The sequence below is a fragment of the Polypterus senegalus genome, chromosome 1, assembly GCF_016835505.1.
Source record: "Polypterus senegalus isolate Bchr_013 chromosome 1, ASM1683550v1, whole genome shotgun sequence".
Lineage (NCBI taxonomy): Eukaryota > Metazoa > Chordata > Cladistia > Polypteriformes > Polypteridae > Polypterus > Polypterus senegalus.
This window is the reverse complement of record NC_053154.1, coordinates 197419483-197563661: the sequence shown is the minus strand read 5'-3', so window position 1 is coordinate 197563661 and position 144179 is coordinate 197419483. Positions and strand designations below refer to the sequence as shown.

At 40.8% G+C, this 144179-nt stretch overlaps 2 protein-coding genes across 2 annotated transcripts; both read left to right on the top strand.

The window, feature by feature from the left end:
- Positions 1 to 68976: 68976 nt before the first annotated feature.
- On the top strand, positions 68977 to 114468 carry LOC120540673 (uncharacterized threonine-rich GPI-anchored glycoprotein PJ4664.02-like). The gene is made up of 3 exons (XM_039771671.1): positions 68977 to 69081; positions 107207 to 112015; positions 113129 to 114468. The coding sequence occupies exons 1-3, from the start codon at positions 68991 to 68993 to the stop codon at positions 114466 to 114468; spliced, it is 6240 nt and encodes a 2079-aa protein (XP_039627605.1). The 5' UTR covers positions 68977 to 68990.
- LOC120540601 (mucin-5AC-like) lies at positions 114468 to 129410 on the top strand (the record flags this gene model as incomplete). The annotated part of the gene is made up of 3 exons (XM_039771543.1): positions 114468 to 116520; positions 125629 to 125714; positions 128037 to 129410. Coding segments are annotated over 3 exons (2208 nt in total), but the record flags the coding sequence as incomplete, so codon positions are not given.
- Between the last annotated feature and the right edge of the window lie 14769 nt (positions 129411 to 144179).

Below are 144179 nucleotides of genomic sequence, written 5' to 3'. Positions count from 1 at the left end.
TACGTTTTGTGCATTGAATGATGCAAAGGTGAAAAGACATTGTTTTCTGCTCTTTGCCTTTTATTTCTGACCTTGCTTTGTCCTGCTATTTGTTCAATTACACCTGGACCTGATGATTCATTTCCTTTTGTTTGCGCTAATGCGATCTTTAATATCTTTTTTTTGATACTGTAGAGACTGAGGTAATAAAGTGTCACAAAAGTTTCACTTGAATAATCGCCGACTTTGTAACCCCAAACACAACTTTCTAGCACCCTATCCAACCTCTCATCCCCGGTGTCTCTCCCCCCCTTACCGCATCAATCAATACCCTGCCATCAGTCTTCCGTGGCGTACTCCGCCCTCCCTCAATCGGACCTAACAGTCACTTAAAACAAAAAATGCTTCAACCTGGCTGGGACGCTACAATACTTTCGAATTTTACTGCTTTCATAATCTCTTATCTGCCTTTTTTTCTCTCCAACACTTTTGTGTCTCTTTTCTCCGCACTGCTCTTTCTTCTTTGCTTAGTCGTTGACGTTTCATCTAGAACGTATTGTCCTTATACGCTTTATATGTGCTGAGAGCACAGGATCTGTGGGTGCTACGTGCCTTTACACGACTGAGTGTTTTGCCGGCCGTTCTCTTATTTGATATTGTTTGCATCTCAAGGGTCTTTTAAATGTCTTCCGAGAACTCCCGAGAAGATCTCGTCTCGTTGCCCTGCTTTTCCTTTACAGGATTTTTTTTTATAATAGAGAGATGTTAAATTTCTATCACAGGTTTTAAACTTTTCAAGGAGGAATTCCTTTAAAATTATTAAGGCAAGTTTGTTACCTTTCTTATGTTAGTTTGCCAACAGGTTCAGGTAACCTGTTTTTTTTATTTAACTAGCTCATTCTGTTATAACAGATATTGGTACACTGTGATACAGAATAAATTATTTCAATTACCTGTAATCTTCTAAAATAACAATATGATCTATGTTGACCTATTGACCATTTATCTTTGCACTGCTTTCTAAAGTTTTTTCATGGTTGTGATGTGTAAGTTCCTGACATGCAATGTGCAGACATTCAGCATTAAAAGTTTGGGTTCATATTGTTACTCAGAAAAAAATCAGTAAAAATCAGTTTAATCAAATCACAGTTAAGTTACATTGTGCATACTGTCCAGAAGCAGATATGTCGTCTGATTTTCTTGTGTGATATGTGATCACTTCATGGACGTTTGCAATGTCTCCACATCAATATCACAGATTGCCACTTTATTCTAAAGCCCTCCTGCAGCACACTTGATGTAAAGGAAAGTTTTCAGTTTCTCATCTTAAATATACTTCTAAGTAGCTTCATTATGGGATTTCAGTAAATGTATATGTTTCATCGTGGAAGGAATGAACTGGAACAACTTCATTAATATCAGCTAAGATCTGGAACCCCTGAACGGCAGTCCTGGGTGTAAGACCATCTCTACTTATATTGTTCATAATATTGTGTGCATTTTATAACTGTGAAATGTTTCTTAAAATGTACACCCTGATGTGCAAGTAAGTTTTCTTTCTGATTCATGGAAATCAGCAATACAATTTCAAATGCTACTGGGTTAAAACAAACACTTTTTAAAATTCTTTTAAAAAAACTTTATAGAAGGGAGGGCTGTGCAGAAAAATGTATTGTATTGCCCAGGCACTTCAGTTGTACCTCTAAATTAACTAGTCATACTCATCCCATCTGTAAATGCGGAATTCACTCACTGATCTCCCTGAAGACTTCCCTGGGCGTACTCTCTCTCTCTCTCTCTGGGACAGTCTGGGACAAAACTATGTACTCATTCTGCAAAATGACGTTCTGAAATTTGTCTCTTAACTAAAAGCTGATGAGCTGTTCTCTGTTTGGAGAGAAACCTCTTTCTCTTTATGGATCATAGCAGTAGAGTGTTGCACCGTGTTAGCCATAGATTGATACAGGAGAAAGTAGGGTGAAATGACACCTTTTATTGGCTCACTAAATAGATTACAAATGCAAGCTTTGAAGGTAGTTAAGGCTCCTTCATCAGGCAAGGTGTCGTGGATCAGAAATTAACAATCTCTCTGCCATGTCAAGTTGTGAGCCAGTGGGCTGAAAAGCCTCAGAAGCAGCCTTCACTAAAAGAAAGGATCTTCAGCATCTAAATTCTTGTGACAGAAACAGTAATGCATTTACCTATAAAGTTGCCGACAACGCAGCAAAAGGGTCTAACAGCAGAAGACAAGCTGAGAAAGCAGCTTCACAGAACACCACAAACAAAAGATCAGTAAAGCGAAAGAGTGCACTCTAATTGAAGAAGAATCATCCAGTTAAACTCAGAGCAGCAACAAAGCAACAACCAGACAAAATCAGACTTGGTATTGTAAAACTATTTATCTGTGTCAAGTCAAATTAAGAATGTTAAATATCAAGTAAATAGCCAGCCTCTCTGTGTTATATGTTTATCTGTCTAGTCTGTCTGTGTCCTGTTTTACATGTCAACATATATATGTTGTTATCATATTTCCATAATCCTTGTGTTTATTAATAAATTGTATTATTCTGTTACTTAAATCAAGTGTGCTTCAGTTACCTTGATATAAGTCTAAAGGCTGGAGACCCCCGCCTACAATAAAGAAAGAAAGGTAAATAAAGTACAAGCCTTAATTCTTTCATTAATAACTTGATTAAGTCAAAACTGATAGTTAATTAACAAAGTTAAAATTCATCTTTCCATTTCCAGCAGCAGTGATAGCGATGGCATTGTAAGATAAATATACCTATATTACAGGATAACTAAATAACTATAACTTATAAATGTATTACAATTAAACTTTAACTACATAATTCTAATATGTCTACTCATTATGTGATTAATAATTTGTAAAGTTTATATCTGTTTCTACCTCTGAACTTGACACAGCATTCTGCTCCTACACTCACTGAAGAGTGCTATACAAAAATAAACAGAACTGAATTGACAGAAGGAATTATTACAGTAAAATGATCAAACAGGCCCTGCTAACATACATATAGTAAAATAAATTATTTTTGACATTGATACCTTTGTATGATATTTCAGCCAAAATAATTTGCCATTGGTCACATAAAAAGGAGCCACTTTAAAAACAGTAGAAAGACTTTAAAAAGTCTTTCTATAAAGTGGCATCAGGACTAATATACAGAATACCAATTCAAAGCCACTGCTTGAAACATGAGGCATGGATGAACATAGATAATAAACATGAGGTCATACACAAAAGAATGAAAAGAGACCCTGACACACACACAGCTGTCGACATCAGTTTCAAGACTCTGCCGAATTCTTTTTGTCATGCCAGGAAATGTTGCACAAGTTATCACAGCCTGCAGTGACCTCTGCTGGCTTTTATGCATATTACTTCCAATATATTCATAAATATATAGAATTTAAGCACAATGTGTAGACTACTTAAATTTTTAGTATGTTCGGCCTTTTGTACTGTTTAAGAACTCCAATAAAGAAAACAGATCTGTAACAGATCAATCAATCAATCAATTCACACGCAGAAGGATAAACTTTGAACACCTCTTAGGCTGAACCTCCTGCTCATTATGGGGCACACTTGTAACATTTCTACAAATCTACTCTTTTCTCTTTAAAGAAAGGATTGTCTACAGGAATGCAGTGATTGCAGTCACTAATTGAGGCCAACCAAGGCCTTCCTACATTGGGATGTAACTCCAGGGTGTGGTTTAATTGCTTCTTCCCACCAAGGTGACATGGATGGCTTAGATGCAAAGTTCACACAGGTTTAAGAATGAGGAACAACAAAATGAGACAAACTAAAAAGTAAAAGAGAAATAGTACAGAAAAGACAGAGTCAAGCTGCTCCTACAGGCTACTGGGCACCTGCCATTTTTATAGAGAGACTTGAGTGGAACGTCAAGTGTTACATGAATCTGAGATATGTAAACTACTTATTACTGTTTTTGGTTAAACAAATCTATTTGCATTCTGGTGATTTGATATTTTTCATTGTTGGGGTAAATTTATCATGAAGGTCATGTAATGAAGGGGCACCTTCCTAGAAGCAGAGCCCTTCTCATTGTCAATTCCTTGCCCTCTAATGCTGGTTCTTCTTTTTTGTCTATACCTCTTATAGGACATAACTACCTTCCAGTATCACTAATAATATTAGAATTTTCAACACAAATAAAATCAGCTCTTCTTTAAAACACAGTTTTTCTCTTGAAAAATAAACACCAATAGAGGTCACTCTCAGATCAAAATAAAAACATCTATATAATAAGAAAACAGTGTATTTTAGTGTTAAAAGAAGGGTAACTACTGTACTGGGGATAAAATATCACACTATAGATGTTGTTAGTGTCAGTTTCAACTTTCTCTTCCAAAAATATATTTTTAAACTTCTTCTTTGTCTTTTCTGCTATCACCAAATATTAGTATCACACTGCTTTATGATGATGCCTTCTCATTGTGATGGACACCAATAAGCAATCTATGATGTTGTGACATGATGTAACGTGAGGACCTTTAGATATGATTTTATATTTACATGACTTTATCCTGGGTGACTTACAAGTGCAGGATACGTTACAAATGTTGGCAGATATTTGTATACAGGCAGGTTGAGTACTTAGGGTCACACATAATCACAGGTGGGAACTAAAGTAGCAACCACTGGGTTTTAAGTAGGGCTGGAGACAAGGAAAAAATCTGTTGGAACTACCAATGCAGGGCTGGTATGTAGGATGAGGCGGCAAGTCAAGCGTCTCAAGTGGCACTTTGGTAAGGGAGGCATTTTCATGCAATAGTATAAAGCTGTTGGCAGCCAGCACTGATTATGCTACTAGAAAGTTCTGCTCAAAGAAAATCTAATATGGTCATATCGTTGGCTTCCTCCAACTTTTACCTTGCTTATTACGGCATTAATTGAAATACTTGGAAATTTAAAAATTCATCTCTACAGTGGGGCGGCACGGTGGCGCAGTGGGTAGCGCTGCTGCCACGTAGTTAGGAGACCCGGGTTCACTTCCGGATCCTCCCTGCGTGGAGTTTGCATGTTCTCCCCGTGTCTGCGTGGGTTTCCTCCCACAGTCCAAAGACATGCAGGTTAGGTGGATTGCCGATTCTAAATTGGACCTGGTGTGCGGGTGTGTTTGTGTGTGTCCTGCGGTGGGTTGGCACCCTGCCCAGGATTGGTTCCTGTGTTGGCTGGGATTGGCTCCAGCAGACCCCTGTGTTCGGATTCAGCAGGTTGGAAAATGGATGATTGGATCTCTACAGTGTTATTGGAGGATGTTACTTTAAGACTTTTTACTATTGTAACTTTAATTCAGTTTTTTTCATTTTTATTTTGTAAATCAAGGTCAATAAAGTTACTATATATGGTTCCTTGTCTTACTAGGGTAAATATTTTTCCAAGAAGTGTACTGTATATATAAAAAATATAAGATAAACACATATAAATTTAAAGGAACATTTTTTCTTTTTCAGAACCTTTATTATTGTTTTTTTTTTTCAAACTTCATGAATTTGTCCAGTCTAGTCTGTTATTTAGGCAACCTCTTCATGGTACCTGAATAAGCCGTTGCACTTAACATTGAGGTACATGCAGACTACATTTGACCACAAGATGTTCCACTTCCTGCTACAGTACTTATATGTCTGGCAGTTGGTGTAGACAGGGACATGGAATAAGGACAGGTCAAACCGCACAGAATCATCTGAGGTATGGCTGTGGTGTCCCTGAACAGGCGTGGGGACCTCATAAGAAGTGCTGGGACTGCTTGGAAATGTTTCTCTGGTATAGCACCATGTCATGAACGAAGCCATCCTCAGAAGCCCTGGCAAACAAATTGAAGCCCTGTTTGTCCAGCTTGTTCTTGATGTACTGACTCAGGTTGCCAGCTGTCTTGTCTTTGTAGACTACCATGATCTCATCCACAGACTGCTTTGGTGACTGTGGCTCACTCCTGAAGGCTGTAATCAGGAGGCTGAACAGTAGCCAGATCTTGAAAGATCAGTCAATTGTGCCAGGGATTTGGGTGTTGTCATTGAAGTGGACAACCTTTATCATCAGCGTGAACCTCTTAGATAACATGAGGTTTGTGACTTGAGGGACCCTGGTCTCCATTGCCCAGTAGTAATCAATGGAGGGCAGCTCAGCAATCCTCATGTAGAGCAAGATAGCCTATAGCCTTTTCCTCATTGTCGTTTTTGTTTTCATCCTCGTACTCATCCTCAAGCACCTTTACTGCAGGCTGAATGCACTTTCAGTAGGCAGAGGGGCCCACGTCACTCAGACTTGGAGTGTCCAGGTTGTGGGTGGGTGGGATGAAGTTGGGGTCTGCCATTTCATTTTCTTTCTTCTTGGAGTGTTCATTGTCACTGATGGTGGGGTGGGCTGGCACAACAACAGTCTTCCTCTTTCCATAAAAGGAATGGATGGCCGCTGAAGTTCCCAAATATTGTGATTTGCCCAGTAAAGGGTTTAACCACACCGATTAACCTGAGGTGTGGTGGAGGAAGGACAGAGTCACAGGCACAAGCAACAGTTAATAGCCCTTGGAGGGACCATTTATTACCTCTTTGGATACAGTGACCAAAACTAACTCTCACTGTTCAGTGATTGAGGAAAATAGTCATCTTTGTGAACTGTCTTCTCTATGCTGCCTGTTTTCTTATTTTCTAGTCAAATGTGGTCAAATGTGCTGCACGCTGATGGTCACCAGAGGTGTGAACCTTCACTGGTCTCAATTCGATTAGGATTATCTTGTCAACAATTCGATTCAATTCGATATCTCGATGCATCAATTTTTCTACATTACTTCTACATTACTTCACATTATGTTTTCAAATACAAATACAAGTAGTGAGATGTAAGCTCCCGTTTTTATTTAACAAAACCTGAAAACGTAAACAGAAATTGTGACAATTACATTAAATTGTAAACAGAAATAAATAATATAGACATAGCTTATCAAAATGTAAACAGAAATTGTAACCATTACATTAAATTGTAAACAGAAATAAATAGTATAGGCCTAGCCTACATATTGTATGAATATGGTCAGTCTTCAAAAACAAAACATTCTGCGGTGCCATGATATACAAAAAAAAATCTATAACGTAAAATAACAGCACTGTATACAGGGCACTTCCTGAAAGTGCACAACATTACAAAGACAAATTTACAAATTACAAATTAGCCATTGTTCAGCATTTGGGACTTTTGAATATGAACACCAGTTGAACAACATGCACTTGTTTTGGAGTGGACCTTTCTGCAGTGACCTCATCTCTGGCTGTGTGGAAAACCTGCTCTGCAGAAACTACTATTGTGCAAAATACAAAATAAGAACTACACAAAATAAAATCTTTAACATTAGCACTGGGCACTTTTTGAATGTGCAAAACATCACAAGCACTGATTTTAGCATCTTGGAATTTGTAGGTTTCTGTGCAAGAACACCAGTTGATCTATGTGCTCTGGTTTGAGAGTGGATCTTTTTGCAGTGACCACATCTCCTGCAATGGAGAAAACACGCTCTGCAGATACGCTTGTGCCAGGGATACATAAGTATTGTTTTGCCAGCCAAGAGAGGAGGTGAAATGTGACCTTGTGTACCTGCCACCAATTCAAGGGGTCCTCAGTCAGAGGCAGGGATGAGGCTTTTTAGTACCTGTTCATTTCCTCTTCATCCCTTGCATAGGGAGTCTTTGGTTTTACTTTAACTTCAGCATCAATGAAAGATTGTCCCAGCAAACTCACAAGCAGTGATGAGGCCTTTCTTTTGGGAGAAGAAGGGATGACTTCTATTGGTGTTCTTTCTTCCAGAGTTCCTGTTCCCTCAGGCACTTCAACCACTTTTGTCCCTGCAGTAAGAATACATTTGTTCTGTGTTGGACCAAAAAAAGAGAAGATATAAAAAAGCAATAACATAGCAGATAGTGTACTCAGTCAATGTGACAGCTCGCACCTATTTGTGTTTTTATTCAATCTTAAAACTTTTGCTGCTTTTGGCTGGCTATATTATATCATTTTATAATACTGTTATGATCAGTTTATCTATACTAATAAAAGGCAAAGCCCTCACTGACTCATTCACTCACTCACTCACTCATCACTAATTCTCCAACTTCCCGTGTAGGTAGAAGGCTGAAATTTAGCAGGCTTATTCCTTACAGCTTACTTACAAAAATTAAGCAGGTTTCATTTCGAAATTCTACATGTAACGGTCATAACGGTCGATAATGGTTGGCAACGTCCGCCATGTTGAACCTTCTTATTTATGGCCCCATCTTCACGAAATTTGGTAGGCGGCTTCCCTGCGCTAACCAAAACTGATGTACGTACTTATTTCGATGGTATGATGCCATATTGAACTTTCCAACGTCACTAATTCTCCAACTTCCCATGTAGGTAGAAGGCTGACCCCATCTTCACGAAATTTGGTAGGTGGCTTTCCTGCGCTAACCAAAACCGATGTACATACTGTGGTGGATTGCCAGCATTTTACTCCGGCCCTCACCCCCAGGCCGCCAGGAGGAGCTCTCCCGACAGCATGCTCCTGCCCCGAGTTCCAGCAGGGCATCATGGACTATGTAGTGTTTATACACAGCCCTGCTGGATACCTTGGGGGCCACCAGGCATCGCTGTAGGGGGGCTCGTAGGCCCGCATGTGCCCTATAACCTAGTATATATCATAGTCATGTGACAGGAAGAAACGACGTGCTCCCGGGATGAAGAAAATGACTGTTTACCCTGACCTGGAAGGAATAAGGAACTGTGGACTGATGGGGCAGGAACACCTCCGGGTCAGGGGCTATAAAAGGACTATGGGCCAGTCCAGACACTGAGCTGAGCTGGGAGGTAGGAGGGCGAAGTGTCTGGGCGAGGAGGAAAGAATATTAGTTGTAGTTTATTTGTGATTTATGAGTGTGGAGTGGAGGGTGCTTGGTGCACTGTGTAATAATAAACATAATAGTTATTATACTTTCACCTGGTGTTCAGAGTGGTACCTGAGGGTGTTAGAGGTGGACCACGCCTCTATCTGCTACTGTACTTATTTCGGTGGTATGATGCCACTGTCAGCTGACATATTGAACTTTCCAGCATCACAAATTCTCCAACTTCCCATGTAGGTAGAAGGCTGAAATTTAGCAGGCTCATTCCATATAGCTTACTTACAAAAGTTAAGCAGGTTTCATTTCGAAATTCTACGCGCAACGGTCATAATGGTCAACAACGTCCGCCATATTGAACTTTCTTATTTATGGCCCCATCTTCACGAAATTTGGTAGGTGGCTTCCCTGCGCTAACCAAAACCAATGTACTTACTTATTTCGGTGGTATGATGCCACTGTCGGCCGCCATATTGAAGTTTCCAATGTCACTAATTCTCCAACTTCCCGTGTAGGTAGAAGGCTGAAATTTGGCAGGCTCATTCCTTACAGCTTACTTACAAAGGTTAAGCAGGTTTAATTTAGAAATTCTACGTATAACAGTCAACAACGTACACCATGTTGAACTTTCTTATTTATGGCCCCATCTTCACGAAATTTGGTAGGCTTCCCTGTGCTAACCGAAACCAATGTACGTACTTATTTCGGTGGTATGATGCCACTGTCGACCGCCATATTGAAATTTTTAATGGTCTTTGTTACTTATGGGCCCATCTTCAAGAAATTTTGTACGCGGGTTCCCAACGCTAACTGAATCCTACTTACGTACATAAATACTGTACGTCCATAGCCTGCAGCTCGGTCACGGTATGAGGCGGCGTTGGGTCCCCCACCCCAATGCCTCCCACGTTGTTGGCTGCCTGCCTATATAAGGCCGTCCGTCACTCCAGTCTCTACATTCCCTTCCTTGCTTCGCCACGGGATTCACATCTCCATGCTGATAACTACAGCCTTTTTATTTAATCCACGGGTTCTACGCTGTTTTATTGTTCATTTATTACGATTATAGTTATTGTGTAGGTATTTTAGACTTACTTTACATTGTCCAGGTACATTCCAACTGTACCCCCATTAACATGTCTATCAAGGTGATCACCATCGATCAAAGAACTGTCACTTGACAGATGCTGAATGTCTCTTCAACACAAGTCCTACAAATACTGTCGTAATTGAAACAAACCATGAAACTCAAACCGATTATGACAGCAGCAATCCAAGCTGTGAGATTTGAAACAAGATTACTGTTCACATGGCCAACTGTACGTTGCATGCTCAAGAGTAAGCTCAGTGCACAGCTTGGTCATATTACAACCGGAGGGCCGAACTCACAATGTGGTATACAAAGAGATCCTTAACAAATAATTATTGGTATATTTTCCCTCAGTTTAAAAAGGTTTAATTTTCTTCTTAATAAAAATTTTAGGGCTGTACTTTGCCGCTCTAAAACACGGGTATTTTGCTAGTAATTTTATAAATTTCGCAATATACATGATTTAATTACCTCCAAGGATGCTGCCTAGACTCAGTCACTCCTCTGTATACATCTCATCTCTCCTCCTCTGTTAGAAATGGCAGTCCCTTAAATTGAGGATCCAGGGCAGAGGCTGTATGAAGGATCTTCTTCTCTCCCTCACTGGTGTACCTGTTCATGAGATCTGTTCTGACAACTTTCTTGATCTCGTGAATCATGGTTGAGTGTCTGATGGTGTCTGTCATGTTTTGGAGAAGTTGTGTGATGAGAGGAGCAATGAGAGAGATTACACTCTTCAGACATCAGCATGGTCGCATCCTTCATTGACTTTAATTGACCTCACAGCGCCCTCTGCATTTGACACGCCTGTTTCATTCAGTGTGCTGAGATCTGACTCTCCTTAACTTCTGGTGATGGCAAGGTGGATCATGTTGTATGAACTGTTCCACCTTGTTGAAATATCAGTAAGCAATTTTTGATTTTTAAGCCCAGGCATTTCTGGTTCACTATTAAAAGGTGGCTGGTTGTAGTGCTGCGATGGAGGAATTATCGATATACGTCGGATTCTTCCCAGAAGTCTGGTGAGTGTGGCCACTTTTAAGTGCCGCTGAGAGGTCTAGATTCAGTGTATGGGTGAAGAATTTTATATGCTGGAATTTTCCGACTTGAGCTGCAACCAACATGTTTCAAGCATTGTTCGTCACAAGCACCACATCTGTATCTGATAGCTTCCATTCTTCCACAGCATGAGACAGTAGCTCTACCAGATGTGTGCCCATGTGAGACTCACACAGCTCTTGTCTGCAGCACATGGGACATAATCTACTAGTCCTCGCTAATGTAATGTGCTGTCACACGACTCCATTACCACTGAAGTCCATGAATCACATGTTAATGCTGCCTGACTTGCTTTGCTCATTGACGCAGTTATCTGGGCTCTGGTTTTGTGGTAAAGAGCTGGTATAACCTTGTCTGTAAAGTGGCTGCACAACGGGACCTTGTATTTAACAGGTGCTGAAACCCGGCATTGTCCACAACGGAATATGGCCGTAAATCTTTCGCTAAAAGCTGCCACAGCCTGGGTTATTTTCTTCCCTTTCTCAGAGTTGGGTGGTATTATGGACAGAGTCGCATAAATTCTTGGCTGTGCTGGCTTTGGAATCAGTTCATGCTTCCCAATCTGTTCATAAAATCCAAAATGAGTCCAGATATCAGCTTTTAAAATGTTTGGATCATTTTAATCTTTCGCCTCCCTCCATAATACTCTACTGGAGCATATGCAGTGAGTGACGTCATTGAGATGAGTTACTTCTACACAGAGCAGCTGTACTCAGATCAGGCAGCCAGAGTCACTACCGGGACTCATTTTTAATTAGAATTTTATGCCGCAGCCAGAAAATCACCAAGTAATGTCATTATGATATAACTGATTATGTTCTGCCACTACATTGATGCAGAATCATCCACATCTGCATCACCATGCATCAATTATGCGATTAATTTCAACACCCCAATGGTCACCACAAAATTTTTCATGCTGTTCTAGCACCCAGGGCTCATATACAATGTAGATCTCACATATATGTTTCCTCACAACTCAGAGTTGCCACGGTATTTATAAATGATAATGCAAAATAAAAATGCCATACATGGAAAAGATAGATAGATATTGTTGTAATACTGCAAAAGATGCAGTTTTCACTCCTTCTTCCAGTGTTGAAATACAGAATGGGCTTACAGGATGGTGGCTCAAATAGAGAAAATGTTCAAAATGCTCAAAATGATCGCGTTGAGAAGGAGACTTGAACGAGTAAATTAATTTCAGTTAGACGAAACTGTCATATGTACCCATATCTGCACAATGTGAGGTGCTGGCACCTTAAAAGAATGTTATCCACCATAGTCTATGGAAAACCATGGTCTTAAAACCTAGCAGCAGTCTCAGGACAGGAAACACCTACAGTACTCATAAACTTAACAAGAATAAGTATTCTGTCCTCGAACGCCGTATTAGTGAGGCTTCTCTCCCAAGACCAAATCTGTACGGAGTGTGCGTCGGCCAACTGGTTGTAGTGAATGTGGACAGATAGTTTACTCACCAAGAAGTCAAGGCTGAGAGTCCGTGTACTTTAATGTAGATTTCTTGCCATAAATAATACAAGCTCGTATTAGGACGTAAAACCATTGATAACTTGAAGGTAAAAGGATGATAATTTCCTTAACCTCAATACAATATGGTGGGAACTAAAGTAAAAACAAAAGTGGCGCCAATAGAAAAAGGGAGCTAGGGACATACCAAATGTATTAATTAAATGGGGGTGGAGGTAGGAACGTACCAAACAGTTTAATAACAATATTAACACGGGCTGCTGTAGCAGCACACTCCCCGTCTGGTATCATCAGATAGCACCATTAATATTGAATATTAACATTACAAGAACAGCCACAATCAACAATAAACCTTAAATGAGTTCTCAGATTCAATAATCACAAGTAAAACCTTTATAACTGAAGATGGTGGAGATTGGTGTGACCTCTGAAGGTTCACGGTACATCAGCCATGGTGGGACTGAATTGGTTTTTGTGATGAAGTAACAGGACAACTTTGGTGACTAGTCTGAAGAAGGTCTTGACAGTCCCATCCCTGGCAGTCTTTACTTCAACCTTGCGGACCCTTCCGTCATCACTGGGCATGGTCTTTACAATGAGACCCATGGGCCAATCAATCCGATGAGCTTGGTGATCCTTCAGTAAGACCAAATCCCCTTCTTGAAGGTTAGGTACTTGTACTTGCAATCTTCTGCGGTCTTGTAAAAGGTTCAGATACTCTTTTCTCCATCTTTTCCAGAAGCAATTGGCAAGGTGTTGTACACGTCTCCACTGGCTTTTGTGAAGGTCGTGGCTGTCAAAGACTCCATGTGGAGTTGGAATAATCCCAATTTTCTGTGTCAAAAGGGCAGCTGGGGTTAGAATAACGGGAGACTCTGGATCTGAAGAAATTGGGCTTAAAGGTCTTGAATTAATTATTGCTGTCACTTCAGCAAGGAAAGTAGTTAACACTTTGTGAGTCAAGTGAGAAGGGTACACATCAATTAACATGGAATCCAGTATCCGTCTTGCCATTCCAATCATTCTTTCCCATGCTCCACCCATATGTGAGGAATGTGGTGGATTAAACTTCCATTCACAACCCTGACTGCGCAAGTGGTTTGCGATACGCTTGGAGTCAATCTGTAACTCCTTGCATGCACCAATAAAATTTGTTCCACAATCAGACCTTAAAACCTTCACTGGTCCTCTGATGGCAAAAAACCTACGGAGAGCATTAACCAAGCTTGAGGCGTCCATTGATTCGATCACTTCGATATGTACAGCTCGTACACTTACACAAGTGAACATCACTGCCCACCTTTTATTATTAGCTTGCCGATCACGGGTTTTTCGTGCTGCAACTGTCCATGGTCCAAAAACATCAAGCCCAACGTACGTAAAGGGTGGTTCTGTGCTCAGCCTATCAACTGGTAGGTCTGCCATTTGTTGATGTTGTTGCCTACACCTTAGTTTTTGACACTTGACACACCTTTTTATAATGGTGGCGATTTGTCTTTTTGCTCCAATGATCCATAATCCTGAGACTCTAATGGCACCTTCAGTGAGGAGTTATCCTTGGTGGGAAACTTGATGATGTTGAATAAGCAAGGTGGCTAGGTGGTGTTTATTTGGAATTATTAAGGGGTACTGCTCCTTCCCAAGGAAGCTTGCTCTATTCAAACGACCGCCCACTCTCAGCATGCCAAGATCATCTACCATGGGATTCAGTCTAAAGAAGGGACTTCCCTTGAAGACCTGTTTTCCGGTCTTAAGACATTTCATCTCTTCTGGGAAGGTTTCCTCTTGTACGTGACGGATGATGTTTATCTCTGCTAGCTCAAGTTCTGATATACTTGGTGGCTCTTTGCACATGTGCCATCCATGGCAGTTCTGTGGCTTGTTTGTTTTCTGGAAACACCGAGTGATGTGGGCTAAAATGAGCCATCATGTGAACAAGTTTTGTCCAAGAAGAGAATCGTTCGAAGCGGTGTGACCCAAGGATTTTGGCTGAGTGAGTTGTGGTTCGCAGAGAGGTAACTTCGGGATGAATTTCAGGATCATTATCTGGATCTATGAGATTATAGGTACTGGAAGGTATTGCAGGAGGCCTACATAGCAGAAACTCTGGTTCTGAGAACCAGGAAGACTTGGCGAGAAGAGCAGCTGGGACTGATCTCGTAGCAATATCTGCAGGGTTCATATCAGACGGAATATACTGCGATTTTTCTGGTTTGCTGGTCTTCCTTATACGCTCTACTCTGTTGGCAACATACACATAAAATCTCTTGGTGCGGTTATATATGTAACCTAGCACGACCTTACTATCTGTATAAAATTTGATAACATCAATTTTAGTGTCCATCTCATTCAATAGGAAGTCGGCCATTTCTACAGCTAATGTCGCACCACACAATTCAAGTCTGGGGACGGTATGTGCAGGTCTTGGAACCAGTTTGGCCCTTGCCAGCAGAAACCCTACATGGGTTTGTCCTTCAGGATCAGTTGCCCTAAGGTAGGCCACTGTAGCTATGGCTTCTGTGGATGCATCTGAAAAGACATGGATTTCTCTATTTTGACATGTTGTCAGTGAAGCAGAGAAATAACAACGTGGGATGTGAAGCTGTTCTAAAGCCTTTTGGGATTCCTTCCACATCTCCCATTTTGGTCTTAGGTTCCATGGTAATGGTGCATCCCAATCTCTCTCCCCGTCAGTGAGCTGCCGAAGTATTGCCCTTCCCTGAATGGTCGCAGGAGTCACAAAACCTAGGGGGTCATACAGGCTGTTTACTACAGACAGGATTCCACATCTGGTAAATGGTCTTTCGGTTTGTGAAACTTGGAAAGTAAAAGTGTCAGAAGTCACTTCCCAGTGTAGGCCAAGGCTTCGTTGGATAGGTGGTACATCCACTCTTAGGTCTAAGTCCTTCAAATCCTTTGCATGGTCATCAGGGTGGAAGGCCTTCACCACATTGTTGCTATTGGATGTTATCTTATGAAGCCTAAGGTTGGCCTGAGATAAGAGCAGTTTGGTTCTCTTGACCAAATCGATGGCTTCTTCGGCTGTTGGCAAGGATTTAAGTCCATCATCTACATAGAAGTCTCTTTCTACAAACTCTCGGGCATCTGAGCCATATTCTTCCTCTCCTTCTCTAGCTGTTCTTCTAAGCCCATATGTTGCTATTGCCAGGATGGGGTGTTTCCAAAAACATGGACTCTCACACGATAGTTTATGACTTCATCACTGATGTCATTGTTACGGTGCCAGGGAAACCTGAGGTAGTTTCGATGATCTTTCTTAACGATGAAACAATGGAACATCTGTTGGATGTCAGCTGTCACCGCAATAGGTTCCTTTCTGAACCGTGTAAGCGTTCCGATAAGGTTGTTAGTTAGGTTCGGACCTGTTAAAAGTACGTTGTTGAGAGATATGCCTCTCTACTGTGCACTTGAATCAAAGACTACTCTAATTTGTCCTGGCTTGTGAGGATGGTATATGCCAAAGGATGGAAGATACCAGCATTCCTCACCTTCCTTCAATGGTGAAGCTGGTTCGGCATGAATGTTGTCCAGTATATTCTGCATGAATGTTATGAAATGCTCTTTCATCTCTGGTCGGTTCTTCAGTGTTCTCTTAAGTGAAGCAAATCTTGATACCGCTTGCTCACGATTATTAGGAAGAATGGGCCTTGGATTGTGGAAGGGTAATGGAGCTACCCAACTGTTAGAACTATGTTTACAGAATTCCTGGTCCATAATTTTGATGAACTCCTTATCTTCAACAGAAGGAGCTACCTTGTTGTTGTCGCTGGTGGTCTGGAAAACTGTAAGACCAAGATCGTCTTCAGGCATAACCTACCAAGCTCTTGTATGTTATCAAATACCTGTGTGTGCAGATTAGGTCTCTCTTTCACGCAATAGTGGCATGGGATTGTCTGAAGTAAGAGACATGCCCCTTTCCAATCACACTTATCTTATAAGAATGGATGCTACAAGGTCTGCGTGTTTTATTTATGCAGACATCTCCCACAATGACCCAACCTAAATCAAGTCTCTGGGCATAAGGGGCATCATTTGGGCCATTACACTGTTGACATACCTTATGGACTCTTAGAATGTCTCTGCCCAGCAAAAGCAAGATGTTAGCATTCTTGTCAAGAGGTAGGACATAGTTGGCTATATGCTTCAGGTGAGGATGGCACCGTGCTACTTCAGGCGTGGGGATCTCCTCCCTGTCACTTGGTAACTGGTCACATTCAATCAGCGTAGGGAGTGGAAACTGTGCGTTCCCTCGCACCGCTTCCAAAATAAAACCATCTGCTCTTCTTCCTGTAGCATTCACTAGGCCTGCACATGTGCCTAGGGTATGGGGTGAAGAGTTCCCCTTTAGATTGAACAGGTCAAAGAACTCTGGATTTGCAAGTGAACGATTGCTCTGTTCGTCTAAAATAGCATACATTTTAATGGCCTTCTCTGGTTGTTCCTTGTGGAACACCTTCACAAGGCATATTTTGGCACAGGATCTTCCACAAAGTCCTTCTCCACATATCTTGGTACATTTAGATGATACTGGCCTTGGCATTTGTTCAGAGCTCTCCACGCCATGCCTGGAGAAGGGGATAGAGTCCTCTTGGGAATCTGGATGGAGCGCAGTAACATGCTGGTCGCTGCCACACTCAGAGCATTGAATAGTGGCCTTACATTCTCTGGCAAAGTGCTCCATTGAAGCACAACACCTGTAGCAGATTTCATGCCTTCGAAGAAATTCCCTGCGCTTTTGCATGGGCTTCTCTCTGAAAGCACGACACTTCTTTAGAGGGTGCGGTTTTTTATGTATTGGGCAGTAATGGTTGGGATTGTCAGTTTTCTCTTCTGTCACATCCTTACTGGCAGTTGATGTGTTGTCTGAGATTCCAGTACGAACGGAAATAGTGCTCCTTAGGTCCTTATGTCTAGCACTCAAGTTCTCATACCTTGCTGTTGTTGAGCTTGGAACGTGTGCTTCGTTCATTGAGAAGCTTGGATCATTTTTGGCCTTGGCAATCTGTTTAACAAATTCTGAGAAAAAGGAGAAAGGTGGAAAGGATACTTGATGCTGCTGCTTGTACTTCGAACCCGCCAAAGTCCACTTCTCTTGAAGATGGTATGGCAGTTTTGCCACCAAGGGGTTAACACCATGAGCAGTATCTAAATAACTGAGACTGGGTAGATGTGGATCTGTTTTAGCAATTTCAAGTTCAAGAAGAAGGTCACTAAGTTCCAAAAGCTTGCGGTCATCCTTGTTGGACAGTTTAGGAAAGTCCTGTAGTTTTTTGAATAAGGAAAGCTCAATGACTTTGGGGCTTCCATATGTTTGGTTTAGCCTCTCCCAGACAAGGGTGAGGCCTGTGGATGGACTGTTTATATGGACATTTTTAAGTCTTTTGGCATATTCTGTCGATTGCGGCCCAAGCCATCTCACCAGTAGATATAGTTCTTCCATAGGTGAGATGTCTAAGTCGTGGATTGCTGTCTTAAATGTGGATCTCCAGCTCCTATAGTTTTCTGGGAGGTCATCGAACCTTGTGAGACTAGTATTAATGAGTTCTCGGCAGATCTTGTACCTTGCAAAGTCCGATATTTCAGCTCTTTCTGATTTCATGCCCATAGGTATTCCTTGTGGATTACTGTAGCTGATGGCATCTGGATCATGCTTAGGTACTAGTGGGGTAAATGGAGTTGCAGATGGATTCAGCTCAGGTTGTCCAAAGCCCGGGTGTCTTACGATATGACTCATTAAAGAAAACTGAGTTTCTGGAAGCATATAGCATTTCCTGGGAGGTTTAACAAAATTCTGATTATCTATATCTGGGAAAGGTCTTGGCAGTGCATCAGTAGGTGGTATGAGTTTTGAATACTTGCAGGGATTCATTGTACTCACAATGGGGTGGGGATTAGAGTGGTCTTCCCTACTGGGTGGTGTGGCATCTTCTGGCAGGTTATGTGCTGGGCTATTGTATGTAAAGCTTTCTATTGTGGACTTAAAGGCATTGTCAGTATTCTGATCTAAGACAAACTGGGAAGTTCGTTTTACGGGATCTTCTGTAGTGGTCAACCTGAGGGGATGGTTGACTTCGTCCTCTTCCTCTACGGCCTCTTCCAAAATACTCAATTTGGCCAAAGCTGCTGCCTCCTCTCGTTGCGTTTGGAGGACCTCTACCTCTGCTTGCATGCGAGTTGCTTCTGCCTTAAGGGCTGCTTCCTTTTTAATAAAAGTAGTCTGAATCTTAGCTGCCTCTGCTTCTGCATGGGCTAAAACCAGTTGGTTGCTTAAGTCTGATCTCTGGGAATTTGATCGTAGAGATCTAAATGATTTTGTAGAGTGCCTAGACGAGACAGAATAGCAGGATGCAGTATCATTATACTGCCTTACCCTATTTTTTAAACTTGACTTGACTTCAAGAAATGTGATGTGCCTTTGTTGATCAAGGAGAGTAATGCTATTTAACTCCTGTAATGCTTCTTCCATGTTTATATTTGACAAAAAGGCATAATACTTCTCAAAATGTCTTTTATAGTTATCATAGGTATGTTTAAGTCTTGCAAACAAGTCCTTTAATTGCTCTGGACTGTCACTGGCATCATCAGCAATGGCAATGCAATGAATAGTTTTGCTCCATAAATCTAAAAGTCTGTTCGACATTTCTATCCTTTGAGTTTCAAACCCTTCTCTGATTTTTAAAGACGGCTTAACTGTGCGTTTAGGTCGGGCAGACAGTTCACCTTCTATCCCAATATCATCTTCAGGTGGGAGTAATTCACCTTTTGCTTCCTGGGACTCCAATTCTAGTGAATGCGCCGATTCCTGCTGAGACATACTGCGATGAGGAGCACTGGGCGGGGCCGAGCCGAGCCGAGAGCAAGCGCGCAGGGGTCACGGAAAGTTCAGCAAAACAGCGGCGCAGCTCAATCGCTACGCAGTTAGTCAATAAACAATGATATTTGTACAGAGCCTTTAAACTGCGTGGGAATTGAAAGTAAAATTACTAAGTAAACTGAACAAAGACAAAAACAGCAAGATAGTCTCCGTTTGAGCTGTCCTTGACTAGCAGCGTTTAAAGGTTTAGCGATTTAGGTATAACGATGATAAGTACTTAAGGAACAGTTCTTTGCTTAGCCCCGGGCTTGACACGATCAGGCATTAGAAATCCGTCCTTTTACTATTCTGTCCTCGAACGCTGTATTAGTGAGGCTTCTCTCCCAAGACCAAATCTGTACGGAGTGTGCGTCGCCCAACTGGTTGTAGTGAACGTGGACAGATAGTTTACTCACCAAGAAGTCAAGGCTGAGAGTCCGTGTACTTTAATATAGATTTCTTGCCATAAATAATACAAGCTCGTATTAGGACGTAAAACCATTGATAACTTGAAGGTAAAAGGACGATAATTTCCTTAACCTCAATACAATATGGTGGGAACTAAAGTAAAAACAAAAGTGGCGCCAATAGCAAAAGGGAGCTAGGGACATACCAAATGTATTAATTAAATGGGGGTGGAGGTAGGAACGTACCAAACAGTTTAATAACAATATTAACACGGGCTGCTGTAGCAGCACAATAAGAGACAAGTGCTTTAATCATCAAAACAAAGCCTTTGGTGATGTAGAGGCATTGGGAGTGTGTTGTAGTCATTTTATTGCAGCTTGCTAATGATAATATTATTGAATCAGTGAAACAGGTACCTCTGTCAGCTGTAACTGCTACAGGTCACATTTGTGTTTTGAAAGAGAATGTCCAAAGTCCTAAGTCATGTGATAGATAGTGTCAGTCAAGCTGATTGTGCATCTCTAGCCATTGATGATTTGACAGACAACACAGACATGACACAGCTGTGCTACCTGTTATTTGATGGATCAGAAAGGAGCAGTAGGCACATGCACTGGTGGGGTTAGTGAAGGTTGATATTGCTCAAGCATTTGCCCTAAGTGGCACTTTTGTGTCCCACTTCTGGACGATGATAGGAGTTGCTGCATTTCTTTTGTGGTGGCAGGGAGCTGATATTTCTATAATGCATAGGTTCTTAAACTATGGGTTGACTCAAAAGTTGTTTAGATTTGTGTCATGAAGATTTGTGATTCACAACAGTACATAATGAGAAAAAGATACGCTTGGGGTGGGAAGTGTCTTGTCATGGGTCAGAGAAGGGCAGTTCAGATTGTATCATTATAGTGGTCTGCCTCGTGTTTCAAAGCATTATGAGCTGGGCCACCTGAAATTCTGGTCAATGTGGATGTTCTGAAACAAACTAAATCATTTTTATTTTGTACTGAGCATAATGAGCAGCTCATTTTGTCACTATTGTAGAATAGCCACAGGTGCACATAGGTAGATGGATAGATTGTTAAACGAACAAGTGTAGCCATCTCCATCACATTCAAAAGAGTGGAAATCAATTAATTTTATTATTATTTAAGTCACTTGTTCAAATGTAGGGTGAAAATTAAAGCAACTTCAAATCACAATCTCTAAATAAACACAAATCCTGTATTTTTATTTATCAACTAATTCCATAATGTGATAAATGTTGTAATGAGGAAAGCCTTTATTATCTTGAAAGACTAGTGTGAGAAAACTATTTGTGATTTTTAAATAATAACAGTGAAATCTGCAAGTCTGTGCTAAAATTCAAGTAATGTACTGTTGAAGCAGCAAACCTGGAATGTGCAATACTTCAGTCAGGATTCCTTCAAATGCTGTTTTTCTATAAAGTTTGTCTATTTTTTATGTTAACATTGTTGATTATTTAGTTTCTTTATGTCTAAGACCTTTTGTTATGTGCTATGTGTTTTGTGAGTGGTCTCCTCACCTGCCCATCACCATCAAGAAATTGCCCTCAGAACCCACAGTCCCCTGCAGTTCATTTCAAATGCATTTTCAAATGCAGTTGGTGAGTTATACTTGTGATGTTTCTGTGCTCTGGTGAGTTAATGAATTTTTGACTTCATGCTCTGTTTTTGACATTGCTATCTGGATTCTGTTTTGAGATTTATTAGCTTGGATTGCCTTGTGTTTTCATGAAACTCTTTTTTCCCTTATGTGTTCCACTGAGCTTACATTTCTGACCATTATTTATGAAAATAAATCTTTTTTATTTATAAAGATCATGTGTCGTTTACCCTTGTTAATGAAAAGCTACAGCTGTTAGCTTTTTGAGAAAGAAAAAAATAGTCAAATAAGTTATGAGATGGCCTTTTGGAGGAACTGTTTGATCTGTATGATCTAATTGGATGTTATTGTTTCTTTTCCTGAAATTTATTGGCTTAAGTAAGATGGTGAATATTATTTTTAGTGAAATATATGTAAATAATGTAAAATGAGAAAAGAAAAAGAAATTGTACTTGACCTCATTGAACAGAAGAGAAATGGCACAGCACTACTTTCAATTAGACCTAAATGAAGATATGAAGCTTGTATGCAAACCAATGCTGAGAACATTCTGGTTATTTCAAAGGAAAAAATAACTAGTTTGGCTTATTTGATTTCTTCCCTGAAGAGGAAACATCTAACAGAGCAAAGATGGAGCAGTTAGTGAACCGGTGTGGGGATAACAAGCTGTCCCTTAATGTCAACACGACAAAAGAGTTGATTGTGGACTTTAGAACAAAGGCTGAACATCTCCCATTGTATGTCAGTGGCTTTCTGGTGGAGAGGGTCAGCAGCCCGAAATTCTTGGGTGTGTACATCTCTGAGGATCTTTTCTAGACTCTTAATACCAAAAACCAGGTCAAGAAAGCTCAGCTGAAGTTGCACTTCCTTAGGAGATTGAAGCGAGTGAGACCCTGTAGCGGATGCCACATGTGCTATTATTCTGTGGGCGGTTGCTGCCTCTTTGGGTGCATTGCTGTAAATACACCTTTAAGGGGGAGGTAATAACTCGGTCAGGGTGGTTGGTGTTGAAAGCTTAAAAACCGGAAAAGAAGGGGAGAAAGGGAGACATCTTGTGGTGGAGCAAAGAAAAGTGACAAGGTAGCGCCAAGAAAAGTATCTACTGGAACAAGTTCTTTTTTTTTTTGAAGACTCAGCGACACAAGGGAGACGACGTCGCTGTAGACGGACTCTTTTTCTTTGATTTCGCTGACAAATATCTTGGACCGGTAGAATTAAACTTTTTTGTTATCTGCTCGACAGCCGGCGTATTCCAGTAGGGTTTCTCTTTGCCCTGAACAATAAGGACAGTAAACCCATTTAGACAGTCTGGTTTTTCTTATTTATGAACATTGCGTGTTTAAACCAGAGAGGGGGAGTTTTGATTGCTATGTATTTGTTTGTTTGTTTTTCTTTATATATGTAAAATAATATATTTGTTCTTTTGCTTCTTCTTTATTTGGTGATATGGCTTGTTGTTAATGCTAAGCTGGGACTGGTGGTGGGGGTCAATAAAAGGACGAGCGTTGGTCACATTGCCCAATAGATTTTAGATATTGAACTGCTTTATACTAGCAGTTTTCTAATCGTGCCTTATCTCGGGGTTTAGTTGTTTGCCCGGGGTTAGCAGTACAACCCTAGCTCCCCCCCCACCTCTTTACCACTTTCTACCAGAGCACTATGGATAGTGTCCTGACGAGCTGCATCACATCCTGGTTCAGAAAATGCAGTGTGCGTTACAGGAAGACTGCAACATGTGGTGAGGATGACTGAGAGGGTTATCAATGTCTCACTCCCCCTCCACTGAGGACATTTTTAAGGATAGATTCAAGAAGAAAGCCATCTGCATTTGAATGACTCCTTACACCCCCTCTCATGGACTGTTTGATCTCATGCTATGTGTTAAGAGATATTACTCCATAAAGTCAAGAACATCCAATAGCTTCTTTCCACAAGTATTAAGACTGCTAAACTCTCTGTAACATACACATAACAAGCCAGGTTTTATACACATAATTATTTAATTTTGTCTGTAGCATTTAATTGATTATTTTATGTTTTTAACTCAGGTATTGGTTGGAGTTTATGAACTTAGCATTGTCTTTGTATTCTTTTTAATTTAGCTTCTGTGTTTTTACTTTGGTGTGCTTTTTCCTTTCCCTCTTTTTGCACATTTTCTGGTCTTCAAAAACACAATTTTTTTCCACTGCATGTTACTTATGGCAGGAATGACAAATAAATTGAACTTGAACTTAAAATTGAAATAAAAATGTGCTGGGCCAGTGGCTACATTTTGTTTCCTGGACATTTGCTTCTCTGTCTGTTTTTGCCTTCTCTGAGCCTTGGATTAAAGCTCTGTTTTCTGGTGCACACTGGTACTACTCTGCTGTGAGGTGAGAAGTTTGATAGCTCCCGTCAAGTCCTACTGCTTGCTTAACAAAGAATGTCGATCCTGTAGTCTCTGTGCTGCCAGCCTGCCATTGTGTACTGGTAGCCCCTTATCATGCCCTGTTGTGCAGCAAGTCTCACTCCCTCTGTCCTGAATTAAAAGACACTTCTGTCTCTAATCCAGAAATGGAGCTGTTCATGGATGGTGCCACCCTCCGTACATCTGATATTAGTATACTGTTTGCTTTACTTGAAAGTAGCAGTTTATCTGTTTCTTACTCAGCTCAAACTTCAGAACTGTCCACTCATACCTATATCTTAGCCAAATGATATTTATTTATATCACGTCTTTTTCATGCTTCAAGCACTTCTCAAAGGGCACAATAGGAATAAAAGCACACACTGGATATAAAAGTAACCCAGAGAGAAGGAGGGGGGAGAGAAAGAGAGCAGGCTAAATCTATACCTAATCTATCCTCTCAATCTTTATAATTATAACTATCAACGTAATAATAAGCTGCATGGCAACAACTCTTGGGGAAATAGGAAATTAAGACCTAAACTATCTCACTTCCAGTTAAGACTATAAAATGACATCAAAAACTCAGAATCAGTGTCTCCATGATGGGACAGTTAACTTCATAAGCTGGAATGTTAAAGGCCTGAATCACGAATTAAAGAGAAAGAAAGTACTTTCTCACCTAACAGGTCTAAATGCTAAGATAGTATTTTTACAGGAAACCCACTTACTAAGCAAGGATCAGTTCCGGCTGCAAAAAGACTGGACTGGCAAATGTTCCATTCTAGTTTTACGAAGAAAACTGGAGGTGTAGGAATTCTCATACATAGAACAGTACCATTTGTAGCATCAGATGTAGTATTGGATCCTGAAGGGAGATATGTAATGGTCATGGGAGACTTATCTAACTGTAAAATGATTTTGATAAATGTTTATGCACCTAATGTTGATGATAAGGAATTTATACAAAATTTATTTGCATCCATTCCCAATCTGAACACTCATAAAGTTATAATGGCTGGGGACTTTAATTGTGTTTTAAATCCACTTTTAGATAGGACTTCCTCCACAGGGGAACGCAACTAACACTGCAAAGATAATTACAAAGTTTATAACTGATCACAACTTATCAGATCCCTGGAGGTTTTTAAACCCAAATTCAAGAACATATTCTTTCTACTCACCAGTACATCATTGCTACTCAAGGATTGATTACTTCTTTATAGACAATAACTTCTTGCCTAAGATTAAATCTTGTAAATACGATGCTATTGTTATTTCAGACCATGCACCTATGATCTTGGAGCTGAAATTACTAAGCCCCATACACTCACCCCATAGATGGTACCTCAGCCTGCTTCTATTAGCTGACGAGAATTGTACTGAATTTATATCCAAACAAATCAAATTCTTTCTAGAGACAAATACATCCCCCGAGATCTCTGCAGGAATACTCTGGGAAACTCTTAAGGCCTTCTTAAGAGGACAGGTTATCTCATATCTTTCCCACAGAAATAAATCCGCGAAGAAAGTAGCAGAGATAAAAAGCGAAATTACTAAAATAGATGAAGAACATGCCAGACTGAAGACTCTACATAGAGGAGGCAGGCTCTACATTCAGAATTAAACCTCTTGACAACTAAAGAAACTGAACAACTAATTTACAAATCCAGACATCATTACTATGAACATGGAGAGAAAGCTAATAAGCTTTTAGCTCAACAAATTCACAAGCAAGAAGTGCAACGCAATCTCGTAATCACTAACACGAATGGAGATAAAATCATCGAACACAAAAATATAATGCACACTTTCAGAGACTACTATAAATCCCTATATACTACTGAGTTTAAAGAAGACAATATACAATCTAATGCATTTCTGGATACATTACAGATACCACAAATTGACTCTTTTAGTGTGGAGGAACTTGATAAACCTCTGGCATTATCAGAATTACTAGATGCTATAAAGTCACTCCAAGGTGGAAAAGCAGCAGGCCCTGATGGCTACCCTGCAGAGTTTTACAAGAAATTCTCCGCTCAGCTAGCTCCCTCCTATTAGCAACATTTACAGAAGCCAGAGATAACCAATCTCTTCCACAAACCTTTCGCCAAGCACTAATCACTGTCTTTCCAAAACAAAATAAGGACTTATTACAATGTGCATCATACAGACCAATTTCACTTCTGAATAACGACGTTAAAATACTCTCTAAAATCATAGCTAGAAGGATGGAGAAAGTGCTCCCCTCGGTAATATCACAAGACCAAACTGGATTTATTAGGGGCCGACACTTATCTTCAAATCTTCGACGCCTGTTTAATGTAATATACTCACCAACTAAATCAAACACCCCAGAAATATTATTATCATTGGATGCAGAAAAAGCATTCGACATGATTGAATGGAAATACCTTTTTACTATATTGGAGAAGTTTGGGTTTGGCCCGAACATTTGTGCATGGATTAAATTACTGTATACTAACCCAGAAGCTTCAGTTTGCATCAATAACATTTGCTCAGACTACTTTAAACTAGAATGTGGCACCACTGGCAATACATTGTCGAAATACTGATCAGATAAAAGGGATTAGCAGAGAAGAACTGTAAGAGAAAATCTCATTATATGCAGATGATATGGTACTGTATATTTTGGACCCAGAAAATTCTGTGCCTGCAGTCTTAGCAGCACTCACAGAATTTCAAAAGATCTCTGGTCTCAGAATTAATTTGAATAAAAGTGTACCTTTTCCAGTGAATTCTCAAGCATATAATATTAGATTAGACACCCTACCTTTTATCATTGCAGAACAGTTTAAATACCTAGGGGTAAACATCACAAGTAAACATAAAGCTCTATATCAACAAAATTTCGCCGTCTGCATGGAAAAAATTAAACAAGACTTGCATAGATGGTCAACTCTTCATCTCACACTAGCTGGAAGAATTAACACTGTTAAGATGAATATTCTTCCTAAGCTCCTTTTTTTATTTCAAAACATCCCAATATACATTAATAAATCATTCTTTAAGCAATTAGATTCAACACTAATCTCATTTATTTGGAATTCAAAACATCCACGCATCAAAAAAGCGACCCTACAAAGACAAAAGGCAAAAGGTGGCATGGCTCTACCTAACTTCCAGTTTTATTACTGGGCGGCAAATATACAGGCGATAAGAACCTGGACACAAATAGAAGAACATACACAGGCTTGGACCGCAATAGAAGTAAAATCCTGCAGTACTTCTTTGTATTCCTTGCTCTGCTCCAATAAACACACGCTATCGGCAATACACTAATAACCCAATTGTGCTCCACTCACTTAAAATCTGGAACCAATGTAGAAAGCATTTTAAGACGGAGAAGCTTCTATCTGTGGCACCCTGCAAGAGAACCACCTCTTTCAACCTTCACAAACATATGCAGTTTTAATATCTGGAAAAATTTGGAATTAACTTGCTTAGAGATCTTTATATAGACAACGTCTTTGCATCCTATGAACAATTACATTCCAAATTTAACATTCCAGCTACACATTTCTTTCACTATCTTCAAATCAGGAACTTTGTTAAACAGAACCTTCCAGATTTTCCTCATCTTGCACCCTCATCCACGCTGGAAAAATATTGCTCAATCTCAAGGAGTTAGACTCCATCTCAATAATATATAAAATCATTTTACAATCCCTTCCTTTCAAAGATCCAAGAGGACACTGGGAAAGTAGCAATGCAGAGAATTCGCCGAGCTCCATATGCACAAAGCATACAATTATACAACTCAAAATTATATATCGAGCACATCTGTCTCGAAATAAAACTCTCCAAAATGTTTCCAGGGCATGATCCAACCTGCGAACGTTGCAACCAAGCCCCAGCCTCACTGGGTCACATGTTCTGGGACTGCACCAAATTAACATTATTATGGACAAAAATTTTTAATTACCGTAGATCCCGTTATATAAACCGAGAATTTCGTCCTAGATTTTTGGCTTGGAGTTTGGGGGTCGGTTTATACGAGTATCGTTTCAGATTCAAGATTTCCAGTGCAATGCCGGTTTTGCCGATGAATACGGAAGTAAATAATGACGAAACCACAGAGCCATCTTTCAGATGAAGAAGTAACTTTGCATGCCGGTACTTTAAATTAAATAAAGAATTTATTAAAAAAAGTATTTTAGTTGTTGATTTTATTAATAAAACTAGCAGAATACCCACGCTTCGCAGCAGAGAAGTAGTGTGTTAAAGAAGTTATGAAAAAGAAAAGCAAACATTTTAAAAAATAACGTAAGATGATTGTTAATGTAATTGTTTTGTCATTGATATGAGTGTTGTTGTCATATCTATCTATTTATAATTATATATATATATAGCAAAATACCTGCATTGGCAGCGGAGAAGTAAAAGAAAAGGAAACATTTTAATAATAACGTAACATGATTGACAATGTAATTGTTTTGTCATTGTCATGAGTGTTGCTGGTATATATATATATATACTGTATATATATATATATATATATATACACACACATCTATACACATACTGTACATATATACAGTTATATATATACATATACACACACACATATATACATACTGTATATACAACATATACATATCTACATATATACTGTATATACACATATATACACAAATCTACATATATATATCTACATATATATATTAGGGTGGGACTCGATTAAAAAATTAATCCAATTAATTAGAGGCTGTGTAAGAGTTAATCTTGATTAATCGTATGTAATCGCACACGAATTTGCCCCAAATCGCAAATGTTTTTATTTTAATTTAAAAGGGTTTTAGTGGGCTTACAGAATCAAATAATAGACATGGACATGAATATTGTAAACTAAAGCTGTTTTAATTTCTGAAAAAGCTTTTAAACTGCATTTGAATTCAAAACAGAAACAAAAATATCATCCCTGGTTAAAATTGGGCAGACTTAAAAATAAAGTGGTAGTTTAAGTACTTTAAGTAGATTTTCAGAATAGTATTGTCTTTAAATAATAATAACCAAAATTTCAACATAAAGTGCAGTTTTCTTCTTAAAAAATAAGTCAGAAACATAAAAGGTAATTTGACCAGCTTACTCTTTAAACTCTGAGTAACATTAGCCAAAATTATTTTGTACATTAGGCTAAAACAGTGTGATCATTGAACATTTTGTAATTAGATGTATTTAGAATTACTAACGGTCACGGAAGTCCAATGATCCCCAGTAAGAGCCACAAAGTCCGCTTTCTGTAATGCATCTAATTTTGCTTGCTTTTCAGTGTGCACAAAACCACGCTTTTATCAAGGCTTCGCGGGTAGTCGAAATGATCAGTCGAGGAACGCGCTTTATTCCGACTCTAACATTTTGTAGCTGTGATGTGTGCATCAGTGTAATGGATGTACCAGGAAATCATGCATTGACAAAAGTTCCCGCTTGCTTGGAATTGAAAGTGTGATTAAATGCGTTATTTTTAACGCGTTATGGAGTACATGCATCAAGCTTCTCAGCTGTGCTTGTGCTAAGAAAGGGAAAATTTTAAAAATAACCTAACATGATTCTGCGTTAACCTAATATTTTTCATACGTCCCAAACCAAGGAGATGCTAAGGTAAAATGAATCGGTAGCTGCAGACATACTCAGTGCATCCCTCTCGAATCAACCTCGAATGTCGGCGTTAGAGGCTTAAGACTCTACAATTAGCCACAGCGTGTGGCTTGTCTATGCTAAAGTATGTATTGTAGATCGGGTATATATATACATTTATATATATATACCCGTACATGAGTGGAGAAGTAGAAGTTATGAAAAGAAAAGGGAACATTTTAAAAATAACGTAACATGATTGTCAATATACAGTAATTGTTTTGTGAGTGTTATTGAATGTTGCTGTCATCAAGGATTTGATTATCATTATTTCTTTCAATCAGGCTCGTATTTGTAGGATATGTTCAAGTTACATTCCGTGTTTGTCAATCGCTGTAAAGATAAGAGGTTTCATTGATCGATTAGTTCCTTACTGCATCAATAAACAGCTCGCCTTCCTTTTATCTGAGACGTGACACACTGCATGCACGTTTTTTTTTAACACTGTCTTCGTTTAGCGGGACATTGACTTTTTCCACCGTGTGCTTTGTTTCCGCAGTAGCTGCGGTGCCATCTCGTAATGTCAGCTAAGACCGGCACTTAAAAGTTTCTCTCGCAGTTTCAATGAGTTTGTGCCAAACACCACCCTGACCATCTCATCTTTCTCTGCATGAGCACAGTCCTTAACCCGTGAATATTTACCGGCAGTGTTTGTATTGGATTGCCGCTGATGGACGGCCTTATATGGGCAGGCACTAAATTACAAACGCTAGTGGCAGCCTGTCTATGAACTTAATTTAATATAAACTTACGGTTCACGCCGTGCTTTGTTTCCGCAGTAGCTGTACTTATGAATATGCTTGTATGCATCATTTGCTTCATAATGTTTTTCTGCCTTCTCAATTGTGAAATGGCGCTTTGTGCTCATCGCTGTTTGAGTTCTTCCTTGTTCTCTACGTTACTTACGTAGGAGGCGTGATGATGTCACACGAAACTCCGCCCCCCACGGCCATCTCCAACTCAAGACTCCATTACATTATATGGGGAAAAATAGCTTCCAGTTATGACCCTTATGTAGAATTTCGAAATGAAACCTGCCCAACTTTTGTAAGTAAGCTGTAAGGAATAAGCCTGCCAAATTTCAGCCTTCTACCTACACGGGAAGTTGGAGAATTAGTGATGAGTCAGTGAGTGAGTGAGTGAGTGAGGGAGGGCTTTGCCTTTATTAGTATAGATTTATAATAAATTATCGGGAAGTTTAAAATGAAATTTTTGTTCTGATTTGCAACAACATCTTATGCTATTTAAAAGGATGCGGTCACGTATTCGCTATGCGATTTTAAACAAACAACTGAAAGCGCTAGTAGAGCCCAGATACATGTGTTTGTGGATTTAATTTCCGTCATTGCAGTGATTTACCTATTGTGGTCCTCCTCCAGACCGAGTGGGGGCGTCCGTCCTGGTTATGCAGGGGGCCTCGGGTACAGGGCTTGGAAGCCCAGCCCTGTAGGGACCGGGCTACCGCCAGGTGGCGCCCAGTGCCTAATTATTCCGGAGCCCGCACTTCCGCCACACCAGGAAGTGCCGGGGGGAAGATGACCGGGGAGACACGGACGGCTTCCGGTGCACAGCCGGCACTTCCGCCACACAGGGTGTGGCCACCGCTAAGTGCCGGAAGCAGCTGGAGCCCATCCGCTCCCCATAGCCTCCTCCAGTCAGCGGTGGAAGTTGGGAGGCAGAAGGACTGAGCTTGAGGAAGGACTGGAGGCGGCCAGGAGAAAAGAGGCACAGGACTGTGTGGCCTGGACTTGGGGGAATCGGTGCTGAAGGCACTGGGGTTTGTGTGAGTGCACGTGTCTATTGAACTTGTAAATAGTGTAAATAAAAGTGTGTTGGGTGCAAAAATGTTGTCCGTCTGTCTGTGCTGGGGCCAGCATTCACACTATATATATAATTCATTAAGACCATGCAAGCAAGACACATAATTGCTAAGGAAGGAAGAGAAGGTAAAAGAAAGCGATCGCAATCGAAATGAAGATGGACATTGTGTAGAAATATCTCCTCCCTTCCTGCAGCCCAAAGATGTCAAATTAAATGGTGAGTACAGTATGAAATTGTTTCTAGAATAGAATGCCTTTATTGTCACTATAATGTATCTACAATGAGATTAAAAGCAGCTCCTTCAGTGCAGAAAAAAGTTCTATATAGGGCTTGTATGGTTGTTTTTTAGCTTTTAGCATAACGCCAGATCTGCGGCCCAGCTTCTGCTTTCTTTCCCTCCTCCGTCTGTGTCATCTCCTAGACCTGACAACAATCCACGGAGAGCCCGCTGGTCTCGCTTATGTTGTCTGGGATGTTGTGCGCAGGATGAAAAACACTCGAAACAGATGTCTGGCTCTGGACACTGATGTCTATAAGGTTCTGAATGGTGTAGAAGATGTTCGCCGAACCGATCATGCACAAACAAGGAAAAAAAAAAAGTACAAATACAACAAAAAAGTGCACTGAAAAGGAGAGCCCTGAGCCGCTGCGACCATGCGCTACCGCCATGCTCCTAGCTTAATCAAGTAGGCTAGGCACTTTTTATAACTTTTTAGTTAGTACATTAGAAAAATTATTGGTGTTTTGGTAAATTATGCACATTATATTATATATCAAAAATGCCGGCAGTCTTAAATTCTCGCTGATAAGAGACACTTTTAAATAAATTTAGAAAATTTTGCTTGGAGAAGGGGGTCGGCTTAAATACTGGTCATCGGCAAATATATGTAATTTAGTAGGTAGAGAAGGGGTTCGACTAATATACCGGGTCGGCCGGTATTCCAGGATCTACGGTACCTTTCAGACAGCCTTGGACTCACAATCCCTTCTAAACCATTAACAGCTGTGTTTGGGGTTCTTCCAGAGGGGCTTAAAGTGGACAAGGACAAACAAGTTGTGATTGCATTCACTACACTCTTGGCACGCAGACTCATTCTGATAAACTGGAAGAACCCAAACTCTCCTCTTTTAAGTCAGTGGGAAACTGATGTGTTATACCCTTTGAAATTGGAAAAAATCAAATACTCAGTTAGAGGATCCGTACAGACTTTTTTCAAAACATGGCAGGATGTAATTAGTAATATTTTAAAATAAGTTTATAAAGCACAGAGACTTTATTAATTTAGGTATGTTTACAAGCCTTAAATTTTACGCTTTGGCTTGCTCTCTCTCTCTCAGGGTGGGATCGATCTGTTCTTAACTCAATTCTTCTTTTTGTAAAAACTTGATTACTTTGTATGGATTGTAATAAAATTAATAAAAAATAAAAATATTAATAAAAAATAAAATAAATAAATAAATAAAAAATAAAAGTAACCCAGAAGCTAAAAGATAGATGGAGAGAAAACACATTTTTAAAATTAGAATAGGAAATAAATGGGACTTTCTAAGACAGCCTCTATTTGTATAGATTCTTGTCATGTCTTTGGGGTTGTTCATGATTTTTGACCTTTACTGTAGCCCCCATAGCACATGGCTTTCTTATTTATTTATGATTTACTGCTCTACTTAGGTCTTCTGCTTTGGCGGTGATAATGTATTCTGCTCATACTTCCCTTACTGGTTTTGTTTTACAAAATATTTATTTTATCCTTAAGCAATGAACTGTGTTTTGTAACAATCTGCTGACCAAGCCGAGGTGGCCATGTGGTTTTCATCAAGTCTTTACGTCAAAGGATTTTCTCTGACTTTTGCCCGGTGGGCCCCCCCTCACTGCTGATTTTACACAGAATTTCTCATGTATGCCTCTTAAAAGGACATTCACAATTCTGTACTTATGCACAATAGCACTGTAACCAGAGAAGGATTTGGCAGCAGCACAAATAAAGAAAAAAGAAACCACAGCCTGACCTTCTGTACATTTTCAGTTTCTATAATTTCATAATTGTTAAATCTTTTGAGTTTGGTTGCTGACATGTTTTTTAAATACTGTAAAGTTTAGCCACACCCTGTCACAATGTTTTTCCTTCCAAAGGGGAACAATAATTACTGTTTCATAAACTGCCTTCCTGTTTGAAGACAATCATTTTCTAGTCATTATGATAACTAAACTCTGTATTGATCTTATTGCTTCTTACATTGTTTCAGTTTGTAAAAGAGCTCTTCTTAGTAGTGTGTTGCCTCATGTTGCTCTCTATTAGTAGCAGCTGTACTGCTAATAATTAAAACTGAGGCGTGAGTTACTTTTTCTCTTCTTACAGATCTTCCATATTTTGAATCCACTATATCATTTACTGATTATCCTTTGGATAAAAAGAGGGGAATTGAGTAATAATAGTCTTTTCTGTATCTTATAGTGTATATACCTCGGAGTAAAGTAACTAGAAGATTTGGCAGTAAAGTCAAGAGGGAAACATCAGTGGCATTACTGATATGGTTTTTGTTTTTAGAATTCTTAACAGTTTTTGATTTCTGTCAGGTTAGTCCACATTTGCTTTCCAAACGCATTTACCAGATGTTTTATAATGTAGTGTTTTATGGTGACCTTTTTTTCTACTTTTACACTTTTTATTGTGTAGACCTTGTGATGGACAGCCAGGTCCCAAGCCCGGCTGGGACGCCCCTGCTGCATATGTTCCGGGGGAGCCACCATGGACAGCTCAATACCCCCCCGGGACGCTTGGTGGCAGCCTCCCTGGCCGATGTTCGTTTCCCAGTCTCCCGCATGGCTCCATGGGACATGGAGTCCTCCACAATCTGGTTGGGAGATGTGTTGGCTGCTAGGGGGTGCTGTCGAGACTCAACAACCCGGCTGGACGAGTCATCAGCCCCACCCGGAGGTGCAATTTGGACCAGGTGGTCAAGCACCTGGAATACTTCCGGGTGGGCTATAAAACGGGCCAGCCTCCACCACTAAGGGGCCAGAATCGGGAGGAAGAGGATGAGGTTGCCTGAGAGGAGTGGTGGTGCAAGGTGAAGAGTTGTTGCTTTTGTGTGTTAGTGCTTTTGGGACTGTGTTGGGCCTGTGGGACACGGGGAAGACGTGCCCCACGGCTGAAGAAAAATAAAAAGACTGTTGATTTTACACGTGCCTCTGTGTCAGTCTGTGCCGGGTCGGGCGCTATATAGTGCCCTTATCACAACCTTAATAAAATGTCTAAAATCACATACCCTTAACACTCTGTGATGAGGTACTTTACCACTTCACTTCCTTTCCCCTTCACTTCTACATCTGTAACCTCATGCAATTAGACAAAATAAAGGAAAAGGCAGGAGTTCTGTTACACATTTAATTTTGTATTATTGATAGAAATGCCCAAAACTATTAAGGAAACAGAATACTATGTGAATATTGGCAACCATACACATACAACCTTAATAGCAGTGCATCTTGTGTCCACACATGGCTCTCAGCTTATCTTCTCTCTAGCTTGCTTTGCTACCTCATGCCCAATGAATGAAGTATTGAAACAGGACACATGCTTAGTTTCAAATTCTCTTCATCATGGTTTTCTCTTCATGGCCAGATAGTGAGAGAGAGATAAATAAAAGCAAGATGACCAACTTTATGCCATTCTTACCACAAGTCATGAGTCAATGGGGGTGTCGTAGTACAGAATGACCTCTGATTCAAAACCAATCATAAACAGCCTTACTTTAGACCTATATAATTAGTTCATCTGTCACTTCCTGGGCTATCTACCAATGAAGTACTCTGGTACAACCCCATCCCACAGTTGCTTTGTTTAGTCAGTTTATGGCCGTTGTCACACTCATGCTCTTTGGGAACATCTTAAGGGCTTATGTGATTGTAATTCTCCTCTGGGACATGAGGTGGTGCTATCTAATAATGTTGTCTGTTCTCTCCCCTCTGCAGAAAGGAAGATTGACACAATTCCATCTATGATGTCATTTCTGGGGTCAGCCCACCTTGACCTGCCTTTTCCCCCAGAATGCCTCAAAACCGGCAATAATTCCATCTTGGGCAGTCCAAATAGGAATCTAGGAATGACTCAAATATTTGCATCTTTTGCATCTTATAATATATCGGGTTGGCCTTCAAGGTGCCCCAAAATACTTTCTTTGTGCTATGTTTGTTTACACCTTCTTGTGGTGGATGACTTGTAGTCTCATGGAATTCCAAATACAGTCACCTTTGTCAATCAGGTCTGGTGCTCCATCCCCTTCACAATAAATTTCACATCCTAAGTCAGTCCAAAAAGGGACTGAATTATGGATTAATTAGGTAAACAACAAAAGTACTGCTGTTCTCATCCAAGAAGTAAAACATGCCTCCTGAAACACTATCTAATATAACATTTACTTTTTTTTGCTTACAAATAAAGACATGCAAAATATTTACCAACTACAAAAATATGATAGAAATCACCCCACCACACCAGACAAGACTGTGTTTTACTTTTATTACGTTCACATGTAATATAGACTTCTTCTCATGTATACAGTCTTACCTCTACCTTTGCTACTATCATTTATTGGTTTGTCAGAACTGCTTTCATTGGAGTGCACATTTGGCTTTTGGTGCTGTTCACATATGTTTTTGTATTGTCCAATAAACAGTGTATCAGTCTTCTGTTTTTCTTGTGTTTGTTTGATGGCAGCATACGTTGATTCACTTAGGTTATAGAATGCTGTGTTTTCACATTTTAAACCATTGGTTTCCCTGCATATCCCAAAGACATGCAGGTTATTGCAGATTTTGAATTGCCCCATGTGTGAGAGTGACTATGGGTGTGTTTGTACAAGTATGTCCTGTGGTAGACTGGTAGTCCAATGAAAAATAAGGGGAATGTTCTATACAGTATATGGGGGAAAAAAGAGCATTGATTAGGAATAAAAGATTGTAGACACTGATCTGCAGTAAGAAACCACTGACCAAGATTTATTAAGTTTTACATGGACATAAAATCTTACCCAGAAGTCATTAAAAACAAGATAAAATGTTGAATACCAACTCAGAAGATGTTATGTAATTGCACCTGAGTGACAGCAAATCATACAAACAAAAAAGTTATACAAACAACAATGATAATAATAAAAAAAATAATAACTTTATTTATACAGCACCTTATCCTACATTTACATACAATTCAAGGTGCTTTTCACAGGTTAATCAACAAAAACAAAGATATACCACATTTACTTGGATTATTATCATTAATTAATACTATGATAATTTCTCATAAATACAAGTATACTAAATACAAAATTAACCAGGTATTCTTAAGCAAAATTTAACCACTAAAGTGCAAAGCAAACCTTCACTCTTTCTAATAAAATATTATTTATACATTAAGGTTGACATAGAACAACCAGATCTAATTAATATACATACTGTATATATATATAATATATATATATTTTTTACCTAGGCATATATACATGGCAACACAATGAGGTGAGAGTTTGATGTTATTAAAGTTAATGACAAGTTAGAAAAGTTAATAAAACAGTCCATAGAGGTTTTGAATGATTTAGGATGCAGATGGAGTTTTTTTTATTTTTTTTTTTATTCCTGGATATGATGAGTTGACCACCTGACATAAAAGAGAGAAAAATAACTACTCCTATAATGGGCTATTGGTGAAAAAATAAACCTCTAGTGGGCCACGATCAGAAGACAGAAGTGAGCAAATCAAATAGTTTAGTCTGATGGTAATCAATTTTTGTATCATGTAATTCAGAATGACCTCGGCCAACTGATCATCCACCCTCCACTCGGCACAGCTGATACAGTTAACACGGTCGATAACAAGTCCTCCTTGTTTCCTCCAGTACCCCAGGGGCCTCATGTATAACGCCGTGCGTAGAATTCGCACTATAACATGGCGTAAGCACAAAAGCCGAAATGTGCTTACGCACAGAAAAATCCAGGTGCATACTCCAATTTCCAAGTTCTTCCGCTACATAAATCCCGGTCAGCGTGAAAAGTAACGCTTGTGCACGTGCTTTATGTAACTCCCCAACTCGCCAATTACGCCTCTTTGAATATGCAAATCAATATAAATCGCCCTTAAGCTCAGCCTTCTGTGAAAAGACAATGGGAAAAGCACGGGGGAAAATATAAGAATTTCAGTGAATACTGTGAGCGCTGAAGTCGAAAACAACGGAAGAACTTAAACCCAATTAAAGTAAAAATAATTTCTTTATTCTTAATTCTTGGTGAGTAGAAAAAATGTGAGACTGCCTCTTTCCAACTCAGTCGACTGATTTGGGTTTTAGCAGAATCCCTAAAGTAAACCTGTTCTCTCTTTTATATCCTAAAAAAGAAAAGAAAAAACCCTAGCAGTTCATTCTGAGGTTATACATAGTTAAAAGTTAACTCTTAAGTTATGACATACTGAAATGTCCTAAACCATTAAACAAACAGCCATTTGCATTCCTAAGGAATACACCCTTCTATTTCTACACACTTAGAATCAATTTAAACATTCTTATAGTCTAAAAAGATCTTACAATCTTCACAGGGTCTTCTGATAGTATCAAAGGTCAGTCTTTCCTCATAAAGAAATGCAAGCTAATAATGTTGTAAGTCTTTTTTTCTTTCTCAGTTCCCCCCTTTTGCACAAAAAATGTGCACATGAGGATGAACAGACCCAATATCATCATATTCAGAAGAGGGAGAAAGTTCTGAAAGCAAAGGGTTGTAATCAGGGTTTTGGGAATTGTCAGCATGAAGAAAATAGGCTTTTGTGAGAGAGGTGTCAATAAGCCTCTGAAGAAGGCCACGAATACAAGGGATGAGGCAGCAACCAAAAATAACCATGATTGCAAGGGAAATGAGGACAGTGGTGAAAATAGTTTTACACCATCCAGCCCAAATTCCGAACCACAGTTCAAATAGTTCATCAAGGGATTGAGATACCAGAATTTTCTGCAAGTTCTACAGAAAGGGCAGTAAGACCAGCAAGTGCACAAGATACTGAGCCATCAGGAGCAGTGTTATTAGGGATGAAGGTACAGCAATTGTCCCCAAATATGGCACATACACCGCTTTCTCAGCTAAAAGCATATCAAGTGCTATCCGATTTTGCCAGGTCATAAATACTGTACAGGGTGCGATGGAGAGTCATCAGGAAGGACAGTGGTAGGGAAGGTTAAGGAGGTAGGGGTGACAGAATTGGGTGTTGGTGCTGTGACTCGAATAATAAATTTCCCAAGAGGATCTTTTCCAGAGACATCTGCCCCTAAAATGTAAATACCCCCATCATAGGGTGACGGATCTTTTAAAGTGATAATTAACGGGTTACAATTATTATGTGAACACGTTCTGCTAGTAAGTCCCTTAATGATAGAGAACCTTGTCTTGAGATCATGTTGCTGAGCCTTCCAGGGCTGATAACCCCAGTCATAGGTACCTGTATTTGCAAATACCCACTGCCATTTTTCACAATTACTGCCATAATGAGTGGAGACAGTAGTCACACACACATATTTTTCAGCCCTAGTCCATTGTTCATGGCTGCCGGTTCCACAAGGAGCAACAGTACAAAAGTCAATTTGGAGTGAGGTGGTCTTCCCTACTTGGAAAGTTAGTGTGGGAAGGTCTCCATAAGTTTGTTGTCCCATGTTCAAGGGGACAGAAAAAGTTATTAATAATAGAACTAAGAATGCCATTCTTTGCAATGTGAGACGTGGATCCAGGCAGGAAGTCCTTTGACTTTAACAGCGTGAGGTGTAGATAATAGCACCTGGAATGGTCCACTCCAGCGAGGTTGATGCCAATGTTTCCTTCGGGTGTCTCTGACCAGTATCCAGGTTCCAAGGGGGATCTGGAACTTCGCTGGTGGGGACCGTCCGCCAAGCCTTGTTAACTTGTTCGTGGACTTCCTTCAGGGAGGCTCGGAGACCTGCAAGACTAGAGAGAAGATCATTGTCTACAGTATGCAGAGTAACATTTCCGATAACCATGCCAACAGGCATGGGGCGTCCAGTTAAAATTTCAAGTGGTGATAGTCCCAACTGCCGATGTGTTCTTCCTCTCAACCCCATCAAGGCCAGGGGTAGAGCATCTGGCCAGGTTAAGTTTGTCTGCTCACAGATTTTTGCCAATTTTGATTTTAGGTACCATTGCATCTTTCTACAATACCTCCACTTTGGGAATGGTATTTGCAGTAATGATGCACATTTATCTGGAGCCAAGTAGTCAGCTCATTTATTACAGAATTCACAAAAATGGGTTCCATTATCGGTCTGCAGTTTCTGTGGTATTCCCCATCTTGGAATAATTTCTTTTATTAGAGCTTTAGCCACAGTTTTGGCATCTGCATGTTTAGAGAGAAAACTTCTACCCATCGGGAGAACACATCGACAATAACCAAGCAATAACGGTAGCCTTTAGACGGTGTTAACTCAATGAAATCCATTTGGAGGTGTTCAAAGGGACCCATTGGGTTAGGAGTGATGGCGGGGCTTACCTGAGTACCTTTACCTACATTAAACCTTTGGCATATGTAGAGAACCCTGTGGTTTCCCAATGCCACTCGACATCCTGAGTCATAGTGTCTTTTCCTGTATGATCCAGGCCGTGTGAGAATTTGCCATTCCTGGAAAAGAAGCCTTTTGGAGGAAATGTTTGTTCAGCTAATGGATGGATCTAAATTCCTTTCAGAGCTTTATCTGATCCCTCTTTCTGCAACGTCTTTATCTCCTTTTCCGTTGCTACAGTTCGTAGAGATAATACTGCATCCTCGTGTGACTCTTGTTCCTCCTTCTGTTATAGAAATAAAGAAGTTAGTGGTGAAGTAGGATCCCAGGCGGCTTTCTTTGCCCACATGTTCGCTTGCGCATCTTCCCTCACTTACTGGATTCATCTTCCTGTGTGAGCTTGACACTTCACTACATGCGCACCTGTCAAATGAGATGTTTTTTCTGTACTAAGATGGAATGTACAGCATGTGGTACTAGGGCTGGGCGATATATCAAAATTTATCGTTACGAAATTTATGACTCTCATCGACGCCATTTTGCCCATGTCGGTAAATTCGGTATTTTAAAAAAAGAAAAGGCATGTGCAGGTTGGCGATGTTCATGTCCCTTTAAGACGCTGTGCTACGCTACAGACTTGACGGGTGGAGTCACATGACTCTACTACCTGTAACAAGACGAGACACGGGTGAACAAATGGAGGACGATTTAAATGTTGAAGCAGCAGCGACGAAGGTAGAGCTGGTGGAGGAGGAAGAGGAGACGCTTGTTAACAAAAAAAATGCATCATCAATCGTTTGGCAACATTTTGGATTCAACAAGGATGATATTGATCAAAAAATTGTTAAATGTAAACTCTGCAAAAGACTGTTGCGTCAAGTCAAGGTAACACAACCAACCTCTTCCACCACCTGCAGCACAACCATGTGATTCAATTCAAGACATAAAAAGCTCAAAGCGAGAAGAGATTAGGAGGACCAGCAAAACGTCTTCCTCCACCAGGCAGCGGTCAATAACCGAAGCATTTGCTAGTACTCAACTATATGAGCGAACTTCAAAAGATGGCAAGAAATCACAATGCTATAGGCTACCACATAGCAAAAGACATGGCTCCTATTGCTACAGTGGAACGCAACGGGTTCAGACACTTCATGAAAATAATTGACAAGAGATACGAACTCCCATCACGAAAATATTTTTCAAAACTATCATTCCCAGCATGTACAGCACAGAGAGGAAAAGGTTGCTGCTGAATTGAGATACGCTAAGCACGTTGCAGCCACATCCGATCTCTGGTCCAGCCGCACAATGGAGCCGTATATTAGTCTCACAGTTCATTACATCGACAACAAATGGGAGCTGCGTACCAGAGTGCTCGAGACGGCCTATTTTCCATCTGATCACACGGGGGAGATGGTTGGACAGGGGTTGAGAGCGATGCTGTCTGCATGGGACATCAGTGAAGAGGACCTTGTTGCTATAACAACTGACAACGGCCCAAATATTGTGAAAGCTGTCAAGCTCAATAAATGGACACGGTGCAATGTTTTGGGCACAGGCTGCACCTGGCAGTCGGTAAGTGTGTACATCTTAATATATTTGGGTGGTGACATCTGGTGTGTTTTAAAGTGACTTTAATTCTGTGTGTCATATTCAAAATTGAAAGTATTAATGTTTGAATAATGTTTATATAGGCATAAAAATACTTAAGACTGCTGAGCAGCAGTGTATCCAGAAAGTTTTTACAGAAGACTTATTGTGAGCCAGTGTTGATCATGTTGTGCTGTGAAATGTAGCAAAATACATGATTTTTAAAATGTTTTATTACTGTGCCAACCCTTTTAATTTTGTAAATATGGTCTGAGAGGTCTTATTTAATTCTTACTTTATTTTGCTTGCTTTATTTGAGAATGAGACCATGAATTGGGGTGATGTTGGGTGTGAAGATTTGGATAGATATGCTACCTCAAGGCCTTAGCAGAGATAGGCCTTTGTCCATGATGGCATTACATTTGCACAATCATTGTTTACTTTGTGAATAGCCAATGTGAAACATATTTATTATTAAACTATTTGTTTACAAGGGATACACATTTTTTAGAGAGCATGGTTACATATTGTATCCTACACTTTTTATTTTGTTCAGTTAATAAATCTTAACCACTAAAAGTACTTACTACTATTGTCTTCATTTATTTTCAGTGACATTTTACAGTCCTTTAAAGTGGTAATAATATAATTGCAATGAATAGGTCTAGGGGGAATAATATTATCAGAATAACTGGAGGAACTATGCTGCCTGCCACAGCCCCATCAAATGAAAAAAAAAAAAAAAAAGTTTGTTTTTTTGGCACTTGGGGTGGTTATCGTCCATTTATCGCTATCGAGGTTAACTGCTCAATTTATCGTGATATTGATTTTAGGCCATATCGCCCATGTTTATGTGGTACCTTAACAGTTAATAAACTCATGAACAACACCTGAGCATGCTAATATGGCCTCTGTTATTGCATCAGCTGCTTTCAACCAGGCCGGGATTGTAGCAGCCACTGGATCCAGTTTTATTTGTTAATTTTTTTTTTTTAGAATAGTACAGTATGTGACCGGTCATTGTCTGTTTCCTTGTTGTTGAGTTAATACTGCAGTCATACACCCCCCTTTCTCGTCCACAAACAGAGTGAAAGGACGAGACTACTGTAGTCCGGAACTCTTAACGCAGGCGCAGACATCAAAATTTAGTCTATATCAGTTAAAGCCTTCTCAGCCTGCTCCATTCATGAAATTTCATCAGTCAAAACCAAATTAGAAAAGGTCGCTAAATCTTGGAGTGGCTGTGCTTTTCAACAAAAAAAAATCTTTTTTAACCCATTGCCGGCAATATCAATATCATAACATTCCAAGAACAGACATAACTTGCCGTCTTGCAGACTGTGCACATTCCCTGAAGTCAAATCATGACTCAGATATTTCATTTTTCTTTCAACCCGTTGCAACTTTTTCCGGAACACTTTGTGCCCGATTTCCGCTAGGAAGACCAACAAAGCCTTTGTGTCTTCTTTGCATTATTCCTGAGCCTCAGAACATAAAAGCAACTCATCTACATATTACACCAGACACCACCCCCCTTTGGCCAATAACCTTTCAACTTTTTATCTTTTCTAATTCTTGTCCATAAACACACGAACACGCGCACACACACACACATGCACACACCCCCACACGCACGCACACAGAGCCTCTGTATATCCCTGCGGAATCACAGTTCAGGTCCAACGCTTCCCTTTAAAAGTGAATGCGAACCAGAACTGAGACTCAGGGTGTACAGTAACTGAAAAGAAAGCATTCACAAGATCAGTAACAGAAAACCACATAGCAGTGGCCGGGACAGTACAGAGAATAGTGGAAGGTTTTGAGACTATAGGAGTCCTAGGGTGTATAGCAGCATTGACTCCGCGGAGGTCCTAAATGAATCGTCATGAATCATATGCTTTCTAACTGGAAGAATAGGAGAATATTGGATCAGAATAATGGCACCCTGCTTAACTAAATCAGCATAAACAATTGTAATACCAGTCCCAGCCTTAAACGAAATAAGATATTGTACACAATGTAAACGGAAGGATGACTTTGGGAAAATGACCAAGGGTTCAGCATGAGCTATTCAGACAAAATATTATTTCCCTTGTACCCAGAGAGATGAGTGGAGCAAATCTAATTAAAAAATTTTAAGGGTAAACAGGGTTTAGGTGGAGAAGTGAAAGATAAATGACAGAACGGATCGGGTTACAGGTACAACTAGTTCTACTGTTATTTTCTTGACAGATCTATCTAGGTGAACTAAATGTTAGGTCCCACATACTCCTAATCCTCCCCTTCTGGACATGCTATTACCAATTGTCTCAAATTATGCCACTGAAAACGAGAGGATTTAGCAATGAGGATATGTGGTAAAACCACTTTAGAAGAAAAGCGATTGTTGTAAAAGGAGTAATACTGCTCCAGCCAGTTTTGCTGAGATATAACAGTTCGTTAGGCAGTCTCTTTTTCTGAAAACAGCAGCTGAAAAGTCCAAGAGTCAGACTTCATCATAATACAGTCCAAAAATCATGCAATACAGTAAAATGATTTTGAATACTGTAATCCAAGAGGAACCCAGGACAGCAGAGGTTTTTGCTGTTTTTGAGTCAAACATGAACAATCAAGGCAGCATACAAGCATGTAATGGTGGTGGTCAGTGCAAGGGCGGTGTGCTGTTCTGATGCAACCTTCACTCTCTTATTTGTGACTGAAATGCAAAGGCACAGGCGGACCATCAAGTCTTGTCAAAGTTCACTGGGCATTAGAGGGCTGATATATATTTTGCTTTTATTTGTGTTCGTAACTGTCCACTGAACACTGAACTGGCCACTATCAACCCGCTGTCGTCCCAGAGTCTCTGTCCATTGCACTCTCACATCATTTCTGCCTGAAATGAGCTTTCCTTCTAAGGACCTGAATCCATTCTGCAGCATTTGGCTTATATATGTCATCTAATTGTTTCTCCATTGTCATGAACTGGTTCAGCAATTCCTGCACCATCTCTTTTAATTCTTGCAGGTCCCAGTTTCTTTGCACCATGAAGGTGGGACAGTTTTAATCTGAGTCAGGCTGTTGTACATTATATTGCGGAAAGGGCACTTGTATTAATGGTGCTTGAACTTTTATCCTTGTTTTTGACCCTGAGGGGTCAGAATCGGGGCTTATGAGGCATCCCTTTTCCCGCGTCTTCATCCCTCTCTGGCTGAAACTGTTCATTTTTAAAAATCATCGGGACCATCTTCTTCCTCTCCCTCATTAATTCCTCCAGCTGCCCAAGGGGTGGTGATGGACTATTGTCCTCAAAGGGAGTGGACAGGCATGCTGACGCTAAATCAAGGTATAATCTCTTCTTCTTCTTTTTATTTATATTTTTTATTTATTTATTCTTCCTTCTTTTATCCGGACTTTTGGGACAGTTCTTGCATTATCAAGAACAACTTTCCTTTTTCTGCAATAAGTTTAATTTGGCTTTGCAGTCCCTCAAGGAGTCGCTATGCGCCTCTGCCCCACGCTACGCTAAAACTGTGAGCGCTGAAGTCGAAAACAACGGAAGAACTTAAACCCAATTAAAGTAAAAATAATTTCTTTATTCTTAATTCTTGGTGAGTAGAAAAAATGTGAGACTGCCTCTTTCCAACTCAGTCGACTGATTTGGGTTTTAGCAGAATCCCTAAAGTAAACCCGTTCTCTCTTTTATATCCTAGAAAAGAAAAAAAACCCTAGCAGTTCATTCTGAGGTTATACATAGTTAAAAGTTAACTCTTAAGTTATGACATACTGAAATGTCCTAAACCATTAAACAAACAGCCATTTGCATTCCTAAGGAATACACCCTTCTATTTCTACACACTTAGAATCAATTTAAACATTCTTATAGTCTAAAAAGATCTTACAATCTTCACAGGGTCTTCTGATAGTATCAAAGGTCAGTCTTTCCTCATAAAGAAATGCAAGCTAATAATGTTGTAAGTCTTTTTTCTTTCTCAATACCAAGTGGAGGCAAAGGAAAAACATACTATTTGTTCAAATAAACCGTGGTATAATCAACAATCGAGTTGAGGAAGTTGATCGAGTGACATAGCGTGTTGGAGAAACTTGAAAGCTCACGTTCCCAAAATTGCACATTGCTAGAAATAAAAAAGAAGTCACATATCAAAGTCGCCGTGAAAAGGCGAGTTGTAGCCCACTGTCTGAGTGTCATATGAAAGCTTATTAGGGTACAAAGAAAAAAAGGCACACAGTGGGTAAAAGCACAAAATGTCAACTTCAATCTCGACATTTCCACTTTAATCACGTAGTTTATTTTGTCATTAAAGTAGAACATAATAAACTTCATCTTAAAATCGTTTAATTAACCAGTTTCTCAAATCACATCGTAATTAAAGTATAGCACATTAAATGCTTTGTTTTGTATGTGATCTTCTATGTGCTCTATGTGTGTGAATCACTACGTGCTTCTTAAACCGGCTCTCTTCCTCCGACAGGACACAGAATCCATTACATTCATGATATTACAGTTCTCTGAATAACTAAAATACTGAGATCTATAAGTGATATCATTTTCATGATGATAGTTAAAACACGTTATTAAACATGGGTTTCACGGCGCAGTGATTGTGTGCGACCTTCGATGCGACTCTATGTCCAATAGAGAAAGTCCAATGTCAATATGTTATCTTATGCACGGTGGATGGCCACATCCGTTGCGGACACTGCATAGCCGCCTCGTGCTCATGACACAAGCGTGTAGCGGTCAGAAGCCGCTAAGATTCACCCCGTCGTGGAAGACGGTGATTTATTTATTTTATATGAGGATTACCAGGGACAACCCCAGCCTTGGCATGACCCCCACACACACCCACTACAGAGACAAAGAAAACGCACTGGGAACTTAAACGATAAAAAAGTATAATGAAATTAAATTAACTGAATGAAAACAATAATACCACCCCTGATCCTTCGCATATTAAAATTAACAGATAAACACGACAAACACGCAGTAAAGTCCATGTATGAAATAATCAGCGGTGAAGTTATGTCCAGTGATTTGAATGATGCGAGGGAAATGGAAAAACACAGTCCTACAGTCTTACCGGTAGTTGCTGAAGTAAGTTGACAGATGAATGGTTCAGGAGTGCTCCTTCTTCCGTGAAAGCCAATGAATCCAGACAACGTCCTCAGTAACAGTAAACAGGTAGACAAATGATAACCAGACCCCAACAAACAATACAATCCAGGACACGATGATATATGGCAGACAACGACAGGCAGTTCAACAGTTATAACAAGCACCAAACGACAAAAACAAACCTCCCTTCGTCCCCTGCCCTCCTTTTGAACCCGTCTGGCCACCTTTGCCCCCAACAGCCCTGCAAGGACTGCTGGGAGATGCAGTTCTAACCAATGGTAGCACTGCTACAAGCGTTTAACTTTTGTCAAAATTTGCCACTGCGTTTTTAGCTGTGTCGTTATTTTCTCTTTCTGGTTTATATTCAATGTATATTGGCATGGCCGCCCCTGCAGTCCTTGCTTTTCTTTCTCCAAGTAACCGATCGGCACACAATCAGCTCTGTAATAAACATTAAGCCATCTGTAAGCTTAGAGCGCTTATTCTTCAAAACGTTTAAGGAACATTGAAATATCTTCGCAGTATACGTTTAATTATTCTATCCTTCATGCCAGTCCCAGTGAAGAATTTAGATTATTTTAATGAAGTTAAAATTTTATCTGTATAATATAATAAACATATTTTGCTGCATTTCATCTTAAAAATGATATCGTCATCATATGTAAATACGTGCTTTATAAAGTGGCGCAGGTTGTGTAATATTATAACTGTAGTGCAAGTTTACAGTGAGGTAATTGTACTTATAAGTACAAAGAGTTCTACAAGGAGCACTTGATTGAATGCATTTAAAGTTCTTGGGATGAAACTGTTTCTGAATCGCGAGGTCCGTACAGGAAAGGCTTTGAAACGTTTTGCCGTGGCTGAGGTAGCATGTGCTTGATGCTGTATACCGATAATTCTCTTTCCGATCAGCTGCTGCTGTGATTTCCCACTCATTACAGTGATATAAATACTCTGAGTGGTGCAGTGAGAGTAATATGGAAAAAGATGATCCGCTGTGGCAACTCCTAACGGGAGAAGCTGAATAAAGAAGAAGGTGCAGTTAGAGTAACAATGCTAAAGCAGTTAAGGTATTTGGAAAACTATGGCTATTCCCTGGACCATTATATTGTTACAAGTTAATTACAATCAGATGCATTACACTTATAAACAATATGTTGTTAGTTTCAGTGTATTTATAAAAAATAATGAGTAACCACACAGGAACAGTAGCATTGCTTTGACGCTGGGTGCCGCCAGTCTGCAAAACCGAAATGGAGAACTTATGTGCGACAAGGTATGAGGTACCGTGGAAAAGTGCGTGGCTTTACGCCAAGTGTAGGTTTTATACATCGCGATTTGAACGTTGAAAAGTACTTACGCAACATTTCTGTGCGTACGCACCGTTTATACATGAGGCCTCAGGTGACTGCAGAAGAGAGTACTTTGAGCAGGTGTGGATGGGCGTATAGCTCCACCACACAGGATGGGAGACAAAAAACAAAATAGTGATGGGTTAATGCTGTGTAATTATTAGCACATCAAACAGCTAAATTTAATCAGATCAAAATATTATGATATAATTACTGGAATTACTGGAAAAAAGGGTTTTTAGAAGTTTTTTTGAAATGTTGCACAGATTTAGCTTGGCATATTTTTATTGGAAAATTATTCTAAATTTTAGGTACATTACAGAATGCTGACTCACCAGTTCTGTTATGCTTAGATCTAGGAATAACAAGCAAACCAGAACTTACTGATCTAAGATTGCAATTTAGAACAAAAGGAAACAGGCATTCTGAGATGTCAGTAGGGGCAAAATTGTTTACAGGCTTATATACAAGTAGAATTATTTTTAAATTGATTCTAAAGGACACAGGCAGCCAATGTAAAGATATTAATATTGGGAATATATGCTCATATTTTTTCCATTTGGTTAAAATTCTTGCTGCTGCATTCTGGACTAGCCGATTTATATCCTTCTTGGGTAGTCCTGATAGGAGAGCATTGCAGTAATCTAGTCAGCTAAACACAAACACATGTATTAATTTTTTGCATCTTTAAATGTTATAAAAGATCGCACCCTTGCAATGTTCCTTAGATGGAAGAAAGCAGTATTGGTAATATTAATATGTGCTCTAAAATTACGGTCAATAATAACCCCGAAATTCTAGATCTCTGGTTTGATTAGCAGGGCCAGATGTTGAATTATATTTGTTTATTGTTTCTAATAATGAACAATTCTCTTTTTTCCTTGTTTAGTTTAAGGACATTTATATTCATCCATTCTGTTATACTAGGAAGACAGTGAATTAAAGGGTTTAGAGCCTCTTGGTCATTGGACATAATGGATAAATAGAGCTGTGTGTCATCAGCACAGCTATGGTAATTTACGTTGTGCTTTGAAATTATCTGGCCTAATGGAAGCATGTAGAGATGAAAATAATAATGGTCCCAAAATTGATCCCTGAGGTACACCATACAGAATATCATGTATTTTTGATGCACAATAACTAATAAAGAATTTCCTTCCAATTATATTTAAACCAGCCTACCCACTGGCTAAGCCGGTTATATCATGATCTACAGTATTAAATGCTGCGCTCAAGTCTAGCAGAACAATTACAGATATGACTCGTAGATCATTTAATATTTTCACTAGAACTGTTTCAGTATTAGATAGATAGATAGATAGATACTTTATTAATCCCATGGGGAAATTCACATAATCCAGCAGCAGTATACTGATACAAAGAAACAATATTAAATTAAATAGTAATAAAATGAAAAAATTAAAATAAAATTAATGTTAGCATTTACTCCCGGTGGAATTGAAGAGTCGCATAGTGTGTGGGAGGAACGATCTCCTCAGTCTGTCAGTGGAGCAGGACAGTGACAAAAGTCTGTCACTGAAGCTACTCCTCTGCCTGGAGATGACACTGTTAAGTGGATGCAGTGGATTCTTCATGATTGACAGGAGTTTGCTTAGTGCCCGTCGCTCTGCCACAGATGTTAAACTGTCCAACTTTAATCCTACAATGGAGCCTGCCTTCTTAACAAGTTTGTCCAGGCGTGAGGCGTCTTTCATCTTTATGCTGCCACCCCAGCACACCACCGCGTAGAAGAGGGCACTCGCCACAACCGTCTGGTAGAACATCTGCAGCATCTTACTGCAGATGTTGAAGGATGCCAACCTTCTCAGAAAGTATAGTCTGCTCTGAGCTTTCTTACATAGAGCATCAGTATTGGCAGTCCAGTCCAATTTGTCATCCAGCTGCACTCCCAGATATTTATAGGTCTGCACCCTCTGCACACAGTCACCTCTGATGATCACAGGGTCCATGAGGGGCCTGGGCCTCCTAAAATCCACCACCAGCTCCTTGGTCTTGCTGGTGTTAAGGTGTAAGTGGTTTGAGTCGCACCATTTAACAAAGTCTTTGATTAACTTTCTGTACTCCTCCTCCTGCCCACTCCTGATGCAGCCCACAATAGCAGTGTCATCAGCGAACTTTTGCACGTGGCAGGACTCGAGTCATATTGGAAGTCTGATGTATATAGATTGAACAGGACCGGAGAAAGTACAGTCCCCTCGGCCCCTGTATTGCTGCACACAATGTCAGACCTGCAGTTCCCAAGACGCACATATTGAGGTCTGTCTGTAAGATAGTCCACAATCCATGCCACAGGTGTGAATCTACTCCCATCTCAGTCAGCTTATCCCTAAGGAGCAGAGGTTGGATGGTGTTGAAGGCCTAGAGAAGTCCAAAACATAATTCTTACAGCACCACTGCCTCTGTCCAGGTGGGAGAGGGATCGATGAAGCATATAGATGATGGCATCCTCCGCTCCCACCTTCTCCTGGTATGCGAACTGCAGAGGGTCGAGGGCGTGGCGGACCTGTGGCCTCAGGTGGTGAAGCAGCAGCCGCTCCATGGTCTTCATCAGATGTGACGTCAGAGCAACAGGCGGAAGTCATTCAGCTCACTAGGACGTGATACCTTTGGGACAGGAGTGATACAAGATGTTTTCCAAAGCCTGGGACTCTCCCTGTTCCAGGCTCAGGTTGAAGATGCGCTGTAGAGGACTCCCCAGTTCCAACGCACAGGCCTTCAGCAATCGTGGCGATACACCATCTGGACCCGCTGCTTTGCTGGCACAAAGTCTTTTCAGCTCTCTGCTCACCTGGGCTGCTGTAATTGTGGGTGGGGATGTCTCACCTATGCTGGTATCAGCAGAAGGATGGTTGGAGGATGCAGTACTCGAGGTGAGAGTGGGTTACTGTGATCAAACCTATTAAAGAAGTTGTTCATTTGGTTTGCTCTCTCCACTTCTGTCTCGAGCTGCAGCTAGTGATAATCTTCATCCCATCCCACACTTCCTTCATACTGTTGTTCTGCAACTTCTGCTCCAGCTTTCTCCTGTACTGCTCTTTCGCCCCCTGAGCTGGACTCGGAGTTCCTTCTGCACGCACTTCAGCTCATGCTTATCACCACCTTTAAAAGCCCTTTTCTTCTGGTTCAAAAGGCCCTTGATGTCACTTGTAATCCATGGCTTGTTGTTAGCATAGCAGCATACTGTTCTTACTGGAACTACAATGTCCATACAGAAGTTGATGTAATCAGTTGTGCATTCAACAGCCTCTTCAATGTTCTCACTATGTGACCAGCAATATATCCCAGTCTGTAGTTCCAAAGCAGTCTCTCAGAGCCTGCTCTGCCTCAGGGACCACTTCCTGAATGAGCGTGTGGTTGTAGGTAGCGCCTCACTCTTGGTTTGTATTGAGGCTGAAGCAGAACCAGGTTATGATCTGCTTTCCCAAGCGCAGGCAGTGGGGTGGCGCTGTATGTGTCTTTAACGCTTTGCATATAGTAGGTCAATAGTCCTGTTTCCCCGAGTGTTACAATCCACATACTGGGAGAAGGCAGGTAATGTTTTATCCAGCGTTACATGGTTAAAGTCTCCAGCGATTAGCACAAGTGCCTCAGGGTGCTGCGTTTGTAACTTAGCAACTGCGGAATGGATGATGTCACTCGCCATCTCCGCGTTCGCTTGAGGGGGGATGTAAACAATAACAGCAATCACGTGTCCAAACTCTCTGGGCAAGTAATAGGGGCGCAGACTTACGGCCAACAGTTCGATGTCCCTGCAGCAAGTGGAGATTTTAACGTTTACATGTCCTGAGTTGCACCACTTTGTATTGACATAGAGAGCGAGTCCTCCTCCTTTCTTCTTTCCACAGGTACTTGCGTCTCTGTCCGCTCTAACTGTGCTAAACCCGGGTAGCTCCACGTTAGCATCTGGGATGATAGACGTTAGCCACGTTTCACTAAAACACAGCAAGCTGCATTCTCTGTAGGTTCTGACATTTTTCACCAGCACAGCCAGTTCGTCGATCTTATTTGGTAGTGAGTTTACATTTCCCAGGATCACAGAAGGCACCGTTTATAACGCCATTTTCTCGATTTAATCTTATTTTTATCTTTGCGCCGGCTCGGCTGCCCTTATATCGTCTTCTTACCTCGTCAGGTAAATAAGGAACCACACCGGCATAAGCATTTCTTCTCAGTGCTTTAAGCTGACTTCTTGAATAGGCGATTCTCGGAGTGTAACAATCCATGTCAAATAGTAAAATAGTAAAATGTGTAAAAGTGTCCAGGGAGCAATTCCACATAAAAGAAAGTGGTAGAAGTGATCAGTGAAATAGAGAAAATAGAGATAAAAAGATAAAGTCGTATACGGAGCTGCTGGAAAGGCTGCCACTCGGATGCGGTGCCGGAAATGAAATTTTTGATATAAATTATGATTTGATATAAAATCTGACTGATGCTTATCAAGAGTAACATTTTTATTCAAATATTCACTTAACTCTTTGAAAACTATTTTTTCTAGAATTTTACTGAGAAAAGGCAAATTGGAGATTGGCCTATAATGGTAGAATAATTCAAAGTTATTTTTCTTCAGCAGAGGCTTAACTAATGAACAATTTACTATGTTAAGAACGTTGTTGATAGGTAGATCAGAAACTTCTTCAAAGAAGCTTGTAATATAAAAGTGGACTATTTTAACTGAGTAATTATTCTATGGGGTTCAGATAAACCAATTTTATTGAAGCAGTTAAATTCACAATGCTGGGCTCTTTGAGCCTCAACAAAATTTTTCTTTGACATTGGTTTTATAGGAAGTCTAATATTATTCATCTTTTCTTTAAGATATACTGGAAAATCTTCACTTTTAGACTCTGATGCTTTCAAAGCTGCATTTAAAAGGAAATCAATAGTTGAAAAATATGACTTCTGAGCAGTTATTAAAAATTTTAGAAAAGTAAGACATTGTCTCCAGACAAACTGCTTAGTTTTATTTAGCTATATGAGCTTTTAGAATTCCATAATGAACCATTAGTTTAGGCAGTCAGTCAGTCATTTCCCAACCCGCTATATCCTAACACAGGGTCACGGGGGTCTGCTGGAGCCAGTCTCAGCCAGCACAGGGCGCAAGGCAGGAACAAATCCCCAGGCAGGGAGCCAGCCCACCACAGACCATTAGTTTAGTCTTTCTCCATTGATGTTCTGCCCTACAGCACTCCCTTTTAAGTTTGCAGTCTCAGTTTTCCATGGTACTATGACTGTACATGACTTCTTAACATGTTTTCCTGGTGTTACCAGATCTATCATGACCCATAGCTTCACATTAAAATGTTCTACCATATTATTTACATTACTGCCTTAACTGGAAACGTCAGTGAATTTAGGGTGACTATTAATTATATTAGAAAATCTAGTAGCAGATGTCCTTGATCTGTGCTACATAAATATTAAGCCTCTTTTATACGACTAAATCCAGCATAAGGATCCCTTTATATGTTGTCTAGATGACATGCTGCTTAAGATCAAATGAAATCAGAAGGTTCATAAATATTCTTACCTTAACATCATCAAGATCATCTATATGAAGACTAAAATCATCCAGTATTACAAATCTACCATAATCCGTTATTTTTATAGATAATAAATTTGAAGATTCAACAATAAAGGATGTGTTATAATTCAGTGGATGGCAAATGGTAATTAGCAGAGAGTTTGAAACTCCTTGAGTAACTTGAGCAAGATACTTGAAAGATGTGAATTACAACATTGATAACATTGTAGTTTAACTAGCTAGAAAAAATATTTGTGTGGCTGCTTCCCTTTATGAACAGAATGACAGAAATCATAACCCATAGGAGCAGTTTCTAAAAGGACACTGGTACCATTTATGTTTAACCAGTTTTCACAAAGAATTAAACAATATTTTTTTCTCTTCCTGATAAAATCATTTATGTACAATGTTTTATTAGTTAAAGCCCCAATATTAAATTAAGCCATATTAAGGGTTGGGTTAGCACACAGCTTTACAGAAGCCTTTGCTTGACTAGAGATACATATTAAATTGCTTATATTTACACCAGGCCCCCAGTACTTTCTAGCTGATCAATGTTTCATTATGATAGGTATAATGCAATGAAACTTAACAGGAGATTGCTCAATTTCATCCATGTTTGTTTATCTAATAGCTATGTGATCCCATTATCTTATTCAGAAACGTCTAAAAGGTTCTCAGTGTTTCTGTTTCAACTAGATGCCTCGGTGGTTAGCTTCAGATTTCCCCAACTCTTTATATGAAGAAGTATTTTTAAGCTTCAGTCTTGAATAGACTTGGACTTAATATCCAGTGGTGTCTTTGAATATGTGATCTGCTACTTATTTGAAAAAAAAAATTACTAGATCAACTTTTTCGATGCTTATAGTTCTAATTCTATAGCCTACTCTGTTCCAGACTAAAGAGGTTTAACTCACATAGCCTGTCAGTTTAGGTCTTTAAGTCCAGCATGTACTTGGTTGATCTCCTCTGCACAGCTTCAAGTGCTACTGTGTCTTTTTGTACTGCAAATTATGATTGAAACACATTATTCTAGAAAACTTCACGAAAATGTGTTAAATAGGCTGCCAGGACAATTATTATATCAACCAGCCATTTGAGCCTGATTAATTTCAAAGTCTCCTTTTCTTTGTGAAATGTCTAACTCTGTTAACAAAATGGTACAACATACGACATCTGACTATCATTGCTATTAAGTTTTGTCTAAACAGTTAAAGGAAAGTCTTTATCCATATCCAGCGGAGGCCTACACTAATAATGGTGAAAGTTAATAAGTTGGGAACCAAGGGCTGTAGAATGAGACCCCATTCTGTCTCTTTGTGTAACATTAAGCATTTAAGACGCTTGTGCCCACAGTTGTTTAGAATATATAATTCATATTAGCATTACATTTTACTTCAACTGTTTCTGGTGGAGTTCTTTAATTTGGCCACCAAGGAAGCAAACTAGCCTTACTTGGTGCTAGTCCCAAGCCCGGATAAATAGAGAGGGTTATTGTCAGGAAAAGCATAAACTTTAGACAGAACCATAATGATAGATTCAATCTAATCAGCTTTGGAAAATGCTAGGGTGTACTCCGTAGCCACCTTGCCTGACCCCTGTGGGAAGAGCAGATGAAAGATGAGCAAGGTGAAGTGTGAAGTCTTGCATGAGCATTATAGGATCAAGAATAGATGAAAGAGGTTCTTTGAAAGGCTGTTGAATTAAGTAAATCCAAGGTTACTACTTGGGGATGAAGTTCCAAATGAATGGCTAGTACCAGGAATAAGGAGGGAGGAAGTAAAAGAAGCTCTGAACATAATGAAAAATGGAAAGGCAACAGGATGGGATGAAATTACAGCAGAAGTGTAGAAAAGATCAGGAGAAGAGGGACTAGATGTGTTATGGGTCCTAATGCAGAAGAGACATGAACTGGAGAGGATACCAAAAGTGAGGAGGAACAGTGTAAATGTACCCATTTATAAGGAGAAGGGTGATATTCAGGATGGTGGAAACTATACAGGGATAAAGCTAATGTTACACACAATGAAAATTTATGAAAGTGTTAGAGAAGAGACCACCACAGGGGAGTAGCAGTTTGGTTTTATACCAAGGAATGGAACAACCGTCTTTGCATTGAGGCAGCTCATAGAGAAGCATCAGAAAAGATTGCATATGGTGTTTATTGATTTTGAGAAGGTTTATGATAGAGTGCCATGTCCAAATGTAGCAACCACAAGATAAGGGCACGCGATTCCTACACTTCACAACCCAAAGGGAAGTGGACGATAATAGAAGGTTGAAGTAGCATTACCATATTCGGTCCTCGGCCCCTCTTGTCCCCTATGCACACCCTTATATAACTGGCAAAAAATCTCACGCAAAAGAAAGTGGGACTGAAAAATATATTGACATTTACTATTTACATTTACTTGCGGGGGTGCCTGAGCTGGAGAGTGCAGACCTATAAATACTTGGGAGTGCAGCTGGATGATAAATTGGACTGAATATTGATGCTCTGTGTAAGAAAGGTCGGAACCGACTATACTTCCTTAGAAGGTTGGCGTCCTTCAATATCTGCAATAAGATGCTGCAAATGTTCTACCAGACGGTTGTGGCGAGTGCCCTTTTCTACGTGGTGGTGTGTTGGGGAGGCAACATAAAGATGAAGGACGCCTCACGCCTGGACAAACTTGTTAGGAAGGCAGGCTCTATTGTAGGAATGAAGCTGGACAGTTTAACATCTGTGGCAGAGCAACGGGTGCTAAGCAAACTCCTGTCAATCATGGAGAATCCACTGACTCTCCTGAACAGTGTTATCTCCAGGCAGAGGAGTAGCTTCAGTGACAGACTGCTGTCACTGTCCTGCTCCACTGACAGACTGAGGAGATCGTTCCTCCCCCACACTACGCGACTCTTCAATTCCACCCGGGGTTAAATGCTAACATTATTCATATTTATAAGTTATTGTCTGTTTTTACATGCATTTTTATTACTCTTTAATTTAATATTGTTTTTTGTATCAGTATACTGCTGCTGGATTATGTGAATTTCCCCTTAAGATTAATAAAGTATCTATCTATCTATCTAAGGTAAGGTTTATAAGACAGTGGTAAGACCAGCAATGTTGTTTGGAACTGAGGCATGGGCAGTAAAGGGAGTGCAGGAGAAATGTTAGATGTGGCAGAAATGAGAATGTTGATATGGATATGTGGAATTACAAGAAAGGACAAGATAAAAAATGAGACAATCAGAGGTACAACAAAAGTGGAAGAGATCATTTAAAAAAATACAGAAAAGTAGGCTGAAGTGTTATGAACATGTGATGAGTACAGGTAATGAATAAGCAAAAGAGTGATGGGAATGGAAGTACAGGGGAAGAGAAAGTGAGGGAGGCCATAGCGGAGGTGGGTGAATAAAGTAAAAGAAGATTTGAAGAAAAAAGGCTTAATTGGTGAAAAGATGCAGGACTGAGCTGTATGGAGAAGACTGATCAAGCACAAGAAGAAGAAGATTTCTGGTGCTCCTGCTGTATTATCTCTGCAATTTGGTCTTTATCATGTAAAGTTTTTAATATTTCTAATAGGAAAGAGCATTCGGTTTCTTGCTAGTGCAATGTTGATTATCAGATAATTCATATCTAAAGATATTGTTATTATTACTATTATTATTATTATTATATTATTTAATCTCTAAAGATATTGCTATTATTATTATTAATTCTCTATTATAGTAAAAAAAATCTTGGAAAGAGAAACGAGACATGACTTTGTAGCAACTGCAAGACACGGCCACGCGATTCCTACACTTCACAACCCAAAGGGAAGTGGACGATAATAGAAGGTTAAAGTAGCATTACCATATTCGGTCCTCAGCCCGTCTTGTCCCCTATGCACGTCCTTATATAACTGGCAAAAAAAATGTCACGCAAATGGAAAGTGGGACTGAAAAATATATTAACATTTATTATTTACATTTACGTGCCCGGTGCCTGAGTGCTCATTAGTGATTTCCTTTCCCAGACGCCCTCCCCAGCGCCCAAATCCGAATCCCCGGTTCGACGTAGACAATAAACAAAAAAAAATGTTCTCCGAAAACGCCAAAAATGAAAAATGTACTTAATCCACATATAAGGAAAAATAAATCCTGCAGTTCAGTTCCTTCCACAGGGCAGGAGGAAAACACAACAGTCCTCCGGTGGAAATGGCTTCTCCACGGACTATCACGAAGAAATGCGAATTCAGGTATCTGACTCACCAGACGGGAGCACCCGGAGAACACCAGAACCTGGCCTCTTCTCGGGGATTCGTCACCCGATTATTTCTTCGGGGTGGCCACCCACAAATAGCAGACGTCCCTGGGTGACTGTCAAGTTATGTAGCCTTGCTACAACTTTCTCAGAGAGACTCTTTCACGTCCCGCGAGACGAGACTTTGTGTCAAGAGATTTCATCACGCCCTGGGCTGGAAATAAAAGACAGAGTAGATGACAAAGTAGAATGTCGTAAACAATTCAAAAATGTGGTGCGATACACATACAGAGAAGGTTAGAGATAATGGAAGTAAGTAAATTCGAAAGTCTCAGAAAAATTATAGTAAAGATCACATTAGCGCAAACAAATGGAAATTATTACTCGGTGAAATAACGGAACAACAAAAAGAGATTGAATATATTGTTCAGATTTAAACTTTAAGTCAGAGACTTGTAGTTTGTCTAATTTGTGTTGCCATCAGGGAAAAGTAGTGCTTCTTATATGAAGAGGCATTTCAGCGAAAATTAAAAGATTTGTTGTGAAATCCACAAACGCTGTCAAGCTTGGGTCAAAGAGTTGTACAGATACACAGGAGATTTTAGAGACAGAAACGTTATTCAAACACTTCAAACAAACATAAGTCTCTTTCAGGAGTGAATCGAGCTGTAGTAGGAGGTGACAGTTCCGTCTCTCAATTAAAAGAATAGAAAATCTTTCTCTTCATACGAGTGCGCCTCAGGTGCAGGACCCCCAAAAAGGAGCAGAGGATGCCTGGGGGAGAAGAGAAACAAGGCAGTGAGAGAAAAGAACAGCTGTTGTACAGGGTTTTAAGTGTTCGAAACGCCACGTGTGATGCAGATCATGCGGCATGGCAGCAGCAGCAGCAAACCAGCAGCTGATTGAGTAAAGAGGATGTAAAAAACAAAACTGTATATGTTTCCCATTGCATCATCATTTAAGAGGAGGTTTCGGAGGAGCCCACATCTCCTTGGGGTGCGTGTCGGCCCTACTCTTCACAATGCAAGAGGCAGAGAGCGCAGGTCTTTGACGGTTGGCGAGCGAGGCCCCCTAGTATTATTTAAATAACATACTTCTTTTTTTCTGTACAGACCTGTAACGGCTGACCCCTTACCCAGACTGGCAACTACACAACCAAGACCTGTGGCTTGCCTAAACTGAGGAATCTAAAGACAATACCCAGCTGTAACCCTTACAAGAAGTCTTTTCCCCCAATTGACGAATAAACAGGCAATGCAAGTCAGTGTGTAAAATTAAGTGCAGATATATTGAATTGTGAAAACTAATATACAAGGGCAGACAGACACTCAATAATATATATATATATATAATATATATATATATATATATATATATATATATACAGTGGTGTGAAAAACTATTTGCCCCTTCCTGATTTCTTATTCTTTTGCATGTTTGTCACACAAAATGTTTCTGATCATCAAACACATTTAACCATTAGTCAAATATTGTACAAGTAAACACAAAATGCAGTTTTTAAATGATGGTTTTTATTATTTAGGGAGAAAAAATCCAAACCTACATGGCCCTGTGTGAAAAAGTAATTGCCCCCTGAACCTAATAACTGGTTGGGCCACCCTTAGCAGCAATAACTGCAATCAAGCGTTTGTGATAACTTGCAATGAGTCATTTACAGTGCTCTGGAGGAATTTTGGCCCACTCATCTTTGCAGAATTGTTGTAATTCAGCTTTATTTTAGGGTTTTCTAGCATGAACCGCCTTTTTAAGGTCATGCCATAGCATCTCAATTGGATTCAGGTCAGGACTTTGACTAGGTCACTCCAAAGTCTTCATTTTGTTTTTCTTCAGCCATTCAGAGGTGGATTTGCTGGTGTGTTTTCGGTCATTGTCCTGTTGCAGCACCCAAGATCGCTTCAGCTTGAGTTGACGAACAGATGGCCGGACATTCTCCTTCAGAATTTTTTGGTAGACAGTAGAATTCATGGTTCCATCTATCACAGCAAGCCTTCCAGGTCCTGAAGCAGCAAAACAACCCCAGACCATCACACTACCACCACCATATTTTACTGTTGGTATGATGTTCTTTTTCTGAAATGCTGTGTTCCTTTTACGCCAGATGTAACTGGACATTTGCCTTCCAAAAAGTTCAACTTTTGTCTCATCAATCCACAAGGTATTTTCCCAAAAGTCTTGGCAATCATTGAGATGAAAATTGAGACGAGCCCTAATGTTCTTTTTGCTTAACAGTGGTTTGCGTCTTGGAAATCTGCCATGCAGGCCGTTTTTGCCCAGTCTCTTTCTTATGGAGTCGTGAACACTGACCTTAATTGAGGCAAGTGAGGCCTGCGGTTCTTTAGACGTTGTCCTGGGGTCTTTTGTGACCTCTCGGATGAGTCGTCTCTGCGCTCTTGGGGTAATTTTGGTCGGCGGCCACTCCTGGGAAGGTTCACCACTGTTCCATGTTTTTGCCATTTGTGGATAATGGCTCTCACTGTGGTTCGCTGGAGTCCCAAAGCTTTAGAAATGGCTTTATAACCTTTACCAGACTGATAGATCTCAATTACTTCTGTTCTCATTTGTTCCTGAATTTCTTTGGATCTTGGCATGATGTCTAGCTTTTGAGGTATTTTTGGTCTACTTCTCTGTGTCAGGCAGCTCCTATTTAAGTGATTTCTTGATTGAAACAGGTGTGGCTACGGAAATTGAACTCAGGTGTGATACACCACAGTTAGGTTATTTTTTAACAAGGGGGCAATTACTTTTTCACACAGGGCCATGTAGGTTTGGATTTTTTCTCCTAAATAATAAAACCATCATTTAAAAACTGCATTTTGTGTTTACTTGTGTTATATTTGACTAATGGTTAAATGTGTTTGATGATCAGAAACATTTTGTGTGACAAACATGCAAAAGAATAAGAAATCAGGAAGGGGCAAATAGTTTTTCACACCACTGTATATATATATATATATATATATATATATATATATATACACACACACACACACACACACACACAATTCCCCACTATCCCAAAGACACCAGTGAAAGACACTATATATATATATATATATATATATATATATATATATTGTGAACTTGACCCCGGACACAGGCAGACAGACATCATTTTGCTCACCACACACTCGTTTATTTTATACTATTTACAGATTTTCCCGCGCTCAAGTCCCCAGTGCCTCTTGCACCGATTCAACAGCTCAGGCCTTACAACGCCTCTGTCTCCCTTTCCAGGCCTTACAATGCCTCTGTCTCTCTTTTCTCTGGCCGCCTCCAGTCCTCCCGCTAGCTCCGTCCTCTTCCACCCGACTTCCGCTCCAGACTGAAGGGAGGCGCCTATATAATGCCCCGGATGAGCACCAGGTGTTTCCGCATCCATTCCTTGGCCACGCCCAGCGTGGCGGAAGTGCCGCTGTCCTCCCGCAGCTCTCCGGTCGCCACAATAAGTCTTCCCCGGCACTTCCTGGTGTGGCGGAAGTGTCGGGCTCCCGGGATATTAGGTACTGGGCGCCGCCTGGCGGTGGCCACGGGTCCCTACAGGGCTGGGCTTCAAAGCCCTGTACCCGAGGCCCCCCTGCCTAACCAGGACGGACGCCCCACTCTGTCTGGAGGAGGCACTCGCCCTCCTCCGGTCCTCAAGCGTCCGGCGGGCTCCAGCCCCAACCGGCAACCGCGACGGGATAAACCGGCATCGGGGCGCCGCCTGGCGGTGACCACGGGCCCCTACAGGGAAGGGCTTCCATGCCCTCAACCCGTGGCCCCAACAGAACCAGGACGGACGCCTCTCGGGTCTGGAGGAGGCACAAGCCCTCCTCACGTCCTCCTGGCGTCCGGCGGGCTCCAGCCCGCCGGGGCCACAGTGCCCCACCGCTAGCGAGGACGCGTGGTCCAACGGCACAACCGAAAGGGCAGCACGTCCCCAGCGAGGGTCCTACTATGTCCCCAGGGTCCAACACGGCACCCTGGGACATCTGTCTCGGCACCCTCGCGCGCAACGCCCCTGTGGTCTGCGCCGCCGCCCCGCTGTTCCCCAGCGGGTCACCGTAGGCCTCCGGCGTGGAGCACTCGCCGGGCGGCCCGCTTTCAGGAGGGCAGGTCCCTGACGGCGTTGTCCTCAGCGCTGCCGGGGCTTGGGCCTGTGGAAAAAAGGAAAAGAGGGCCAGAAGCACTGCCAGGACACTCACCCCGAGTGCCCTGCCGGTCTCCGTACCCGCAGTGCTCCTGCCCCCCTCCGACAGCCCCTGACTTGCCTGCTGAAGTCCTCCGTCGCAGGTTCCATGCCCGTCCGCCTGTTATCCGCGGCACCGCTCGCAGGCGGCTCGCCCAGCCGCCCAGGGGATCTCCTCTGCCCGCACAGAGGACGGCCCTTCTCCGGACGCGCGCACCCAGCGCCGCGCCCTCTCCCTATCGGAGGAACCGGCGCACCCTTCGTTTCCTCCTTCTTTTCTTGACGCTGACGGTCTGGGTCTGAGCACAGCGAAAGCTCAAATCCAGCCCGTCTGCGTCCACGCAAGCGACAGGAGACAGCTGCAGGCTTGAAGCGCAGGGCGCTAGGACCCAGGGCACTCAGCAGCCCCGATCCTACCAGCCCTTGCGTGTTCGAGCTCCTCGCCTGCGCCAGCCATCTGCACCACCGCGTCCGCTGTTGGGAAGTTGCCTACTGGAGCCGGTCTTCCCGTAAACGGTCACGGCCATGTTCGGCGAACCCCCCTACTTGCTTTACGGGGACGGCAACACTCACCACCCCCGCAGTGCTCCGCCGGCCTCCGGTTCCAGCGCCCGATCCTCCGTCTCACCCGGCGTCTCTCCCGGCGCGACCGCCTTCCCCATCAGCTCCTCCAACTGAGCGGCGATAGCACTCAGCATCTGCATCATAGACGACTCGGCGGGCGAGGGGATTCCCCCGACACGCGCCGAGCCGCTGGTGGGAACAAAGAGACAGACGCCGGTGAGCTTACCTGTCGATCAGCTGCACTCGACGCCTGCCTCCTGTGGGCCACTCCTCCTGGCCCAATCGGTCTCTTCTCCGCGCGGGACTGGCATTCCTTGGACCCGCCTCTATCCAATCATCGGCGGAGTACGCAAGACACACCGCCAATCCCGTGCCTGTCAGCGGCGGGACCACCGCCCGCTGCCATCTTGTCTCCCCTGCGCTGGGTACGGAGGCGTGCCTCCTCACCAGCGCTGTAGCTGCAGCGATTCCTCGAGCCGCAGCGGCTCCGATTCCGCAGCCTCCTTTGCTGCCTCCGTAGCCGCACTGCCGACAGCCCGTGGCCCGGCGCCTGCCACAGACGCGGATCCGGTCTGTCCCTCCCTGTGGAAAACAAGGTATGACCGACCCCGAAGGGCCGATTACTGCAGGGCAGGGTACTCACCTCCCGGATCCCGTCTTGCCGAGGCCCCCACCTCGGTGTGGCCTTTTGCGTCGCCACGCCGGCCTGGCTGTCCGTGTCGACAGCGCGACTTCGGAGCCCGCTGCGCTCGGCGATGTCTATTCCTCCTCCGCACTCGGGGATATCCATGCCGCGGTCCGGCGGCGGTTTCCGGAGCAAAACGCACCCGCGGGGTTTTGCACGGGCCACACCTGCAACAAGTGTGTGGAGTCCCCTGCTGTGCCGGGTCATTCACAAAATATTTATCGTTATGGGGCCCCCGTCTTGCACCAGACGGTTGGCCCCACGTTGGGCGCCATTGTGAACTTGACCCCGGACACAGGCAGACAGACATCGTTTTGCTCACCACACACTCGTTTATTTTATACTATTTACAGATTTTCCCGCGCTCAAGTCCCCAGTGCCTCTTGCACCGATTCAATAGCTCAGGCCTTACAACCTCTGTCTCTCTTCTCTGGCGCCTCCAGTCCTCCCGCTAGCTCCGTCCTCTTCCACCCGACTTCCGCTCCAGACTGAAGGGAGGCGCCCTATATAATGCCCGGATGAGCACCAGGTGTTTCCGGCATCCATTCCTTGGCCACGCCCCAGCGTGGCGGAAGTGCCGGCTGTCCTCCCGGCAGCTCTCCGGTCGCCACAATAAGTCTTCCCCCCGGCACTTCCTGGTGTGGCGGAAGTGTCGGGCTCCCGGGATAATTAGGTACTGGGGCGCCGCCTGGCGGTGGCCACGGGTCCCTACAGGGCTGGGCTTCAAAGCCCTGTACCCGAGGCCCCCTGCCTAACCAGGGCGGACGCCCCACTCTGTCTGGAGGAGGCACTCGCCCTCCTCCGGTCCTCAAGCGTCCGGCGGGCTCCAGCCCCAACCGCAACCGCACGGGATAAACCGGCATCGGGCGCCGCCTGGCGTGACCACGGGCCCCTACAGGAAGGGCTTCCATGCCCTCAACCCGTGGCCCCCAACAGAACCAGGACGGACGCCTCGCGGTCTGGAGGAGGCACAAGCCCTCCTCCGTCCTCCTGGCGTCCCGGCGGGCTCCAGCCCGGCCGGGGCCACAGTGCCCCACCGCTAGCGAGGACACGTGGTCGAGCGGCACAACCGAAAGGGCAGCACGTCCCCAGCGAGGGTCCTACTATGTCCCCAGGGTCCAACACGGCACCCTGGGACATCTGTCTTCGGCACCCTCGCCGCGCAAACGCCCCTGTGGTCTGCCGCTCGCCTCGCTGTTCCCCAGCGGGTCACCGTAGGCCTCCGGCGTGGAGCACTCCAGCGGGCCCGCTTCAGGAGGGCAGGTCCCTGACGGCGTTGTCCTCAGCGCTCGCGGGGCTTCGGCCTGTGGAAAAGGAAAAGAGGGCCAGAAGCACTGCCAGGACACTCAGCCCGAGTGCCCTGCCGGTCTCCGTACCCGCAGTGCTCCTGCCCCCTTCCGACAGCCCCTGACTTGCCTGTTGAAGTCCTCCGTCGCAGGTTCCATGCCCGTCCGCCTGTTATCCGCGGCACCGCTCGCAGGCGGCTCGCCCAGCCGCCCAGGGATCTCCTCTGCCCGCACAGAGGGGCGGCCCTTCTCGGACGCGCACCCAGCGCCAAGCCCTCTCTATCGGAGGAACCGCGCTCACCCTTCGTTTCCTCCTTCTTTTCTTGGAGCCGCTGACGGTCTGGGTCTGAGCACAGCAAAGCTCAAATCCAGCCCGTCTGCGTCCACGCAAGCGACAGGAGACAGCTGCAGGCTTGAAGCGCAGGGCGCTAGGACCCAGGGCACTCAGCAGCCCGATCCTACCAGCCCTTGCGTGTTCGAGCTCCTCGCCTGCCAGCCATCTGCACCACCGCGTCGCTGTTGGGAAGTTGCCTACTGAGCGGTCTTCCGTAAACGGTCACGGCCATGTTCGTGAACCCCTACTTGCTTTACGGGGACGGCAACACTCACCACCCCCGCAGTGCTCCGCCGGCCTCCGGTTCCAGCGCCGCGCCGATCCTCCGTCTCACCCGACGTCTCTCCCGACGCGACCGCCTTCCCCATCAGCTCCTCCAACTGAGCGGCGATAGCACTCAGCATCTGCATCATAGACGACTCGGCGGGCGAGGATTCCCCGACAGCGCCGAGCCGCTGGTGGGAACAAAGAGACAGACGCGGTGAGCTTACCTGTCGATCAGCTGCACTCGACGCCTGCCTCCTGTGGGCCACTCCTCCTGGCCCAATCGGGTCTCTTCTCCGCGCGGGACTGGCATTCCTTGGACCCGCCTCTATCCAATCATCGGCGGTACGCAAGACACACCGGCCAATCCCGTGCCTGTCAGCTGGCGGGACCACGGCCCGCTGCCATCTTGTCTCCCCTGCGCTGGAGTGGAGCGTGCCTCCTCACCGCGCTGTAGCTGCAGCGATTCCTCGAGCCGCAGCGGCTCCGATTCCGCAGTCTCCTTTGCTGCCTCCGTAGGCGCCCTGCCGGCAGCCCGTGGGCCGGCGCTCCTGCCACAGCGCGGATCCGGTCTGTCCCTCCCTGTGGAAAACAAGGTATGACCGACCCGAAGGGCCGATTACTGCAGGGCAGGGTACTCACCTCCCGGATCCCGTCTTGCCGAGGCCCCCACCTCGGTGTGGCCTTTTGCGTCGCCACGCCGGCCTGGCTGTCCGTGTCGACAGCGCGACTTTCGGAGCCCGCTGCGCTCCGGCGATGTCTATTCCTCCTCCGCACCCGGGGATATCCATGCCGCGTCCGGCGGTTTCGAGCAAAACGCACCCGCGGGTTTTGCACGGCCCACCTGCAACGAGTGTGTGGAGTCCCCTGCTGTGCCGGGTCATTCACAAAATATTTATCGTTATGGGGCCCCGTCTTGCACCAGGCGGTTGGCCCCGTTAAGCGCCATTGTGAACTTGACCCCGGACACAGGCAGACAGACATCGTTATGCTCACCACACACTCGTTTATTTTATACTATTTACAGATTTTCCCGCGCTCAACTCCCCAGTGCCTCTTGCACCGATTCAATAGCTCAGGCCTTACAACGCCTCTGTCTCTCTTCTCTCTGGCGCCTCCAGTCCTCCCGCTAGCTCCGTCCTCTTCCACCCGACTTCCGCTCCAGACTGAAGGGAGGCGGCCCTTATATAATGCCCCGGATGAGCACCAGGTGTTTCCGCATCCATTCCTTGGCCACGCCCCAGCGTGGCGGAAGTGCCGCTGTCCTCCGGCAGCTCTCCGGTCGCCACAATAAGTCTTCCCCGGCACTTCCTGGTGTGGCGGAAGTGTCGAGCTCCCGGATAATTAGGTACTGGGCGCCGCCTGGCGGTGGCCACGGGTCCCTACAGGGCTGGGCTTCAAAGCCCTGTACCCGAGGCCCCCTGCCTAACCAGGACGGACGCCCCACTCTGTCTGGAGGAGGCACTCGCCTCCTCCGGTCCTCCAAGCGTCCCGGCCGGGCTCCAGCCCCAACCGGCAACCGCACGGGATAAACCCGGCATCGGGCGCGCCTGGCGTGACCACGGCCCCTACAGGGAAGGGCTTCCATGCCCTCAACCCGTGGCCCCAACAGAACCAGGACGGACGCCCTCGGGTCTGGAGGAGCACAAGCCCTCCTCACGTCCTCCTGGGCGTCCCGGCGGGCTCCAGCCCGGCCGGGAGCCTAATATATATATATATATATATATATATATATATATATTTATCTTATTTGTAACAAGCACACAAATATATATAATGAAAATAATACAAAGCCCTCCCTTACCCCTAAACAATCAATGAATAAACACAAAACACAGAACACAGATCAAAAACAAACTGCAATTGAAGTGGATGTAGTAAACAGAGTCCAAAGTTATTAAAGTCCTGAAATAAATGGAATACTGGCTGATATGATATTTTGCTCTTTCCCGAAAATAATTCAAAACGATCTCACCGTGTGAGTCCTCAGCAATGGTTGAGTGAATAAGGATAATAGATAATGAAAAAGTAAATGGTAAAGTTGCACAATGAACGTAAGTGATGATTTGGAAAATGAAAGTGAAAAATGACTCCTTTCTCCTTTCTCCTTCTCTCTCCTTGCTCTTCTTTGATCTTTGCTCCTCTCGTTTAAATAACAAATATCCCGGATGTAATGGTTGTGGAAACAGGAAATAACAGTCATGGGGTAGCTGCCTCCCTCCCTCCATTTGTTTTCCAGGGACATTTACATATACACACATACAGTAGTAAACAGGACAATGTAAAAACTCAGCACAAAACACACATTGAATATCTACAATTATGTAGCCCCACTACAGAGAAATACTGGGTCAAGTTTCCGCTGCAAAAAAACATGAATGTAGTTTCCACATTGAAAAACCCAGTGTTTGGGCTGTAAAATGTTGACACAGTATGAACTGCAAACATTTATTGTAATGGTTACCAAAGCACAAACACAAATGCCATTTAGAAAGGCATGCTCTTTTGAAAAGCACTCGAGGGTGGTTTCACTTTGGTACAGGTAAATCATGAATTAAAATATCTGAGACAGCTTCTCATTCTTACCTGAAGAATTAGGGTTGTCTGTTAGGTCTGCCATCTCTTTCAGATATTTTCATAAATTTAACAAGCATTATGAGCACAGTTTTGTGCTTTGTAGGAAAACCCAGCCAGAGCAAAAATAAGGGCCAACATCACAAGGTCTGTTAGAATTTTAAAGCCCCTCTTCCCCAATTTTAATCCACAGAGTTGCAACATGTTGAAGGATCACAATCTCCTTATCTTGGGTTTTGGTTGTGATGATGAATGGGGAGAGGATTACCCAGTTGGAACCATGTGCCTGGTAATGGAAAATGAATAACAGAGGACCCCCAATGGAAAAGAAGTTTGGGATTGCTGGAATATTGGCAAGTGATCATCTTTTTCTGCTTTGCATAAACAAACAATAGTGAAATGCTGAGTAAATATACAGTAATATAAAACAATATTGAATGGAAATCAAGGGATGCTCTGTTCAAACTGTATAGTGCACAAGAAAGACTGCACCTGGAGTGCTTTGTGCCATTTGGTCATCTTGTCACAAAAACAAACATACAGTAGCAGCTTTAGAAGCTTTGCAGACATGAGTAGCCAAGTACACATGATACTAATGTCCTTATCTAATGGATTCTGTGAATGAAACCACTTTGCTTTTCAACAGAGTAGACTATGTGAACCTAATCTAAGTCTTTAAAATTTGGAAAATGTGTTTTATATACAGCATATATGAATCACGTATCTTAAAATGTTTTTTTATTCATAAGCTTTTGACAACCTACCAGGTGTCATCATCAGAGGAAAATAATTAGACATACAGGAATCAAAAGCAATATATAGGAAGTGAGGGAATGGGGAAACAATGGGATGACTCAGTAAGGTGGGGTTATTGACCCACACCACCCCATCCCCACATCAGAAAAATCAAGGCAGGCTGTCAGCTTTTTTTTGCAACTTTTAAGTTGTGTTTGCATAAAATGTGAAGTTCTTGTTGTTGCCCTCAATGTCTTTCTGTCTGCCTGTCTACTTAAAAGGACTCACCTCCTGGTGAAGTGATACTGTTAAATTTCTTCTTCAAGGGCATTGATAAAGTTTAGCCCTGGTTGACATATCTCAAAGAGAACACGCTCTACACATTTTGGAATTTCCCAAACTCCGATTTAAAAAGTAATAGCAAATTTTAAAAATTGTTTTTTTAAAACAGCTAGAGAATGAAGATATTGTACAAGGTTCCAAGAAAGTCATCAACCACTAGCAGACCTTCCCAATCATGGAATTTATTAATTGTATTGCCTGTAAATTTCACTGAGTTACAATCAAGAATGAGTCCAACCTGAAAAACCTGTAAAATACCTACCCATGCTACATAGGGTTTTATTAGAAGGTGCAGCCAGCTGTATTTGTCAGTCCAGAGACTCACATACATGAAGCTATGACAACCACACAGAGAGGAAAGGTGCTCTTCTGTTACCTTATAATAATGATGGGACGGAGTCTGCCTGGAAAGTGGGGGTTTATCACAGGTAGGTGGAATACATGCGTAGTGGTTGTAAAGTTGTTTTGTGTTTGTGGTCAATGGGAATGTCTTCTCTTTCAAGTCTAAAGGCTTTAATATTTCCTAAGGCTTCCTGTTTAATTCATAGTAAGATGCCTGAAGAAAATGTTTTTAATTTCTCATCTCCTGCTATGGTTTTTATGCAGAGTACTTTTATTTGATCTTTTTATTAATTCATTTAGGTCTTCCACATTTACATAATTTCATTAGCAATATTTTCTCATATAGCATAGACAACACTGTGTGACCTGAGCAAATCACCTAAACTACCTGAAATCCAATTATTTAAAAAAAATCTAAATTGCTTTACTGAAGCCATTTTGGATGAATGGGTCAGACAAATACAAGATATACATACTCATTTTAAGGGACAGTAAACACATTCCTGTCAGATATTGTTGAGTTCAACTTTATATATTGTATGTGTTCTATGTTTCTGTTTAATTACCTTTTGTCTTTTAAATTAAATATACTGTAGTTGTAATTAGTGTATAGCACGTTACATTCATAACAGGAAGTGTGCTTTATATCAGTAGCTTCTGTCCTGCTCTTACGTCTAATGGACTGTCGGCTCCAGTTTTTTACAGCTCATGTTTACTTGTCCCTGCAGTCCTAACTGGGTAAGCGGGTTGAAATAATTGATGAATAAATTTATGAATGAATACTTGCACAGGATCTTCAAACTTTGCTCCCCAATTATATATCTAGTATGAAATGACCTTATTCTCTGTCTTGTCTTGCGAGTTTTAACTTTTACTTGAGCACTTTGTGATAGCAGGTTCTACGAAGGCCAAAGAAGGAAAGAAACTTATGGTGAACTCAAATTCTGAAAGAGCTGGACCAAAGTGATTTGTGGCACTAGGCTATGAAATTTCAAAGCCCCCCCCCCCCTTAAGCAGAACATTTTTAGGACTCAAAGAAGTTCCCTTAGGCATGGGAAGTGATGTCATTGTTAGATGTAAGCTTGACTTATTTTAAAACCCTTTGTTTCAAAAGTTACCAATTGCTTTCACCTTTTTGAAGACATTTTCAAGATTAGACTGATATTGAGTGATAAATGCAATGGTAGCACAAAGGCACTAATATGAAGACTAGCAGGGAGTAGCTGAGAATATGTGGGGCCAGGCAGCAGTATGCATGTTTACATAAGCATGACTTTTTTCAGAAGTGTCTCGGATGAAATGCATCATATAAAAACAAAAAAAGAAGTGAATAAAGAATTTTTTTAGTTGTCTTAAGCTCAATCATATACAATGCTCTGTTACAATAGGGAGTATATTTGTGTGTAACGGCCGACCCCTTATTCCCAGCCGGCAGCTACACCTCCAAGACCTGTGGCCTGGATAATTGACTGAGAAACCTTTTCCTGTCAAGCCGTACTCCTACACAGATTAACTTTCCCCACAATCGACGGTTTGAAAAGCAAAGACAATAAGCAGAATGTAAAAGGAAACAAGAATAAATGTATTAAATGGGACAAGACACGCCACAAGACAAATGTACACTCAAATATTCCTCCACCCCAACAATCCCACAGCAAACCCGACAATATATATATATATAAATCCCCTCCCTTGTCCACGTTACATATGACACACACCACACAAACGACAAATGGCTGGCAAACGGAATGATCATGAACTTGAGTCCGGTACGTGAAATAAATGTCCTGAATACGGGTACTGATTAATGACGATAGTAATGTTCGTATTTCCCGGCGTTTGGAATAACCTCACCGTGATTCCTCGGCGTGCGGCGAATGATGATTCGACCCCGGGGTCTTCAGCGGTAAGCAGGTTGAAAGGCAGTCCGGATGAATGAAATACAAACTGGATGATAGCGCAATGGAATGAAACGGCAGGCAGGTTGTAATCGTGAATGCGTTATTGGTTGTTCTCCTTCTCTCTCCTCGTGCTGGTTCCCTTTCGTCTCCTCCTCTTCTCCTTAAATAATCCGTGACGGCAGTAATTGATTAATTGATATACAGGTGTTTTCCAGGTAAGTGATTGTGAACTCCTCCCATCATCCGTCCTCCTTTACGGGACAACATTAACTGATACACACAACGCAGTCAATGGGACAATGAAAACGAGACACACACAGCACTGACATTTAAACACTATGTGGCACCGCTACATGTGTTACAAATAAAAATGTTGCAATGTTAACTATATTGTTATAAACTAAAATGTTACACTAAGACTAGAAGAAGTCAGCTTACAGATGACAGTGAAGCACTGATTACAAGTTTTTTACACCTGACCAAAAAAGTACAATCTTAAGATGTTTGTAAATCTATTATAAATGTAAACTGTTCCGTAATTACTGTTCCACCATGTTTGCTAATAGGTAGCTCAAACACTTTCAAAAATCTAAGGTTTAGACTAGACAAAAAATGTAATGCAGTGCAATCAGTTTAGTTCAGTTCAGATTTTTGGTCATTTGTATAGAGTACAACAAACCTGTTATTTGCATGATTGACTAACATGTTGTCTCACAGCTCACAGTCCAAAGTTCATATTCCAGTCTGGACACTTTCAGTGCACTGCATTCCATCAACTCCGCTCATAAAATGTACATATAAATGTATAAATATATTTATACACATATATAAATATATTCAGACATTTTCTGAAACTAAATATTTCAATATGCACCTAATAAGGGACCAGATTGTTGTAGAGAACATCCACAACAGGCTAATTTAGAGTTTTCTTCTTATATCTCTTCATCTTTTCCCACTTCGATTTTTAGGTCGATGTGCTTGATTAACCTTCTATAAACAGCTCAGTCCTATACCTCCTCGCCAATAAAGCCCTTTTCTTTAAGATTTTCTTTAACTTTATCTATCCACCTTTGCCTTGGCATCCTTTGTTTTCTCTTCCTTTGTACTTCCATTCCCATTACTCTTTTGCCCACATATTCATTGTCTCTCCTCATCACACATCCATACCACTTCAACCTACTTTCCTATAATTCCTTAGATATCCCTCCCAATTTTGTTGTACCTTTGATTGTCTCATTTCTTATTCTGCCTTTTTTGTAACTCCACACATCCTTCTCAGCATTCTCATTTTTTTTATGTTAAGAATTTCCTTTCCTTTTTATGTTATTGCAATCCATACAAATCAATCAAGTTTTTACAAAAAGAAAAATTTAGTTAAAAACAAATCGATCTCACCCCTGAGAGAGAGAGCAAGCCAAACAGCATGAAATTTAAGACCTGTAAACATACATAAATTAATAAATTCTCTGTGCTTTATGAGATTATTTTAAAATATTACTGATTAGATCCTGCCATGTTTTGAAAAAAGTCTGTATGGATCCTCTAACTGAGTATTTGATTTTTTCCAATTTTAAATAATATAACACATCAGTTTCCCACTGACTTAAAAGAGGAGAGTTTGGGTTCTTCCAGTTTATCAGAATAAGTCTGCATGCCAAAAGTGTAGTGAATGCAATCTCAATTTGTTTGTCTTTCTTCACTTTAAACCCATCTGGAAGAACCCCAAACACAGCTGTTAATGGGTTAGGAGGGATTGTGAGACCAAGGCTTTCTGAAAGGTAATTAAAAAATTTTGTCCAGAATGGTGTTAATTTGGTGCAGGCCCAGAACATGTGACCCAGTGAGGCTGGAACTAGTTTGCAGCGTTCGCAGGTTGAATCATGCCCTGGAAACATTTTGGAGAGTTTTAGTCGAGACAGATGTGCTTGATATATAATTTTGAGTTGTATAATTGTATGCTTTGCGCATATGGAGCTTGAGTGAATTCTCTGCATTGCTACTTTCCACGCCTTTTCTGATACAGTGATCCCTCGCTATATCGCGCTTTGACTTTCGCGGCTTCACTCCATCACGGATTTTAAATGTAAGCATATCTAAATATATATCACGGATTTTTCGCTGGTTCGTGGATTTCTGCGGACAATGGGTCTTTTAATTTATGATACATGCTTCCTCAGTTTGTTTGCCCAGTTGATTTCATACAAGGGACGTTATTGGTGGCTGGCTTAGAAGCTACCCAATCAGAGCATGTATTACGTATTAACTAAAACTCCTCAATGATATATGATATGCTTCCCGCGCGGTGCTTGATTGTTTGCTTTTCTCTGTCTCTCTCACTCTCTGACATTCTCTGCGCCTGACGGATGGGGTGAGAGCAGAGGGGCTGTTTGCCTAGAGGATACGGACGCTCTTCTAAAAAATGCCGCTTTATCGCAGTGCTTTGGCATACTTAAAAGCCCAAAAGCATGTATTGATTTTTTGATTGTTTGCTTTTCTCTGCTCTCTCTCTCTCTCTCTTTCATGTCTAAAGGGCTCTAATAATGTTAACAGTGTGGGAGAGTTTACAAGGGCTTAAAATACAGTATATAAAAATAATCATACAAACATATGGTTTCTACTTTGCGGATTTTCACCTATCGAGGAGGGACTACTGTATATTAATTGAGAGATCTTTTTCCCAGTGACCTCTTGGATCTTTGAAAGGGAGGGATTGTAAAATGATTTTATATATTGTAGAGATGGTGTATAAGTCCTTGAAATTGAGCAATATTTTTTCCAGTATGGATGTGGGTGCAAGATGGGGAAAATCTGGAAGGTTCTGTTTAACAAAGTTCCTGATTTGAAGATAGTGAAAGAAATGTGTAGTTGGAATGTTAAATTTGGAATGTAATTGTTCATAGGATGCAAAGACGTTGTCTATATAAAGATCTCTAAGCAAGTTAATTCCAAATTTTTTCCAGATATTAAAAACTGCATATGTTTGTGAAGGTTGAAAGAGGTGGTTCTCTTGCAGAGGTGCCACAGATAGAAGCTTCTCCATCTTAAAATGCTTTCTACATTGGTTCCATATTCTAAGTGAGTGGAGCACAATTGGGTTAGTGTATTGCTAATAACGTGTGTTTATTGGAGCATAGCACAAGGAATACAAAGAAGTACTGCAGGATTTTACTTCTATTGCGGACCAAGCCTGTATATGTTATTCTATATGTGTCCAGGTTCTTATTGTTTGTATATTTGCTGCCCAGTAATAAAACTGGAAGTTAGTTAGAGCCATGCCGCCTTCTGCCTTTTGTCTTTGTAGGGTCGCTCTTTGGATGCGTGGATGTTTTGAATTCCAAATAAATTAGGTTATTGTTGAATCTAACTGCTTAAAGAATGATTTATTAATGTATATTGGAATGTTTTAAAATAAAAAAGGAGCTTAGGAAGAATTTTCATCTTAACAGTGTTAATTCTTCCAGCTAGTGTGAGATGGAGGGTTGACCATTTGTGCAAGTCTTGCTTGATTTTTTCCATGTAGACGGCGAAATTTTGTTGATAAAGAGCTTAATGTTTACTTGTGATGTTTACCCCTAGGTATTTAAACTGTTCTGCAATGATAAAAGGTAGGGTATCTAATCTAATATTATATGCTTGAGAATTCACTGGAAAGAGTACACTTTTATTCAGATTAATTCTGAGACCAGAGATCTTTTGAAATTCTTTGAGTGCAGTTAAGACTGCAGGCACAGAATTTTCTGGGTCCGATATATACAGTACCATATCATCTGCATATAATGAAATTTTCTGTTCCAGTCCTTCTCTGCTAATCCCCTTTATCTGATCAGTATTTCGACAATGTATTGCCAGTGGTTCAACGGCAATTGCAAACAGCAGCGGTGACAAGGGGCATCCTTGTCTAGTACCACGTTCTAGTTTAAAGTAGTCTGAGCAAATGTTGTTGATGCCAACTGAATCTTCTGGGTTAGTATACAGTAATTTAATCCATGCACAAATGTTCGGGCCAAACCCAAACTTCTCCAAAGTAGGAAAAAGGTATTTCCATTCAATCATGTCGAATGCTTTTCTGCATCCAATGATAATAATATTTCTGGGGTGTTTGATTTAGTTGGTGAGTATATTACATTAAACAGGTGTCGAAGATTTGAAGATAAGTGTCGGCCCCTAATAAATGAAGTTTGGTCTTGTGATATTACCGAGGGGAGTACTTTCTCCATGCTTCTAGCTATGATTTTAGAGAGTATTTTAACGTCGTTACTCAGTAGTGAAATTGGTCTGTATGATGTACATTGTAATAAGTCCTTATTTTGTTTTGGAAAAATGGTGATTAGTGCTTGGCGAAAGGTTTGAGGAAGAGATTGGTTATCTCTGGCTTCTGTAAATGTTGCTAATAGGAGAGGAGCTAGCTGAGGGGAGAATTTCTTGTAAAATTCTTAATCCTTGAGTAGCAATGATGTACTGGTGAATAGAAAGAATATGTTCTTGAATTTGGGTTTAAAAACCTCCAGGGGTCTGATAAGTTGTGATCAGTTATAAACTTTGTAATTATCTTTGCGGTGTTAGATGCCATTCCCCCTGTGGAAGAAGTCCTATCTAAAAGTGGATTTAGAACACAATTAAAGTCCCCAGCCATTATAACTTTATGAGTGTTCAGATTGGGAATGGATGCAAATAAATTTTGTATAAATTCCTTATCATCGACATTAGGTGCATAAATATTTATCAAGATCATTTTTCAGTTAGATAAGTCTCCCATGACCATTACATATCTCCTTTCAGGATCCAATACTACATCTGATGCTACAAATGGGACTGTTCTATGTATGAGAATTCCCACACCTCTAGTTTTCTTTGTAAAACTAGAATGGAACATTTGGCCAGTGCAGTCTTTTTGCAGCCGGAACTGATCCTTGCCTAGCAAGTGGGTCTCCTGTAAAAATACTATTTTAGACCTGTTAGGTGAGAGAGTACTTTCTCTTTAATTCGTGATTCAAGCCTTTAACATTCCAGCTCACAAAATTAACTGTCCCATCATGGAGACATTGATTCTGAGTTTTTGATGTCATTTTATAGTCTGAACTCGAAGTGAGACAGCTTCGGCCTTAATTCCCTATTTCCCCTAGAGTTGTTGCCATGCAGCTTATTATTACGTTGGTAGTTATAATTATAAAGATTAAGAGGATAGATTAGGTATAGATCATGCCTGCTCTCTTTCTCTCCCCCGCTTAACCCCCCACGCTACCTTTTCGCCTCCCCAAGTGAGGCTAGAACCCACTTCACACAGTCCCAGTCCTCTGACATACCTAGAGACAGAGCACGTCCAAAGCAAAACAAGCCCCAATACAGCGGCGCTTTAGGGTTAAGAGATAGAGATATCTATTACCAATATAGTCGAGAAAAAAAACAAATTGTGCATTTAAAATATTTATAGTCTTTAACAATCTTAGTGCATTAAGATAATACACCCAGACAATAAACCCGGGGGATAGTGTTAGAAATTTGTCCAGAATAAGCATAATAAGTCTTAATGCAATAATAGCAATAACAATAAACCAAGGGTTTGATGTTGAACTGTCTGTTTTAGGGTAGAGATAAAATAATTAGCTAAAAAAAAAATGAAAAAAGAAAAAGTAATTAAGCACAATAAAACATAAACAGATAGCGCTCTAGTAATACTAAGTAATAATGAGAATATATGATGATAAAAACCCGTATTTTAAACAAAAAGATCAGACAGTAGATTATTAATCCTTTCTATATCATTAACGGCCATGACTCACTATTATGTATCAGAATAGTCCCGGGATCAGCTTTTTTAATTCCTTTTCTGCTTCTTCCTTGCTAGCGAAGAAATAGAATTGACCTTGCAATTCAACTTTCAGTTTGGCCGGATACAAGAGGCTGTATTTGACGTTGGCTTGCTGCAACCGCTGTTTAATGTTGTAGAAGGCTGCGTGTTTAGTAGCTGTTGCTGGAGAGAAGTCAGGGAAGATACGAATATGGTTATTTTCATATATAATATCTTGCTTGTCTCTGAGGAGTGCCATCATCTCTAGCTTAAATGATAATCTTTCAAAGCGACTAATAAAAGATCTGGATGTAACAGTATTTGATCCGCGTACGCAGTAAGCCGCTGCTATCTCAGATTCTGCTTTAAAGTCCTCCCTGATTATTTTAGAGAGGAGTTCAGCTGCGAATTTCACAGGGTTTGGATTTTATTGATTCTGAGGCAGACCTTCAATTCTGACATTATACCTTCTGCTTCCATCTTCCAAATCAGCCAGTCTGTCTCTGAGTTTTTTGCATTGGGAGCTGACATTTACTGATTTTTCTTCAGCACTGGCAGCTAAATTTTCGGCTATTTCAATCCGAGTCGTGAATGTCTCCTTGAGATCCTCCAATTGATCAGTAAGCGTGCTCAGTTTAGCCGAGTTTTCCTGAATGTGTTCTTCAATTTTACCCAGCCCCTGTCGTATCTCCAGTTGCATTTCTTGTCGCAGCCTTTCATTTGCCTGTTGCAGCATCAGCCGCTGTGTTTCGTTAGCTTGTTGTAGTTCCTGTTGCAGCCATTCATTTGCTTGTTGCAACTCCTGTTTCAATTCCTGTCTCAGTTTCTCATGTGCCTTTACCCTTGCTTTCTCATTTGCCTTCTCGCTTTTCTTTATATCTTGCATGAGCTCAGCGAACATCACCTGCAGTTTAGACATTTCAATTGTGCTTTCTTGTACCGTAGGTGAAGCGGCAGGCTCTACTGTAGCTGGTGTCCCCGCTATTCCCGGCTCGTGTGGAGTAATTGAAGTCGCGGACTGCAAGGCCTTTTCCAGTTTCAGGTGTTCTTCTCCGATCGGCGAGCTATCGAGATCTGCACTCACAATCATTATTTCGCTCCCCTTTTCACTCTCAGCCGGCGACAATGTAGCAGACCGTGGTCCAGAGGAGTCTGTACTTTCACCCATCTGATCCAGGTCTGTCTCTGAAAGGCCGTATCTCGAACTAGGGCTTGCTGATCTTAGCTTGGGTTTAGCTTTAGTTTTCGATTCTTTCGGACCCCCTTTCTTGTTGACCATGTTTATATATGCTTACATATACTGTAGCAGTCTCCTTGGGTTGAATAGATACAGGATATCTCAGGATAATAAGTAAATAATATGAAAAATAACACAGCTGCTAGCGGAGCTCCACTTCAGACGTCCATCTTTCGCATCGGACAAGACCAAAAGCATTCTCATTTCTACAACATCATAGATAGATAGATAGATAGAGTTAGGTCCATAAATATTTGTACAGAGACAACTTTTTCTCATTTTGGTTCTGTACATTACCACAATGAATTTTAAATGAAACAACTCAGATGCAGTTGAAGTGCAGACTTTCAGCTTTAATTCAGTGGGTTCAACAAAAGGATTGCATAAAAATGTGAGGCAACTAAAGCATTTTTAACACAATCCCTTTATTTCAGGGGCGCAAAAGTAATTGGACAAATTAAATAACTGAAAATAAAATGTTCATTTCTAATACTTGGTTGAAAACCCCTTGCTGGCAATGACAGCCTGAAGTCTTGAACTCATGGACATCACCAGATGTTGGGTTTCCTCCTTTTTAACGCTCTGCCAGGCCTTTATTGCAGTGGCTTTCAGTTGCTGTTTGTTTGTGGGCCTTTCTATCCAAAGTTTAGTTTTCATCAAGTGAAATGCATGCTCAATTGGGTTAAGATCAGGTGACTGACTTGGCCAATCAAGAATTTTCTACTTCTTTGCTTTAATAAACTCCTGGGTTGCTTTGGCTGTATGTTTTGGGTCATTGTCCATCTGTATCATGAAACGCCGCCCAATCAATTTGACTGCATTTAGCTGGATTTGAGCAGACAGTATGTCTCTGAACACCTCAGAATTCATTCAGATGCTTCTGTCCTGCGTCACATCATCAATAAACACTAGTGTCCCAGTGCCGATGGCAGCCATGCATGCCCAAGCCATCACACTGCCTCCACCGTGTTTTACAGATGATGTGGTATGTTTTGGATAATGAGCTGTGCCACGCCTTCTCCATACTTTTTTCTTGCCATCATTCTGGTAGAGGTTGATCTTGGTTTCATCTGTCCAAAGAATGTTTTTCCAGAACTGTGCTGGCTTTTTTAGATGTTCTTTATCAAAGTCCAATCTAGCCTTTCTATTCTTGAGGCTTATGAGTGGCTTGCACCTTGCAGTGCACCCTCTGTATTTACTTTCATGCAGTCTTCTTTATGGTAGACTTGGATATCAATACGCCTACCCCCTGGAGAGTGTTGTTCACTTGGTTGGCTGTTGTGAAGGGGTTTCTCTTCACCATGGAAATGATTCTGCGATCATCCACCAATGTTGTCTTCCGTGGACGTCCAGGTCTTTTTGTGTTGCTGAGTTCACCAGTGCTTGCTTTCTTTCTCAGAATGTACCAAACTGTAGATTTTGCCACTCGTAATATTGTAGCAGTTTCTCGGATGGGTTTTTTCTGTTTTCGCAGCTTAAGGATGGCTTCTTTCACTTGCATGGAGAGCTCCTTTGACCACATGTTGTCTGTTCACAGCAAAATCTTCCAGATGTAAGCACCACAACTCAAATCAACTCCAGGCCTTTTATCTGCTTAATTGATAATGACATAACGACGGACTTGTCCACATCTGCCCATGAAATAGCCTTTGAGTCAATTGTCCAATTACTTTTAAGCCCCTAACTTAAACTGAAGGGGTTTGTGTTAAAAAATGCTTTAGTTGCCTCACATTTTTATGCAATCTTTTTGTTCATCCCACTGAATTAAAGCTGAAAGTCTGCACTTCAACTGCATCTGAGTTGTTCTATCTATCTATCTATCTATCTATCTATCTATCTATCTATCTATCTATCTATCTATCTATCTATCTATCTATCTATCTATGATGTTGTAGAAATGAGAATGCTGAGATGGATATGTGGAGTTACAAAAAAGGCAGAATAAGAAATGAGACAATTAAACGTACAACAAAATTGGGAGGGATATCTAAGGAATTATAGGAAAGTAGGTTGAAGTGGTATGGATGTGTAATGAGGAGAGACAATGAATATGTGGGCAAAAGAGTAATGGGAATGGAAGTACAGAGGAAGAGAAAACAAAGGATGCCAAAGCAAAGGTGGATAGATAAAGTTAAAGAAAATCTTAAAGAAAAGGGCGTTAGTGGCGAGGAGGTATAGGACTGAGCTGTTTGTAGAAGGTTAATCAAGCACATCGACCTCAAAATAGAAGTGGGAAAAGATGAAAAGATAGAAGAAGAAAACTCTAAATTAGCCTGTTGTGGATGTTCTCTACAACTATCTGGTCCCTTATTAGAACTGGTTTCTCCATATTGAAATATTTAGTTTCAGAAAATGTCTGAATATATTTATATATGTGTATAAATATATTTATACATTTATATGTACATTTTATGAGCATAGTTGATGGAATGCAGTGCACGTGAGTATAGAATAGGTGTTTCATTTGAAATACCTGTACATCTGTCTCTGTGTAATCCCTCTATTATACATACACCTAACAAAAATCACATTATGAATACATTTCTATGCAATTAAAAAAAACTCAAAAGCCAAATTAAGAAACAGAAAACATGGGTGCTCTGTACCAAATAGGGCTTTTTCATATGCAAGCAGAATTAATGCATCAAAATGTTTCTAGACAGGAACAAAATGCATTTTTTCTTGTGCCTTGTGTGAGTGAAACACAAATTTGTTTGCAATGTGAAATATTGAGTTTTGCTGTGAATTTAGTTTCACATTTCGAATAATGATTAACATTAAGTGAATACACAGTATAACTCAATACAGGGAAAACAAAGAACTGTGTTAATGCAGACTACAGTGAAATGCCACAGTGTCAAATCTGATACCTTGGCTATAGCATTTATAAAAATGTATACTAAAATGGAAATAGCATTTATGTAATATTTTTCTAAAATATGATTTTAGTGTGGCATAAGATAAGCATAATCAAAATCATTTTATAATGATGGTTCAAAAAATTGTAACGTGTATGTTGAGACTGCAAAATTCAGAAAAAGAGTTTATTAAAATACGTACATTTAACACTGTCTGCCTGGACTAAGACCGGTAATTTTGTTAGTCTTCATCTACACTGTAATTTTTGGCAATCTAATTTAAGAGCTTATGTATTCTCTTAAACCAAGCTGAGCTTCTTTGTGCTCTAATCATTTTGTTCTGAGTGAGGTTACTGTATTTGCAGATTTATATGACTGCTAGTCTGTATTGTTTTCCAGAATCAAGTCTGACTTTTTCACAATATCCAAATTTTAGATGTACAGTTACAATGTACACATTGAATATTAGATTGCACTGGTGAGGGCAGTGAGATTGCGATCAGAGATAACTTCATTAATACATTACTTTAAATGTGAAGTCCATGTGTAATAATTATGTATGATTGTGATATTGAGTTGGACTTTTGAAAATATAGTAAATCCCTACTAGGTTGATTAAGATACCATTAGAATTATTCATCACCACTATTTGAACATAATATCACAGTTTTGTTGGACCTCTGTCCCTGGCTATAGTTTTGTATGCATTGTTTGCTTATCTTTCTTTTCTTTGCAAATTGTTTTGCTAGTTAGGAAGAAAGGAAGAAAATCTGAAAAGAAAGAAAAGTTCTCACCTGACTGTCACAGTCACAGTGAGGCATTATGCAGGCAAATTGTTGTTGGTATAAAAGAGCCCCAGTAGTGTTTCATGACACACTTCTGCTGAATGATTCATTGGCTGAAAATCCTCAGTGTTAGTGTGTCAGAGAGAGGATGTGCAACATTGCACAGAAATGCACTCAGTTATATTTTAATTTACTATTTTACTTTTACTATGACCTCCAGGGAGTCCAGAGTGTGTCCTATAACTGAGACTGTCCTTTTAATTAGCTAGTTGATTTGGTTGGCCTCTTTTTAAGTGATATTATCAGCCAGCACAGCATAGAGGAGAAAATTTCACTCACCATCACAGAGTTTAAGAAGATATGAAGGATGTGACTATCCACACTGTGACCTGGAGCCTCATGCATAAAGCTGTGTGTAGAATTCACACCAACGGACAAAAGTGGAAATGTGCGTATGCACAAAAAAATTCAGAGGCACCAAACTATGTGTAAGTCAACTTCCATGCACTTCCGCTAATGCACGGCTCCTGCCGCTCCACCCCGACTCCTTCCAAAAGTTTGCATATTTTAATATGCAAATCAATATAAATATCACCTTCTTTGTTTGGTTTTGGTTAAAAGACAATGGCAAAAGAACATGAAAAAAGACTTTCAGCAAATGTGAAGTGCAGGCAAGGAAAAACGTATTCTTTGTTGGCTTATGCAGTGGTATAAACGACAAAATAAATTATACAGAGTGGCGGTGAAACTCTGAAGTTCAAGTTCAGAAAGTTACACAGTGCCAAAAATAAAAAAGAGGTGATCAGATTTTAAAGTTGCCATAACACTGTCTGAGTGTCATATGGAAGTGTATTAGGGTACAGAGAAAAGAAAAAAAAATAGGGACACAGTGAAAAAAAGGTAAAAATGTCCACTTTAATTTCATAGTTTATTTTCTCATTAAAGTAGAACATCATAAACTTCATCTTAAAAGCATTAAATATACTAGTTTCTCAAATCCCATCGTAACTAAAGTAGAACATTAAATGCTTTGTATTCTATATGTTTTTCAATGTGCTCTATGTATGTGAATCACTATATGCTTCTTAAACTGTTTTTTTCTTAAGCTGACAGGGCACAGAATAAGTTACATTCATGATATTACAACTCTCTAAACAATTTGAATGCTAAGATGTATACTTGATACATGGGGGCATGATGGCACAGTGGTAGCAATGAGCTGGCACATCATCCAGAGATGGTTCCTGCCTCCCGCAAGATGCTTGCTGGGATGTGCGCAACCCTTGATGAAATAATTTAATGCAGCACCATGCTACCATGCCCACATGTTTAATTATTAACTGTATACATTATTTAAATGAAGTTAAAAATGTATCTGTATAATGAAAATACTTTAATGTAAATACTTTAATGTATTTCATCTTAAAAATGATATCAAGAGCTCCAAAAAGATAACTCATGGGAATCTATATCAACTTAGAAGCCAGTCGTCATCATCTGTAAAACTGTAATCCGGAGGCGCGGATTCGATTAAAACAGCCTGCACCGTCTGAGTTAAGCCACGTTTCACTTAGTTCAATAAAATCAATGTTTCTATCACTAATAAGATTGTTGATAAAAAACGTCTTGTTAGTTAAAGCTCTAACATTTAATAGTGCCATATTTAATGTTTCGGAGGGGCAGAGCTGAATTCTATGCTCGTTAATGGTATTTGAAACAGAAACAAAGTTATTTTTGTTAGCACCACTCTGTGTGTATTTTTTATGTAATCTACAATCTGTTTTATAGTTTTAATGCATTGTTGATCTAAAGTAGTAATTGCAATTAAATTATTGGTGTTTATGCCTCACTGCCTAGATTTGTACGTGCATTAAGATTGGTTATTAGATTATTGATGTTGTGCACTTTTACGGAAAACTTTGTTAAGCCATTATGTCCTAGCATTACGGAAGGAGTTTAAAGTAGAAATAGACAGTCAAGATAGACGAATTACCTTTGCTATTTATTGTTATTGTATGGTACAATGAGATTCAATATGCAACTCCTCCATAAACTTATTTTCCAATAAAGTGATAAAATAATAATAATATGTTAAAAACGACGAAAAATATACAATATGAAAGAATAACTACATATACATATATACATATAGTGCAGATAGTGCTAATGGTTCATAAAGTGGCTCAGGTTGTCTAATATTACAGCTGTAATGCAAGTTTACAGTAAGGTAATTGTAATTATAAGTACAGTAGACCCTTGATATACGACCAGCCTGACATGCGAACAACTTGATTTCCGAAAAAAATTTTTGTTTTGATTTATGACCAACATCTTGCGTTATGACCCGAATGTGGTCAAGTGTATCTGCTCGCGCGATTGTAAACAAACAGCCGAGAGCGTTTACAAGCAGCAGTTGGAGTCCAGATACGTGTGGTTGTGGACGTAATTTTGCTCAGTGCAGCGATTTATATAATTTAATTTGATAAATAATATCAAAATGGCCCCAAAGAAGCTAAGTAAGGAAGAGAAGACAATGAAGGTAAAGAAAGCGATCAAAATCAAAACAAAGAAGGAAATTATGCGTAAATATGAGAGTGGCGTTCGTGTGACCGATCTCACTAACAAATACAGCACGTCGAAATCCACCATCTCCACAATTTTACAACGAAAAGATTTGTATAACGAAGCTAGTGTTGTTAAAGGTGTTACTCAAATTAGTCACGATCAACAGTGTTAAACGAGGTAGAAAAGCTATTATTAGTGTGGATAAATGAAAGGCAGATGGCAGGTGATAGCCTATCTGAGTCTATCATTTGTGAAAAAGCTAGGGCTATAAATGCAGATCTGTTAAAGGATAAGCCATCAACAAGTGATAGTGGTGAAACATTTCGTGCCAGTAAGGGGTGGTTTCACAATTTTAAAGCGAGAACTGGGATTCATAGCGTAGTTAGGCATGGTGATAAAAGGGCTGCCGAAAATCACATACACCACTGTGAAATGATAACACAGAGAAACGGCTTTTGCGGTCATCAAGTTTTTAAACTGTGATGAAACTGGGCTTTTCTGGAAGAAAATGCCCAGGAGAACATACATTACACAGGAAGAGCGGAAAATGCCTGGCCACAAGCCTATGAAGGATAGGCTAACCTTATTGTTATGTGCCAATGTGAGTGGTGACCTCAAGATAAAGCCTCTCTTGGTTTATCACTCTGAGACCCCTAGAGTGTTCAGAAAACATGCAGTCATGAAGAATAGGCTAGGGGTCATGTGGAGATCTAATGCAAAAGCCTGGGTAACAAGAGTGCCAAGTTACTGAAAATAAAGCACTTAAAGACCGCAGTGCATCATCCTCAAACCAACGGTTTAGTGGAGAGGTTTAATCAGACTCTTAAGTAGATGCTTCGCAAGGTGGTCAGCGGGGATGGGAGGAATTGGGATCAACTCCTCTCCCTCGTTCTCTTTGCCTATCGGGAACTCCCACAAGCCTCTACGGGGTTCTCTTCTTTTGAATTGTTATACGGACGACAACCCCGGGGTATATTGGATATTTTGAAAGAAGGTTGGGAAGGAGAGGCCCTTCCCTCTACAAATATTTTGGAATATATCGCACAGTTACGCAATAGATTTGGGAAAATTCGACCTATTTTAAAAAGTCATATGGAAGAGACACGAGCAGCACAGGTCCGTTATTATGACTGTGGCACGACACTCCGAGAATTCCATCCGGGGGATCATGTCATAGTTCCCACCTTCCATTCTAAATTGCTCTCCCATTGGCAAGGCCCTTATGAAATTAAGGAGAGAAAAGGATTGGTTGACTATTTGATGAAACAACCCAATTGTAGACCAAGTGAGCGGGTTTATCATGTGAACTTGCTGAAGCCGTGGAAGGAGAGGGAACCAGGTCCCTCCTCTGCTCAGCCCTGCTCATTCTTTGCTCACATAGACACCCCTAATTTTGGCGAGGAATTAACTTATAGACAAAGACGGGAGCTGAAATCAGTTATCCTGTCCGTCTCAGAGGTGGTGAGTGAAAAACCCGGAAGGACCTCTCTGATTGCACACGACATAGTGACTGAACCAGGGGTTATAGTCCGGGAGCGCCCCTATAGACTTCCTGAGGCAAAGAAAGCAGAAGTGGAGCTGGAAATCAAGCGGATGCTGGAATTTGGAGTGATTGAGGAAAGTTATAGTCCCTAGGTCCAGCCCAATTGTCTTGGTTAGTATGCCTGATGGCAGTTGAAGGTTTTGCAATGACTTCTGTCGGCTTAACCAGGTCTCCCTGTTCGATGCTTATCCCATGCCTCGCGTGGATGACCTCCTCGAGAGGCTTGGACAAGCTGAATTTTTGACCACGCTTGACATGATAAGGGGGTCCTGGCAGATTCCTTTAACGTACCCCACGAAGGTCAAGACCGCGTTTAGCACTCCTAGCGGACACTGGCAGTATTGTGTTCTTCCATTCGGGTTACACGAGGCTCCTGCGACTTTCCAGCGTCTGGTGGATAAAGTGCTCCAACTCCATAATGCGTATAGTGCTGCCTATCTGGATGACATCGTCATCTATTCCAGCACATGGAAGGAACACGTACAGCAGGTCACTGCGATATTGCGGACACTAGGAGAAGCCGGGCTTCGTATTAATCCCAAGAAATGTTTCTTTGGATTAAAAGAGGCTAAATATTTGGGCTATCTGGTGGGTCAGGGTACCGTGAAACCATAGTGTTCAAAAATAGATGCCATTGAAAAATGGCCCCGTCCGCAAACCAAGAGGCAAGTCCAAGCCTTTCTCGGATTGGCCGGGTACTACCGCCGGTTTGTACCTTGGTTTTCAGAGAGAGCTGCGCCCTTGACTGATCTTACAAAGAAGAGGGCTCCTAATCATGTGGTATGGACTGACAAGGCGGACGCTGCATTTAGTGACTTAAAACAGGCTCTTACGTCAGCACCAATATTAAAAGCTCCTAATTTTTCTCTCCTTTTTATTCTCCAGACGGACGCTTCGGACACAGGCCTGGGTGCCGTGCTGAGCCTAAGCGTTGATGGTGTTGAACACCCCGTCATGTACCTAAGCCGGAAACTGTTGGATCGGGAGACAAGGTATGCAGCGTTGGAAAGGGAAGCCCTTACGATCAAATGGGTGATTACGCAGTTGAGGTACTACCTCTTGGGCCGGGAGTTCACTCTGGTGATGGATCATGCACCCTTACAGTGGATGGCCCTTCACAAGGAGTCGAATCCACAGGTCATTAGGTGGTTTCTTGACCTTCAACCTTACAAGTTTTCGCTAATTCATCGTAAGGGTTCTCTCCATGCCAACGCTGATGCTCTCTCTCGTGCCCACGACCTCTCGGTGCAGGACGCCCGACCCGATGGGTTTGCTGACATCTCTTCCAAAGAAGGCCCCTTTGCTGACGTCACTTCTGAAGCCGGCCCCTTTGCTCACATCGCTTCCAAAGCCGGCCCCTTTGCTGACGTCAGTTCTGGTTCCGGCCATTTTGATGACATGAGTTCCTCTCCAGGCCTTTAAAGCCTCCCATCTTGGGTTACTATAGCCCATTCTAGTTTGGACTCTGTGAAATACACTTGAGATTTATGATACAACAAACCCGTTTGCAGCTGGGAAAAGCAATATATGGGTGGCTGCCCCAAAGCTTTATGATGTCTTTGGCGTATTATTATTACAAATGCTAATGCAGCTGTGGTATTTGGAATAGTTTAGCCATTTTTTGGACCATTATTACAGGTTGATTACAATCAGATGCCTTAAATTTATAAATGATTTGCGGTTAATTTTAGTGTATATAATAAATATAAAAATGTCAGGGATTTGAATCTAAAAAATAAAGGGACACCACACAGGAACAGTAGCACTGCTTCAAAGCTTTGTGCTGCCAGTTTGCAAAACCAAGCAGAAAATGTGCATACACAAGGGAGAGTGCTGGTGTAAGAATGTGTGTGACTTTATGCCAAGTTTCGTTTTTATACATCACAATGTGAGCATGGAAATGGGTATAAGCAACAATAACCAGTTCTAGTTTTACTGATGTAAAGCTGCAGACAATTCTCTTTGAACCAAGAAACAAACTTCTCCATCTGACTATACTATGTCCCATCTGTTTTATCAATAAATCCCATAAATGCATCAGATTTTTCTTCATTCTATTATTTTTGTATCTTGGCTTTTTGTACTGCCTGACCTTTGCTTGAATTATATTTTTGCTTTTTAATGTAATCTTATTTGGTTTAATTTAATCTCTAATTTTAATTTAAATAGTGAATAAAGCAATTAAGCTATTATCTCATTATTTTTGGAGTTCATAGACTTCTTTTTATTTCTATCTAAATAAAATCAAAAAGGATTTTAAATATACATTGTCATGCTTGGGTCACAAACTTACACAGGTTCATTCAGGGTTTACAAGAAAGAAACTTTATTCGAATACAGCCTAACAAAGCATAAAGAATAAAGCAGAGGATGTCTAGGGGAAGAGAGACAAGGCGGTGAGACAAAAGGAGAGCTGCGGTGCAGACTTTTAAATGTTTGAAGCACTGCGTGAGATGCAGATCATGCGGCATAGCAGCAGCAGGCTTGCAGGCGAAACAGGACATCTGCATTTATGTGTGCAGAGCCGGGACAATGACGGACACTAAAATTATATGGTTGCATGCTCAAGAACCATCTCATGAGACGGGAGTTAGTATTTTTCTGTCGGTATAGCCATTGAAGGGGAGTGTGATCAGTCACCAAGGTAAACTTACAACTTCATAAACAATAACGGAGAGACTCCACAGCCCATTTAATCGGCAAACGCTCCTTTTCAATTGTCAAATAATTGCACTCCCACGGAATGCATTTTCCTACCTAAAAACGTGATAGGGTGCTCTTCACCATCAAAAACCTGAGACAGGACAGTGCCTAAGCCGAACACACTAGCGTCTGCCTGTAGGACAAATTCTTCAGGGAAGTCAGGATTCCGTAAAACCGGGTAAGAAGCAGTTTTCAAATCATAGAAGGAATGTTTACATTTGTCCAACCATGTACCAGTGCAGTTCTTCCTGCCTCTCGTAAGATTGGAAGAGGAGCAGCCCTATTTGCAAAATCAGGGATGAACCTCTTATAATAACCAGCAAGTCCCAGAAATGCTCAAACTGTTTCTGCGTCTCCGGATGTGGGTAAGCAAGCACCTCTTCCACCTTTTTTAGTTAAGGACAAACCAACCCCCTAACCATAGATTATCCCAGATAATGAGTCTACATTTCTTAGGGTTAACTGTCAAACCAGCCTGTCTCAAGCCATCAAGAACAGCCTGAAGCCATTCTAAATGCGTATGCCAATTATCCAAAGAGCAAGATGGCGCCAACTGGTGTGGCTTAGCTGTCTGATCGTCTTGCTAATCTATGTTTTACCTTTGTTTATTTGTATTAGTTTATCTCAATGACCACTGTCCTACGATCTTGATTCTTTACTTAACATATTTCCTTGCTTGCCTTCCTCTCAATTTTCATCTCCTGATGGGATATATGTGAACCTCCACCTTTATTTTATTCATCCGCTGACTTCTTCACCTGGACACCGGTGTTCACCTGTATCAGTGAGCTGAATGCCTCTTGGAAAAGCAAACACACCTGCCACTGCTGTGGAAAAAGAGCCCGTATTGCTGTTAAACAACGCCAACTCAAGTCCCAGAACTTGGATTCCTGATGCTTCTGAGTGGTGTATGACCCATCTTCTCCTGCGCAGGAAGGACTCCATCCCTGGTTCATGTGCGCTGGACACTGGATTTAATTTCTCCATTTTAAGGTGGCATCAGTCTTCCTTGGTGTGCTCTCGGGGAGTAAACGCTGCTAATCTTCGCACGCTCACCTGTGCTCATCCTGTAGCGAGCTCTTCTACTTCTATCAAGGCTGCTCTCTTGAACGTGAGATCAGTGTCTAATAAAACTTTTATTCTGCAAGACTTTATTGTCTCAGATAATCTGGATTTCTTTTTCATCACTGAGACCTGGATTGTAAATGGTGACTCTTCATGTTTTACTGACTTGATACCATCAGGTTATTCAATTTTAAACTATCCTTGGCTGACTTGTCGTGGTGGGGGCATTGCCACTGCTTGTAAAAGTATGTTCTTGTGTCGTAGCCTTACAAGGGGTCCATTTGGTAGCTTCGAACTGCAACTTTTCGAAGTGTGCAGCTCCCCTTCTTTGTTGTTTGCCGTGGTTTATAGACCTCCTGTAATTAATGATATCTTCATGTCTGAATTCTCTGATCTCCTGGCTGATATTAACCTCTTCCATGATAAAGTATTTATTGTTGGTGATTTTAACATTCACGTTTGTTGTCAATTAATTAACCCTTAGTTAATGACTTTTTATCACTATTGGACTCATTTGATTTTATCCAGCATATTAATACACCAACTCACTCTCTTGGTCACACCCTTGATCTTGTTCTTACACATGATATTTCAGTTAACAATATTGATTTATGCAATGTTTCTTTTACTGACCACCTTTCTATAATGAAGGATTTGAATATTACTGTAGATGTCCCTACTAATAATTGTGCTCCATGCTTCTCTCACTTTTTAAATTCTTCTATTATATCCGATTTTAAAACCATATAACCACTCTAGTCTTGATGTGCATGTCCAATATGATGGTATCGATGATTCTGTCTTAGAATTAAATTCTTCTTGTAAAACAGTTTTAGACTCAATTGCTCCGCTCAAGATACACTGTAATAAGGGAAGACCTGTTCCCTGACTAAATGAAACTACTTAACCGCTATACCGCACCTGTCAAACTGCGGAATCCTAACTACAGGGGTCTGCTGCAGCCAATCTCAGCCAACACAGGGCGCAAGGCAGGAAACAAACCCCAGGCAGGGCGCCAGCCCACCACAGGGCGCACACACACACACACACACACACACACACACCCACACACCAAGCACACACTAGGGACAATTAAGGCTCGTTAATGCACCTAACCTGCATGTTTTGGACTATGGGAGGAAACCGGAGTACCCGAAGGAAACCCACGCAGACACAGGGAGAACATGCAAACCCCACGCAGGGTGGTCCTGGGAAGCAAACCCGGTTCTCCTAATGGGAGTGCCGCCCATTCAGCTTCCAGGTTGCAGTTAAGAAAGCTAAATATGATTTCTTCGCTGATTTAGTATCCCGTCATTCTAATAATCCTAGGGTCTTATTTAATTCAATTAATGCGGCCATTCACCCTCATTCTGTGATGGGATTAAATAGCACTGTTCTTTCATGCGAGTAGTTTCTTTCATTCTTTGTCAGTAAAACTGATAAAATCCGATGTGGCATTGTTCCAACTGGCTATGAACTTCCTACTGTTAATCATGGCATTGTCTTGGAATCTTTTGGCCTTGTCTCACTTTCACAGTTAAAAAGTACTATTGACACCCTTAAACCTACTCTTGGTCCTCTTGATATTGTATTACCACACCTCTTAATGGAAGCCTTTGATGTTTTGGGTCCACCTTTACTAGCCTTTATCAATGGTTCTATTAGTGAGGGAGTGGTGCCCTCATTTTTTAAACATGCTGCTGTGTGTCCCTTTCTAAAAAAGGCAGAATTAGATCCTGGAGTTTTAGCTAATTTTCCTCCGATTTCCCAGTTGCCATTTCTGGCTAAAATATTAGAAAGAATTATTTATAATCAATTGGTTGATCACCTTAACTCAAATAATTAATTTGAGATCTACCAATCTGGCTTTAGGTGTTATCATGGTGTTGAGACGGCCCTCCTGAAAGCATTCAATGACATCTCTATTATTACTGACTCAGGTGGCGCTGCAGTCCTTGTCCTCCTGGACTTGTCTCTGCCTTTGACACTACTGACCATGAGATATTGCTGTTGCGGCTTGAACATCTTGTTGGGCTTAAAGAGGCTGCTCTTTACTGGTTCGGGTCATATCTAACTGGTAGACACTTTTCAGTTACTTTAAATTCCTCTTTTTCATCTACTGTTCCTCTTAAATGTGGTGTTCCTCAGGGATCCATTTTTGGTCCTATTTTGTTCTCTATATACCTTCACCCTATTGGAACTATTTTTAGGAAATTTAACATTTCTTTATAGGTTTATATTCCCGTCTGCAACTCTGCAATAAATCAACTGCACAACTGACTTTCTGAACATCCTGGATGGCTAATAATTTTCATGATCTGAATCAAAATAAAACGGAGGTGCTTATAGTGGGTCCATCAGCTAAAGCCCAAATTGGTCTTGGACTTCTCAGCTCTTTCTCTGTCTCTGTTCAAGTCCGCAGTCTTGGTATTATCTTTGACAGTGTTATGGTGTATAAAATCTGTACATTATGGTTTCCATTATATTTTGTTCAAGACAAGACAACAGATGAACTAAGACAAATTAAAGTAGGTTTTGTTCCCTTACACCTTACTTTTTGTTCATAGCTTAGTGTTAATTTGGTTTACAGCCTGGGACAGAATGCTGAGCTGATACCTCAGGCTATTGATTACTTTATGGATGGACATCTGGAACAACAGTTTGGTTAACAACCTGGGACAGGAAGAACTACTGATACCTCAGAATACATCAAAGGTTTTGTTGTGTGGGAAAACAGACAGTGAATTAATTCATCAATCATTTTGACAGCCAGCCAATCAGGTGCATGTGTTGTGAATCCAAGGCATGACATTTCATAATAAATATGCATTGGTTTGAAAAGCAAGATAGAGAGAAGCAAAGGGAGAAGAAGAGAGAAGCAAAGAAGAAGAAGGAGAAGAAGAAGAGGAACGGACGAAGACAGCCCTGGTTGTCAGAAAGGCATCATGAACATCGATTGCTAAATCAAACGCCTCCCTGGGACATTCATCCTTGTCATCTGTAACTTTTTCGTAAGTTTTTTCAAAAGACTATATATATTCAGACTTTCCTAACAGCACCTATTTTCTAGTATTCTTTGTTCTTGTGGTATTATTATTATTCTTGTAATAAATACCATGCTGCTTTTAACTTTCAATGCTTTGTCTTAATGTCTAGAGTGATTGAAGTAATAAGTTAGATGTCTTTGAGCACCTGGTGACAGCCGGATTTTTGCCATTATTTCTGTGCTGCGAGGTTTATAAGGCTGAGAGTGAGAGCATTACTCAACAGAAGGGACAAATACGATAAGGTTTTCTTGGCTGATAAATGGCCTATAGTCAAGAGTGCTGAGTCTTTGTATGTTTAAATGTATTCTTGTAGACCAAAAGTAATATTTAAGTCTGAGATATCACTAAAACATTGTATGTTGTTCGTGCCGAAAATAAATAAGTCTCTTGAAGTGCTAAATGACAGGCTTTTATTCCTATAGCACTTGTGTGGTTTAAAGTGCTAAGGGTTAATCAGCGTGTGTGTGTGTCATTCATGGGGCACTGTTGTGGTTAGGGTCTGTGTGTGTGTTTATTTATGTGTGTGTGTGTTCATCTTAAAGTGCAACAGTAGACCAACCCGATAACGAACTTGACAAGAACACTTACCCTTGAGGAAACAGGTAAAAAGGGCAATTAGAGGGAAATACCACGATAATACAGACAGTAACCTCTCTTTTAAGAAACAAGTAAATTCTGTAGTCAAGTGTTGCTTTTTCTATCTTCGTCTATTAGGTAAGATCAAGCCTTTTCTATCTTCCAGGGATCTTGAGAAAGATACTCATGCTTTTATCTTTTCTCACCTTGATTACTGCAACTCGCTGTACTCTGGGATTAGCAAATCCCTGATACGCAGGTTACAGTTGGTCCAGAATGCTGCTGCTTGCTTTCTGGTTGGGGCAAGAAAGTCTGATTGTTTCTCCAATATTAGCTTCTTTATACTGGCTTCATGACAGTTTTTAAATTGATTTTAAAATCTTGTTGCTAGTTTTTAAATCTTTACATGAGCTTGCTCCTGCCTATTTATCTGAATTGTGTGTCCATCTAGAGTGCTTAGATCTTCTGGTCAAGTGTCTCTTGTTGTACCTCGTACCAAGTGTAAAACTAAGGAGGGGCTGGGCTTTTGCAGCTGCTGCTCCTCGTCTGTGGAACTCTTTACTTCATTACATAAAGGTGTCGTCTACAATTGAACTGTTCAAAACAAGATTAAAGACTCATTTCTATTCACTTGCTTTCTGTGACCTTCAGTAATACTGATGGTTTCCTCATTGTGATTATGTCATCTTACTTCTATTTATTATTTATTTTATTTATGTTCATTTACTTTATTTCTATTTATGTTATTCATGTTAATTGTATGTTTTTCTTTTATTCTATTATTGTAAAGCAATTTGGCCACAGTATTCCTATGTTGTTTTAAATGTGCTATATAAATAAATTTGACATTGACATTGTCATTGACATTGACATTGCTGAAAATCATGACATCATCAAGGTATGCTTCGGAATATTCAGAATGAGGACGCAAGATCTGATCCATCATAGGCTGGAAAGTTAGAGGCGCACCATGGGGACCAAATGGGAGTCTAGTAAATTCACAAAGACTGTCAGGGATGGCAAATGCCATTTTCTCACAACTGGCAGCCTCAAGAGGTACCTGCCAGTAAACCTTTGAGAGATCCAACATGGAGATATAAGACGCCTTGCAAAGTTTTTCCAACAACTCGTCAAGACGGTGTGTTGAATAGGCATTAAATTTGGAGGCCTTATTCAAGTGCCTGAAATCTATACAGAACTAAATCAGATGCCTGCAGTCCCATGGTCTTCCCCAAGGACACAATTTTCATTAATAACTGGCGTCTCCTGTTCATGAGCAAACCCCTCAGAGTCATGTCGAAAAATGCAATCGGGCCACAGTTTTCTCCAAGCAGAACTGAGGGTTTTCTTGGTGATTCCTTCCCAGGCTTTATCAATGATCTTGAGGCAGCTCACGATGTGGAAATGATTTTTCCAAAACTCTCGGAGTGTAAGGTTTGTTCCTTCAGTCACCTTGAAGCATCACCAAAATAGTGTAAATAGTGTAAAGCTTTTTAAAGTTCGAAATGACCTGCTGATCCATGGCCAGGAGTAGGGGAGTGGTGTTGGGAGGAAGGAACTTGACCTTAATGAGTCGAATTCCTCCAGTAGGTCGTCCTCAAGGCCTGGAGGGTGAGCTGGAGCATTATCCATAAGCAGCAAGACTTTGAGTGGCAGATTATTTTCTAAAAGGTATCTCTTCACTACAGGACTGAAGACCTCATTGATCCACTCAATGAACAAGATACGAGTGATCCAAGCCTTGCTGTTGGACCTCCACATAATGTTTAACTGGCTCTTTTGCACCTTGCATTTCTTGAAAGCTTGTGGATTCTCAGAATGATACACGAGCAGTGGCTTGACTTTGAAATCCCCCTTGAATTAGCACACAACAAGAGGGTGAGACAGTCTTTCATGGGCTTGTGACCAGGCATTTCATTCTCCTCTGCTGTAATTTAAGTCCTCTTTGGCATCTTTTTCCAAAAAAGCCCCGTCTCATCACAATTAAAAACTTGCTGTGGCAGGTGACGCTCGGAAACCATGAGCCTCTGGAACTCTGCAGTGAATGCCTCAGCTGCCTTGGTGTCCGAACTTGCAGCCTCTCCATGCCTCACAATACTATGAATGCCACTTCTCCTTTTAAAGTTATCAAACCATCCCCTGCTGGCCTTGAAGCCTTCTTCATTTTCTGTTGACGTACCTGGCAGCTTACTTACGAGGTTGGCGTACAAGCCCTTTGCCTTCTCGCAGATCAAGTTCTCGATCACAGTATCGCCTGCTAGTTGCTTCTCATTTATCCACACGAGAACCAACTTTTCTACATCTCCCAGAACATGTGGCCATTGCTTTGATACTCTCGTGACTCCTTTTGCTGCATCTAGCCCCCTTATTTCTTCTCTCTTCTTTAATATCGTGCAAATCGTAGAAGTGGACTTTTTATAAAATTTTGCAATGTTGGCCACTTGCACACCTTGTTCATGCTTCTCAATGATTTCCTTCTTAATTTCCACCGTAATCATCTCCTTCTTCTTACAACCTTCCTTTTCAACGTTTTTCTTCATGGGGGACATTTTCACACACACAATAATGCTATATACTAGCACAGATGTTGACTTATACAAGTGAGCCACAATCCCGCAGTGAGTGAGTGAGAGAGTGACAAGTTGTGATCACGTGATGCTCTGCAGACGAACCGTATGCATACTACTCATTCTGCAAGACCTCGCTCGTTTATCAAGGCAAAATTTATTACATTTTTTTGCTCGTCTTGCAAAACACTCACTATATCCTAACTACAGGGTCACAGGGTTCTGCTGGAGCCAATCACAGCCAACACAGGGCGCAAGGCAGGAAACAAACCCTGGGCAGGGTGTCAGCCCACCGCAATATATATATATATATATATATATATATATATATATATATATATATATATATATATATATATATATATATATATATATATATACAGTGGAACCTCAGTTCATGAATGTCTCGGAACACATACAAATCGGTTTACGACCAAAAAGTTCACCAAATTTTTGCATCTGTTCTCAACCACACACTCAATAGACAAATAAGCCAGTTTCCCTTTCGGTTTGTGCGCGTCGATGATTTCCGCACGTGTTGCATTGTTCTCGGTCAGACATGCATGCTTTCGCTGTGAACTCTTTGTGCTCTACAGTATTTTGTGTGCTTTTGCAGTTAACCAGGCTTCTAAGCAAGTGAAGAGTGGTGAGAAGAAAGGTTTGAAGAAAATTTAAATCGAAGTAAAGAACGAAATTATTGAAAAGTATGAGCGTGGCCTTTGTGTTACTGATCTTGCCGCCGAGTACAAGAAGTCAAAATCTATTATTCTAAAGCAGAAAGAGGCCATTAAAGCAGCTCATGTTGCAAAAAGAGTTACAGTGTTAACCAGGCAGAGGCCTCAAGTGCTGGAAGAGGTGGAAAAACTGTTGCTAGTGTGGTTGAACGAGAAGCAACTTGTAGGGGACAGCGTAAGTGAGGTAATGTTCTTGTAATACGGATTTTTCAAATGTAAATTTTTCAGTTTGTACCGTGAATTGTTGCAATGTTACTTTTCTTGGTGGTTTATTAAATTATGGATTTTTCAAATATTAATTTTTTTCCCTGTGCTTAAAACTCATTAAAAAAAATTGTTTACAGCGAGCGGTTCGTAAGGCTATAGCGCAAACTCTTGCAATGTTAATTTTCTCTGTTGTTCAAGGTTTTTTCAGTGTTATTCAATGTTTTTACATTTAGTTTATTATTACGCTGTGTATTCTATGGTATAATTAACTATATTTGTGCTTAAAAATCTTTAAAAAAAATATTTACATACAGTTTGTATGGTCTGGAATGGAATAATTGTATTTACATACAATCCTATGGGGGAAATTACTTTACGACCAAATCGGGTTACGACCAGAGTTTTGGAATGAATTATGGCCATGAACCGAGGTTTCACTGTAATATATATATACAGTGGGATGCAAAAGTTTGGGCAACCTTGTTAATAGTCATTATTTTCCTGTATAAATCGTTGGTTGTTACGATAAAAAATGTCAGTTAAATATATCATATAGGAGACACACACAGTGATATGTGAGAAGTGAAATGAAGTTTATTGGATTTACAGAAAGTGTGCAATAATTGTTCAAACAAAATCAGGCAGGTGCATAAATTTGGGCACCACAAAAAAGAAATGAAATCAATATTTAGTAGATCCGCCTTTTGCAGAAATTACAGCCTCTAAACGCTTCCTGTAGGTTCCAATGAGAGTCTGGATTGTGGTTGAAGGTATTTTGGACCATTCCTCTTTACAAAACATAGTTCATTCAGGTTTGATGGTTTCCGAGCATGGACAGCTCTCTTTAACTCACACCACAGATTTTCAATTATATTCAGGTCTGGGGACTGAGATGGCCATTCCAGAACATTGTACTTGTTCCTCTGCATGAATGCCTTAGTGGATTTTGAGCAGTGTTTCGGTCGTTGTCTTGTTGAAAGATCCAGCCCCGGCGCAGCTTCAGCTTTGTCACTAATTCCTGGACATTGGTCTCCAGAATCTGCTGATACTGAGTGGAATCCATGCATCCCTCAACTTTGACAAGATTCCCAGTCCCTGCACTGGCCACACAGCCCCACAGCATGATGGAACCACCACCATATTTTACTGTAGGTAGCAGGTGTTTTTCTTGGAATGCTGTGTTCTTTTTCCTCCATGCATAACGCCCCTTGTTATGCCCAAATAACTCAATTTTAGTTTCATCAGTCCACAGCACCTTATTCCAAAATGAAGCTGGCTTGTCCAAATGTGCTTGAGCATACCTCAAGCGGCTCTGTTTGTGCTGTGGGCGGAGAAAAGCTTCCTCTGCATCACTCTTGCATACAGCATCTCTTTGTGTAAAGTGCGCCGAATGGTTGAGCGATGCACAGTGACTCCGTCTGCTGCAAGATGATGTTGTAGGTCTTTGGTGCTGGTCTGTGGGTTGACTCTGACTGTTCTCACCATTCGTCGCTTCTGTCTATCCGAAATCTTTCTTGGTCTGCCACTTTGAGCCTTAACTTGAACTGAGCCTGTGGTCTTCCATTTCCTCAATATGTTCCTAACTGTGGAAACAGACAGCTTAAATCTCTGGGACAGCTTCCTGTATCCTTCCCCTAAACCATGATGGTGAACAATCTTTGTCTTCAGGTCATTTGAGAGTTGTTTTGTGACCCCCATGTTGCTACTCTTCAGAGAAAATTAAAGGAGGAGGGAAACTTACAATTGACCCCCTTAAATACTCTTTCTCATTATAGGATTCATCTGTGTATGTAGGTCAAGGGTCACTGAGCTTACCAAGCCAATTTAAGTTCCAATAATTAGTTCTAAAAGTTTTGGAATCAATAAAATGACAACGGTGCCCAAATTTATGCACCTGCCTGATTTTGTTTGAACAATTATTGCACACTTTCTGTAAATCCAATAAGCTTCATTTCACTTCTCAAATATCACTGTTTGTGTCTCCTATATGATATATTTAACTGACATTTTTTATCGTAACAACCAACGATTTATACAGGAAAATAATGACTATTAACAAGGTTGCCCAAACTTTTGCATACCACTGTATATATAGGTAGGTCACGTAAAACTGTGAAATTCCATCTGAGATAATAAATATGGCCAAAGTGGTTGAGATTAGGAACATCACAGCACATTAGGCAAACTTGGCAAATTGGATTGCGTCTTTCCTGTGAAAAGAGCTCCACTTTGATCCATTCAAAACAATTCAGTCACATATGTAATGCCTTTAAGAAAATGATGAAACCTATAAATATTACTGTAAACTATTATTGGTTAGCCTGTAAAAGAAAGATTCTTTTACTAATAATATAGGATCCTGGCTTGGAGTTTGGTAAAGTGACTACAGATAGTTCTGCCTTTGACCCCAACTGTTTTTGATGAAGCCAGTGGTAGAGCAGGCAGGGGATGCTCAGAGGAAGATCAGAGCCGCAGCAGTGGCATTGGAGAGCAGCTTTTAGTAAACAGTAAACATCACCTGTGAGATTGAGGGGGAGACCCTGGTTTTGACAATATGTTAGGATCCCACCATGAATGAAAAAACACAAAAAAATCACAAAATTAAGACTGATCAACATCAACATATTATCATTCATTTGAAATACTAAAGGACAATATTAAAATATTTCAATGTCAACCTTCAAAAATAGTATTCATAATTTTCCAGTTTTTGTTATATGGGAAAAGTGCTAAATCATATTTTATATTGATGTGATTTATGATAAAGCTTATGACTATTGATATATACAAATTTACACATATTGTAAATGAAGTTAGAAAAAAAATCCAACAAAGTGTCACTCCTAAGCATCCCAGGAACAGGCACAAAGAAAAATTCACATAATCTAAAAATAATTTTTTTTCTAGATGACAAATAGCATTGAGCAGATAATGAAAAATCGGGAAAATCTGATTGTGGTGAGCATGTTGCATTATAAACATTTTAACACTGCATTAAATTATTGATGTGAGTTTACTACCTGTTTAATTTTGGAAAGCAGAACTATCTGCTGGGAGATAAGCTTGTCAACTTGTTCTAAATTGAGATTTTCTTTTGTGAGCGCAATTTCTTCCCACAGTCCATGGACAGGCTGTTAGGTTGTCCCAGTATGAGTATTCATGATGGATCAGTGATGCCTCCTCTGTGATTGCTGTGCTTTATACTGCAGGAATTGGAGTTAATTAAAATACAAATTTTGCCACAGAAAACTTTGTTTTTAGATTGCTGCTAAGACCCATGTGAGAATTTTTTATTTTTTTTCCCTTTAGAAGGATTGTTTTGCTTATTTTGGCTTACATAGTAGCTAAAAGCAGCTCAGTGCTTCTTAAGCTTTTCCAGAGAATTACCTGTTACTTGCACTTGTTTTATTACTTCTATTCAAAACTAAAGTCAGAGAGGAGAGGAGTAGCAAAGAAAGGCAGAAAATGGTACCTGAGTGGCAGCTTTAACCAAAAACTCTGTTAGAAAATAAATGGCATCATAGCAACAAACAGATAAAAGTAACAACAATTCTTTAGTAAAGAGAAGTTAAGGCATATCTTATATATAAACGTTTACACGTGGAAGTGTGTGTGTCTGTCCAGCCTGGAAGTGAGAGGTGGAGTCGGGATAAGGACTCCACCTCCGAGGAAATAAAAAACTAAACCTTTACACATGGAAGTGTGTGTGTGTGTCTGTCTGTCCAGCCCGGAAGTGGATGGCTACTACAACATGAAGCTCAGACAGCCATCAAGGCCACCGCAAGTTAACGAGTCAGAAGAAGAAAGCAAATCTGTTGCCAAAGTAAAACTGCTGAGAGAACAGAAAAACTCTTACACAAGTGAGATGAGCAAAATGAAACCTAGGAGAGGGATGCCAAGAGTAGTTAATTTCCTGACAGCTCTACATTTCAATTGTTTTCTGACAATTTCAATAGTTTCTATGACCCCAGGCTTTTTACACCACGGGCTTACACAGCTAGTAAAGAATAATTGGATAGAGCACCATATATAGTTAAGTGTTAACACTCGTAAAAAGCAAGGATGCCCACGTTCATGAGTAAGAAGGCATTTATTTTAAGTACAAGTAGGCCGTTGATTTTTTTTTTTTTTTTTTTTATTTATTTATTAATTTTATTACAATCAATACATAGCAATCAAGTTTTACAAAAAAAAGAATTATGCTAAGAACAGATCGATCCCCACCCTTGAGAGAGAGAGCAAGCCAAACGGTGTAAAATTTAAGGCTTGTAAAAATACCTAGATCAACAAATTCTCTGTGCTTTATAAACTCATTTCAAAATATTACTGATTAGATCCTGCCATGTTTTGAAAAAAGTCTGTACAGATCCTCTAACTGAGTATTTGATTTTTCCAATTTTAAATAATATAACACATCAGTTTCCCACTGACTTAAAGAGGAGAGTTTGGGTTCTTCCAGTTTATCAGAATAAGTCTGCGTGCCAACAGTGTAGTGAATGCAATCACAATTTGTTTGTCCTTCTCCACTTTAAGACCCTCTGGAAGAACCCCAAACACAGCTGTTAATGGGTTAGGAGGGATTGTGAGTCCAAGACTGTCTGAGAGGTAATTAAAATTTTTGTCCAGAATAATGTTAATTTGGTGCAGGCCCAGAACATGTGACCTAGTGAGGCTGGGGCTTGGTTGCAACGTTCGCAGGTTGGATCATGCCCTGGAAACATTTTGGAGAGTTTTAGTCGAGACAGATGTGCTCGATATATAATTTTGAGTTGTATAATTGTATGCTTTGCGCATATGGAGCTTGAGTGAATTCTCTGCATTGCTACTTTCCACTCCTTTTCTGATATATTAATTGAGAGGTCATTTTCCCAGTGTCCTCTTGGATCTTTGAAAGGAAGGGATTGTAAAAGGATTTTATATATTGTAGAGATGGAGTCTAACTCCTTGAAATTGAGCAATAATTTTTCCAGCGTGGATGAGGGTGCAAGATGAGGAAAATCTGGAAGGTTCTGTTTAACAAAGTTCCTGATTTGAAGATAGTGAAAGAAATTTGTAGCTGGAATGTTAAATTTGGAATGTAATTGTTCATAGGATGCAAAGGCGTTGTCTATATAAAGATCTCTAAGCAAGTTAATTCCAAATTTTTCCAGATATTAAAAACTGCATATGTTTGTGAGGGTTGAAAGAGGTGGTTCTTTTGCAGGGTGCCACAGAAAGAAGCTTCTCCGTCTTAAAATGCTTTCTACATTGGTTCCAGATTCTAAGTGAGTGGAGCACAATTGGGTTATTAGTGTATTGCCGATAGCGTGTGTTTATTGGAGCACAAAGCAAGGAATACAAAGAAGTACTGCAGGATTTTACTTCTATTGCGGTCCATGCCTGTGTATGTTCTTCTATTTGTGTCCAGGTTCTTATCGACTGTATATTTGCGCCCAGTAATAAAACTGGAAGTTAGGTAGAGCCATGCCGCCTTCTGCCTTTTGTCTTTGTAGGGTCGCTCTTTTGATGCGTGGATGTTTAGAATTCCAAATAAATGAGGTTATTGTTGAATCTAATTGCTTAAAGAACGATTTATTAATGTATATTGGTATGTTTTGAAATAAAAAGGAGCTTAGGAAGAATATTCATCTTAACAGTGTTAATTCTTCCAGCTAGTGTGAGATGAAGGGTTGACCATCTATGCAAGTCTTGTTTAATTTTTTCCATGCAGACGACGAAATTTTGTTGATAAAGAGCTTTATGTTTACTTGTGATGTTTACCCGAGGTATTTAAACTGTTCTGCAATGATAAAAGGAAGGGTGTCTAATCTAATATTATATGCTTGAAATTCACGGAAAGAGTACACTTTTATTCAGATTAATTCTGAGACCAGAGAGCTTTTGAAATTCTGTGAGTGCTGCTAAGACTGCAGGCACAGAATTTTCTGGGTCCGATATATACAGTACCATGTCATCTGCATATAATGAGATTTTCTGTTCCAGTCCTTCTCTGCTAATCCCCTTTATCTGATCAGTATTTCGACAATGTATTGCCAGTGGTTCAATGGCAATTGCAAACAGCAGTGGTGACAAAGGGCATCCTTGTCTTGTGCCACGTTCTAGTTTAAAGTAGTCTGAGCAAATGTTATTGATGCAAACTGAAGCTTCTGGGTTAGTATACAGTAATTTAATCCATGCACAAATGTTGGGCCAAACCCAAACTTCTCCAAAATAGTAAAAGGTATTTCCATTCAATCATGTCGAATGCTTTTCTGCATCCAATGATAATAATATTTCTGGGGTGTTTGATTTAGTTGGTGAGTATATTACATTAAACAGGCGTGAAGATTTGAAGATAAGTGTCGGCCCCTAATAAATCCAGTTTGGTCTTGTGATATTACTGAGGGAGCACTTTCTCCATCCTTCTAGCTATGATTTTAGAGAGTATTTTAACGTCGTTATTCAGAAGTGAAATTGGTCTGTATGATGCACATTGTAATAAGTCCTTATTTTGTTTTGGAAAGACAGTGATTAGTGCTTGGCGAAAGGTTTGTGGAAGAGATTGGTTATCTCTGGCTTCTGTAAATGTTGCTAATAGGAGGGAGCTAGCTGAGCGGAGAATTTCTTGTAAAACTCTGCAGGGTAGCCATCAGGGCCTGCTGCTTTTCCACCTTGGAGTGACTTTATAGCATCCAGTAATTCTGATAATGACAGAGGTTTATCGAGTTCCTCCACACTAAAAGCGTCAATTTGTGGTATCTGTAATTTATCCAGAAATGCATTAGATTGTATATTGTCTTCTTTAAACTCAGTAGTATATAGGGATTTATAGTAGTCTCTAAAAGTGTACATTATATTTTTGTGTTCGATGATTTTATCTCCGTTAGTGTTAGTAATTACGAGATTGCGTTGCGTACATCTTGCTTGTGAATTTGTTGCTAAAAGCTTATTAGCTTTCTCTCCATGTTCATAATAATGATGTCTGGATTTGTAAATTAGTTGTTCAGTTTCTTTAGTTGTCAAGAGGTTTAATTCTGAATGTAGAGCCTGCCTCCTCTTATGTAGAGTCTCGCTTGGTAGTCTGGCATGTTCTTCATCTATTTTAGTAATTTCTTTTTATCTCTGCTACTTTCTTCGCGGATTTATTTCTGTGGGAAAGATATGAGATAATCTGTCCTCTTAAGAAGGCCTTAAGAGTTTCCCAGAGTATTCCTGCAGAGATCTCAGGGGATGTATTTGTCTCTAGAAAGAATTCAATTTGTTTGGATATAAATTCAGTACAATTCTCGTCAGCTAATAGAAGCGGATTGAGGCGCATCTGCGGGTGAGTGTATGGGGCTTAGTAATTTCAGCTCCAAGATCATGGAGCATGGTCTGAAATAACAATAGCATCGTATTTACAAGATTTAATCTTAGGCAAGAAGTTATTATCTATAAAGAAGTAATCAATCCTTGAGTAGCAATGATGTACTGGTGAGTAGAAAGAATATGTTCTTGAATTTGGGTTTAAAACCTCCAGGGATCTGATAAGTTGTGATCAGTTATAAACTTTGTAATTATCTTTGCGGTGTTAGTTGCGTTCCCCTGTGGAGGAAGTCTTATCTAAAAGTGGATTTAGAACACAATTAAAGTCCCCAGCCATTATAAGTTTATGAGTGTTCAGATTGGGAATGGATGCAAATAAATTTTGTATAAATTCCTTATCATCAACATTAGGTGCATAAACATTTATCAAAATCATTTTACAGTTAGATAAGTCTCCCATGACCATCACATATCTCCCTTCAGGATCCAATACTACATCTGATGCTACAAATGGTACTGTTCTATGTATGAGAATTTCCCACCCTCTAGTTTTCTTTGTAAAACTAGAATGGAACATTTGGCCAGTCCAGTCTTTTGCAGCGGAACTGATCCTTACTTAGTAAGTGGGTTTCCTGTAAAAATACTATTTTAGCATTTAGACCTGTTAGGTGAGAAAGTACTTTCTTTCTCTTTAATTCGTGATTCAGGCCTTTAACATTCCAGCTTACGAAGTTAACTGTCCCATCATGGAGACACTGATTCTGAGTTTTTGGTGTCATATTATAGTCTTAACTGGAAGTGAAATAGTTTAGGTCTTAATTTCCTATTCCCCCAAGAGTTGTTGCCATGCAGCTTATTATTACGTTGATAGTTATAATTATAAAGATTGAGATGATAGATTAGATATAGATTAAGCCTGCTCTCTTTCTCTTCCCCCCTTAACCCCCCACCCTCCCTTTTTGCCTCCCCAGGTGAGGCTAAAACCCACTTCATGCAGTCCCAGTCCTCTGACATACCCAGAGACAGAGCACGTCCAAAGCACATCAAGCCCCCATGCAGTGGCGCTTTAAGGTTAAAAGATAGAGATATCTGTTACCAATATAGTCTTTAAAAGAGGAAAAAGAAAAAAGAAAAATTTTGCACTTAATATATATATATATATATATATATATATATATAATCTTCAGCAATTTTAGTGCATTAAGATGATATCCCCAGATAATAAACCCAGGTGATGGTGTTAAAGATGTGTCCAAAACAAGCATAACAAGTCTTAATGCAGTAATAGCAATAACAGTAAACCAAGGGTATGATATTGAACAGTCTCATTTAGGGTACACATGAAATAATTAGAAAAGAAAAAGAGAAGAGGAAAACGTAATTAAGCACAATAAAACATAAACATTTAGCGCCCTAGTAATACTAAGTAATAATAAGTAATAAGTAAGTAATAATAAGAATATGAGAATATATGCTGATAAAAAACCCGTATTTTAAAACAAATAGATCAGACAGTAGATTATTAATCCTAGCTTTATCATTTACCGCCATGACTCACAATTATGTATCAGAATAGTCCGGGATCAGCTTTCTTAATTCATTTTCTGCTCCTCCTTGCTAGCGAAAACATAGAAATGACCCTGCCATTCCACTTTCAGTTTTGCGGATACAGGAGGCGTATTTGACATTGGCTTGCCGTGCAGCTGTTTAATATTATAGAAGGCTGCGTTTAATAGCTGTTGCTGGAGAGAAGTCAGGGAAGACGAATGTGGCTATTTTCATATATAATATCTTCCTTTTTTCTGAGGAGTTCCATCACCTCTAACTTAAATGATAATCGTTCAAAACGAACTATAAAAGATCTTGGTCGGGTCTGGCGGTGTTTGATCAGCGTCTGCGTAAGCGCTGCTATCTCAGATTCTGCTTTAAAGTCGCCCCCGATTATTTTAGAAAAAAGTTCAGTTGCGAATTTCACAGGGTTTAAACTTTCTCGATTCTCCGGCAGGCCTTCAATTCTGACATTATACCTTCTACTCCCATCTTCTAAAGCAGCCAGTCTGTCTCCAAGTTTTTCTCGAGTTTTTACATTCGAACTGACATTTACTGCTCTTTCCTCGGCACTGGCAGCTAGATGTTCGGCTATTTCGATCCGATTCGTGAATGTCTCACTAAGATGCTCCAATTGATCAGCAAGCGTGCTCAGTTTAACGAGTTTTTCTCAATGCGCTCTTCAATTTTACCCAGCACCTGTCGAAGTTCAAGTTGTACCTCTTGACGCAGCCTTTCATTTGCCTGTTGGAATTCCTGTCGCAGCCTTTCATTTGCCTGTTGGATTTCCTGTCGCAGACATTCATTGGCCTGTTTCATCTCCTGTTTCAGTCTCTCATGTGCCTTTGCCGTTGCTTTCTCATTAGCCTTCTCGCTTTTCTTTATATCTTGCGTGAGCTCAGCGAGCAACACTTTCAGTTCAGATAGCTCAAATGTGCCTTCTTGTACCGTAGATGAAGCAGCAGACTCTGCTGAAGCCGGTGTCCCCGCTGCTCCAGTCCCGCGTAATTGCGTAACTGAAGCCGCGGACCTCCCGGCCTTTTCCAGTTTCAGGTAATCCTCTCCAATCGGCGAGCTATCCACATCTGCACTCACGATCGCACCTTCGCTCCCCTTTTCGCTCTCAGCCGGCGACGATGTAGCGGACCGTGGTCCCGAGGAGTCTGTACTTTCGCCCATCTGATCCAGGTCTGTCTCTGAGAGGCCGTATCTCGAGCTAGGGCTTGCTGATCGCGGCTTGGATGTAGCTTTAGTCTTTGATTCTTTCGGACCCCCCTTCTTGTTGGCCATGTTTATATGTGTTTACATATACTGTAGCGGTCCCTCTCGGGTTGAATAAATACAGGATATCTCAGAATAATAAGCAAATAATATGAAAAATAGCACCACTGCTAGCGGAGCTCCACTTCAGACGTCCATCTCTCGCATCGGACGAGACCAACTCCCGTTGATTTTTAAACGGTAAAAAAAGGAGCACAACAGTAGGAAGGTAAGCATCTTGCTAGGAAGCTAAGATCTGGCAATAGCATCAGTAGACGCAAACAAAGTAAATAAGTAAATATCTTGCAGCTGATATTCAGCAAGTTACTTTTCTGAGTAAGAAGGAGTTGTGTGTAAAATGTTTTACTAGGCAGAACGGTTCTTACCCATCAGAGCAAATAGCAAGCATTGTGATAGACAGTAGAAATTTATGGGATTAAAACCATGACTTGATGTAACTTTGAAAGATAGGACAATAATGGTTTGTTGAGCTGAATAACCTGTTCTCATCAAAATTATTCTAATGTTTTATTTCAACAGTGACATCTTCGCAATCAACAGCATCATCAAATCTATCAACATCTAGTCAGTCAACTACAGAAAGTATCCCCACAACAACACTGCAGTCAGCTTACACAAGTCAGTCAACAATGCAAACTTCCACTCCTTCAACAGAGACATCTACAACATCAGCACTATCACCAAGTCCGTCAACATCAGGCTCTACAGTATCCACTAGTAAGACAACTATTCAAAGTACCCCCTCAACATCATTACAATCAACATCCACAAGTCAGTCATCAACGGAAATGTCCAATCCTTCATCAGTGACATCAGCAGTGACATCAATTTTGTCAACATCACACACTACAATACCAGTTTCCAATGGTGAGACAACTACTGAGAGTACCCCCACAACATCACTACAATCAACTTCCACAAGTCAGTCATCAACGGAAACTTCCACTCCATCAACAGGTACATCTACGATATCAGCAGTGACATCAAGTTCGTTCATATCAACCACTACAACACCACTTTCCAGTAGTGAGACAACTACTGAAAGTTCTCCCACAACATCAAAACAATCAACTTCCACAAGTCAGTCATCAATAGAAACTTCCACTCCGTCAACAGAGACATCTACGATATCAGCAGTGACATTACGTTCATCAACATCAGCCAGTACAACACCAGTTTCCACTAGTGAGACAAGTACTGAAAATTCTCCCACAACTTCACTACAATCAACTTCAACAAGTCAGTCATCAACGGAAACTTCCACTCCTTCAACAGGGACATCTACAACATTAGCAGTAACATCAAGTCAGTCAACATCAGCCACTACAACACCAATTTCCACTAGTGAGACAACTACTGAAAGTTCTCCCACAACATCAAAACAATCAACTTCCACAAGTCAGTCATCAATGGAAACTTCTTCTCCTTCAACAGAGACATCTACGATATCAGCAGTGACATTACGTTCATCTACATCAGCCAGTACAACACCAGTTTCCACTAGTGAGACAAGTACTGAAAGTTCTCCTACAACATCAGTACAATCAACTTCCACAATTCAGTCATCAACGGAAACTTTCACTCCTTCAACAGAGACATCTACGACATTAGCAGTGACCTCAAGTCAGTCAACATCAGCCACTATAACACCAGTTTCTACTAGTGAAACAACTACTGAAAGTTCTCCCACAACATCAGTACAACCAACTTCCACAAGTCACTCATCAACGGAAACTTCCACTCCTTCAACAGGGACATTTACGATATCAGCAGTGACATTACGTTCATCAACATCAGCCAGTACAACACCAGTTTCCACTAGTGAGACAAGTACTGAAAGTTCTCCTACAACATCAGTACAATCAACTTCCACAATTCAGTCATCAACGGAAACTTTCACTCCTTCAACAGAGACATCTACGACATTAGCAGTGACCTCAAGTCAGTCAACATCAGCCACTATAACACCAGTTTCTACTAGTGAAACAACTACTGAAAGTTCTCCCACAACATCAGTACAACCAACTTCCACAAGTCACTCATCAACGGAAACTTCCACTCCTTCAACAGGGACATTTACGATATCAGCAGTGACATTACGTTCATCAACATCAGCCAGTACAACACCAGTTTCCACTAGTGAGACAAGTACTGAAAGTTCTCCCACAACATCAGTACAATCAACTTCCACAATTCAGTCATCAACGGAAACTTTCACTCCTTCAACAGAGACATCTACGACATCAGCAGTAACATCAAGTCAGTCAACATCAGCCACTACAACACCAATTTCCACTAGTGAGACAACTACTGAAAGTTCTCCCACAACATCAAAACAATCAACTTCCACAAGTCAGTCATCAATGGAAACTTTTTCTCCTTCAACAGAGACATCTACGATATCAGCAGTGACATTACGTTCATCAACATCAGCCAGAACAACACCAGTTTCCACTAGTGAGACAAGTACTGAAAATTCTCCCACAACTTCACTACAATCAACTTCACCAAGTCAGTCATCAACGGAATTTTCGACTCCTTCAACAGAGACATCTACGACATCAGCAGTGACGTCAAGTCAGTCAACCTCATCCACTGCAATACCAGTTTCCAATAGTGAAAGAACTACTGAGAGTACCACCATAACATCACAACAATCAATTTCTACAAGTCAGTCATCAACAGAAACTTCCACTCCTTCAACAGGGACATCTACAACATCAGCAGTGACATCAAGTACGTCAACATCAGCCACTACAACACCAGTTTCCAGTACTGAGACAACTACTGAAAGTTCTCCCACAATATCAGTACAACCAGCTTCCACAAGTCAGTCATCAATGGACACTTCCACTCCTTTAACAGGGAAATCTACGACATCAGCAGTGACATCAAGTCAGTCAACATCAGCCACTATAACACCAGTTTCTACTAGTGAAACAACTACTGAAAGTTCTCCCACAACATCAATACAACCAACTTCCACGAGTCACTCATCAACGGAAACTTCCACTCCTTCAACAGGGACATCTACGATATCAGCAGTGACATTACGTTCATCAACATCAGCCAGTACAACACCAGTTTCCACTAGTGAGACAAGTACTGAAAATTCTCCCACAACTTCACTACAATCAACTTCAACAAGTCAGTCATCAACGGAAAATTCGACTCCTTCAACAGAGACATCTACGACATCAGCAGTGACATCAAGTCACTCAACCTCAGCCACTACAATACCAGTTTCCAATAGTAAAACAACTACTGAGAGTACCCCCATAACATCACAACAATCAACTTCCACAAGTCAGTCATCAACGGAAACTTCCACTCCTTCAACAGGGACATCTACAACATCAGCAGTAACATCAAGTCAGTCATCATCAGCCACTACAACACCAATTTCCACTAGTGAGACAACTACTGAAAGTTCTCCCACAACATCAAAACAATCAACTTTCACAAGTCAGTCATCAATGGAAACTTCTTCTCGTTCAACAGAGACATCTACGATATCAGCAGTGACATTACGTTCATCAACATCAGCCAGTACACAACCAATTTCCACTAGTGAGACAACTACTGAAAGTTCTCCCACAACATCAAAACAATCAACTTCCACAAGTCAGTCATCAATGGAAACTTCTTCTCCTTCAACAGAGACATCTACGATATCAGCAGTGACATTACGTTCATCAACATCAGCCAGTACAACACCAATTTCCACTAGTGAGACAAGTACTGAAAATTCTCCCACAACTTCACTACAATTAACTTCAACAAGTCAGTCATCAACGGAAACTTCGACTCCTTCAACAGAGACATCTACGACATCAGCAGTGACGTCAAGTCAGTCAACCTCATCCACTGCAATACCAGTTTCCAATAGTGAAACAACTACTGAGAGTACCACCATAACTTCACAACAATCAATTTCTACAAGTCAGTCATCAACAGAAATTTCCACTCCTTCAACAGAGACATCTACAACATCAGCAGTGACATCAAGTACGTCAACATCAGCCACTACAACACCAGTTTCCAGTACTGAAACAACTACTGAAAGTTCTCCTACAACATCAGTACAACCAACTTCCACGAGTCACTCATCAACAGAAACTTCCACTCCTTCAACAGTGACATCCACGATATCAGCAGTGACATTACGTTCATCAACATCAGCCAGTACAACACCAGTTTCCACTAGTGAGACAAGTACTGAAAATTCTCCCACAACTTCACTACAATCAACTTTAACAAGTCAGTTATCAACGGAAAATTCGACTCCTTCAACAGAGACATCTACGACATCAGTAGTGACATCAAGTCACTCAACCTCAGCCACTACAATACCAGTTTCCAATAGTGAAACAACTACTGAGAGTACCCCCATAACATCACAACAATCAATTTCTACAAGTCAGTCATCAACGGAAACTTCCACTCCTTCAACAGGAACATCTACAACATCAGCAGTAACATCAAGTCAGTCATCATCAGCCACTACAACACCAATTTCCACTAGTGAGACAACTACTGAAAGTTCTCCCACAACATCAAAACAATCAACTTCCACAAGTCAGTCATCAATGGAAACTTCTTCTCGTTCAACAGAGACATCTACGATATCAGCAGTGACATTACGTTCATCAACATCAGCCAGTACAACACCAATTTCCACTAGTGAGACAACTACTGAAAGTTCTCCCACAAAATCAGTACAATCAACTTCCACAATTCAGTCATCAACGGAAACTTCCACTCCTTCAACAGGTACATCTACAACATCAGCAGTAACATCAAGTCAGTCAACATCAGCCACTACAACACCAATTTCCACTAGTGAGACATCTACTGAAAGTTCTCCCACAACATCAAAACAATCAACTTCCCCAAGTCAGTCATCAATGGAAACTTCTTCTCCTTCAACAGAGACATCTACGATATCAGCAGTGACATTACGTTCATCAACATCAGCCAGTACAACACCAGTTTCCACTAGTGAGACAAGTACTGAAAATTCTCCCACAACTTCACTAAAATCAACTTCAACAAGTCAGTCATCAACGGAAACTTCGACTCCTTCAACAGAGACATCTACGACATCAGCAGTGACGTCAAGTCAGTCAACCTCATCCACTCCAATACCAGTTTCCAATAGTGAAACAACTGCTGAGAGTACCCCCATAACATCACAACAATCAATTTCTACAAGTCAGTCATCAATGGAAACTTCCACTCCTTCAACAGGGACATCTACAACATCAGCAGTAACATCAAGTCAGTCAACATCAGCCACTACAACACCAGTTTCAACTAGTGAGACAAGTACTGAAAATTCTCCCACAACTTCACTACAATCAACTTCACCAAGTCAGTCATCAACGGAAACTTCGACTCCTTCAACAGAGACATCTACGACATCAGCAGTGACGTCAGGTCAGTCAACCTTATCCACTGCAATACCAGTTTCCAATAGTGAAACAACTACTGAGAGTACCACCATAACATCACAACAATCAATTTCTACAAGTCAGTCATCAACAGAAACTTCCACTCCTTCAACAGGGACATCTACAACATCAGCAGTGACATCAAGTACATCAACATCAGCCTCTACAATACCAGTTTCCAGTACTGAGACAACTACTGAAAGTTCTCCCACAACATCAGTACAACCAGCTTCCACAAGTCAGTCATCAATGGACACTTCCACTTCTTCAACAGGGACATCTACGACATCAGCAGTGACATCAAGTCAGTCAACATCAGCCACTATAACACCAGTTTCCACTAGTGAGACAACTACTGAAAGTTCTCCCACAACATCAGTACAACCAACTTCCACGAGTCACTCATCAACGGAAACTTCCACTCCTTCAACAGAGACATCTACGATATCAGCAGTGACATTACGTTCATCAACATCAGCCAGTACAACACCAGTTTCCACTAGTGAGACAAGTACTGAAAATTCTCCCACAACTTCACTACAATCAACTTCAACAAGTCAGTCATCAACGGAAAATTCGACTCCTTCAACAGAGACATCTACGACATCAGCAGTGACATCAAGTCACTCAACCTCAGCCACTACAATACCAGTTTCCAATAGTAAAACAACTACTGAGAGTACCCCCATAACATCACAACAATCAATTTCTACAAGTCAGTCATCAACGGAAACTTCCACTCCTTCAACAGGGACATCTACAACATTAGCAGTAACATTAAGTCAGTCAACATCAGCCACTAAAACACCATTTTCCACTAGTGAGACAAGCACTGAAAGTTCTCACACAACATCAATACAATCAACTTCCACAAGTCAGTCATCAACAGAAACTTCCACTCCTTCAACAGGAACATCTACGATATCAGCAGTGACAATACGTTCATCAACATCAGCCAGTACAACACCAGTTTCCACTAGTGAGACAACTACTGAAAGTTCTCCCACAACATCAGTACAACCAACTTCCACGAGTCACTCATCAACGGAAACTTCTTCTCCTTCAACAGGAACATCTACAACATCAGCAGTAACATCAAGTCAGTCAACATCAGCCAGTACAACACCAATTTCCACTAGTGAGACAACTACTGAAAGTTCTCCCACAACATCAGTACAATCAACTTCCACAATTCAGTCATCAACGGAAACTTCCACTCCTTCAACAGGTACATCTACAACATCAGCAGTAACATCAAGTCAGTCAACATCAGCCAGTACAACACCAGTTTCCACTAGTGAGACAACTACTGAAAGTTCTCCCACAACATCAGTACAACCAACTTCCACGAGTCAGTCATCAACGGAAACTTCCACTCCTTCAACAGGGACATCTACAACATCAGCAGTAACATCAAGTCAGTCAACATCAGCCACTACAACACCAACTTCGACTAGTGAGACAACTACTGAAAGTTCTCCCACAACATCAAAACAATCAACTTCCACAAGTCAGTCATCAATGGAAACTTCTTCTCCTTCAACAGAGACATCTACGATATCAGCAGTGATATTAAGTTCATCAACATCAGCCAGTACAACACCAGTTTCCAGTAGTGAGACAAGTACTGAAAATTCTCCCACAACTTCACTACAATCAACTTCAACAACTCAGTCATCAACGGACACTTCGACTCCTTCAACAGAGACATCTACGACATCAGGAGTGACGTCAAGTCAGTCAACCTCATCCACTGCAATACCAGTTTCCAATAGTGAAACAACTACTGAGAGTACCCCCATAACATCACAACAATCAATTTCCACGAGTCACTCATCAACGGAAACTTCTTCTCCTTCAACAGGAACATCTACAACATCAGCAGTAACATCAAGTCAGTCAACATCAGCCACTAAAACACCATTTTCCACTAGTGAGACAAGCACTGAAAGTTCTCACGCAACATCAATACAATCAACTTCCACAAGTCAGTCATCAACGGAAACTTCCACTCCTTCAACAGGGACATCTACAACATCAGCAGTAACATCAAGTCAGTCAACATCAGCCACTACAACACCAACTTCGACTAGTGAGACAACTACTGAAAGTTCTCCCACAACATCAAAACAATCAACTTCCACAAGTCAGTCATCAATGGAAACTTCTTCTCCTTCAACAGAGACATCTACGATATCAGCAGTGATATTAAGTTCATCAACATCAGCCAGTACAACACCAGTTTCCAGTAGTGAGACAAGTACTGAAAATTCTCCCACAACTTCACTACAATCAACTTCAACAACTCAGTCATCAACGGACACTTGACTCCTTCAACAGAGACATCTACGACATCAGGAGTGACGTCAAGTCAGTCAACCTCATCCACTGCAATACCAGTTTCCAATAGTGAAACAACTACTGAGAGTACCCCCATAACATCACAACAATCAATTTCTACAAGTCAGTCATCAACGGAAACTTCCACTCCTTCAACAGGGACATCTACAACATCAGCAGTAACATCAAGTCAGTCATCATCAGCCAGTACAACACCAATTTCCACTAGTGAGACAACTACTGAAAGTTCTCCCACAACATCAGTACAATCAACTTCCACAATTCAGTCATCAACGGAAACTTTCAATCCTTCAACAGGGACATCTACGACATTAGCAGTAACATCAAGTCAGTCAACATCAGCCACTACAACACCAGTTTCCCCTAGTGAGTCAAGCACTGAAAGTTCTCCCACAACATCAATACAATCAACTTCCACAAGTCAGTCATCAACGGAAACTTCCACTCCTTCAACAGGGACATCTACGACATCAGCAGGGATATCAAGTCAGTCAACATCAGCCACTACAATACCAGTTTCCACTAGTGAGACAACTACTCACAGTTCTCCCACAACTTCACAACAATCAACTTCAACAAGTCAGTCATCAACCGAAACTTCCACTCCTTCAACAGGGACATCTATGACATTAGCAGTATCATCAAGTCAGTCATCATCAGCCACTACAACACCAGTTTCCAGTAGTGAAACAACTACTGAAAGTTCTCCCACAACATCAAAACAATCAACTTCAACAAGTCAGTCATCAACGGAAACTTCGACTCCTTTAACAGAGACATCTACGACATCAGCAGTAACATCAAGTCAGTCAACATCAGCCACAACAACACCATTTTCCACTAGTGAGACAACTACTGAGAGTACCCCCACAACATCACTACAATCCACTTCCACAACTCAGTCATCAGCGGAAACTTCCACTCCTTCAACAGAAACAGCTACGACATCAGCAATATCACCAAGTTCGTCAACATCAGTCACTACAACACCAGTTCCCACTTTTGAGTCAATTTCTGAGACTACCACCGTAACATCACTGCAAATAACTTCCACAAGTCAGGGAACAATGGCAACTTCTATTCCTTCATCAGTGACATCTATGGCATCAGCAGTATCGTTAAGTCAGTCAACATCATCCTCTCTCGTTCCAAGAGCTCAGTCAACTATTGAAAGTACCACCGCAACAACACTAGAATCAACTGTCACAAGTCTATCAGCAATAGAAACTGTCTTTCCTTCAACAGTGACATCTGCGACAATAGCAGTATCATCAAGTTTGTCAGCATCAGCCGCTTTAACAACACCATTTCCCAATTCCCAGCCAACTACTGAAAGTATTGCCATAGCAACACTACAGTCAACCACATTTGGAACTTACACAAGTCAGGCAATTACTGAAACTTCTACTGTTTCAATAGTCACATTTTTGTCATCTACAGTATCATCAAGTCTGTCAATATCAGAATCTATGACAACACCATTTCCCACTGGTCAGTCAACTACCGATAGTACCACCACAACAACACTACAATCAACCACGTTAGGAACTTTCCCAAGTCAACCAATTTTTGACACTTCCACTCCTTCAACAGTCATATCTACGATATCAACATTATCAAGTCCTTCAGCATCACCCTCTATGACAACACCAGCTCCCACTAATCAGTTAACTACTGGAAGCTCCTCCATTCCCATTCTATACCCAATTTCTACAATTCAGTTAACATTGGAAACTTCCGGTCCTTCAACATCTGCATCTTCAACATCAACAATAGCAAGTCTGTCAACATCAGCCTTTATGAGTTCTACTAATCAGTCAACTACTGAAAGTACCCCCTCAACAACACCACAATCAACTTCCACAAGATCTGCACAGAACTCATCATTTTCAAGTACTGAACGTCCGAGTTCTGGGTTAACAGTCTCACTAACTGGGACGGCAGCATCAGCTTCTACATTTTCTATGAATGCATCTTCATTTTCTCCTCTGTTTTCAAGCACCATTTCTTCTGGAAAAGGTAAGGATTGTTTTAAATTTGGCTTCAGTTCATAGAGTTTAATATCCTTTAATTGCTCTTTCAAGGCTGTCATGTGTTATACAGTGATTTGTTCCTCCTTCCAAACCTGCTTCTTGCCTTTTTCCTGTCCAATTTACTTGGCTTGCTAGGATATACAGTATAAGCTGTCCTCCAGCATCCTTGTTGATTTGTTTAGTTTCATTCTGACCTCTAATGACCTCCTTACCCATCTTGTGATTTTGGATGTTGTCCTGTAGAGACACTGTTTGCTTTTCAAACTTTTCCCATTGCAAGTCCAGTGTCTTCCAAATTTCTGCTCAACACATATAGGCCTGTATATTTACATATGCATCCCTGCTGGGTACCACCCCTAGCCGCTTGCCACAACATATATGCAGTGTAACAGTACAACTTTAGTGTTGTCTTTGGTGTCGTGGTCTTTCCTTATTGTATTTCTTTGTGGCTGGGTGCAGGAGTGACAGGTTGCTGCACAAAATTGAAAAGTTGTGGCACCAACCAGGTCAGCCCATTTAATAAGAAAAGTCCAAATGAAAATCATGCCTCTTTGGTGGAAAAGAACTAGCCTCTCAGGCACAACAACAAAGTATCTGGCTCTTATCTGTCGAATAAGTGTAGTTCTGTCCAGTGAGTCGCTCTTAGTACAAATGATGCCTCTTTCTGGGCAACCAGGCTTCTTATTATGCAAAAAACTGGGAGGGGTGGGGCTAAGTGCCCTTCACAGGGCACTTTCTTGGTGCTCCAGGGAAAGAAGTAGAAGAGATTGTTAGTAACAGCACCCCCTCCCACCCCAGCAGGTTATCACATACTTTGATCAAGCAAGTAAGGCGATCCTCCGACATGCATGGATCACAGCCCAAAGTTGAGATAGAAACTGAATCTTTAAGGGAGGAAGGTACTGAGGACTTTCAGTTGAGTAGAAGCAGAAAGTCATTCTAAGGGGAGATAGGAAGGTTCAAGCAAAAGAATGATTTATGAAATCAGGGGATCACAATGATAGCACTGGCATAGAGAATACACATAAGACCCCTCATTTTAAGATGAATAAATAAATATTTAAAAAATAGTTCAAGAGGCAAGTAATTTCCTGTCCCACTTTGTTCCTTTCCCTCAACCCTAGTAAATGTTTAGACAAAATGAAATGAGTTGTATTGTACAATGTTATGTACAAAGTAACTCCCATCACTGTAATTTATGTATATACTAATATCAAAAACTTATTTTTAGAAAGCCGAGTGACCCAATTAATAGCACCTCCCTCCCACTCATTGAGAAAAAACCTCCAACAATAATTTCCTCAAATTATTTTCACTGCATTAAACAAACAATTCTGTATTTTTTCAATAAACCCAAGAAACCTAGATTAATTAGAAATGAACAGTTCATACCACTCCAAAAGTCATTTGATGAACATGTAAATACTGCATTGTGACTTTCAAATATTCCTCCATTTAAAAGGATGGTGTTTGATACTGCCTTCTATAATCAATCTGCTTCACCCAGGTAAATGTTGTCTTCTCAGCTCCCTCTGTAGAAAGCTAGCAGGATACATAGCTCAGCAAAGGTACCGATTAACAGGATGATGTCACTGTGAGCGGGTCTTCCTCTGAATCATCACAAAATCATGCTAAATCCCCATGGCTCAAAATAAAACAAATAAATCCTGATTCCACTTCTCCTCTTTGTTGAAACTTAGAGGGAGGAAATGACAAAATCCTCAAACACACAGCTGTTCACTACTCGGACTTTTCAAATAACATGGCCTCCCCCCACCATTTCACTAACAGCATATTAACGTTCAGCCATAAAGGAAAAAAGATTAGAAAACAGAATATACTGTACATCAAACGATATTTATACAGCCACCACAACACAACCATTTAACCTGCTGTTCCGACAAGCCAAAACAAATGTCTTGGAGGAGTGGGCCACAGGCAGGCTTTGGAAAATGAGGTAGAAGTTAAACTGTGTTTACATTTTGGGAAGCGAATCTGTCTTCAAGACCACTGTTAACTGTGCTTGACCAGGGTATGGACAGTTTTCACTGGGACATGAACAACATTTTGGGGCTAATAATTGTAGCTTGTGTTGTCACACACATCTTGTGTTTTTGTCTATTATACATTTCTTGTTTGATGTTGTTTTCAATATTTTGGTACTATAAGTGTGGTGTCTGGTTATTTTTAATGGAAGCAGAAGCCGAGCAGCATTTCATATGGCCCCATTATTATAGGAAAAAAGTCAGCTATCTTCAGTGGCAGCCAAACTAACCCAACTGGTTTCATAGCATAGTTAGGAATCAGTATAGCAGCATTCACAGTACTTAAAATTGTAATGGTGCTGACACCCATAGTATAATCTAGCAGTTCATCATCAGTGACAGAGGTGCCTATGAAAAATCAAGCCTGCAAAGTCTCAAACAGAATTCCATCCTTTTAAGGATAGTGAGCTACCTCAAAGAGCCATATAAAGAGCAAAATAGTCGGTTCTAGCCCACAGCATTGGTGCTACATCGGTGTCAGAAGCAGGATGAGAATATCTATTGTTTAATGTGGAAAAACAGAGAGTGCCATGGAGACTACAAAGGACCTGAGTGGCTCTGAGGTTAAGAGAGAGCAGAGAGAATGAAGCTCTTTGCAGCTCCACCAATGCTTCTTCATCTTCTAAGGTCCATTGGCCTGGATACATGGATGCTAGTGAAACTTACGACCCACAGAGCCTGGAAAAGGTGTGGCAGATCAAACTACTATAGGCCCAGGTGAGCCATATGAGGCCTGTGGTACAGGGCAGCAATGAAAGTACAGTCTCAAAGCTACGAACCGGACCTGTAATGATGTTTGCAGCATCACTTCATTGCAAGAAAACAGCCAAGAGGCTATGTGGTTTTTCAGCCTGGACACAAACAGGCAGACGCAGAATGTCCCAAATCTCACACGTTTATTTACAGTTCCCGCACACAACAGTGTCAGAGCACTATACATCCTTCAAAAGCCTGTCTCTCCCGTTTGGACCTTCAGCTGCATTTACTTCTCTCCTCCCAAGCTCCGTCTTCTTCCACCTGACTCTGGCTTGTCTACTCGAGGTGCTCTATGATGGTCTTCTGACGGTAATTCCTGGGGAGGCGGAAGTGCTGCGTGAGCAAAAGATGGCATTCTGGGTGTCCCTGAAGTTCCTTCTGGCAGCACGTCTGGGTGTGGTGGAAGTGCTGACTTCCAGGGCTCCACAATCCTTCAGGCGCTACCTTGTGGTGGCCATGGGTTTCAGTAGGGTTGAGTTTCCATGCTTGGTTCCTTTGGCCCCCATACAGACCAGGGCAGCTGCCCTGTCATGACCCAGGAGAGGTATGGTCCCTTTCCCTGTCTTTTCAGGTGTTCCGGCTGGGCATAACCCCCAGCTGTCCGCCACAGCTGATATGTCTGCTGCTCCAGACAAAGATGCTTGCCTACTCAACTGTAATTAGCAGATCATTGCACAGAAGTGCTGTTTGATACCTCTGTTGCACCACATTACTGCACTATCTGACAACGTAGCACTCAACATCTCTGCTGTGCCACCTAATAGCAAAGCTCTCAAGAACCCTGCTGTTGTGCTTTTTGTTATCGGGCGTACAACTGAAACCTCAAAGTTTCAAAGTGTTGTGTGCCTTTTCAAGAAGTTGACGTCAACCTTGACAGGAAGTCTATGCAATCGCTTTACTGCAGAGAAAGAAAATCTTGCTTGGTGTTTCTTTATCCAGGGGCCTCATGTATAAATGGTGCATATGCAGAAAAATGTTGCATATGCCTGTTTCCAAGCTCACATCAAAATATATAAAAACTAAACGCTGCACACATTTTTTCGTCACAGCTCAGACCATGCATACTCACGTTTCTGCTCAATTTTATAAATGGGTGGCACCGAGTGTCAAAGCAGTGCTACTGCTTCAGTGTGGATTAACTTTCTATTTTAGACTCGCATTCATGATGCGAGATTTTTCAAATGCAGTGAAATTAATTAAATATCATTTACAAATTAATTCCACTTCATTGTAATCATTCTGTAACAATATAATGGTACCCGGAATGGTCAAACTATTCCAACAACCATGGTTGCTGTAGTGTTGTCAGAAGACATTGCAAATGAAAGAATTAGCAGTGAGCGTGTATTTAGAGATCATACTGATTTCTTCTTTCATGATGATGACTGGCTTCTAAGTCGAGTTACATTTCCTAGAGCTAGGATCTTAGAGTTGTGTGCTGAGCTGGGGCCGGCTTTACAAAGTCAGACTTTGAGAAATTGTGCTCTACCTTCTCCTTTGCAAGCTCTCTCCACCCTCGAGTTTTCAGCCACAGGGGCTTTTCAACATGAACTGGCTGACCGATCAGATAATTCTCAGTCATCACTGAGTCACACCATTCCAGCTGTATGGGATGGTATTATCCACTTGTCATCCTGATATGTAAGATTTCCTTATACTGTGGTTGAACAGGCAAACATCAAAGTGCAATTCGGAGCAACAGACGGTTTTCCAAAAGTAATCGGAGCACTCACATTGCTATAAGGGTGCCTTCAGAGAATGAATTTGCTTATGTAAATAGAAAGCATTTCAACTCTCGCAAATAATTGCAGTAGCTTGCTGCTCAAACGGTGTAAGCCCCAGAATTCCACTACCTTCTCCAGTGCCGGGGGGCTGCAACTCACCTTTTCATGTTGACTTTGATATCTGAGCACTTCTTTTTTATTTTGAGCACCGGGTGACTTTCTGAACTTGAACTTTTGAGTGAGTTCACCCCACTACATCAGTTTCATTTTGTTGTTTGTATCACTTTTTAAGCCACCAAATAGTATATTTTTCCTTGCCTCATTTCACTGACTAGGACCTTCATTTTGCATTCGCTGAAATTCTTTTTTCACATGCTTTTGCCATTGTCTTTTAAGAAAACACTGAACAGAAGGGGCTATCTATATTGATTTGCATATTCAAATATGCAAAACTCTGGTTGGAGTTGGGGTGTGGCTGTAGGCGCATGCATGTGCATCAAAATTCACATTGATTGGGATTCATAAAGGGAAAACTTTGCTTTACACACACTGTTATGCATTTGAATTTTTTTTGTGGGTACACACATATGTAGTTTAGTTTGTATACCATGTTTTATTTTGAATTCTACACATACTGTTACACATGAGTCCCCAGGTTTCTCCTTCTTTGTGCAGGTTGATTGGTATTTGGGTGTTGATTTTACTAATATTACATTTACAGAGATTTAATAAACAATTCAGGCTTCTCTTCAGCAAGTCAAATGCATTGTATTATGCATTTCTCTTTTGACTTCCCAAATCACTCTTTTTATAACGCTAGATTCAATGTGTCACCCACACTGCTCTCTATTATGGGCTGTCCACTGCTGCTAAGTGCTGCACTAGAATTTCCAATGGAGCCCAAGTCCTTTGTTGTGGGCCTCTCCCTAAAAAATAGAAGTTCTGTTAGAGAGCAGTAGCTGCCCTAATCAGAGAGCCAACACTGATATGGTTTATAAATGAAGGGTGTAACATTTTACAATTGGTTTGAGTGCGCACTAATCAAATGTTTCAGTTGATAACTTGTTCACATTCTTGTCATTTAAGGTTGACAAAGTTGAGTTATTGTCATGCTGTCTAAAGCAACAAGCAGGAGCAGCCTTAGTGTGTAAAATAACCATGCAATATTTCTTTTGGTTGTGGCCTAAATAGCCATATAAGATCTTTTTGCACTATACTCAGAGCAGTGGCAGCTGGCCAATAGAGGGCGCTAGGGCGCCGCCCTCCCTGAACCACACACACAAAATAATAATTATATAAATTATTTAAATGTATAATTATATGATGTGATATATTAGAAAATCTTCTGTAAAAAATAAATGTTTTCACCATCACCATATAACTTCTCTGCCTGTCAGCACGTCTCAATTTCAGCTGAGGGCGATCGAGATATCGCCCAAAGGAGGCGGGTCTTTGTAGAATTTAGTCAAATGCTGATTCAAGATATAAATATATTCAAGATGTGACATAAAATTTAGCCAATCAGCGTCCTCAAATCTTAACTGAAATGGGCGATTTTTCTGTCGCCCCAAGCAGCTAAAATCAAGGATGGTCTGTAGTGGCGCAATTTTCAATTAACATTACGTGACAATGGTGGACTCAGGTGTTGTTAATTCCGGACACGAACCCAACTCTGTTCAATCTCTACTCCAATATCCGTTTGAGAAGAGAACTTTGGCAGAAAAACTGAAGGTAAAGGAGCTGGGTCCAGATCAGCCTAACCTCTTAATCAGACAGCAGATAAGCGAAAAAGGGAAGAAGTACACGCGAAGCTACTCTTCCAGTTGGTACACCAAAAAGGCCTGGCTATGTGGATGCGTTTCTGCTAATGCCTTATTTTGTTTCCCGTGCTTGTTGTTTAAAGCAACTGGGACAGATCCTGCTTGGACAGTTACGGGAGTGAGAGATATTAGAGGATCAAAACTTTCCTAAGAAACACAATGACCCAGGACCGCCTTAATGCTCTGGCAATGCTTTCTATTGAGAAGAAACTTGTCAGAGACATTCCTGACTTCAATAAGAAAGTAATTGAGAAGTTTGTTAATCAGAAGGAGAGAAGAGCAAAATTCCTGTACAAATAAGTAAAAAAAAAGATGCAGTTTTTTTTCCCACCACAGTTATTTTCCTTTACATGGTTGTCCTCACATTTGTCGTGTGTGTGTGTATATATATATATATATATATATATATATATATATATATATATATATATACTGAAATAATTGATCAGACATGATTTAATAATGTTCTTTAACTTTGTCTGCATTGCAATAAATCATATTGCTTTGATTTGTGAAGAATTGTTTGAGAAATTGTTTGCTGTACCACAGCCCCACCTCAAAACATTTTCACCAGCCGCCACTGACTCAGAGGCTCACTCAGTTGCAGAGATCATTCATTTTTTCACTCTTATCTTATTTCACTTCATATAAAGTAGTGGGTTTAATAAAAAATGTGCAAAACACCAGCTCAGGCCTGGTGCTGAAATGGATGTCTCATGTGCTATGCCAATGAAAAAGATGGCACTGTCACTATGACTTACAACTGCCCTTTTCAACGACAGCCACTGATCTTCGAACCCCACCATTGAACCCTGACTCACGCAAAACTCCTAGGGGAAGCTCTCATTTCCCAGTTCTTTGATTCTTTTTTTCTGACTAAGACTGCACATGAAAATTACATGTAGGGCCAGGACCCCAATCTCTTTGAAAATCCTAATGATGCCCCTGCCCCTGTCTATCTCTTGTAGTGGTACTGCCTACTATCCTCTTACCAGGAACCTCTAAAGCACTTTTCCTCTCAACTTCTTTTACTTTCTCTCAATTATGGTCTTCCTCACCCCATTAAATTTATTTAGTAAGTAAAAAACAACAAGCATGTATAATTTATGCATCAGAATTTATAAAAAAGAGAAATTTGAGTTTGAGTTAAATAAAGCATTGGGTGAAAATGAAGTAAGCAAGCTGCGACTGGAAAGTCATGCTTGTACATATTTTACTTATAATAGAAGAGGGTGTTTGTGTAACCAGTAACATTACTGACACACAGTTTGGACCTTCATTTGATAAATGACTGGGGAGAGCCTTCTAGTAGGATATGATAGTGTTGCTTTTTCCTGGTTTCCTCTACAGTAACCCTTCAAATACACACACATGTACACACACTACAACCAATTTGTCTTGTATATTAACAGGTACAAACTGGCATGGGCTAAGTGATGGGAGCATGTCTAATTATACAAGCTAATGTCTCTAGGACTGTCTTTGATTATGGAGCTCTGAAGTACAAATTCCTAGTCTCTCAAACATCTCAATGTCTTTGCTTCTGTCCTCCTACTTTGTGTTCAATTCTCTTTTTGGAATAAAGTAGAAACTTGGCCTAGAGAAAGTGTAAAAATAAAAGATTGGTTTGTCTGCTTGTGTATAAATGTAATTTACATGATTAGTGCTTTTTTGTGTTTTAGCAATGTATGCCCCATGTTGTTAGCTGTGCAGCATATAGTGTTATGCTTCATGAAAACACATCCAACAAATATCTAGAGTAATGGCATGAGAATAGGAGCAAAAAAATTAATATTACATTATCAAAAAAACGATGCTTATGTTCTAATCTATATTTGATCCACATTAAGTATTATGCTACCCATCTTGGCCAAGGTCCAGTGAAAGCTACTAAAGACTGAGCCAACATCCCAACCAGTGTCTGAATACAGGTTCTATCTTGTTCCTGGAGTACATTATTCTGCAGGCATAAAGAATTATTATTTTTTTAAATTATTTTTGTTTAATACTTTTGCCGGAGAAGCTTGCAGGATCCTCTGGGGCCACCCTCTTACATAGATCTGTATTAAACTGAATATTATACTTTGATCTGGATCAGAAATGTTTCCATTATTATACTATCCAGATCAAATGCTGTATTTATTTATTTATTTAGATTTTACTGGATTGTATTGGAACTTTGAGTACTTTATTATGTGCCAATTGTTTGTGTTGCTTCTGAAATATGTGCCAAGATAGATGAGAACCTGTCTATTGGAAACCACATCAACCTACAGGTTCAAATTAAGTAACCTTAACCTGAGCCTGAAATGCTACTGTAGCAACTCATCTGTATGCAATGATTTATGAAGATAACATCTATTGGTTCACTTCATATTGCCAAAAGAGTAAGAGTATGAATTACAGGTCATCAAAGTCACAAGCTGTCTGTTTAGATAGACACACTGGGTTTGTGTGTAGTTGCAGGACTGAACTCAACAATTCAAAATTGTTTTTCCTTTACTCAGTTTTATATTACTCAGAAAGTCTGATGTCATTAGAGTGAAGTGAAACAGGCTTACAATACAGGAGTTAATGCTGACATTTATGTACAGAAGGGAAGGACAATGCTTTGGTCCACACAGAACTTTGACAAGTGTTTGGGTTAGTTTTAGCACTCTACACTTTGGGAGATTCAATACCTATCCTTGCATTTCAGATATGCTATTTTTTCTCATATTTTTAACTTGGTTGGATTTTTGTTTTGTAGCCCAGCCTGCTGTTGTAATTCTTCATGTCTCAGCTCTAACTTCAGAAGCTCTGAGTACTGAAGTACAGATGATCATCTTACAGAAGGTGAGTATATACAGTTTAGCATAAAAAATAAAGAAGATGTAAGTTTGATATGCTTGCACCAAACTGCGGTGTCCACTGCTCAGAAAACCTACTCAGGTAAATAGATAAAGTGGGGTATACAGACCACCCCGAAAGTGAAAGTGAAAAGAACTTTACAGTCTCCATCCACCTAACTCCAGCAAGGTCACCTTTTTATATAAAATGACAAGTTATTTATTTTATACAGGTACCAGTCATGACAATTAAATGTGAGAACATAACAAAGTTTAGAAATAAATGGAGGCCAACCATTCTTTCCAGTCACTTCCAGACTGCAATGTTACTAGTTTGTTGTTGTACCATTCCTCCACCTATTTCCATGAAGAATTACTTCCCATTATGCATTGTAACTATATTTCCAACTAACATCTCCATTGTCACACATGTTGTTTTTCTGCTTTAACTAGAAGAAATTTTCATGTTGAACTAAGAAACATTTTTCTCAGAAATACAAGGATACACTGGAAACAAAAGTTAATTTAGTAAATTTAGTATTAAGTTAGTATCAAGAAACAGTTCCTGTCAGTGGTGCACCATTTGCAGAAAAGTATGTGCTATCAAGAAAGAATTTTAACTCAAATATTTTTTTGTTGGATTTAAGTTTAATTTCACCTCCACTAAACTTAGTTGTTTGAACTGTCACTCTGGACCACAACTGGGATAAGACAAGGAGTGGCTCCAAGCCAAAAGCCTCATATGCCTCAAATGGCCTAGGGATGTCTGGGCAGTTTGCCGGGAGGTAATGTAAGATTGTGCAGAGGGCAGGATGTTTTAAATATCATAGCTCAGTGTATTATTACAATGACTCTCATCAGGTATAAAGGTAAGTGGAGTGAAAATGATGATGATGTTAGATCAGCCCAGGCCAAAGAAAACATTAATTTGGAAAGGCATATCACTCCACATATGACAATGTAACACAAGGTGTTGGACCACTGATTATTAAAGCTGTTATGTCCCGAGTATCATAATATTAGAAAGTAGAATGATACTATTAGATGTATCATAAATTTTAATATATAATCAATCAACCTGTGGACTTGCTCCCATCAACATGGTAATATCCACTATTTTATTTTGTTAATGAAGCAATATGGGACAGAGCATTCTCAGAACTCCCATTAGAGTTGTGCTGTTGGTCTTCCTTGAATGTGGAGGCAGCAACACTCACAGCAGTTTAAGCAGTGATCAACATCATGGCAGAGTCAAAAGGCAATATCTCCTCTGCATCTGTTGGCTTTTGAGAACTCATCAGGTTTTGCTGAGGCAGAATTTGATCTCCTTGACAACAGTATATGACACTGAGAAGTTAATACCAACAATGTCCATGTGTGTCCACTCCTATAAAATATCAAATTGTCTATGACTGGATCATCAATGTCTTAGAAGGATGTGATGTACCATACTGTTAGTCATATAAACAATTTTATATTTTTATAAACAATAATTTGCTACTCTTGGTCAAATATTGCACTTATGATACCATTGTCATTTTGGACCATTCTCAACTTATCTTCAAACTTAGAAGCCAAGCTCTACCAGTGGACCTAACAATAAGAGATTGAATCTGTTATTTTTAGCGGATGAAGATTGTGTTCAATTTATTTCTAAAAAATATATACATTTTTATTAAAACTGACATATTTTTGGAGATGCAGTATCTACCAGAATACTGTACTATTAGAAACACAAAAAAGCAAATCAGAAAGTTAACAGAGTTAAATAATTACATTTCTAAAATCAATGATAAATATGCAAGATTTTGCACCATTGAAGTCTACGGGAAGGAGGACTGGATTTATCGACAAAACTCAGTTTATTGACAAAATACTGTAGAAATAGAACAACTATTATTTAAATCATGCCATTCTTATTATGAACAAGAAGAAAGGGCTACTTAGCTGCCAGGCCTTCAAATACATAAGAATGGCATTCAGAATGCAATTGCAGATGTAACCAAAGTGTTAGGACACAAAGATCAAATATGAATATCATATTTAAAGAATTTAGTAAGACTTTTTTTTCTTAAAAAATAAAATAGAAATAACACAAATCAAGTTTGAATGTTCAAATAAATTGGATAAACCTCTAGTACTCTAATGTTAAAAATATAGAAAGTGTAAAACCTACAAGTCCAGGCTGTTATCCAGCAGAATTATCTCAAACACTATTTATTAACTTACGTTGGTTAATGTACTGTATGTTTAATGTACCCGGAGATTATTCCTAATTATTCTGTAATTTTGTTTGGGTTGAACGCATCACAAGTTTTCTTTCTTTCAGATTCAAGAATGGGTGACTAGTGTAAGCCCCTCAGCTGTGGTTTCCATTAACTCAGTTTCACCAGCCTGAAAAAAATCAAACAAGACTCTAGGAACAACAACAACAGCAGCAAAAATATTACTTCCTTTTCAATTTAAGAACACAGTTCATGCATAAAGAATGGAGTATGAAGACCTGCACTGGTTCTTTGCCCCAGAGGAACCTCCCACACAACCCTGAAGGGTCACTTTGTCTATGCTGTGTGATGTGATGTTTGTGCAAATCAACTGAAGTAGGCATCACAATGAACTACAGTACAAAACATGAAGCTCTTAGAAATCAGATATTGTTTTTAAGATAATTGTTTTATTTTTTTGGTGTTATCTGTATTTCTTACCCTCACATTAACTTATAGGGGTCATTGTAGGAGAGCTAATCAATGCAAGAAAAGCCAGTACTGTCCAAATTATAATTATTCTAAACATTTCTGTACCTTGTTTACAGTAAAACTTTAATTATGTGATTTTTTGATAAGTTGGACATGAAAATTTGTTATTATGTTGATCAATGCTGCTTACAATGCATAGAAGCAAATTCTGAAAACGTATGATTGTGGTTTCTTTTTCTTTTTATCAACATCTTTTGTAAACTTTCCTATTCATATTTTGGCATACATATTTGATATACTTTGTGTATAATACATATATATTTATTAATCTGTATATGGTGTATCTCTGATCATATATGAAACACAGTCCAATGGTACAGGGGTGACAGTGTCTATCAAGATGACACTGGAGGAAAGGTAAAATTCAACCCTAAATAGAGTGCCAGTTCATCATAAGACCTGGTCATGCGTATTCCCATGAGGTGTGTGATGGATGGTGGCTGGTGCCACTACCCAGCTTGGATGCATCCATAATAGAAGGACAGGTGGAGATGACTTATGAAGGGCACTATCTCCTCCGAACTGCTACTTGACAGCCCCCTGGGTTGCAATGGTGCCTCAGATTCCCACAGGGCTGTATGGAAATTACTGTTTTTTGGCACAGCCCTGTTGGGTTCCATAGATGTCACTGGGGGAGCAGTGAGAGCTGCAGAGTCCTGACTTGGGCTAATACAACACCTGGGAGTAATTCCAGACCTCCCTAATGAGTCACCTGGAATGTTCCCATGTGTGGCTTAAAAGGAACCAGCTGCCTCACAGAGACAAGCTGGAGTCGAGGACAACCCTTGCAAGGAGGAGGAGGTGACCTGAAGGAGAGAGAGAGAGAGACAAGGGGAAGAAACAAACTGTATATTGGTGCCTTATTCTTGTGTACTGTTTGTACTGGTCTGCAGTGGGGAGCAAGGGAAAGTACTTCCTGATGGAAATAAAAGTCTATGTTGCAGAGATTGGTGCCTGCGACTGTTCTGTTGGGTGTTTGGGGAGTTGTGCATGCCCGAGTCTTCACAGGTGTCAATTAAGAAACGCCAGTCCGGTTGGTATAAACATCTTTAGAATGTAGGGGAAAGCTGGAGCAGCTGTAAAAGAGTTCTAGTCACCAGGAAAACATGCAATTGGGATTGACATTCAAATCCAGGGCATTAGAATCATGTTGCAGTCTCTTGGTCACTCAGATTATGGTTTTCTCTGTCTTTAATTTGAAGAAAAATGGATTGCACTTCCTAAGGAAAATTAATTTAAACATGGACAATGTACAGACTCCACAATAACAACATCCAAGTGTTATGAATTGCAGCAAAAATAAGGGGAGACGTAGGAAACGTCCTACTTGGTGTGCCCTACAGAGGCAACCTTGATTTCAGTCCAGCTGCAAGGCAATCTGCTGGCTTAACCTGGAGTGGCCCAAAAATGAGGATCTTGTAATTCCTGAAATATGTAACAAAAGATCCACAAGAGGAAAGGTAACCATCAGCCTTCGGCTTGTATAAACAAGGCCAATAAAAAATCTTTATAAATAAATAATGCAATTGACAAAAATAGTAAAAACAGAAAACAAGCTCAACAGAGCAAAATGAGGCAGAAAGGAGTTTTCCTAAAAGGCAGTACTAATCAGATAAAGTCCCAATATGATATCCAGAAATCAGAATCCTTAAAACAGAGCAGAAAAAAAAACACTAAGACCAGAAATTCCAAGGCAGAATAATACAATACTTACTATACAACATATGGTTGCCACACTTAGACTTTTACAGTCAGTTTAAAGAGCCTGAAGTATGGCCCGGGAGTGGTGATGTCAAGGTGGTCCCATCTCCTGGGACTCCACCCACAGATATCATGGAACAGAACTCTGTATAAAGGGACAGTACATAATTATAAACATAACAGAAAATATGTAAAAATAAAAGACATAATGGCTTAGAAACAACAAAAACAACAATGCACAAAATATATAAACACATACCATAACACCAACCACTGAGAGTGATGTTTTTAGTATCAACATTCCAGTGCCACCATGTTATAATATTTCTATATGTGTGTCACCTGTATGTTGTATGTTTAACAAGACCCTCAGGTAGATATCCCGCATGTGAGCCACATATTCTGGGACTGCCTTTTGTCTATTGCCTGTAAACCATAGGTTCTCACTGTAACACTAGGAGCAGAATATAATACAGAATTTAACTCCAAAAGACAGCATAAGTTCTTACAAATATTGAAAAGGCAACATTTTCAGTGCAAAATGGCAGAGGAAATTTCAAGAAAATTACACACAGGTTTGGTGTTCTTTCTGGTCTGAACATCTAGTATACTACTCACACTACAATACGTCTAAGAAACTTTTCAAAGTTGATTAGCTCTTTCTGTCTGACCATTAGGCACAGGATGGTATTCCAAAGTTGGGTAAACTTCATCTTTTTACTTAAAAATCTATAAAAGCAAAAGAGAAATGAGGGGCCATGGTGAGACAATATGGAAGAGGGAAACTAATGTTATCTCACGACCTCCCTAAAAAACAAATCCGATAGTTCATCACCTCCAACAATTTCTTTCATGGAACAAAATGTGCCACCTTATGGTGAATGTGGAAGATTTGTTATAAGGTTCATTGAGATAGCTTCCCAAGGGCGACTGGGCAATGGAAGGGGTTGGAGCAGTAGAAGGTTTTCCACACATATAGATCTCACAGGACAAGACATTTTCATGTAAGTTGCTGTACATTTTCTACCACTAATACCACTTTTTAATAAGCTAATTCCACAAGAACATATGATTTCTTAACTGGCACTTTAAGGTGAGGTGGAATGTGAAATTGTATGCATGTTTCCAGACTATGGAAAGTCAATTAATATGGCAGCAATGAATCTGTCAGGTTGTAGAATAGGTTCAGGTTCAGAATGACACTTGTCAAGATCATAAACTTTAGATAGTGTATCAGCTTTACCATTTTTGTTCCCAGTCTGGTACAAAATTATGAGATTAAAGCAGCTAAAAAATAAAGCCCATATGGCCTGGTGAATTTTGAATTGCTTAGCACTTTTGAGACAGTTCAAAGTTTTCTTTTTTTATTTAATTTTATTAATTTTAATTAAACACAAATAACATTTCATACAATCAAATCATATTTAACAAAACCAAAATTCTATCCCCACAAAAAAGAAAGAAAGAGAGGAAAGCCAGACAACAATTAAATTCTTTGAAGCAGCAAGAATATCCTTTTCCCCAATACAGAAGAGAGTGAGAGAGGGAGGTTGGGAGCATGCACAAATACAGTGCGTTGCCACATAACAAACCACCCAGATTTTGACCCAGGTGCAGCTGTGCAATGGGTGACACCTCAACACCACACTGGAACAGTGTGAGGTTTTTTTTTTTGTTTTTTTTTACAGTGGATGGAGTGCCAATCCTGCCATCAACCCCAAAGTTTTCCATGCAAGTTGGAGGACTTGCTTGCAGGGCTGGATGTAGATTAACATTATACTCAGGACAAAGCAATTGCAAGCTAAGGGCCTTGTTCAAGGCCCCAACGGAGCAGAGTCACTTCTAGTAATTACAGGATTCAAACCAGCAGCCTCGCAATTGCCGGTGCAGATCCCTAGCCTCAGAGCCACCACTTAATACTCATAATGATAATTTCATTCTTCCAGTTTCAAACAGTATAGCACATCAGTTACTTAAAGACTTAAAAGTGGTGTGTTGGGATTCTTCCAGTTGAGCAAGATAAGTCTATGTGCTAGTAGTGAGGTAAAGACAATTATAGCTGTTTGTCCTTCTCCACTTTAAACCCATCAGGGATTACACCAAATACAGCTGTTAATGGGTCAGAAATGATTGTGATACCAAGGCTGCCTGATAGGCATGCAAAGGTTTTTGTCCAAAACAATGTTAATTTGGTGCATACCCTGAACATGTGGTCCAGGGAAGATGGGGCTAGACTGCAATGCTTACAGATTGAATCTTGGCCTGGAAAATTTTTGGATAGTTTTAATTGAGATAAATGCACTTGATAGAAGATTTTAAGTTGAATAATTGAATGCTTTGCATATATGGAACTAGAGTGTATTCTGTGCATGGCTGCCTTCCACTCCTTTTGTGAAACGTTAAATGAAAGATCCTTTTCCCTTTTGTGCCCTGAAAGGAAGGGACTTTAATATGTTTTTATAAGTTGTGGAGATTCTGAGTGTTCAGGACTGATCAGTATTTCTTCTGGAAAAGAAATAGGTGGAAGGTAAAGAAAATTGGGCATTTAGCAAAGTTTCTAGCTTGAAAGTAGTGTAAAAAATGTGTTGATGACAAGTTAAATTTGAAGCTTAATCACTTGTATGATGGTATCACTCGAATGGTGTTTAGGAGAGATGGCAATGGAGTTTATAACCAGATTGTTTAATGGAATCTTGGAAAGTGAGAAGATGCATAAGGAGTGGAGAAGAAGTGTACTGGTGCTGATATTTAAGAATAAGGGGGATGTGCAGGACTGTAGTAACTACAGGGAGATACATTTGATGAGCCACAGCATGAAGTTATGGGAAAGGGTAGTGGAAGCTAGGTTAAGAAGTGAGGTGATGATTAGTGAGCAGCAGTATGGTTTCATGCCAAGAAAGAGCACCACAGAGGAGATGTTTGCTCTGAGGGTGTTGATGGAGAAGTATAGAGAAGGCCAGAAGGAGTTGCATTGCATCTTTGTGGACCTGAAGAAAGCATATGAAAGGGTGCATCGAGAGGAGGTGTGGTATTGTATGAGGAAGTTGGGAGTGGCAGAGGAATATGTAAGAGTTGTACAGGATATGTACGAGGGAAGTGTGACCGTGGTGAGGTCTGCGGTAGGAGTGACAGATGCATTCAAGGTGGAGGTGGGATTACATCAGGGATTGGCTCTGAGCCCTTTCTTATTTGCAGTTGTGATGGACAGGTTGACAGATGAGATTAGACAGGAGTCCCTGTGGAATATGATGTTTGCTGATGACACTGTGATCTGTAGCGATAGTAGGGAGCAGGTTGAGGAGACCCTGGACAGGTGGAGATATGCTCTAGAGAGGAGAGGAATGAAGGTCAGTAGGAACAAGACAGAATCATGTGTGTAAATTCAGTGGAATGGTGAGGATTCAAGAAGTAGAGTTGGTGAAGGTGGATGTGTTTAAATCCTTGGTATCAAAAATACAGAGTAATGGGGATTGTGGAAGAGAGGTCAAAAAGAGAGTGCAGGCAGGGTGAAATGGGTGGAGAAGAGTGTCAGGAGTAATTTGTGACAGCCGGGTATCAGCAAGAGTGAAAAGAAAGGTCTACAGGACAGTAGTGAGACCAGCTATGTTATATGGGTTGGAGACGGTGGCACTGACCAGAAAATAGGAGACAGAGCTGGAGGTAGCAGAGTTAAAGATGCTAAGATTTGTATTGGGTGTGACGAGGATGGATAGGATTAGAAATCAGTACATTAGAGTGTCAGCTCAAGTTGGACGGTTCGTAGACAAAGTCAGAGAGGCGAGGTTGCATTGGTTTGGACATGTGCAGAGGAGAGATGCTGAGTATATTGGAAGAAGGATGCTAAGGACAGAGCTGCAAGGGAAGAGAAAAAGAGGAAGGCCTAAGAGAAGGTTTATGGATGTGGTGAGAGAGCACATGCAGGTGATGGGTGTAACAGAACAAGATGCAGAGGACAGAAAGATATGGAAGAAGATAACAGGAGCAGCTGATAGAAGAAGAAGGTGTAGTGAGAGGAACAACACTAAAGCAGCTATGGTATTTGGAATAGTTTGGCCATTCCGTGGACCATTATATTGTTACAGGTTAATTACAGTCAGATGTCTTAAACTGATAACCAATTTGCGGTTAATTTCAATGTATTTGATAAAGCTGTGTCAGGGATGTGGATCTAAAAAAGAAAGGGAAACCACACTGGAACAAAAGCACTGCTTTGACGCTGGGTGTTGCCAGTTTGCAAAACTGAGCGGAGATCTTGCATATGCCAGGGTTTGAGCTATCGTGAAAATGTGCATGGCTTTACGGCAAGTTTAGGTTTTATACATTGTGATTTGAGCGTGGAAACAGGAGTATGCAACATTTCTGTGTGTATGAACCATTTATACATGAGGCCCCAGGACCAGGAAAAGTTTGGTTTTTACATCAACTTAGTGTAGTTGAATTAAGTGTTGTTCTAATGTATTGTTTTGTATAAGAGTACTGTATGTTCTACAATAGGATGGTATCCCATCCAGTGCTGTTTCATGTCTTAAGCTTCATTGTTCCCTATGTCATTGACCAGAAAAAAAAATACCTGTGACAGTATATAGCGCTATACCAGCACTTAACTTGACAAAAACAGACACAGGAGGCACACTGATAAACAAATATATATTATTTTATTTTCTTTCTTCACCTGTGGGTAACATCTTCCCTGTTCCCAGAAGCCACAACACAGTCAAAAGCACAACACTGCACAATCCTTTCTTTTACTTTTACTCTTTTGTCTTTCTCCTCCACTCCTTCTTGGCAAGCTTTGTCTCCCCCCTCCCATCTCTGGCTCCCGGAGTGGTGACTGCTGGGTCCTTTTAAAATGCCCCCAGAAGTGTTCCAAGTGCTCATTGACCTACTTCCAGCAGCACTTCCGGGTGTGGAGAAAAACCTACCCAAGAGGGCTCAGCAGCTGTTGCAGTACCCCCAGATCCCAACAGGGCTGTAGAAAACTCCCATGAAGCCCTGCAGGAATCCGAGGCACCACTGCAACTCATGGGAGCTGCCATCTAACAACCTGGGGAGGTACCATTCTGCCCACGCTTGCTCCCCTGGTCCTCTCCATTAAGAGGTGTCCTGGCCAGACAAGGACCCCAGCCATTTGTTACATACCACAAAATTAAAAGAAGATGTACAGAGCAACTTGTTCAGTGCTCATGTGTTCAATCAGCAATTTACATCAATCCATGCCTTATTAATGCCTTGTTCTGCAGCTTCTTGAATGCATATGTATGTGGTTAATTAGCATGCTCTATATATAGTTTAAGGGTGGCAAGCCTGATTCCAATGAGATTGTTTGCACAAACTAAAGATATAAAGAGCAATCAAAACACTAACTATAAGATCTATCCCTCTTTGGATTTCAGTTTTAGGAGTCTTTGAAATCCTCTTTGCTTTCCAAACATTTCAAATAACCCATCCTACACTTCACTCAACATTTTAGATGTGATGAGCCCAGCCATTCATCTGTTCTGTCTACCTGCATCACTCTGTCTTCTTAGTAACTAAGTATATTCAATGACAAAGCGTACTATTACCCTCAGAACACTCATACGCCGCTTGAGAAACATCCAACATAACTCAGAAACAGCTTTGGACAATTGTTTTTCACAAGACCCCTATCTGTCTTATAATGAATAACTCACCAGCACTGAAGAGGACCTCTTTCAATGCCAGCAACTGATACCTTGCTAAAGCTCTGCTAAAGGAAAAAGACCTATGGCTGGATTCTAAGCCTTATTTTTTATTATAAAATTTAAAGAGGCTTATATCTATGTGCTGCCAGTAGTCCTAATATTACTATGGATATAAAAAATTCAATGTGCATTATAAATTGGTTTGCAATTATTCTTATCAGTCCCATGACAGCTCAGTCACTTATAATATAGTCAAACACTGGGCTAGAAACTGCACTTCAAATCTCATGCTGCTTTTCTGTGTGACATTGAGAAATATACTGTGTCATGCACGTACATAGGAGAAACAGCTTGAAGCCTTGGGTGACAGTAAAATTGCTGCCGAGGCAGGAGATGGCACTGTGTACTAACAACCTCTCTTCTTCCCCTTCTCCAGAAATGATGATTGACACTATTCCATCTGACGTCACCTCTGGGGTTCGTCCACCTAGACACAATTCTTCCTCACAGAATGCCATAAATTCAGAGGAGCCACCATCCTAGTCAATCTACTTAAGACGAAAGTTGGGATGACTCATTTTTTATGTTATAATATACATTTTCTTTCAATTCATTGCTTAGAATTATACACGAATGGCTGCAAGGTACCCCAAAACTCTAACATTGCCCTGTTATTTCCTTCACAACTGCATTAAAAGCCTCACAATCTGGTAGTTCCTGTGACTCATTCAGGTATAAACTCTTCCGTGTAAATTTAAACTGCTCTTTTGTAGGAAACTTTAATGCCCCAACAATCTATTAAAGATAGAGATTTGTCAAGGCGTGGGAAAGCTGTCAGGAGAAGAGTGAGAGAAACTGCTTAATTGAGACGTACTAAAGAAAACAAATGGTGTTGAACAATAAAAAGTTCTCATTTACTACAGAAAACAGGAATCGGGCCTCCCAAGCCTATAGATAAGCTTGCAGGAACTTGCTTCACCTAACCAGTTCTACAAAAATTGCAAAAAGCCACCTAACTTTAATATCCTGTAAGCAAAATAAAGGAATAACAACTCTGTCAAGAGAATAGGTAAATAATTGCTAAACTTCAACAATAATGGCATACTAATCCAATTGTGTGGTGGAGTCACAAGCAGTACATTGTGTGTGTGTGTGTGCTTTCATAATTGCAGGAGTTTTGGCAGCTTTCTTGAATCAAGATCATATTTATCCAAAAGGTAGTTGCTAACAACAATCTAATACCATGACACTTCAGGAAGCAGTAACAATGGGCTTAAAGAAACAGGTCAGCTACTGGGTGATACAGCATCATGACCAACTCAATTAATTATATGACCACCAGGAAGTACTATGACTAACAGACCCAACAGTGGACAAAAAAAAAAAAATAGAATTCTTGTGCATGTTGGACCTGACAGGCTGGCACAACATGAGATGCAACACCCAGACCTCAGTAGCAGGTTATAGAACATGTCTGTACACAAACACTTCGCAGAGACATTAATGTGTACCTTTAAAATGCAGCCAAACTAAGCATTTAATGCAACCAGACTATTAAAACACTAAGAAAATGTCATTCTTAAAGTTAAAAAGATATATCAAATATCCACTGGCATGTCATTAAGAAGGTTTAAGAAATCTATGGCTCTCTACTACACTCTTTACAAATGGAAAATAAAAAACAACCAATCCAAACCTCTGTCGAATCAGAAAAGAACACAAAAGTTGCAATGTTCAATGTGTATTTTTTCATTCTACAAAGTTTCTGCTTCTGTATAAACATAAACCAGTGCTTCTCAATTATTTTCTGTCATGCCCCCCCTGGGAAGAAGAAAACATCTCACGCCCCTGCGCGACTATAAATAGTATCATTTGTCTATAAAATTGTTATAAGTACACCTCTGCATAACACTGTATCCTTATTAACGTATAAGGGAATAAAAAAAGAAAGAAATATGGACCAATTTACAACAAAGAATAGCTTTATTAAATGTAACAGAAAAGATTTAAAGTGCATTCTAAATTCAAAAAATTTAAAAGAAAAATAAAAAAGCATGTTCCCCGAGGTCAAACGCGCCCCACTATTTGAGAAGCACTGACATAAACAGATTATTTACCACCTAAACATGTACCTGCATTGAAATATCTAATATTAATAAAAAATAACTAGCCTACCCTTGTGTTTTATAATGAATTTTATGGGTAGTAGAGTTCCATTGTGAAAAGAAAATCTTACAACTTACAAGCCAAAATGTTATTGAGTATTGATGGATGATAAATCACAGCAAGTATAGTGCAGCAAAGAGAAAAGTAAAAATGCATAAGACAATGTTTTTCTGACCATTATACTCATATACTTGAAGCCATTAAAAAGGCCAACAGAATGTTAGATTATATAGTACCCACAATAAGTAGAGTACAATTCCTCTGAGGTTATGCTCAAGCATTGTAATGCATTGGTGAGGCCTCATTACTCAGTACTGTATACAGTTTTGGTCTCCAGGCTCCAAAAAGGACATAGCAGTGCTAGAAGAAGTCCTGAGAAGAGTGGCTAGGCTAATTCAAGGGCTACAGGGGATGTATTATGAAGGAAGGTTAAAAGAACTGGGGCTTCATGTATAACGTTGTGCGTAGAATTCACACTTAAACACGGCGTAAGGACAAAAACAGAAATGTGCATACATAAAAAATTCTGATGCATAAAACTATGCATATGCAAAGTTCCATGCACTTCCCCTTTATAAATCCCATCCATCCATCCATCCTCTTCCACTTATCCAAGATTGGGTCGCAGGAGCAGAAGCTTGAGCCAAGATGCCCAGACTTTCTTCTCCCCGGCCACTTCTTATAGCTTTTCCAGGGGAATCCCAAGGCATTCCCAGGCCAGCCGAGAGACATAGCCCCTCCAGCATGTCCTGGGTCTTCCCTGGGGCCTCTTTCCAGTTAGACATGCCCAAAACACCTCACCAGGGAGGCGTCCAGGAGGCATTCTGATCAGATGCCTGAGCCACCTCATCTGACTCCTCTCTATGTGGAGGAGCAGTGGCTCTACTCTGAGCTCCTCCCAGATGACTGAGCTTCTCATCCTATCTTTAACGGAAAGCCCAGACAACCTGCGGAGGAAACTCATTTCAGCTGCTTGTATTTGCGATCTTGTTCTTTCGGTCACTACCCATAGCTCATGACCATAGGTAAGGGTAGGAACACAGATTGACTGGTAAATTGAGAGCTTTGCCTTACGGCTCAGCTCCTTTTTCACCACGACAGACCGATGCAGAGCCCGCATCACTGCGGGTGCCACACTAATCCACCTGTCAATCTCCTGCTCCATTCTTCCCTCACTCGTGAACAAGACCCCGAGATACTTGAACTCCTTCACTTAGGGAAGGATCTCTCTCCCAACCCTGAGAGGGCACTCCACCCTTTTCCGGCTGAGGACCATGGTCTCAGATTTGGAGGTGCTGATTCCCATCCCAGCCGCTTCACACTCGGCTGCGAACTGATCCAGAGAGAGCTGAAGGTCACAGCCTGATGAAGCAAACAGGACCACATCATCTGCAAAAAGCAATGACCCAATCCTGAGCACACCAAACCAGACCCCCTTTAACGCCCTGGCTGCGCCTAGAAATTCTGTCCTTAAAAGTTATGAACAGAATCGGTGACAAAGAGCAGCCCTGGCGGAGTCCAACTCTCACCGGAAACGGGGTTTTGACTTACTGTCGGCAATGCGGACCAAGTTCTGACACCAGTTGTACAGGGACTGAACAGCCCTTATCAGGGGGTCCGGTACCCCATACAGGATTCCCCGAGGGACATGGTCAAACACCTTTTCCAAGTCCACAAAACAGATGTAGACTGGTTGGGCAAACTCCCATGCACCCTCCAGGACCCTGCCAAGGGTGTAGAGCTGGTCCACTGTTCCACGACCAGGATGAAAACCACACTGTTCCTCCTGAATCTGAGGTCCGACTATGTGATGAACCCTCCTCTCCAGGACACCCAAATAGACTTTTCCAGGGAGGCTGTCAACCAAGACAGTCCTACAACATCCAGAGCCTTGAGGAACTCTGGACGTATCTCATCCACCCCCGGGGCCCTGACACCAAGGAGTTTTTGACCACCTTGGTGACCTCAGTCCCAGAGATGAGGGAGCCCACCTCCAAGTCCCCAGGCTCTGCTTCCTCATTAGAAGACATGTTAGTAGGATTGAGGAGGTCTCCGAAGTACTCCCCCCACTGACCCACAATGTCCAGAGTCGAGGTCAGCAGCACACCATCCCCACCATATACAGTGTTGACACTGCACTGCTTGCCCCTCCTGAGACACCAGATGGTGGAACAGAATCTCCTCGAAGCCGTCCGGAAGTCATTCTCTCTGGCCTCCCCAAACTCCTCCTATCCATAAGTTTTTGCCTTAGCAACCACCGAAGTCGCATTCCACTTGGCCTGCTGGTACCTAGTAGCTGCCTTCAGAGTCCCACAGGACAAAAGGGTCCTGTAGGACTCCTTCTTCAGCTTGACGGCATCCCTCACCGACGGTGTCCACCAACAGGTTCAGGGATTGCCGCCACGACAGGCACCAACCACCTTACGACCACAGCTCCGGTCAGCCTCTTCAAGAATAGAAGCATGGAACATGACCCATTCGGACTGAATGTCCCCCACCTCCCTCGGGACATGGTCGAAGTTCTGCTGGAGGTGGGAGTTGAAGCTACTTCTGACATGGGACTCTGCCAGACGTTTCCAGCAGACCCTCACAACACGTTTGGGCCTACCAGGCCTGACCGGAATCCTCCCCCACCATTGAGGCCACCACCAAACTCACACTGCACCCGATCTCCTTGGCCCCTCCTACATGGGAAGGGGGACCCACATTGCCTCTTCGGGCTGTGCCCAGCCGAGCTCCATGGGTGCAGGCCCGGCCAACAGGTGCTCGCCATCGAGCCCCACCTCCAGGCCTGACTCCAGAGGGGGGTCTTGGTGACCCACGTCCGGGTGAGGGAAAACCCCGCCAAAGATTTTGTACTTCATAGGAGGTATACTGAACTGCTCTTTGTCTCATCCCTCACCTAGGACCAGTTTGCCTTGGTGACCCTACCAGGGGCATAAAGCCCCAGACAACAGAGCTCCTAGGATCATTGAGGCACACAAACCCCTCCACCACGATAAGGTGGCGGTTCGAGGAGGGGTTATAAATCCCAGTCAATTTGAATTTTAACACGCATGGGATATAGCGGGTTGGATAATGAATTGATGGATGGATGCATGCACCTGCAGCCCCACCCTGACTCCCCCCATAATTTCACATATTTGAATATGCAAATCAATATAAATAGGCCCTTCCACTCAGTGTTTTGTTAAATGACAATGGTAAAAGCATGTGTAAGAAAGAATAATTTGAAAAATAAGTGGTCAGATGTCAAAGTCAACATGAAAAAGCAAGTGTCTGAGTGTCATATGAAAGTGTATTAGGGCCACAGAGAAGAAAAAAATAGGGACATAGTGAAGAAAAAAAGGTCTATATAGAGATTAAAGTTGAAATGTCAACTTTAATCTTGAAATTTCCACTTTAATCTTGTAGTTTATTTTGTCATTTAGGTAGAATGTGGTAAACTTCATATTAAAATTGATGTTTAATTTACTAGAGTTTTTCAAATCTCATTGTAACTAAAGTAGCATGTTAAAATTTTTATAATGTATATGTTCCCCGACCCAGATGTTAATTGCTTAAACAGGCTTTCTCTTACGCTGACAGGAGCGCAGAGACAATGATTGCCAAAAAAAAAACATTACACTCATGATATTACAGCTCTCTGAACATTTTAGAATACTAAGATGTATACTTGATACTATTTTCTTGAAGAAATGGATTAAATCATGTAATAAGCATGTTGGGGCACGATGGCACAGTGGTAGTGATCAGCTGGTGCCAGGGGCAAAATGTTTGCTGGGATACACGTGACCCTGGATACCAGTTCCCATTTCCTGTCCTTCTGTTTTCACAATCAGCCCCTGTAATAAATGAAAAACAGCAGCAATCTTAGAATGTTGATTCTTCAAAACTTTTAAGGAACATTGAAACATTTTCTTTATACATGTTTAGTTATTCCATCCATCAATCCAGCATCATGCCAGTTCGAGCCAGCATAGAGCGCAAGGCAGGAAGAATCCCCTGGAAAGAAGTTAAAGAAGTTCAAATAGACTGTAGCATGGCTGAGTGGAATCCATGCAGATACAGGTGGCTTACCTGAGGCCGTGTGTGATAAAACTGTCCTCCAGGGCTGTAAGCTGTATCCTCTACTGTAAGCTGTAATCCTCTGTGCTCTCGATACAACCTGTGCAGCTGTAATACCACACACAAATACAATAAACAGGTTAAAATACTCTCTGGTACACTAAGGCCAGGATTATACTTCACACGACGTGACGCATGCTCCAGCAGATGCTCCTGCTACGCAAGCATTTTACTGTTTATACTTGTGTGCGTACTGTATGTAAATCTGGAAGAATCCAGAGTTAGAATACAATACATTTAATGTGTTCTGTGTGGTGATCTATTGCTGTTTGGTGGTGATCTATTGCTGTTTGCCGCTACTGTCAGGTCAGGAGGAAGCCCCAGAAAAAAAAGACGGCACAAAAGATGGTATAAGAGACTTTTAAAATGTATCGTGTTGTTATGATCGGGAATATGCAACGCTTAAATATAAAAGCACCACAGCATTTTGTTCCATCACATTGAACCATTCATCAAACATTAAAGCAGGCACATCAATAACGTATGATCCTCATAGCGACTTTCTGTCACATGTAAATAGTAAACAGAGACTCTGACGTCACATTCCAACTTTTATCGCACTGCGCCCCTCCGACTTTTTGCTGGTACTGCAACTCACACACGCATTGCGTTAATTTCTGAGGAAATTTCTCAGAGGATGTGTTAAATGAATGCTTGGAACACATTGCAGCCATAATACATGTGTGTACACGTTCTGAGCGTGAAGTATAAACAAGCCCTAAGAGTAATAGCACTAATGCAGGTATGGTATTTGGAATAGTTTGGTCATTCCGTGCATCCTTATATTGTTACAGAATGATTATAATCAAATACCTTAAATGACATGCAATTAATATTGGTGTATTTGATACAGCCCACATCATGCATGTGAATCTAAAAAAGACCACAGAAACAGTATCACTGCTTTGATGCTGGGTGCCACCAATTTGCAAAGCCGAGAAGAAAAGTGTGTATGAATGGTGTGAGGCTGCCATGAAATTGTGTATGGCTTTACACCAAGTTTAGTTTTTATACATCTCGAAGTGAGTGTGGAAACAGGTGTACACAACATTTTTGTGCGTACACACCCTTTATACATGAGGCCCCTGAACCTTTTCAGTGTCACAAAGATGGGTCACAGACATCATGAAGATTTGGGGCACCCACCCGTATATTGTTTCCAGGATACCAAACTGAAGCAAATTTAAACAGAGATGTTCACAAGTTTTTGTTCAAAATAGCACTGATAGTATGGCGGTAAGATGGCAGCTTTAAAGGCCAGTAAAGGAAATGATGCCACTGGGACAGAAATCGGAAGTTTCATTATCAGAACCAGAAGTGATTGGTCATTGGCACCATAAGTGACGTCATCGGGACCGGGAGTGGTGACATAATTGGCACCGGAACCCTGCAGGATTTCCCATGCATGGTCTGCAAGAAATAGAACACAGAGATTGATAAATAGAGACAGTCAGCGCACTGGCCTATCCCTTCATCTGTCTCCCAATCACGGTTTAAGCAAAAAAACATTAAGAGAAGTCATGAGTGAAGTGTTTAAAATTGTGAAGGAAATTAGTACAGTGGATCGAGACTGTTACTTTAAAATTAGTTCATCAAGAACACAGGAACACAATTGGAAACGTGTTAAGGGTAAATTTCGCAGAAACATTAGGAAGTTTCTCTTCACCCAGAGAACCAAAGATACATGGAATAAGCTACCAGGTAGAGTGGTAGACAGTAGGACTTTAGGGCTTTTAAAACTTGTCTAGATGTTATTTTAGAAGAATAAAGTGGATAGGAATGGTGAGCTTTGTTGGGCTGAATGGCCTGTTATCGTCTAGATTGTTCTAATATTCTAAAAAGTAAACCATACAGTTTCAAAAATAATAATAATTTGAGCAAACACTTCAAACAAGTCATAAATGCAGCAGTCAAGAGTAATTAGACTGACCTTACAGATAATCAGGAAAGGGGATCATCACTTCTAGCAGCTTTAGCAGCAACATGCGGTTCAATTCTGAGGGAGTCACCAACATCGGGTCAATTAAACTTGTACCTATCTATCTATCTATCTATCTA

Bases quoted from the DNA above. Each gene is read 5' to 3' on its own strand.
- LOC120540673 (XM_039771671.1), top strand. From the start codon at position 68,991: ATGACAACCACACAGAGAGGAAAGGTGCTCTTCTGTTACCTTATAATA. The intron at 69,082-107,206 runs GTAGGTGGAATA...TTATTTCAACAG, and splicing joins AAAGTGGGGGTTTATCACAG to TGACATCTTCGCAATCAACA. The intron at 112,016-113,128 runs GTACTGAAAATT...CTAGTGAGACAA, and splicing joins AGTTTCAACTAGTGAGACAA to CTACTGAAAGTTCTCCCACA.